Consider the following 121,896-nt stretch of genomic DNA (forward strand, 5'->3'; position numbering starts at 1 on the left):
TTGGGGCGAAAGGAAGAAGTCTGCATCTTGCCCCTAGAGGATTTTACATTCTGGCCGCTCTTACAATTGGAATGCCTCGAGAATTCTCTTCCTGGTCTGTAGGTCTTACTTTCCCTAAAGTAGCCTTGATCTCTAAAAGGTCTGCGGTCCAAATTAGGTCTCTTAGGACGTCTATCTTGTGGCAGCATGATCTGTTTAACCTCGGCCGCTTTTTTAATAGCTTTGTCCAGCGGTTTCCCAAAAAGCACTTCTCCCATAAAGGGAAGTGAGCATAAATTATTCTTAGAGGAAAGGTCTGCCCCCCAGGACCTCAGCCAAAGCGCCCTTCTAGCGGTGACTGAATGAGCCATAACCTTAGAAAGAATTCTAATGAGGTCAGTGGAGGATTCCAAAAGCCAGTCACTGGCGAGTTTGATATCTCTTAAGGATTCCGCCATCTGACGTCTACTAACACCTTTATCGATGTCATCCTCCAAGTCAAGCAACCAGGAACGCATGGCTCTAGACAAAGCAGAAATGGATACAGCCGGATGGCAACCTAAACCCGCTGTCATGAATGCTTTAGATAAATCAGCGTCAATCCTTTTATCCATGGGCTCCTTAAGGGAAGCATTGCTATCAATCGGAAGCGTAGATCTTTTAGCAACCTTAATGATAGGAGCATCAACTTTAGGGACCGTAGTCCACAATCTGGAATCCTCCTCTTTGATCGGGTATAACTTCGAAAGCCTTCCTTGACTAGTAATTATTTTACTAGGAATTTGCCACTCGTTCTTCATCAGGTCTTTAATAGAGCTGTGAACTGGGAAGGAAGGTCTTTTCTTATGCAAATCTCCAAAGTGTCTGTCAGAAGCTGAACATTCTTTGGCCTCTTCCGGCAAATACAATGTCCTTCTAACAGCCATAATCAAATGCTCCATAGCTTTGGAGTCCAAGGAGCAAGGTTGTTCCATATACTCCTCTTCACTGGAAGAGATTTGCTCTAAATCCAGGTAAGCTGAAGGCTGTCTGTATTCATTTTCAGACTGATCTGAATCCATGCCGAAGGTCTCACCTCTTGATCTCTTATTCTTGTGAGATTCAGCAATCCAGTAAGCCATATCTTTGGCTGAGGAGGTAGAGGCTTGCGGTGACTTCTGGCGATCAGATTCTCCTGCGACCATGGCTAAGCATCTTCTGCAGAGCCTGCAGTTATCCATAGGCCTTGCTCCACATCCAGTGCAGGTTGCCGGTTTCTCCCTTCTCCTCGATGGGGATCTGGGACAGGACCGGTCACGAGGGCTGTAAGATACAGAAGTCATAAGACTGTACCCTCTATGCACTCTTTTTAGTAACGTGAAGAAAATTAAAAATAAAAATATTGCTCACCTATGACCTATTGCAGATCTCGTTGATTTTGCAGAAGGGGATGATGGATCCATACTGACTGTAGGGCTAAGAACATTAAAAAAAAAAAAGATAATGTATTCCCAGCCCAATATTATGAAGCTTTGTAAAAAAAAAAAAAAAAGAAAAAAAAAAAAGTAATTCACTTACCTGCAGAGCTTTAATAACAGTCTACTAGAGCACTGTATCTTTGAAGGGAACGAAAACGAGCATTTTTTAGTCTAAATACCACCATTTCAAATTTCCCGCTCTGCCCCTTTAAAGGATCGCACATTTTGGATATGGGCAAATTTCACTCTGAGTCCGGTCGGACACATTGCGCATGCGCGAGCGTCTTACCGTCATGCTGATCGTCTGTATCACACACAGGACGCCAGAGGATTCCCACAGCCTGTGGAACTAACCACCCAGGCTCCCAGGGGTTCCCAACTCCATGGAGATTGGGCTACATGTGCCTGGGCTTCCTGAGGAGGGAGGCTGACCTCCACAGGGACAAGACCATATCAAACATGGTCAGGTGAGCAAAAAAAAAATATATATTCAGACAAAAACTGAAAAAAAAAATATATATATATATATATATATATAAATAAATAAACTGTCCTAGGGCTAGGAGGACAGGAAAAGACTGAGGTGTAGAGGATACTGGGGTACCTTATATACTAGGGGAAGGTAGGCTTAATTGTTTGATTGTTTGTGTTTCCTGTCCTGAGGGTTAGAGGGAGGAGCTAAACCCATATGTTAAATGCTGCCATGATTAGCCAGGAAATATATTTGTTGGCGACTAAACACTCATAAGACATTTTTTATTTAGGCACCCAACTTCTTGTACTAGTTAACATTTTTATTATTCCCAAGATACTGAAAAAAATCAGAACTTGCCCAACAATATTTTCTACCTATTACAACCCCAGCAAATAGTAACCAAGTAAATGTATCATACAGTAATGTATTCATACTGTCTAAAGCTTTTTATTCCCACTGCTGGACCAGTTACATTTCACACTACAATATATTTATGGCCACGACTTCCTCTGTGCATTCTTTTAACTACAGTGCAGTAAAAGTATTTCCGACTGAAGTGTACAATCAGTTTGCACACTGCCTGATGAGCACATTTGCGGTTTTGTTTGGGAAATAAATATGTGATGCCAAGATTTCGCAAGCATATTCACTTCTCAATGTTTTCATTAAATTGATAGTAATATGTTCTCTAACAAAGATCCTTGTTTGAAATGATTATCTCCAGTTGTGATAGAACTCACCTTGTTACCATACAGTTTTGATATACCATATCTCCATACTAACCCTGTATACCTATGACAATGCTCATATCATTGGTATAAATGTAAAGCCATAATATAGATCATAGCATTACTAACACATGGATATAATTCATACTTTCTAACCCTTTCAAATCATGATAGATGTTAGGGCTTATCATATCCACATGCACACTAGCCATTAGTAAGTGAAAATTCAGCATGGCAAGTAGAAATTCACCCCCTGATGAGTATACCATGGATCCTCCAGGCTTGCAGTGGGTAGTATTTGTTTGGGACTTTGAATTTTAATCATGATAAAGGTCATGTCTTTTTTGAGCCATGGATAAAATTAATTCTCTCCGCACTATTCAGAACAAATCCTAGACTAAAAGGACATCTATACAGTGAGCATATTATTTATATTATGTGTATCAAAATCTGTCCATTTTGGTAAAAACAAGGGCAAGAGTCAAAGATCAGTAGTGAGAGATTTGAAATTAAGTATGCTCAGTCTTTACTGTCCCTTTAAGTGGTAAATTAACACATATACTGGGCTTTACAAGCAAGGTTTGGCTGCATATGAAGCCTAAGACTATTTTGTTTGATACAAGCTTCATACTGCCAACTTAAAATTTAAACAGATTTTCTTTGAATCTCCTTTGACTTGACAGATGCAAGGTGTTACAAACCTTTTGAACAGTGAAGAACTAATGTAAATCATAAATGATTGCTGGACAGTTTTCTGCTTGTTCTGGCTAGAACTGATAGTACGATTTTCAAAATTGTTCAGTAATGGAACTTGGAAATATCTGGAAGCCATTTTATGATATATTTGTAGAAACATTTAATTACTGCACTTTTGCCAATATTATTGTTAAAATGTTTAGTTGGAAAAGCTGTTGCAGAGAATCCCTAGAAGTGGGGATTTGCTTGAACATCTGCATGCACATCTAAATTCCTGTAATCCTTCCTTTTAAATGTGAGAATGATGAAGGTTTTTAATGTAATAGACACCAGGGATATTCCATGCCATCATCAACATATTCCAGCACTGAAAATCAACCTTATGGTTGATCATCAGGTGGAATGTGTAAACTATCTGATGCCAAATATTGGTATTTATTGCCCAGTTGCAACTTGTGACATGTCTGGCACATCATATGGAAAAATATGGATCCAACCAACACCATTGGAGCTCCTTGTACAGGTTTTTGGTGAATGCTTTAAGCAACACAGTGCCAACTGGTGACTTTGCCAAGTAATGGGATTGCTATGAGGGCCAATCTCAGTGATCTTATGGTTTAAATGGCAAACTATTTGAAATTAGCCTCGCCAATTCTTCAGTCCCAGTACCCAACAGGGTAAATAAGTGGATTGTTATAGTGTGACTTATGTAGAAAATGAGATTGATCCCCCAAAATAATCTGAGTCCCCAGTACCAAAAGACCAGTAGATTAGTATAACAAAAGTAGGGAGGTCCAGTCACTCCAGATATCAGTGAAATAGGCAGTTTATTGAACTCACAGCCAAAGCAACGTTTCAACCAGACTAGTCTTTGTCAAGCTTGACAAAGACCAGTTTGGTTGAAACGTTGTTTTGGCTATGAGTTCAATAAGCTGCCTATTTCACTGATATATGGAGTGCCTGGACCTCTCTATTTTTGTTCTTTTATAGTGTGACTGTCAGCAGCATTCCAAACTGTCCCAATTTTAATAAATAAATAAATGTTGTTGTTTTTTTAGTAGGCAATTGGGGTAGATTTAAGTATTAGATTACAATTAATACACAAGATGTCTACTAGTTGCTTTGTTAAAAGCAACATTGTATCTGGGTTATTTACTAAGGAGAGAATTGTCAGGAATTCAAAGTGAATTTCAAATCTAAGGGAAAAATATCCATATTGGCAGCATATAGTCAGGGTTATTTATTAAAGTGAGAATTCAAAGTTAATTACATGTGAATTTCAGATCTAAAGACAAGCAAACCAAGCTGAAAGCTCAGCTGGCTTGAGAATGTTTTCAGTTTGGCTATTTTTACTTTTAATTTGAAATTCACTTAGAATTAATTTTGAATTCTCACTTTGGTGAATAACCCTGTGTATGCATTAGTTTTGATATTTGCATAATATGCAGAGTGGACATATGTAATTGTGTCATGTGACACAGCATGCAAGAAAAATGTACTGAGTCACACTTAGTCATAGATTAGTTGGTGTATATATATATATTTGGGAGTCTAGCCAACTCCTTGGTTTTCCACCCTTCCCTGTCACAGGTGCCTCATCCCAGGGCCGTATTTAGCCTTGTACTGCAGAGAGCCCCAGATGGAATTTTTCCCCCCAAATAAGTGGGTTAATCTCATAAAAGCAGACATTTGGCTGTTAGAGTAGGACCCTTTGTTGATAAAAAAAAAATATCCTGATAACCCCAGAGGTACCAGAGAAACTAAAGTCATCTTCACAAGTAGGGATGTACATGGGCAAAAAATTTGGTTCGGTTCGGACTTCCAAAATTCAGGACTTCGGCAATTTGGGACTTTGGCAATTTGGTTCAGTTTGGCACTTCTGATATTCGGGACTTTGGCAATTCGGCACTTCGGGAATTCGGCACTTCGGTTCAGTTTGGTTCAGCACTTCTGAAATTCGGGACTTCAGCAGTTCCCTACCCCTAACCCTAACCATACCCTTAACCCTAACCCTACCCCTAACCCTAACCCTACCCTTAACCCTAACCCTACCCCTAACCTTACCCCTAACCTTACCCCTAACCTTACCCCAACCCTACCCTAACCCTACCCCTACCCCAACCCTAACCCTACTCCAACCCTAATTCTACCCCAACCCTACCTCTACCCTAACCCTACCCTAACCCTAACCCTACCCAAACCCTAACCTAACCCTACCCCTAACCCTTCCCCAACCGTAACGCTACCTCAACACCAAGTTCCTAGCAAGCTCCAATGTAGTTATTTCCCTTGGGTTGTGTTATGGTGGGTTAGGCTATGGTATTACCATGCCACATGTCAGCTGTTCAGCACTGGGAAATCCTTGGCTCTTCAGAGCTCATTGGTGGTTTGCGGTGGCCATCTTGGATCTCGCATCTCGCGAGATCCACAGTTGCCATTTAGGTGCAACCACACAGTAGCGAGTGCCTTGATTAAGGGTCTGACCGCTCCTTCTGCTCGATTCACCAGCACATATACTATTTTGGAACAATACAGAGAAGATTAGCATGGATGACACTCAAAATCTTTAAATCAATTCTACTTGCCTGGGCATAGGGAATGAAAGGTCAGGATATTTACCTTGAGTTTTTATTTGAGGTGTTGGTGCTGCTTTCTCTACTGGTTTACGGGGTTACTTATTATATACTTGTTATTGTGATGCTGAAGGGAGCCTGATGTTGCTGTCTCCTATACTTCTTTGACCTCCTTTGTTATATGGCTTCTACTTACTGTGCCTGATTTTATACTGCCAAGCTGTCTGTACACTTTGGCCCATACCTCCTGCTCCTGGTCCCATGCCAACCACTGCCCTTAGCAACTAATAGGTATTGTTGTGGTCTGTGTGCCTAAGTACTATTGCCTTTGTGGTACTTTGTACATTGCGAGAGCCCCAGTGGCCTATGATTGTGATTGAACATGGAAGACATGATCAATACAGCAGTGTGTTCCCTTCAGATCTGAAGCATGCCCACCAAGCATGCCCACTATAGGGCTAAAGCCAATGACTCTGCCTCCAACCAGGGAGTGTTCACACCCACTAAACGTCACTGGAAGGGTGAAGGGTTTCCACCATGAGGTCGGACTCCTCGTTTATGAAATAAACTAACTGGGTGAGCCCCAGGTGCTGGAAGGTGGAGATGGTGCAGAAGGTGCCTTTTCAGACAGGCAAGGAGGTCATTCTAGATACTACAGGCCAATGCATATTCGACCCATACAAAATGTTGAGAATCAGTTAGGCGGTGTCCAATCCCCAGAGCAGGGGTGGCGTACCCCTGCTCTGGGGATTGAATACCGCCTGACTGACTCTCAAAATGTATGGACTTGTGGTTAATGAAGTAATTGGAAGAGAAGGTCTGCAACCATTTGCAGTCTGAATGGCCGCAGCCTTCATTGACGGACAAAGTTGCCCTGGTGCCAAAACTTTACTTGCTGATGTTGGCTTTCATGGCTGAAATAAGTTTTAAAGGTGTACAGAAAAAGCTCCTGGATGCTGTTGGTCCCCTCACACGGATAACGTGTCTGGTGGATGATGCCTATTCTTAGCTGAGTCATTTTATGTGGGCATGACATTAGAGGGTCGGCACAAAAGTGCTTCTGTTTCCTGGGGAACACAATTGTAGCCCTCTCTTCGGAGAGACACAAAGAAGCACACTTCTGCATTGACAGAAACCTCAATAAACATGTGAATGTTTTCACGTCCTTGAACAAGGTGCATTCTTCCACAAAAAAAAGTATTTAGGGGTACACTTGATCAAGTTTGAGAATGGCCCTGTACAGTGGCACCGCCCGACCTGATCTGTTTTGCATCAGCCGACACCACTCTTTTCAATCAGGAGCTTCAGGAATTGTGGCTAAAGGGTGCCATCCAACCTACTTCGGGAGACAGAGCATTCTTCAGTATATGTTCTTGGTCTGGAGGAGTATGCAAGATTTTCAACCGGCGATCAACCTGTGGGATCTCAACACTCACATTGTTTACCATCACTTCAAAATGGAGGGTATACACCTCTTGCAGGATCTGCTTCAAGAAGGAGACTGGCTTTCACGCCTGGACTGAAAGGATGCCTACCTCTCCGTACCTACTCTTGTCAACAGCTGTCCATTCCTTCAGGTCTTATGCCAGAGGGGCCTTGACAGTCCACTTGTTTCCCCTTCAGACTCAGCTCAGCCCCTTGATGCTCAAATATCCTGAAATCCAATTTAAATCCCCCATAGTCCGCTGCACTGGGAGAGGCAAACAGTGGACCCCAGGGAAAGTCACCCTCCTGCACCTAAAAGGTAGGAAGCAGGAGGGTGACTTAAACATTTTGTTTATGTGTGTTTGTTTGTATGTGTGTATGTGTGTGTGTCTGTCTGTATGTGCATGTGTGTCTGTATGTATGTGTGTGTGTCTGTGCCTGTATGTATGTGTGTATATGTATATGTATATGTGTGCCTGTCTGTTTATATGTTTTTGTATGTCTTGTGTGTGTGTGTCTTGTGTGTCTTGTGTGTGTGTGTGTATGTATCTGTCTGTGTGTCTGTATGTATGTATGTGTGCCTGTCTGTTTGTATGTATGTATCTTTGTATGTGTGTGCCTGTCTGTGTCTGTGTGTGTGTCGGTCTGCATGTATGTGTCTTTGTGTCTGTCTGTATGTATGTATGTGTGCCTCTCTGTTTGTATGTATGTGTGTCTTGTGTGTGTGTGTTTGTCTGTGTGTCTGTATGTGTCTGTCAGGGTACCTGTGGTCTCTACCTCCGAAAGAGGTAGAGACTTAGCTGTTCCTCCATCCAGACGGTCTGATGGCTCCCTTCCCCGCGGTCTATCCGGTCATGCTAGGCCGGCCGCGAGGGAGTGACTGCCTTTTACAGCATCTAGGCAGGAAGTAGTCATCAGGACACTCCCCCGGAACAACCTGTCAGTCAATGGCTGCAGGACCAATCAGGACGCCTTGGAGGCATGGTTACTGCTCTGAACAGGGTATTTAACAGAGCTTCTTTCATTAGCTCATTGCCCTGTCGTGGTTCTAGCTTGTTCTAGTCACTCAGTGCTTGTGTATTCTATTATCCCTTTTGGTTTTGACCCGGCTTGTTTACCTTACTCTGCTTATCTCTGTTACCCTTGATTCGGCTTGTCTCTCGCTTACCTGTCTTCTGTTACCCTCGACCTCGGCTTGTCTTTGACCATTCTATACTGTACTACTTACGTTAGTCCGGCCATTCTAAGGTCCGGTATATGTATCTGGCTACTGTTTGTACTCTGCGTGTTGGATCCCTGTCCCGATCCTGACAGTGTCTATGTGTGTGTATGTGTGTCTGTGTGTCTGTGTGTCTGTCTGTATGTGTGCCTCTCTGTTTGTATGTATGTGTGTCTTGTGTGTGTGTGTGTGTCTGTGTGTCTGTGTGTCTGTGTGTGTCTCTATGTATGTATGTGTGTGTGTGTGTCTGTGGAGGAAGTGGGGGGGAGCGGGGGGAAGGGGGAGGTGGGGGGAAGAGGGATGGGGGGCCCACGGATCAGTTTTGCACCAGGGCCCCATGGATTGTGTGTATGCCACTGACTATTGGCATTAACTTTCTTAAAAAAGGTTTGAGTTTTGATATGGCAATCCTCGATACATAGTTCTTGATCTAAAAAATGTACCTTGGCTTTACTACACTCGTATGTAAGCACAATATTCCTATAATTCTGATTTGAAAAAGTTAAAAATTGATCAAATAAAACCCTATCTCCCTTCCAAATAGAAAATATGTCATCAATGTATCTGCGATAGTGAACCAGATTGGCACTCCAGATCTGCTCTCCTGAGAGGAAAGATTCCTCACAGTGGGACATAAAAAGATTGGCATAGCTGGGTGCAAACCTGGTCCCCAACGCATTACCGACCAACTGTAAAAAATAAGACCCCTCAAACCAAAAATAGTTATGACCTAAAATGAACTTAATGGCTTCCAAGATAAAATCCAATTGACTATCCAAAAATCCGTTACGTTGAAGAAAATATTCTACCGACTCACAGCCTAAATTGTGAGAAATAATAGTATATAGGCTGCTGACATCACAGGTTACTAAAAACAATCTCCCCATCACGGGACCTCTAATAATTATCTAATCAGCTGGATAGAGTCCTTTAGATAGGTGGGTTGAAACATAACCAAAGGTTGAAGTAACCTATCGATATACTGTGATAAACGACTAATTAAGGAGTCTAGACCAGCTACTATGCGTCTCCCAAGTGGGTTTTGGGTTTTACCTTGCCCTTCCATGATACAACACACTTGGGTTCTACCTTGACCTCATGATGCAACAGAATCCGGAAGTGATACGGCCACGTCTGAGTCACATGTAAGACACAATATTATGATGTATACCAGTCACACCGGAAATAGGAAGAGATACAGCTGGGCTGAATTGAACGGTGATTGAAATTGTATTTAGCCGCACGACGGAGAGAGCACTGAGGAAGATTCCAGCCTGGGTTGAAACACGTCTGCTGCTTTATTTTTGGGACTTTTGTGCAATAGTTATGCAGTGTTGTTAGGCTATATGCCCTTTTTAACTCACTGCTTATTTGCCCTTTTTAACTCATTTTATTTTGTACTTCAATACAATTTCTGTTATACTGATATTCTACTTGAAGTCTCCACTGCTCTCCTTCAAGGATATCAACCAATCCTGTATAGGCACCCTGGAGCCCTTTTTAAAGAGCCTGGGACGGCTCTATATTCTGTTTTAGGGGCTTAAGGTTTATGTTTGATGCTGTCTGCACTATATATTTTATTTCTGTTTTTTAGAATGATCCAAATATAGAACTCCTCCTATATTGCTGTACATTTGTTCTGCATTTGGTGTAGTATTTTTTATTCTTTATACTATTTATCTCTTAAGTGTTGGGGGATACACTTATACTACACCAGTGTGTTATTACTGTTGTTTATTTGGTAGCACCTACAGTAATGACAGGAGGTGAGTATTTTCCCTCCCTTCCCCTCCCTTTTTTTTGTTTTTCACTGGTTTTTGTCACAAGGGATGTAATTTGACTGTTGGGTGTATTTTTTGTGACTTCCTAATCCTAACTTCCTAATTTGGTTTAAGTATTTAAGTATGGTCTGTGTTATATGTTTATCCACGTGGTATTGCTCAGATTCTGCTATGGTGTATGAATACTTGAGATTCATTGATTAGCTGCATTGTTTTAATTATTTCATAAGTTAATTTCAGTATGACTAAGCCTTTTACATATTTTCTTTTCAGTTCGATTCGCTTTTCAGTTAGACGTGTTTGCTGCTCCGTTTTGCTTGGAATCTTTGTTCTGCAGGAGGCTAATTCATGTTTTCTGTTGGCTCGATGTTTTCTCTGTTTTGCCTGTGATGTCACATAAAGCAGAGAAGGTGTTTGGGTTCACTGTGCCTCATATATACATTACTTGTTTCTGATTGGTTCTTGTTTTTTTCTATATGTTTCTTTTCTGTTTTGGAGTTAAGTAAACAAAGATATGCAAAATACTTGCCTCCTGTCATTACTAAAATTAAGATTATTAGTTCACTAAAACTAGCATAATCTTTCTTTTATTATCCTATTGTACCTTAAAATAATCGTTATGTGAGGGGGCGATGCCAACAGCCTCACGGCTCGGACGCAGGAGAAGTGAGCTCCGTGCAAAGCCCACACTAACCGGCTAATAGCGACAGTGTTATCCGGTCGCACACCTTTCTCCCTGCACACCAACCTTCCTGAAGCGGATGGGGAAGCGCAGCAAGAAATACCGGGCCGATCCGAGCCCTGAAACCCGCTATATCGGGACTTTCCTGCGGCAAACAGCAAGGCCAGAGGCATCCAAGATGGCGCCGGCGGAGGCCTCCATGTCGGAGCCCTCGGACGGGGAGCACTTTCCTGAACAGCTTTCAGAGTTCAAGAGGGCACATAAAGCTGACCAAGGGCACCAGGGGCCAGGAGATGCATCCCCTTCCACCAAAGCCGACATAAAAGCCCTACTCCATGAAATAAGGGCAATGTTTCAAGCTGATGTGGCGGTGGTCAGGGTGGCCAGCACAGGGTGGCTAGCACAGAAGCAGATATGGAGACTGTGAAAGTGGCACAATCTGCTACAGATGCAGCTCTGCACACGGCCCAGAAGAGCACTACAACAATACTTAACCATTTGGCTATCCTGGAGGACAGGACAAGAGCGCGAAATGTGAGACTCAGGGGGATCCCTGAAACCGTTACAGCCGAAGAAATGCCTCACTATCTCAGGCAGCTCATGACAATGCTTCTATCACCAAAACAGTCGAAACAGGTAGCAATAGACTATTACTTTCGACTACCTAAAGCACCTAAAGCTCCTCAAGAGGCACCCAAAGACGTGCTGATAAAATTTGTCCGGGACTCCGATAGGGGGATCATTATGGGAGCAACCAGGAAAACACCTACTGTTGATTTTGAGGGCCACTTTCTCACCTTCTATAGGGACTTGTCCCGCCACACCATCCTGTGGAGACAGTCACTTTGCCCACTCACCCAATTACTCTGAGACCACAAGATACCCTACAAATGGGGGATGCACAGGCTCCTGGTAGAGAAAGACGGCAAGACCCACTCCCTCACTCACCTCTCGGAAGCTTCTGCCATACTCAGCGAGCTGGGACTGCCAAGTGGAACCTTAGCGGCAACACCCCGACCAAGATGGTCAGTTGACCGGATAACCCCTTTTGTACTACGAGCAACGGCGGCACCACCTGGCAACACACTGACCTGAAGAGTTGCACCACCCCTCTCGGAAAGGACTGCAGGGCAACCCAAACTGCACACACCTTGTCTCCTATAACGCAAGGACTTAAATACTTGGACTACTCCCAGCGGTTTATATTTTAGTTATATTTTAGTTATGATTACCTCTTCATTTACTAAATGATGTTTCTTTAATTTTTCTTGCTGATGTTCCATTTATCTTATTTGATTTTCTAAGTCTCTGACTCCACAAGCTGACGTAAAATCTGACAGCCACAATGACCCTCCCCCCACAATTAGCTGACAGACAAGTGCCACCCCAGATGTAATAATGTGACTAGCAACGCAACAACCAATACTACAACACAGCTGACCTCACTAGACACAGCCGACCACCATAGCGGCAAACAAACCAGACAACACTCTTATCACTTAGTATCGAGTGTGACAGTCCATGTCTCCTAAGGCCAAAGGGAGACGCTTCAGCGCATACACACACACGATACGCTAGCTGACAGACCCAGTTTTGTTTCATCACTCCACAAAACAGAATCTCAACACTTCAGAGGTTCATTTATATGATTTTGAGCATACTGGAGCCAACTATTTTTATGTTTTGGTCAGTATTGGTGGACTGAACAAACCAAAATTTTGGCCAAACCAAACAATTGTGCGGTATAGAAGCCTAGTAACTACTGATTTTCAGTTGTATTTTAAAAAAGAAATATTTAATAATTAGAAACATTTCTAGCTAATTAGAGTTGTAGAGATTTTCAAACATAGATTTTTTTTTGTAAAAAAAATTCACAATTCCCTTGTCAATTCTCTAAAATTTAGTGTGTTATGCATTTAAATTCTATTACTTGTTACCTTTTTTTCTCTCAAATTCTACCTGCTGGTTGACTGTTGAGTGTTAATATGAGTTCTTATAAAATTGACAGTTTATGTAGTAATGATATAAAACAAAAAACAAAAAAGTTAAGGGTTATATTACACAATTATTGTTCACATGACATTTAAAGTATTTTAGTAATGATACTAGGAAAAAAAACACAGCAAAATTAAATTGCTATAATTAAAAAGGAAAAACTGTTTTATATTATGGTTGTCATGTTTGATTTGGGATAATTCAGCACAAAATAGTAAAGAGATTGGCCATTGCTGATCACACCCAAAGGTTAGTGCAATTTTGTATTATAGTTTCAACCTCTGTAACTTAAACAATATGTTTTATTCTGTCTCCCTGTCACACCTTGAAACATATTCCTATAGATAGAAACTAAATATAATAAATGATTTTTGTAACTATTAAAAACATCAGTTGAAACTTAACACAGTGAATTTTGTTGAAAGAAAAACAAAATATCAACTACAACCCACAGTACATACTTATTTAACATATGGAGTTACAATTAGCAAACAAAAACTAAAGCAATTATGGTACAAAGTTCAAAATGACGAACAGCCACCATGGCAACCAATGGAATGATCCCTCTGATTGCTCCACATGCAATAATTTGCCCCCAAATTGCTCCAATTTTTAAATATCCAAATTTGTAAAATAGTATAATCTTTTCAAGCAGTACATTCATTACAAGCGATATTTTTGTATTTAGAAAAAAAGAAACAAAACAGCCAAGTGCAATTTATTTGCTGACATGCTTTTGAGCTAAAATATCTCATATCGCTATCAATGCACTACAACTCAATGTTTAGTGAAAAAACCTTTAATATACATACTACTAAAAACACCAGCAAATACAAATGAGTAATTTTCAAAGGGGCAAAAAGTCAACACATATTTGTCTTATTTCTAACAACAGAATGAGAAATAGAGCTTGCTTTTTAAGTCATTTCATTTAATATAAATGGCATTACCATTCCATATATTTTTAAAGTATGTACACACACAATTTTAAAACATTTCTACTGGTTTTGATGTAAATTTTCATCAATGTAAAGGACATATCTTATGCAGGTGATTATAGTAAGCTCTTCATCCCTTGGAAACATTGACATTTGCGCTAAGAATATTAAGTTTCCAATTATTATTAGGCCATTTTTATGAACATTTTAGTTTCTGTTTTGCATTGAAAATCATCAGATCAAAGATTTGTTTTGTACCTATGTGTTCAAACACCTTTCAGATGCTGTCTGGAAGCCGTAATGCTGTTCTATGTCTCTGGGGCAAGGCAAATTGGGAAGGATTACATAGGAAATTATACACAGCTGCAGGTTGCTCACTGATTTTGAAATATGACGTTTTTGTTTCATCTAGAATTAGAATTTAAAGCCACATGTAGCCACCCAGTAGTGAAAAAAATCACAATATGTACACATGATAATCATCTCTAAATACCTGACTTTTCAGAACTGTTACCATAAAGACTATTGCCATAATACAAATATTTGGAATTTTTTTTTCAAAAGGCTCCACTGGGAATTTACGGGAACAAATCTGCTTGGCTCTCCTCTCCTAATATAGATAAAATACACCATATAGTGTATGTAAATTAAAAATATGCAACCAGAGTACTTAAGACGAGCTAACACAAAATCATGTCCTCTTATCGTTATTTAAACTCCGTCTCATTTTTTATTTTAATATTTTTACAGATTTACTAAATGCAGAAGCATTCAAAAATCACAGAACAACACAAAAAGAAAACTATATGAATGGCTGACAGAAAACAAGAAACAAGTACTAATCATCAGGATGCTGCTTTTTTGGGTGGTTTTATTTTAGATTTTTTACATTAGGCATATGCTTCTCTGAGTAGCTGCATCTAATAATATATGCAGCAGCAAATAAATGGCACATCTGCTGCCCCCTAGTGCTGCACAGTGTGAACAAATAATATCAAATAGAGTTCCCCAACAACCGAACATCAATATGTTGACCCTGTCCCAACTTTGACCCTGCATTGACTGGAGATGCCTAGCTGGTGGAGTATGTTTTTACCTTTAACATACACCAATTGGTTACCCTTGTGTCTTACTGCATGCTTGCTGATAAAGATACATTATCCTGTTTCTTATACTATTCATGTGCATATGAAGACTAAGGGAGCACTGACTGGCAGAACCAAAGACTACACCAAGAAAGGTCAGACTGCTGGAATATATTGCACCCAGACAATTGGGAAACCACTGCAAAGAAGAGGAAGAAGAAAATATTCTCAATGTAAATGGTGATGGATGGGTTAATTGGGTTATGTGGGCACTGTTATGATGGAGAGTGGGTTAATTTGCAGGAGAATGTGAGCAATTTCATGAAAGAAGGGGTTTGATTGTTAGAGGAATATGAGGAGCCCTGTTGGGGAAGAAGGGGATACTTGCTTGAGGATGTTGCCATGCTAGTCCAGTAGTCCAGTTATTGGACTAACAATACATATTAAAACACAAGTTTTCAAGCTTCTTCAGGTCAGATGCAATACTGATCAATATAATGGAATTTAAAATGTGTACCTTAAGACTTAAGTTATATTCTATTTAAAGGGAGGGGCAAGGGGTGTCAAAATAGGATTAGATGGTTCTGAGAGAGTGAGAGAGGCAGGGGTTAGGAAAGAAACAGTAGACGCCAGGCAAGGAGAATATTGCTATTATATAGAAGTTTAATTATATGTGATTTTTTTTTTTTTTTTTTGACCTCCATTTAATATTTTTGGATAAGCTTTTTAGATGATTTAACAGTTTTTGATAAACTTTTAAATTAACTTGATATTTAAAAAAATGTTTCAATATTTTCATGATATATGTTTTTGTGTATAACATATGTTTGATATTTTAATGTTTTCAAAAAATTAAAGTCTATATAATTTTTTGCTGGTTAGTCATATCCAAATATATCCAAATAAATAAATTAATTTGAAAAATAGCCTGTGTGACCTTTTGGATATAACTATGTAAGGGGATCATTTTGTATATGTGTGCCTATTAAAAAGTTTGATAGGAGTTGCATTGACCAGGCCGGACCTAGGGCAGCCAAAAACCTACATACGCTAATGAATTAAAGAGGGAGCCTCCAGTGGTGACAGAGAAAGGGGTGCTCCTGAGAGGGTGTGCTCCCAGAGTGCAGCTGCAGAGAATGTAGTGCAGCTGATTAGGACTAAATTTTACTTCGCTGATGCTTTTCACTAGAGTGCTTGTCTGAATGGAGGGGGTGAGGCAAAGTCATATCTCCACCTCTTTCTCCTCAGCATTCAGCATGGGAACTTCACTGAAAGATCCAGGCAGAAGGACATTGCTGTGTTCACATGGATAGACATGACAGGATGAATGAAATGACACATGAGGGGTGGGAGGGTTTTTAGGGAGACACACAAAGCATCAAACGATATGGGATGGTGGATAGATACAAGAGATCATTGGTGAGGGACATTGGGAAATGGAGAAAAACATGAGGGACACCAGGGACTCAAGGGATGATAAGACAGAAAAGGAACAGTGGTACATAAGTGAGCTGTTGGGGGAACAGCAAATGTTTTGTTTGGAGTTTGGAGTGGAGACTCAGTTCGGACTGCATACAGCAGTAAGGATGGTGAAATCAGGAATAACAAATAAATGCATTCAGATTCACAAACAAGTGCACTAATCAAATATATTGTCAGCATTTACAGACGTCATAAAATCCATATACTTTCAAAAACAGTGACATGTTAAACAAATACAGGAGCACAGAATAAGGTTACAAGGACACTATAGGCACACAGACAAGTTCATATCATTGAAGTGGTGTAAGTGCAGTGTTCCTGTACCACTTAGACCTGCAATTTAAAACATTGCAGTTTTAAAGAAACATTTCTAAACATTACCAAGACATTGTATACATTTCTTGGAAAGACCCTAGTAGCTGGTTACTTCATGAAACGACACTGGACATCCTAACACTTTGCATGAGGACAACCAGCATCTTCTAAAATCCCATAGGAAAGCACTGAGGTAATGCTTTCCTAATGGGAAGTCTAATGCACGCACCATGTGTGACCTGTGTGCGCATTAGACCACTCATCGGCTGATGTTGGTGGTGGAGGATCCTGACCCAGTGTCGGGGGCACATGGAGGCTTAAATCAGGTAATTGATTAAAAGTGTTTTTTAACCCTTTTGCGGAGAGTAGGACTGGGGAAACGGGATTAGAGGGAGGGCGTGGAGGCAGAGGGGCACTTAAGATGTATTCGTAACACTACATTTTTTGTGAAACTAATTTATATTTGTTTGCAAAAGTTCAGAGGGACAGAAGTCATAACCCCATGAGCCAATTAGTGAAACACTCCACTATTTAGTAGATATACCTCAATTTATTTCTGCATGTTTTCAGTGAGGTTATATCTAAAATCCGCTTGCAAATTATGTAGATATTCTGTCTGCCACCTTTGCAAGCCCTCCACTGTTCCCTGACGCAAATCGGTGCCAGGGAAACAACCAATCAAAGGCTTCTCATTGAGGGGTGCACGCTCACAGACTTACTATGACTTGGGGTGTAGGGGAAAGACAGTGGCGTATACATTCTGCACTCTAGCAGCACACACTGCCGTACGCTCAGTGGATCTAACAGAAGAGCTGTTGATTGCTGTTTGATTGACAGCCAGGGAGGCACGTATTTACAGTTTCATCAGAAAATTGGATACTCCTTACATATTATGCAATTCAGCAAGTGAGAATTGTATGTCTGTGGTGTGGTCCTCTGACCACTCTATCAACCCCTAGTATCTGTAGTGCTTAGAATAATAACCCTTAACTTTAAATTTTTTTTAACATTCTAACTTTTAAGTTAAAATGTCAACTACTCTACTACTATTCTTCTGCCTTTAAATATCCACCAAAATTGTTGGCTCATTTACATTAATATCAGTAATAGTCGTTGTATTTAACAATATTAATATAACAAAGGTTATGGTTAAAAATTGTATCAGTCGGTCACACTAACATGTTTTAATAATCATCGATCTTTCATGTACTAAAGAAAGAGGATTTAAACACTAAAACTCAGCTTTGAATTTCCCCTAGGTTTTAGCAGAGAGATATTGCAATGGAAATGGACTGAATAGGTTGAAAAATTACCTCGTTGGAGCAGCAGATGTCCATGGTGTGAATTTGAACATCCACAACACAGCAGGGAATAATAGCTGAAGGATGAGGTGAATTGTAAAGGGTGTCTCTTTCTCTGAGCAAATTATATTTCTCTCACATATTCTAACACATCTGTGGGATTTGATCCTTCTCAGCAATCTGTTGTGGTGTTATTTCTCCGTGGCCTGAAGGCGTAACGTCAACGTGTTAATAGCAGTGGGTTGAGAAGTTGTTAATTCTCATTATCATGTGTTTATTGGAAGAAGGTGAATAAAATGTATGTTGTAAGGTACATTCATTCTGCACTTTTGAGGAAATTCTCAGTCAGGGAAAATAAAAAATAATTTAGTATCAATGTTCCTCAAGCAACAGAAAAGCTAGAGGTGTTAAGTTAGTAATTAGCACAGTGTCTAGACTCTCTCTGTATCCTGAGAAATGGTCTGTTTTACCACTGCTATAGGTTGCCTGAATACAGTGGGAGTTGTTGCCCAGAATGACCAATCATTTAAAGATTGCACATATCTCTTGCTGTAATTAATAAGGGTGTATTCCATATAATGTAATCATAATTATATATACAATCAATATGTTAATTATTATTTAAAGGGACACTCCACTGCCCAAATACAAACAAAAAAAATAATAACACTATTTAGTAATTATACGACCAATGTAAACATATATGCATTCAATTGTGCATTTTTCTTTGAGGGTTTACCTAAAAACAGCTTGCAAAAAAACCTGCAGATCTCTTGTCTGCAGCCATTGCAAGTCTTCCCCTTCTAAACCCACCCAGACTTTCTTTGGCTGTCCAATCAGAGACTTCCCAATGAGAAGTATATGCAAGGCAGGTGCTCTGGGCAGACAGGTGCCTTCACTGATGTAAAGGAAATGGTGTGTAGGCACTTCAAACAATAAAATACACAGGTGTAATTATAAGTGTATCCCCTAACACCTTAAAAAATCAGTAAAAATAGAATAAATATTACACCATAAGTGGATGCACACAAATGATATATAAAATAATACTTAAAATGAAGATCAGGATGGACCAAAATAATCTATAAAATACATGTTAATAAAACATAGTGTATACTGTTTAAAACATAAATAGTATAAACCCCAGATAGGATAAAACTCACAAGGCTTGATGTAGATCTATGTGGCAGTCGAGATGCCAATAGACTAAAAAGCTACCAATGTGAAGTGTTAACAATGTTATTTAATAAATGCAAATAATAGGGACAAATTGAGCAGTGATAAAGATAAGAATAAAGGCACAAGGCCTAATAATACACAGCCAAAATAGCAATAAAAACATAAAAAAAAAAAAAAGTTTACCAGCAAACGCATTTCAACTCCTTCTGGAGTTTTCTTCAGTGCTGATGTGTACCTGCATTTGGTCCAAACAAAGCTCTAGAATGTGATGCCATATCCATTGAGGTGCCACCACTGAGCTAAACAAACTAGAAAGTAAGAGTATTAATTTATGACAAGATTAATTTATAAATGTGCTAATTTCTATCAATATCTGTGCTTCTGGTATAATGAAAAAAGAGGACAAATTCGTCACACATAAAGCACTTCAGCAAAAGTGTTTTGGGATTTTGGAATGTCCTTTTAAAGATACTTAGTGCAGGATAGCATGTGTAGCTGTGTGCTGGATTGACTTCATAGCAACTGTGAATGCACTATGATTCTTAATAATTGATGCAAATGATTGATTATTACTACTTATAAAAATGATGCATATGGTTAATATATTCCAAGGAAATATATTTAAACACAAGCGACTCTTAGACGTATCCTACATGCTCTCATTAAGGATCCAGGTAATATAAAAATAAATTAAAGCATAATGATTGCAGTTAAAGAGCTCGAGACAGAGTGTCTAATTTATGCAATAATCAAACTATGGCCCCCAGATGTGGATGAACTACATCTCCCATGATTTGCGTGCCACCTATTGCATTCAAAGAATTCTGGGAGTTGTAGGTCACCAATTTCTGGAGGTCAGAGTTTGAGATCTCTACTAGATGTCTTATTTGAGAGAAGTCCATAAAAACTGCCCTTTGTGTATCAAAATGAATGCTATCATGTAGTATAACTTTTCCAGAACAGTGACTTACTTAATTATAATTATATATTAGAGGTATATGACGTCAAATAATTGACAGACAAAATATTGTTGACAGATGTATAAGTCGAAGAAGTCCATTCTCAGGCAACCTTAAAATCTAGGCCAGTTGTCTTGTGTTTAAAAGGGTTACTCTAGGAACTGGTTAATTTAACAGTAGATACAGAAGTAGTTTGTATAGTATACAAAGGCAATGACCTCTGTGTCGGCTAGTAGGAGCAGCAAAGGCTAGGTGATTAGTATTAATATCTGCTACAACATTTCCTTCCCCCAGGCTCAAGACAGACTTTCACATTTGTAAGACAGTTACATTTTCACTCAGTGCCTCAGACTTCTGCTCACAGCCTACATGTGTGCAATATTCAGCGAGGCACAGTATATCACTGTAAATAATAATGACTTACAGATGTTATTATTGTATTATCCTCATTTATATTCATGGTGATGTACTATAATGCAATGCTATCAGTCTCCATGTCACATCAAGGCGAAACAATCTTCAGAGATGAACCTTTGCTGTCCTTAAGTCCTAGCACCATGGAAGGAAGAAGCTACCCTTTCATTTCCACTGGTGGAGTCTTAAATTTGTTTTAGTGATGGCTTTATCTTCGACTGAGCTACATAGACCACAGGTCAGTCATTGCCATTCAACCGGATTTTTGCTCACATTTTATTATTACTTTAAATAGTGTAGTGTTTGCTTCAAGGTATTTCAAACAGCATAAAACCTAATGTTTTCCAGATCGACTGGGAATGCTAGATTGCTAACTTCAAAAGAAATCTCACCAAAACAAAGTATACCTTACAGTACATATGTTACTATACTTTATCGCTACTTGGTTTACTTCCCAGCATTGCTTTTATAAGTTGTTTTTTTTTGTTGTTGTACGTCTCCTTTCCGTTCCCTTTTGAGTCACTTCTTAACCTGATCAGAAACTGCTTTCTTATTTCTTTTACTACCAGGTTTTTAAGTAGCGCCAGCAACTTAAAAACCCAACAAAAGTATTCAAACTGAAGCATAAATCTAGTACTAAAGTCAGATATTAATTCAACAGTGAGAGGCAGATAATTTCAAAGTAATGGACCAACCAATAAGCAGGTTGAAATAACCGGCATTGCATGCATCCAGTATAAGAAAATGTCAAATTGACATTTCTAGTGAACCAGATTCCAACCGAAATGCAATAAAGCAGTCTACATGCTAAATTATGCTGTGGAATTAACCCTCTTGCTGCCAGATCAGAAAATGTGCAACCTTTTATGTAAATTATGAAAATCATTTAAATTCCAGGAGAAGCTGGTATTCACTTACAAAATATATCTCCCTTTGGTATGGAAAAAAAAAAACGAAATGCTCTGGATATTAAACAGAGAGACAGAGAGAGAGAGAAAGAGAGAGAGAGGCTCAGTCTCCATGTGGTTGGGGCTAGAGTAGCTCACAACTGTTTTTTTCTTTACTGTTCAATTTGCTCTGAACTGAACACTTGGTTTTGCTGATGGACTACAAGGCAGACACAGTCAGATTTCTCTCTCTGAAAACCAGTTGGAGTTATCATTAAGTTGTGCTGTGAAGACCAGAATCATTTTTTTCTCGTTTCTTCTGGTGATTATTTGCAAATGATATAATGTGACTTACATTTGCAAATTATATTAGAAGAATTAAATCCAAGTTTCGGGAGCTATTTCATTCTTATTTGTTTTATTGTTTTGCTTCTTCACATTTTGGTTGCCTTTTGTATTCTTTCTATGGAAGCAAGGATTGTTAAGAAACCAAAGCATAACAACAACAAAATAATACATTAGAAAAATCCTCTTAACAGATACTACATAAAAGGTAAGATTTGTATTTTTTTTTTTTTAAGATTAACATTTTACATTTGTGTTTAATGTAGTTTAACCCAATTGTTCGATTGTTTTCTTCTAATTGTTGATTTGTAGAGTGATATATATATATATATATATATATATATATATATATATATATATATATATATGATACGTCTATTAGATAGACAGACAAAGTGAGTAAGAAGGCAAGAAAATACATTTACTGCAAACACTTAAATCACACAGAGGTATGGAATTACACACACTTGAAATAATATTTATATCTTTATTTGTTTTAACGTAATGTATATCTAGTACAATGATACATTATTTCCTTGTGATAAAACGTAAACAGTTAAGATACAGCATTCTTTAAACTAAGGAAGGCAGTCATTAACTGACATTTCCCTGTAAGCCAAGTTGACAGTGTAATGACATTTGCCTGGTGCATAAAATGCATATACATGATGCACATCACTGTATGGTACTTGGATGGATTGTGATGGCAAGTGGGTATGAATTCCAAAGCTGTATGAGCTCCCACCCTTTTTGCAAACTGTTTTCCTTTTTTGCTGTTATTCTCTCAGACTGTTTAAAGTGTTTTTGTGCCAGGAAGATCCTGCAGTTATCAGATTTGGAAACTAAACGTTGTGGGCGTGATTGGAATAAAAAATATGTTTTTTGGTTGGTTTTTTTTTTTTTTTTGCATGATTTGGATCACAGCAATAAGACACGATTGTGAGGTCTGTACTGTAATAAATGCATATGTTTATAGAAAGTTGCATCTACAAGGACAAATTTGCAATTCCTTTATAATTTAAAACAGACAAAAGTAGGTTTTAGTTCCTCCACTATGTTGAGTGGGGGAGTACCATTTCCAGTACACAGTGGTCAAATAAAACATGCTGCATGGATTTTGACAGCTTAAGCGTCTCGTCTCGTGTGACTTTTAATAGGGGCTTAGGAAACTCTGGAGCAGAGAGCGTGTTTTGACAAATTAATTTATCAGTGTGTACACACTGCTCCAGATCTATGAAACTATTTCATTTGATACAGATTCCTAAACGTCAGAAAGATTTTACCAGCTATAATTAAACTCCAATCAACAGATTGAAAGCAGAGCTCGAAACTCTAATTTTTACAGCGCTGTAGAACATGTCGGAGACTTACAAATACATTTTATAATCAACAGATTGATTCCCATGTGGATTTGACAATGACTGTTGTGTGGTTTTATATGTTATAACCCCCCTTTGAAATGTATACTGTTTCACAAGGATCATATATCAAAACAAAAAGTAAATAAATCAATAGATATTTGCACCCAGAAGCTATTGAAAATGTATATGCATTAAAGCCTGTTTTTTTTTAACTGTATTTAAATAGACACTATTTGTAGGGGTTTTGATATATACAGACTGTCCCCGCAGACCTTTCAATGTAAATGCTGCCTTTTCAGAGAAACCAATATACACTGTTGGAAAGCTAATGATTGTTTTGTTACAATTATCATAACACTGCCAACTAATCACATTTATCTTGAGTACTTATGAAACATAGGTAGGCTTTACATTTTCACTTGACAGGGACTTGTGGTGAGTTGATGACCAAATTCAAAAATATATGACAAAATAGTATTATTGGAAACAAAACTCAAACATTACTATGGTGTACTTTTCTCCAACTATGGGCCTCGATTAATATTTTTGGATTAGCTTTTTAAATAATTAGTCTGTTAGAAACACTTTTCAAATTATTCATGTCAAAAATCCACATGTAATTTAATGGTGACTTCAAAATATAAATAACTGAAACAGATTGTAATCATTTGAAATGTTTAACCCAGAAAAATTAAATTGAGGCCTATGTTGATTTTTCAGTTGACCGTTCAACATCATTCTCTGTGTATTAAATGGATAGGAAAATTACTACAGAATAAGATCAAGAGAATATTTCAGATTGGGACGTATGACCTTAGAACTTGCTGACCCATATTAAAAAATTTACTCTCAAACAAAAGGCTGTAATATTTCTTGGGCGGGGTTCAGATTTGATTCCTATAGTAGAGTGTCATCTATCTATTGGTTGTGTGATTCTGAAAACAGGCCTATTTTGCAATATACACCTAGTACTTCCACATGCTGAAGTGATACAATCTAGTGAGCGTGCATCAACCTTTTTGACAGATGTTCCGTTAATACTGGCAAACTGCAGTGCATTCATCGCTACATTATGCATGGGAGAGGTCAGGAAAAGTATTATAGGATCAGTCTCTAATAGAACGTTTAAAGGATTATTATTATTTTTTTTTAAATGGATGTGATGTAATGAGCTCAGTTGTGTTGTTTTACTATTATATATCACTTTGAAGATCACTTTATATTAGACTAATAGCCCCCCCAAATATACTCGGGTATTGTTGTTAAAATACTCAAAAGGATTTGTGAAATTTGCATAAAAAAGCTGTCTTAACTAAAAGGATTTTAGAATTAGAATTTCTGTCAGGGTTGTTCAAGTTATGAATTCCCGATTTCGTTTGTAACCCTGTAAGTCAGGGGTGCCCAAAAGCAAGATCTCCAGATGTTGTAGAACTATAACTCCCATGATGCTTTGTATGCCTTTAGAATGACAGAACTTCATAGAAGCTGTAGTTTTACAACATCTGAGGATCTACCTTTGGGGCACCCCTGTTGTAAATGATGGTAGGATATTTGGGGTTTTGTGTGTTTATCTCCATTCCTGTATTATTCACCCTCTATTATATTAGAATGATATATAAATGTCATATATCACATTTGTATATTATACACTGGAATTAAGAGAGCATAGGAATCATGATATGATCACAAACAGAAGAAGATCAGAGAAAGTGAAAGAGCTAGTTCTTTAATTAAACTTCCTGAGTTTAGACACTGTAATGTTTTTTTTTTTTTTTTTCAAGGGCAATGGAACATATCAAAAGTAGTTTAAGTCCTACTCTGTTACAGGCACACATAAACACCTGTCAACACTTTCTCCCGCTTCATCTATGGCGTCTATTCATCAAACAATGAGCTATGGTGAACTGACAAATAACTTGAAGCCAAGTCACACTTTAGTTAAAGGATATTATCACTCCCAACATTGTTTAACCACACATATTTGACATGTGTTTGTATTGTGCACCTGGAAGAAGAATAGGGAGTGTCAGGGATTAACCCCTCCTGCCAAAAAGAATTTAAAAAGTGTGGAAGACGTCATTGCTGTTCTAGCTCTGGAAGGAAATGAACCCCGCTTAATAGGTCAGTTACTGAATTAAATGAGCCACAAGGATTTAATTATACTGTAACTACTGCACTGCATAGTGTCTAGCAGCAGGGGGCTTGGTATTACTTGATCTACATTTGTGGTAGACCACAGGTGTTTCTGGCTAACCTTTCCTTTAAGAGCCAGTCTCAGTTATCCATGTGAATTTAAATTCAGTCCTCATTTATCCATGCACCCTGGTATACCTGATCACAGCGGTTTGTTGCCCTGATACCATGTTCCTGCTGATGTGGCTCCTACCTTGTTTATTGTCTGAACTCAGGGCATTCCAACCCATTCCTCCCAAGGGATCCAAAATACGTCTCTTCAAGTATTAGATGCTATCTGGACTCAAGTTGCAAGGTCTCTCAGTAGCCACTCAGGAGGCAGTTAGGCCTTGACTTGGCCTTGTGATTCCAATTTTTGGGATTCCTACTCCCATAGTATCTATTCACTGTCTTCTGAATTATTCTGGTAACTTGCCTTGTTTATTTCTGGACTCAGTTGCTCTTTGGAGATTGCTTTATTTGCTGTCAGGACTTTGTTGCTGAATTGCTGAGCTTTGATTTGTTGTTTGTTTATAATAAATCATTTCTTATCACTTTGGATTTTCCTCATTCCTGCATCACACAAACATGAGCTTGTCTCTGAATTTCTGTTCTACCTTGACAGGAGAGAGTACTAAAGCTTCCTCTTTGGCTATACCATCGTCATCTATTCATCTTTTGTCATGTTTGCATTCTTTCACATTCAGGTATATCAATTCTAATATTAGGGTTAACAGCTTTTTGCTCTTACTGGATCAACAGCATAAACAGATATGAGAAAGGCTAAACTTAATAGACAAGCTTGATGGATGTTCCACAGATCTATTTGTAGTGTGGAACTGCACTCACTCCCATCAATCTGAGCCAGGGTGCTTGCTGTACTGGAACCAAACACCAGATTACCAATTTAGTAGAGTAAAATAAAAGAGGTCCAGGCACTCCTTGGTTCAAGTAAGGCACTTGATTGTAAACACAGCAACGTTTCGACCCAAGGATCTTTGTCAAGCATTCCACAGATCTAGTCATACATGACAATGAGATGCCATAGGTGTAATTTATGCGTTGTAACTGCTGATGAGAATGAAAGGGTATGCCAAGTGCAAGCTCATTAGATTTTTTTGTTTTTCCCATTTTTGCCACAATCCAAAAAAAAGGATAATATAAGCAGTCTCTTTTTTTTTCTTATGTTAATTTTTTCATTATGTTGGAATTTCATTGACATTCCAAAGCACTAATTGGTTCTGAAGAGATTAATAATTCAGAATTGATTTTGCTGCTTTAAGTCATTTGGAAGATTGTCCAAAGCAGTGAGCATTAAAACATATTACAGGATCTGCATTCCCTTGAGTTTACCTAATTTAGCCATTGTGAATTAAAGAAACGGTCCTTTTCTTAGGCCTTTTTTTTTTATAATTGTCCAAATCAATTCAGATGGGAAAAAATTGTGGGAGGTGTTTTGGTTTTATTCCATGTGGCGTTTCAGTTCAGTTGAATTTTGTCCAAATGATCATTTGGGGGAAAAATATTCAAACTAACCAAAATGATACAAAAAACTCACCTAGTAAGGGAACTTCAAAATATACATTTTTATTTTGCAGTACACTGATAGGTGCATTTAAACATAATTTGGTTAAGAAATGAAGTGAGAAGAAATAACCAATAGAGGGGAAAAGAGGAGGAGCAGTAAAACAAAATCTATATTTTATCACACACACAAACTGTTAAAAAAAATTCTTTGTGATTTACCTGGGGTCCAGTGGCTGCCTCATGCTGATGGGAGTCAGAGCTCCCACTTCGACTCCCTCCTCTCCTCCTGAGCGGCGCTCTGTTGGCTGGGAGGAAGTGATGGCTTCCTCCCAGCTCTGACATCATCACGGTCAGCGCTGCTGCTCTTTAAGAGCGCGACCGGGCCCCAGGAAATTAATTGCCATCGGGTGGCCCCAAAAGCATTGGCCACCCGATGGGCTCCTTCAATGCAGCCCCGGAGGTTTTTCCACACGGTCGGTGCTGCACCAAAATGCTGGCGGGCACCCCGGACGCAGGGGTCGGCTGGGCGGCCGGGCCCCCTGGAATGACGGGCCCAGTCGCAGCTACAACCCCGGTAGTTCTGCCAGTGGAGGGTGAGTACTTTGCAAATAACCCTTCAAACTCCAACACTCAAAGCCTAAACCTTGAAAGATATACTTTACCTTAAACTCAAGCCCTAAACGTATTAATCCTAAACAGCCCTTGAACTACAACTTCCATCCTTCTCAAGCTGTTAATCGATTTAACCCTAAACACCCTGTGTAATCTAACTCTGAGACTAACCCCTCTCTAACCTTAAACTCCCCTTTACCCTAACAACTTCTAACATTATCTTTAACCATGTTTACATTTACACAGCTGCATACACTAACAGATTCAAGCACAGTACATTACAAGCAGAGCAGATGTATGCACATAAATACACTTATGAACAATGCCGTTTTAAAATATAATTTTTAGATGATTGTATGCCTGTAATTTTCAGTTAATAAATCAATTATAAAATATATATATATATATATATATATATATATATATAATGTGTAATAAATGAGGGCTTGCACTCACGGTCTGTAGATAGGTAAAATACTTCTTGTTTATTTCAATTCAATAAAACATGGTTGCTGCCATCAACGTTTCAGCCACTCCTGTGGCTTTCATCAGGATCAATTCAGCATACAAAACATTACATGTACAGGCTTCTGCTTATATATAGCTAAACAGATTTAATGATAAAATTAACAATGCTTACCACCTGTGTTCTCAAACGCCCGGCGTCTATCCCGATCCTGTGCGCATGTGCGAGCACGCCGGAACCGGAACCGGAAGTGGCGTGCTCGCTTCATCTACATCTATATATATATGAATAACAACACAGAATGTTTATAAACCTAAATGTGTTACTAGCCTGTGTCTTTATATCCTTAAAAAATTGTGCGGTTAAGTTATGCCATGACTATATATGCCAATGAAACGCCTGTAAACGCTGTCGTGGCGCTACAGGTATCTCTGTTGTAAAATCTAATGCAGAAGAAAAATAAAGAATAAATATATATATATATATATATATATATATATACACATATATATATATGTATATATATATATATATATATATATATATATATATATATACATATATATATATATAGCCAAAGATTTATTTATTTATTTATTTATTATTGCCATTTATATAGCGCCAACAGATTCCGTAGCGCTTTACAATATTATATTTATAAAATATAATATTATATATAATATTATATTTTCAAGATCTTGAAAAAGACCCTTAGGGGTCGAAACGTCGATTGATTTGATGCGTTACACTTTGTTGTAAACCTTTTTACCACATAAAAATCACGAAAAAGTCCTTTTGAGTGCTCCTACTTCATCTTTGGCTATATATCTCAGACGCTGGTAGCACCGAAGGCAAGAACACTTAAAGTTGTTTAAGGGTGAGTGCCTGAATCATCTTTATTTATATATATATATATATATATATATATATATATATTAATTCTTTATTTTTCTTCTGCATTAGATTTTGTGTATATATATATATATATATATATATTTTTTTTTTTTAATTCTTTATTTTTCTTCTGCATTAGATTTTACAACAGAGATACCAGTAGCGCCACGACAGCGTTTACAGGCGTAGAAAATATGTATAACAAATGTAAAAGGCTGTAACTAGGAAATGAGAACAGACATAAGTAGGAAATGAGAATAGCCATAACTAAATCCTGGTCAGGAAAGGTCGGGATAATCAAAATGTACTACTCACATTATTGTAGTTATTTTAATCTACTCCCATTTTTTTTATATAAACAAGTCTTTTTTGGTCACCTTGGGTGGGTGTGCCACAAATCAATGTGGTATCACCTAAAACATTTTCCTAAAAAGTAGGTTGCCTAAGTTTACTGAATTTGCAGTCTTATTATCGTAACCAAATTGATTGAATGGGCCTGACCACCTAGTCATAAACTGTGGGTATAGAATAACGTTCTCTGTCAATCCCTTTATCCTTCACGTTCTTGTGGAAAATGGCCCCAATAAACTTTAAATGTTGGTATAAATGATGATGACATATTCACTCTCTGTCCCCAACCCCCGCCACTTCGTATCCCTCTTTCTAAAAACCCTCTCCCCCCCCTCATTACCTTTTCTAATGCTAAATTTCACACAAGTACTTATCGCTTTTTAGATTAAACTTATTTGAAATCCTAGGTATTTTTAAAAGTACCTAATTCTACTGTCACCTCTCTAGACAGGTTTCGCTATGACCAACCAACAATCCCTGGTTATCATGACCAAATGTGCTCAGCCCATCCTTTACTTTAATCACATTGAATAATCAAACAAAGGACAAATGTATACAAAGTATTTTTTTCAACCACTATACATTACTTAAAACTTAAAAAAATTAGCAACATAATATCATATGTTGGCCCTTTTTTGAATAAAATACAGAAATAACTAAATAAATAAAAAACTACTTTACACTAGATAGTGAAAATATTAAAAGCTACATTGAGAAAAGGAGATTTAGCCCTTCAATGTAAAAATGTAAGTTTCTAAAAACAGTGCAATGTTTTATATTGATTTGACTTTATTGTTGCTTTAAAGGGAGCAGCTGGCAGAAAAGAGGAGTTATACAGAGATATTATATAATAAGATTTGACAAATTATATAGACAAGTTAAATGAATATATAAGAATATGAATTGTATCAGGAAAAATATCATAATTGCTGCAAAAGCGAGATTGTGATGATAAAGACAAGGAATATTATTATCATTGTTTTCATTATTTTTATTATTATAGTGGTTATGGTGCTTGTTTTTATACGTAAAATAAAACTATAAGTATTGGATTACAAATTTTTCAACATAGTGTGATCAATTACTTTGCAAAGGAATTACTGAAATGCTGTATATGGTCTGCTGTATATTCTCCCTTACAAATTGAAAGAGATTGTATGTAGAGCATCAAAACCATGTAAAAATATAATGTAAAAATATAAAATATAATGGGAGCCTATTGCTTAAAGTATGTTGGTAAATGAAACATCTATATCAAGCTCTTGTCTTATGTTAAGATATAGATTTTTTTATACTTTCCACCCAATGTGTGCATGTAGGAGTAATGATCTTGAATCTTTTAATTATTTACATTAATGCCATTAATGCGTTGTCTTGATGAGGTTGAAACTAATTTCTAATCTTTGTCAGATTTAAAGCCTTTGCACAAAGAAAAAAAAAACTTGAATTGCATCTAACATATTATTTGGTAGAAATAGAGCTAGGCTAGGGTTGCTGCCTATGACTAATTAAGATTTACGGGATTATTCTGGCCTGAAAATTATTATTGCTCTGTTTTGGAATCTTTTAGAGTGTTTTACCAGTTTCATGAAGGCAAAGACTAATATCTATTTGAATGAGGTTAGCAATGCAAAACAATTACAATAGCATGAGGGACATAGTGTACACCATTGGATTTTGGTGTTGGATAAAAAAAAATATGTTGGAATAATAAGATCAATAGTAAAATCACAGTTTGAAGGTGGTGGGTGAGTGAAGTCAGTAAGTCAGATCTCAATTGTAATTCAATTGCTCTCTTGCATATGCCCAAAACACTAACATTAGTTATCTCCTATCTCTCCTCCAAATTGGTTTCATGCCTTTTTGTATGAACTGTAAATAACGTGTGTGTGTGTGTGTGTGTGTGTGTGTGTATAGTTAGAGAGAGAGTATATATGTGTGTATAAAATCTACATCTATTAATCTATTTATTCTATCTGTTGTCAATTAGTAAATTGTTTTCCTAGGTCGAACAGTGAAAAATAAATGTGTCTTTTTTTTCTACTAGGTTCAAATTTACAAAGCAAAACAGGATGACATGGTAAAACTGGTTGCAATATGGGTTAATGTAACCACTTTATGTTTAGCAGATGCTTCATTTTGTATGCTGTCGGGGGTGGGTCAAAATATTGAACAAAATATTGAACAAATATTGACTCCTTAAAGGACCACTATAGGCACCCAGACCACTTCAGCTCAATGAAGTGGTCTGGGTGCCAGGTCCAGCTAGGTTTAACCCTTTCTTCTATAAACATAGCAGTTTCAGAGAAACTGCTATGTTTATAATAGGGTTAATACAGCCTCTAGTGGCTGTCTCATTGACAGCTGCTAGAGGCGCTTCAGCGCTTCTCACTGTGATTTTCACAGTGAGAAGACGCCAGCGTCCATAAGAAAGCATTGAGAATGGACTGGCTGAGAATGATACTGTATCCCCCCTGCTTTATTTTTTTTAATTATTAAGCCCACCTGGGGGGAAGAGGAGGGGAGGGGGGGCAGAGTGTGGACAGTGAGCTGAGCATTTGGGGGTAGCATGGGGGGTTTGTTACAGTGAGCAGCAACTGGCTGCATGATGTTCAGCAGACATGCCCCCTCTCGCGACATGGCAAGTGTGTGCATGCATGGGGAAGGTATAAACCCTACCGTGCACTAATGTGGGGGACATATTGATCCCCATAAGCCTACTTTTAACAATTTAATGTGGCAGCTGGCTAACAAATGCTGAATTATGCCTTACACTGAGAGACAGAGCGGGGACACTGATGAATGTCAGGGGTCTCCATCTAAATTTTCAGTTTGGAACATTTTGTTCAGAAGAACCGAAACATCTCGCCACGCATATGTCTAGCCTACACTCCTGCAGTATGATAAAGTCTTGGTCCCTTGTTTCTGAAATGTAGTTCTTCTGTATATTTTACTGGTCTCTCGTGCAGTGTAAATTCTATTCAGGCAAGAGGTAATGTCCAATGAAATTTACAGCAGCAATGGCACAGTCCATTTGCTTTCCATTCAGCATGTCTTACTTATTATTTATATGCATGAATAACCCTCTCAGGCAGTAAATTCTGCTTGTTTTAGTTCCATTGTCAGGTCTTAAAAATGAATGTAAGAAACAGCTATGCATTATACACGATGGATTATGCGTTTAATTAATGTTCATGCTATCAATATTGTGTCTACTATGGATCTCACTTATGAAAGGACCTCTGTCCCTTTTCATTATGATTTACTAACAAGTGATATGCATCTTGGTAATTGGCTCCTGGTTTGTAATTTAGAAGTGTGGGCACTAGGCAGTACTTGATGGCATAAATTCTCTAGTACTTACACTATGGGAATGTTGGAAAGGAGGGCAGGGTGACTGCCTCATAGGCCACTGGCATATTTAGTTGAATAAACAGAAACAAAGGTGTTGGGTAAGTGTGTCTGTCAGTGTTTGTTAAATCAGTGAGAGTGTGTCTGTCAGTGAGAGTGTGTGCATCAGAGCCATCTGTGTGTGTGTGTGTGTGTGTCTGTTTGTCTGTTTACTCTGTGTGTTAAAACGGTGTTTCAGTGCCCTCTGACTGTGTGTCAATTTACTATCTGTTTAAATGTGTTTGTCGTTGTCTTCTGTGTGTCTATCTGCCAGTTAGTGTGTTTCTGTCAGTCAATGTGTCTGTCAGTAAATAAAGTCTGTTAGTGTGTGTCAAATCAGTTTAGTGTGTCTGTCAGTTTGAGTGCTTGCATCAGAGCCGTGTGTGTGTGTGTGTGTTTATTCTGTTTGTAAAATTGTGTATTTCAGTGCCCTCTGTGTGTGTGTGTGTGTGTGTCAGTTTACTCTGTGTGTAAATGTGTGTGTGCCAGTGTTATCTATGTGTAAAAGTGTGTGTATCTGTCAGTGAGTGTGTTTCTGTCAGTAAGTGTGGTCTGACAGTGTGTGTCAAATTAATAAGAGCTTGTCTGTCAGTGAATGTGTCCTCTGTGTGTAACTGTGTCTGTTTTCTACATTTGTAAATGTGTGTCAGTTTCCTCTGTGTGTAAACGTGTGTGATGGTCCTCTGTGTGTAACTGTGTTTGTGTGCCAGTGTCCTCTGTGTGTAACTAATATGTTTGTATTATATTCTCATTTTGTGACTTGACTGCTTCAGATTAATAGTTAAAACCTGTACACGAATGCGGAGTCATATGTGGATTCCAAGCCCCTGTCGTTGTCAGACCCGATGCCTCTGCATGCCTTTGTTCCATGATAAACAAATAATGTTGCAGTCCTCAGCTTAGAAGAGGTCTAACCATGGGGGTCAGAGCAGGTGCCGGAGTTGGCATACTGCATTTGGCGGAGGCTAGGTCCTTAGACCGTAGAGGTCTAGAGTCTTCAATCCATTCCCATTCTAGTGGTGCTTGCTTATTTATGCACCCCTTAGCGGAGACATCCCAGGCATCAGAGTCTGCACCGTAGTGGCCGATACCGGTGAGGGGACCGGCCCTCCTGTCAGTACATTTGAGAGTGTTTTCTCCACGAATGCAGCCACCATTGTGTGTATCATGACCTGAAATTCCACAGGGTTAGCCAGGGAATCTTCCATAGTGGCAAATTGTGTGACACGGAATTGGAGCTCCCACAAAAAAAGTAGACAGGTAGATTTATAATGCTGTGGAATACCCCTGTACAAGGCACAAATTAGTAGGCAATTTTAGGATGCAGGGCAAACAGACCAGACTACCATACTAGCAGGCAATGCTCACAAAAACCCCTGCAGGGTTGTAATTTTAACAGTGGCCAATTAAAATAGTCTGGGGCTCACCCCGTAAACATAGGCTGCAACAGCATGCCTCCACTCACCAGCACAGTGCAGCACACATATAGTAGGGGTCTCACCCCAGGTGCACAAGATATGAACCCTTCAGTGCAGGCCACAGCCCTGATAGAGAGCACTAACACCTGTGCTCAAACAGTTAAAGCAAGGTTATGGGAGATATTCCTTTAAGCAGTATGTCCTAGAAATCCTGTCCAGCAGTTAACAGAGACTGTAGCAGCATGTCTCCATTCAGTAGCACAGTGCAGTAAAAATACAGTAGGTGGCTCACCCCTTGAGTCAGGCCACAGTCCTGACAGAGAGCACTAATCCATGCTAAAATGGTTAATACAGGGCTATGGGTGAAATCCTTTTAAACAGTTTACATAAATGGCCTAATTCAATATTAACATGCAGCCCCAGTAAGACCCAAAAGCCCCTCAAGCCCCAGAGAAGTAAGAGCAAGAAGGGGGTAGGGAAGAACTCGAGAATAAGATAGAAACACAATAAATAATATCAAAAGAAAAAACACAGATGTACAGAAGCACAGCAAGAACAAACAGCAAAGTATATAAAAAAATGTAACATAAAAACAATCTCAAAAAAGGCAATAGAAACATAAAGTAATGGAGAAGAGTAATAGTTTGACCTGTCTGCTTGATGGAGCAGCAAAGAAAGAGGAAGTGCTTAGGTCATTATACCTCATGTACATCCTACTCTGTTGTGATTGGTTAGTTTTTTTTCTATGTGTGTCTATGCTGCTGTGGAGCTAGTAGAGAGATTATGCAGAATATAAAGCCACCTGTCATGTTGTAAAATTGCAAATATTCAGTATGAATCCAATCCATATGAATCATGATCTGTTTGTGTGTCTGTGTTTGTATCAGTGTGTCTGTATGTGTGTGTCTCTGTATGTGTGTCTGTGCCTCTGTGTCTCTGTGTGTCTGTATGTGTATATGTGTGTGTATCTATATGTGTGTTTGTATCTGTGAGTCTATCTGTATGTGTGTCAGTGTTTGTCTGTATGTGTGTATGACTGTGTTTCTATGTAACTGCATGTGTGTGCCTATGTGTCTGTGTATGTGTGCCAGTGTGTGTATATGTAAGTATATGTGTGTATATGTGCATACATCTCAGCATTTCGATTCAAACACACATATACTGCTTAGTGCTAAATATATATAAAAAAATACCAAAAAATTTAAGCTAATGGGGGTCACAAATATATGATCCGCCCTGGGTGCCAAATGCTCCAGGTACGCCCCTGGCCCCCATATAAAAGGTTAAAACTCACCATATTCCAGCACTGTGCAGGTCTGCCGGCGCTGGCTCCGCCCCCTTTGTGCCATCAACAAAATGGACGATTTTTAGCTATTATGGGAAAGCATTGGATTGGCTAAAATCAACACAGGATCAGGGTCAAATGCTATTTTGGCCAATCAGGACCTCCTCATAGTAATGCATTGAATCAATGCATCTCTATGAGGAAAATTTAGCATCTCCATGCAGAGCGTGGGGATGCTGAACGGCAGGGCTGCTTACTGTGCAGCCCTAAGCCAGGAAGCCTCTCACTTGGAGATGTTCCTAGGGGCAATGTAAACACTGCCTTTTCTCTTTTCTTTTTACAAACTAACATGCATGCAAATACTGTTTAGTACTTGTTACTGTTAAGGATTACGAAAGAAGTCATCAAACAGCATAACAGCATTGTTTTTGCTATATATCAGAAATAATTATGTAGATTTCCACCTTTTTGTTGTTATATGTCAGACAAACTCCTCTTTCAAACTCTATGGTAAGTTGTAGCTTTCAAGCAATTTAGTTCATACAAGCACCTCTTGTCTCACAAGCTCATTGAGATATTTAATTTGCGCAGAAGTTCAAACATCCCTTTTAGAACGTATCTTAGTAACACTATTTTCTTTTAATTGATCATCTTTACTAAATCCCAGTCCCCCCCATGTACTAAATCCCAGTGCCCCCTCTATACTAAATCCCAGCACCCCCCTCTATACTAAATCCCAGCACCCCCCTCTATACTAAATCCCAGCACCCCCTCTACTAAACCCCAGCCCTTGTTTAAAATAAAAAATAAAAAATATTAGCCAACAAGCAGACTCCGCTCATATTGCCGCTGCCAGTATGCGACTCCGGAGTCCAGCCTCTGGTATACCCCTAATGGTGCTGTCCATATCCTGTGCCAAACGGATCCTCCTGCTACTCCTTGAAAACATGTGAAGGTGGAGCACGTTGACGTCATGTCAGAATGTGAGATAACGTTGCGTGCCTCAGTGCACCTCCGGGTCCTCCACTGTCCAGCCGTGGACATCGCAACACTGACCATCACACACTGACACACACACTCATTGACAGACACACACACACTCTCTGACAGACACACACACACTGACAGAAACACACTCTCTGACAGACACACACACACTGACATACAGACACACACACACTGACAGACACACACATACACACTGACAGACACACATATACAGACAGATACACACACTGACAGACACACACAAACACGCATTTTTGCACACACACATCATTTTATTTATTGCTCCTTTCTTTAGAAGCTGGTGTGGGTCCTCTCGCTGATCTTCTCTCGGGAGTTCAGTCTTCCTGCACCCTCACGCGCACAGTTTAGTGATGCCGGTTGCCGGAATGACGTCATGGAGGGCGCGCGTGAGGGAGCAGTGAGGAGCAAGAAGACTGAGCTCTCTCACTGCGCCAGGGACCTCTCCTCTCCGGCCGGGTAATTTTGGCAGAGTAGGCACCTGCAATGTGGGGAGAGCAGGTGCCTATTCTGCTTAAGTAAGCATCGGAAACTCGTGGCTCGTTTGACATGCTTGCTGTATTATGTAAGCCTCAGTGCCTTGGATATCAGTGATGCATTCTTCGCTACAAAAGCTGCAGTATGTGCTTCTTTGGTGGGGTTAATGCCATTGTATTTCAGCAACATACAGAGATATGCTGAAAAGGGCTTTTTAGATTAAATACAGAAACATCACTGCCTAAACTACCATACAATTTCATTTCTATTTCACATGCTGAAAATTAAAATAAGCCTGTTTATACATGGGGTTGGTAAGAATGGGTTTTTATCAAGCGTGCTTTTATTTAAGGTTATTTTTTGGCTTGTATTTTCTGCATTGCACATAGAAAACAATGTTCCATATTTTAATGTGTGTTTAGAGTTTGCATTCTGAAAAGTACGTTGTGTTTTCTAAGTTCTCTATTTAATGAGCTTTCTAAATTATTTAATACTGTTAGAAAACCTTTCCAAACTATTTAGCTTCAGAAGTCACAATTAAAGTCTATTGGATTTCTGTAGATATATTCATTTTGAAAGTTTTGAAAGAGTATTAAATCATTTGGAAAACATATTAAATGGAAGAAAAGTTTCTTTCAAGATCCATAATGTGTTAAAAATAATTGGTTAGCTCAATAAAAAAGTAAATTGAAAAAAAATAAAAATTGGTTAGCTGTAATGTAATAGGCACACGCACTGTATTTTGACTTCTAGTGAGCTGATATGGGTTGAAAAGCACTCACGAATGGTTTAATGTAATCACAAAAACATTTTTGGCAGAAATGGAATCTATCCCAAAGCGTGAAATGCAAACATTCTTTCGTTCTTTGCCTAAAGCTGTACAGGCATTGTATACAATACCTAAACTAAATAGAAAAGTGTAAAACCTGATTAAAGCACAAAAAGTGGCAGTTTAATAAAGGATAAGGAGTCTCTTTTAAGTTTGTAAATACAGTTGAGGGTTTTTAAATTCTATTTGTTTTCTTTCTTTGGGCCTCATTGTATTTCTAGATACATTTCAAAAAAAGTCCAACATGGAACTTTGCCAGCTGGTTTGCTCTCTCATATCTAAGTTACAAAAAAGGGCAGATATCAAAGTCATAATAAAAATGAATTGCACCAAATAGAACAATAAAATATTAGCTACAAGTGCCCAAGCCTTCCAACTCTAGTCTTTATAAATACCTTTTTAAACTCATAACAGCCTACCTCATGCTTAATTAACATAAATATGTTAAATAGTCAATCAAAATGTTTGCTGGAGTGCACAATTGTTAACAGGGTTTGACAGGCAATGTCATTTTAGCGGACCATGGGTAGCCTGACTGGTTACCTCCGTTATTACCTTTCTTCAGCCATCAGCACAAGTAAATATCCATTCCCCCAGTAACCATACAAAACATAGTCCTGGGAGTCAACTGAACTGTTTAATGGGACACAGTACAGCCAATTTATCCACAGACCCCCAGCAGGGGGTCTCCATACCATTACTCAAAACTTTCACCAATGGGAATACAGAACAGGTCACAGAGAAAGAACTACAAAGCAACAAAGTGATTCCTTACACAAGTTACCACCTCTCCCTGTGCCAACACATCATGACAATAAAAGGTTATCTTGGTTGGACCCCCTGTCCCTTCAGAGCAATCTCTGGTTACATCAACACAGCTCTTTGCTGTAGTAGATAGACTTGCTCCCACACAGAACACACAGAATACATTTCACACCTAACTATACTTAATGGAGCTGCTGCTCCCTCCCCCCCTTTGTTGACCCACAGCTGCATATTATCCCGATACCTGTCCCTCGCGGCACTGTGCAATCACAACAATTATGTACTTTCTGAGTTCTGATGCACACACATTTATCCCTAACTTCCTGGTGCCTTATTCTGACATCTTGACCAATCACTACCCAGTAAAGGGTATATATACTCCTGGTTATCCTTGTTTCCTTGCCCTGTCGTGGTTCTTGTTACCTGAGAGTGTGTTTATACTGTGTATTGGATTTCCTGTTCTCTGACCTTGGCTTGTTTGTCTATTCTTGCTCTCTGTTATCCTGATCTTGGCCTGGCTTATAATTCTGTGTATTTCTGTAATCCTGACCTCTGCTTGTTTCTCGTTTATTCTCTGTCTGCTTGCAGACATTTCATATATCTGTCTCAGGCACTAACCCGGCCACTCTGAGGACTGGTACGTGTACCTTTACTGTTACCTTTAGGTTCGCGTGTTAGGGTAACTATTCCTGACACATATACAGACACACACATTGTTCTATGTAGAATACAGGTACATAATACAGTGATATCTAGATACATGGAAAACAGTCACTAAAAATGGTGCCGCAAGCTTGTGGCTTGTGCCAAACAAATCAGGCCATCCATCAGTGGTGCATTTTGGATTTGTGCTGCCCTAGGCACAACTAAATTCGGGCACCCCTAAAATCTAAATTTGCCCCCCCAGTTCGTGTCAAGGCCACTTTTTGACTAACAGACACATGCCCTCATTGATACCTGCACTGATATACACTCACTGACAGATACAGAGTCATTGACACACACTGTTTAACTAACACACACTGACACACCCACTCACTGACAGGCACACACTCTCAGATACACATAAAATGACATACACACACTGATACATACTCACAGGCACACCCATTCTCACTGAAAGACACACTCACTTTCCCTCACTCACAGACACACACTGACAGCTACACTCACTCACAATAAGGTGGACAGCCCCAGAATACGAGGCAAACAAGGCATTTGTCTGGGAGCTTGGGGTGGCATTTTTTGGCACCCCCCTTGAAAGTGCTGCCCTAGGCAAATGCCTTGTTTGCCTTGTGGTAAATACATCCCTGCCATCCATCATATATCTCCCCCCATAGAAATAGACAGACTTGTGGCCAGACCCACAACAGCCTGCAACAAGTCTGTTGGACCCACCTGAGTCCACAATCCAAGTCCTTGGGGGTCCAATGTGACTGGACAAGTGGGTGGGCACATGTGGGCATGGTACTCAGTGACGGCGTTCCATCACAGTCATTTCTTACCTTTATAAACTTTCAATACTTCCTTGCTGGTTTGTTTTCTGAGGGAGGTAGAAAGTTTAGGGATTGAATTTAGGTAAACTATTGAGATGTGTTTTAGCATTACCCACTCAGTGACAACCATTGTGTTATGTACAATCTTTAAACAATGTATATAAATGTCCATATTCAACATTTGCTTGTAACAAATAAAACATAAATATTTCATCTGGTACTATTTGAGGCGCATGATGTTTACCAATATGATCAAGAGATATATATGTTTTGTGTATGGCTAATACCTATTAAAAAAGAAAAGAAAGAGATAAAAGGGTACAACTTGGCATTATGTTTCTGTCTTTGCTTCTTTTTTTGTATTGCTCGCTTTTAGACTGATTTTAGGTTGTTGTTTTTTTGGAGTCTTTATTACATGATAGCTGATATGGTTTTATGGAATTGATTGTATTCATTTCTCTTCTCAAAAAATATGTACAATACCATGAAGGGAGCAGTATTCCCAGGATTGTAGTTCCATTCCATAAGCCATTCCAAATGGATTTACTGGTTAGAAGTTTTGTCGCTACTTCCGCAATTCAACAGCACACTGCCATTTCTATCGAACTTGATATTTTCTTTTCAACATTGGAAAATCATTTTAAACCAGCTATGAACCCTGTAATGTAGCAATATAATTACATTAGTCCATTTAGTCATATGAAGACATGTAGGTCACGGAAATCTTCTTTTACGTACTGTAGCTTTCCAATTGGCTAGACTAATAAGACAGAGATGGATAATGCATTCCTGCCACGCCATGGAGAAATCTGCAGTCTGGCTGTAACTCCGTCAGGCTGTGTTCACTCACACAATTTTCCTGCTGGTATAGGTTTTAACCCATGTTTTCCCATGTATGGCTTGTGAACAACTCCCTGTCTAGCTATGTGTCACTGATCAGAGAGGAGTGGATTAATTTAATGTAGATTAGGGAAGGTGGAATAAAACTTAGAGATACACTGTATTAAACTGAATGCTCTGCTTGATGGTTATTATCATTACTGCTAAATTAAAATCCACATGTGGCTTAATAATGAGAGGGCCTCTATATTGTGCTGTGGATCTGCAGAATTACTTCATTCTTATCATGCACCATTCTTCAACAGAAAACACCAATACTTTAATGTGTGTTGGGAATATTTGTTATTGAGAATTTGATTGTGAAATTGCAGGTCCTCAGTCTTTAAATAGACTACCTAGGTACCTAGGTGAGAAAACTGTGCTTGAGTGACAGACAGGAAACTACTTCAGAATGTAGGAAAACAGCATCCTGGTAGAAGCAGCAGCGATGTATGTGTGCGACTGATGTGAGGTTGTTTTTGTGTAGGTGTATAAGCTGTATGTATAATGTGTGTGGAATGTCTGTGGTGTTATGTGACTATGTGAGCCTTAGGTCCTCTTTCGCTATGGAAATTATTGGATCATCATAACTGATAGGTTTAATTACACTTTTTTTATTTATGATTTTAAAAGGGGAGAACCCGTAATCGAAATGAATAAGAGGTTGCTGTAAGGTCAGACATTTATGTGGAGTTCCTTTAAGCCATGCATGCACATTAGGTCTCCCCTGCCGACATCAGGATCTGAAACAGAACCAAGCAAGCACCGAGGGACATCAGCGCTAGACCCAGGTAAGTTACAGAAAGGGTTTTTAACCCCTTCTGCACCAGTGGGGGGTGAGGGGGTCGTGAAGAAGAGGGAAGCAATAGTGCCAGGAAACCACACCTGGCACTATAGTTTCACTTTAAATCTCCCTGAGAGCCACTAGACACAGTTCCATTGTAAGAACTTACTGAAACTCGGTTCTCACAGCTAACTTCCATTTCATTAGAGTGTTTTTCATCCCAAATGCTTCTATATGAGAAGCATTGGGTTGGATGCTTAGAAGTGTCAGCGTGACAATTCAGAAGTCAGATCGGCTGCAGGTACTTGATCTCAAGGGTAAGTAAGTTTATTTCAGTTTTTATTTAGATCCTGCAGGGACTCTGAATCTAAATAAAGAGAAGAACACCATAGTATTAGGAATGCAGTTTGGTATTCCTAACAGTATAGTGTTCCTTTAACATTTGAAGTGCCTTATGGATGCAATAATGAAAGTGAGTGTAGAATGTTGCTTAATGAAAAAGAAATCTGTTCCAAAACTAGCAGAGAAAAGTGTCAGGAGTGTTCCTCTCTCACACTGTTCTTCTTTGGCAATGTAAATTTCCACCCATGTAATCTAGGAAGTGATTTAAACCAGACTGAACTGGGTTATGTTACTAAAAGGGAAGTCATTATCACAGACTTCTAGGCAATTAAATCAGTTTTCTGTTGGCTATGATATTATATAAAACATAAGTTTTTGTCCTCTGTGCTTTTTAAATCTGGGAAGACAACATAAGGCAGAGGAATCTTGCCAATTTGTTGATTCTTTTTCTTTTGGGTGTAAATCTTTCTTGAATTTATTGGTCATATATTATATACAACATTAAACATATCAAAAATGCTTTTTAAGAATACTATACTAGATTTATTTGCTAAGCCATGGATTTTTAGAAAATCACTAGGGAATTGCAAATTGTAGGCCAAAAGAGCTGGATTCGAAAAGTAATCTCCAGTAATGGTATGCTATATTTAGGACACAGGTATTTAGTTTTTAAATGTGTAATGTAAGATGTGCAATTTAATTACAATTGAATGCCTGCGTATTCACTGTATTGTGTATTATCCTGTAGATTTTCTAAACTTTAAAAGGCTCCAAACAGGGATACCAAAGGTGGACACTTGTAACACTCCAAGCACCATAACTAATGGTCGCTGTGGCTAAAGTGCCCTGGCATCCCTTCCCCCCAAATGTACACAGGTAAACTTAGGGTCAACCATAGACTATTCATCACCTCCACTACCTCAGCCAGAGAAATAGAAGCTCTATGTCTAAACTAATCTCAACATTGCCAAGGTTAGCTAAATAATTGAGAGTGATCAGTTCATACGCTCACCCAATGACTCCATATAAGTGCATGTAAGTATTTTTTTTAAAAGTATATATAAAAAAATAAATGCTCAATTTATAAATGTTCCAACTCCAACACAGGTAGAAAAACATACATTACAAAATAATGGAGTATTGTAATGAAAAAAGGGTTAGATTGATCAGTTCTGAATCAACCTCAAATTCCAGCTTCTTTTGGTCACTCAGTGCTGAGTACAGGATCAGTTTTAAGAACTACCTAAGGCATTGCTATCAAGTCTACACAGTGATGCAACTATAACCATCACAGGGGCTGCACTCACGCTAAGGACCATTAGATCTTCATCACTCTCTAAAAAGCATAGGTTAACAATACTCGGGTATCTGTACACACTGTGTTCTCTTCTCATGCAGTTCATCATGTTAGCACTTTTCTATCTGATATTGACACAGTGCATCATTGTAGCACTGTTCCATCTCATGTTGACACAGTGTGTCATTCTGTCATCAATTTTCATGCTGCTATCCCATATTCTTTTATACTAATACATCCTAAATTTTAAAGGGACTGCCTTACCTACATTGTTTCAGGGATGCCCAACACATATATTTTGGTAGTAATTTCCTGGTTCTAGTTACCAAGAGTGATTTGTGTTCCATTTGTTGCTCATCATGGTTCGGAGACGGCTTTGTTTGAGTACTCTGATTTCTGGTACACGTTGACCTCGGCTTGTCTCATTGTGTCTCGCTTCTGTACTCCTAGACCTCAGCCTGTTTCTGAATTTTCCCTGCAGGTATGTTTTGACCCTCCTGATCCTCTTGTTAAGCCCAGCCACTCTAAGGACTGATAATATGTACCTACCCTGCTTTTAGTCTTTTGGTTTTCTGTAACATTGTCCTATTATCTGAGTGTTACGGAAACTGAATCCTGATAAACGTAATCTTCACACAACCAAATAACTTTGCCTCCTGTTAGAAATGGTGTAGAAAATATGGATAGGGAGCAATAATGGAAGCCACTCTTTACTTAATAAAAAAAAAAAAACGTATTTTTTTTAATATTGGCATTATTTAGAAAACCAAGGTTTGAAAAGTGAATACATTTTAACTTTTAATTGTTTTGTGTTAAAGCAAAAAGTTATTTAAAACACATTTCTGTCACTCTATATCTATAATGGGTATTCAATCGAGTTAGTAGTATCTGAGACATTACCCCGTTCCAACTCAACAACGTGTATCAAGCGTAACATTATTCTGTGTCAATGAACATCTCCAGAGTGAATTTAAATGGCAGAGCTTTTCCCTTCACTCACATTCTACAATAACTCTTGTAGATCAATTTTTATGGCTTCTTGGAGAGAGGACATAATGACACATTTTAGTCCAAGCAGCTTTGTCCAATTGGCTGCTTACATTTAATGTTAGATTTAGTTTTCTTTTTTTTTTTTTGTTTATAAACTTTTATTGTTTACATAGAAGAAAATCACAGGAAGACATAGCGGGGGTGATTTACATTTTTCACAGACAAACTGTATGCATCATTGAAGGGGACCCACGCAGGGGTCACAGCACATTTTACAGTAATATATAACAGTTGGAAATCGTGGTGGTTAATTGCCAGGTATCTGCTGCCATAGAGAGTTGTGTTTTGCACGAAAGGGTATGTGTGTGGACCTGGGGGTTTTGCCTAAATGGTAAGTGATGCCCGGGTCTCTAGCGTTGGTGTCATTTTACCATACTGTGGTAGTAAGCATATCATCCAGTGCAATATGAGCCCTGATCTTTGTATCTTCTAGTGTAGTGAAGGTACTCGAGAGATTGCCCTACTATTGTGGTGTCTGGGCGGGTTGCATTTTCCCCCCACGCTGAGTTGTATAAGCCTGGCGTATCAGGAGCCACTTGTATTGCAGTGGGTTTTATTTTTTGTCAGTGGTTGCCTTCTGTTTAAGGACGGTATGTTTAAGTTCAAGTTTGTCTATACGTGTCGGTTGTGAGCCAGGTTTCCCGGACAGATGGTGGCTACTTTTTCGAGATTTGGTCAGCATAGATCAAGCAGATATTACAGTGAGGGTATCTAGCTTTTGGGCTGGCTTTTGGGCTCTCTAGTTGGGAGTTGAGTAATAGTGTGCGAACGGTAGCGGCTTATTGTATTAAGAAGCTGGTAGTTACCTGTGTCTGCCTGTGAGTTAAGAGTCAGCGAGTCATGTTGCAAAAAGAGAGAGAAAGGGTAGATTTAGTTTTCATGTTGCCACAATTAAAATTACCTTAATCCACAGTTTGTGAATCAATCCTACTGGATTATTCACTAAACGGTCAACTGGCTGAACAGGAAATTGATCAATCATCAATTTGCTGAATTTCTATTTATTTTCATATTTGGCTAAAATGTTATTTTACAATTAAACTCGAAGAATAAGGTAGTGGTTTCTGAACTGCAATATGCAAGTGTTCACAAAAGTTTTTAATTGGATTCAAGTCAGGACTTTGACTAGGCCACTGAAGCACATTAATTCCCCTCTGGCGAATCTTTGTACTTTAGGTCATTGTCCTACTTAAATGTGAATTTCCTCTACAGTTTCTTGGCTTCCTCAAACAGGTTTTCATCAAAGCCTTGATACTACTTTGCACCATCTATCTTGCACCATATCGTGACAAACTTTCCACCCACTTTTGAAGAAAAACATGTTCATTACATGATACTACCGCCACTACCTCCATTCTTGACTATTCAGTTCATGTTGACTGGAAACTGTACAGTGCCTTTTACAACATTTGCATTTGTCTTACCATAAAACTACAACCTGAATGAATTTGTAAACTCCATGCTTAATATAAGCTATATATATGAGAAATTGTTTATATCATCTTGCTAAAGTATACACACCAAATTATATATTGAATGGTTTTTCATCTTAACACCTAAACATCCCAATATCAGTAATAATATCAGTGGTGAACATGTGAGTAACAACATTATCTAATAAAATAGAAGCCTGCAGACACCCAGCATTATCCTTGAGATCTTTGAGAACTCTTTTACCTTTCTTCTACCTTTCTTTTGGGATAGTTCGTAGTTTGACAGTCTTAGTGAAAGTCTGGCCTATATTTGGCCTGGGGAGTGGAGGGCAACTACAAACAAATATCCCAGTTTGAGGCCAAACCAGCACACTCTCTTATTACACTCCACTCCCTTGCTCTAGCATGTAAGCTTATTGAGCAGAGCACTCAATCCCTCTGTTCCTGTGTGTCCAACTTGTCTGGTTACAACTACATGTCTGTTCGTCCACCCATTGTAAAGCGCTGCGGAATTTGACGGCGCTCTATAAATATCATAATAATAATAATAATAAATATACCGTATATTAGATATATTATATTAATACTGCAATAAGTGTAACACAATAATCATGAAATAGTACATTTACATAATATATTTAGTGCTATGTTATAAGGCAGCAGCCCATAAACATCTCTATGCTGAAGACCAGAGCAGCAAATGCCCCACTCCAACACGCTGCACATTCTTACCATCCCTCCACTGGCAACAGTACTGTTGAAATTCCTCTCTTTGTACAAAATCATCCAGACCAATGATGGATAAATGCTTACATGATGGCACCAGGGAGAGAGGGAAATTATTCTAGACCTCATCAGCCGATCACTTCTGTACATTTTCACATACTTGAAACTACATCTGTGGAAACGTATGAGATCTTCCTTATATGATCTTCAGCATGTGCAGTGAGATACTATAGGCATCTGTTTCAAATGGTACGAGAAGATCCATGTTTCCATCAGCCATTGGTGACAGAAAAGAACTGCACATAGCTAAATTTAACAAAAACTAGTCCCTCATGATATATATTGACTGAAATGTTACATCCCCCAAAATAATTCAAAACAGTCTTTTTGAGTTTTCATAAAGATTCTATATATATATATATATATATATATATATATATATATATATATATATATAATATTCTAAAGTGACAGTGCCTCTTTAAAATATACAATATCAATGCAGTACAAAGCAGAACAAATTGCCCTTTAAATTATTTTACATAAAATCCAGTTCTGGCATCATATAAAGCAACTTCAACACATATACCACCTGTTACACACATGTGTGTATACAAAAAGACACAGTTGGGAGACAACAGGGGCTGGTATAGAAAGAAAGAGGCAGCAGCAACACAGATAGTTTAAAAGAGGGACGGAAGGAGAACATGTAACATCACACAAAATTAAAGTGCGGCAAAGCAGATTTCTGTGTTATTTGTATTTAAGATATTCTAGTGATTTTCATTAAGATGGTCGTACCATTTTGTACTGTGTATGATATACAGCATTTGTATTATTAACCTGAATATGAACGCAAAAGTAAAACTAGTTACTTTTTGACATTTTTGTTTATTTACATAAGGTTGCATGATATTTATTTATGGATTAGCTGGTCCCCAAAAGAAAAGGTGCCAAAGAAGCAAAAATATACGATTTACGACTGCCACTTGTGGCTGTCAATCAGACAGCTACTAGATGTTAAAGGACCACTATAGGCACCCAGACCACTTCAGCTTAATGAAGTGGTCTGGGTGCCAGGTCCAGCTAGGGTTAACCCATTTTTTTTTATAAACATAGCAGTTTTAGAGAAACTGCTATGTTTATAAATGGGTTAATCCAGCCCTCAAATCCTCTAGTGGCTGTCTCAATGACAGTCGCTAGAGGCGCTTGCGTGATTCTCACTGTGAAAATCACAGTGAGAGCACGCAAGCATCCATAGGAAAGCATTGATAATGCTTTCCTATGAGACCGGCTGAATGCGCGCGCAGCTCTTGCCGCGCGTGCGCATTCAGCCGAATGGGAGGAGAGGAGGAGGATCGGAGGAGGAGAGCTCCCTGCCCGGCACTGGAGAAAGGTAAGTTTTAACCCCTTTCCTCTCCCCAGAGCCCGGCGGGAGAGGGTCCCTGAGGGGGGGGGGGGGGGGCACCCTCAGGGCACTATAGTGCCAGGAAAACGAGTATGTTTTCCTGGCACTATAGTGGTCCTTTAACGGACTCCATATCACCTTTATGAAGCTGGACATCCTCACGCTCTGCATGAGGACATGCAGAGTCAGTGAAATGCTCTTGGGAAAGCATTGTGTCCCCCCCATTGGATGACGTTGGAGGAGGTGGAGGGACATCGGCGCTAGAGGATTTTTAACCCTTTACATGCCTAGCAGGGATCGTGAAAAAGGGTGGGACCAGAGGGCACTATAGTGTTAAGAATACAGATTCCGATAGAATCCCTTTAAAATATGCGATAACATCCTGCTCAAAAATCATTATTTCCCAGGTTAATATTATTCTAAAACTGTACTTAAAATTTAGGTTTTATATATTAGATTATCTTGCTATTATTTTAATGTAAATCAAATAAAACATATAATTCACAGTATGGCATCATAGTTTGTAAATTGTTGGATGTAAGTTCAGCATGAGATTTTCAGTAATATACACTTATCTACATGTCTTGGGCTACCTAAAAGGAGTGCTCTTTGACATGGTACAGTTCTTTGGCGTCTTCAGCAAAGCCACAGATGTTATCATCACATTGTTCCTCTCCTCTTTACTCATATGCTGGGGAGAGTGAAAATATGCACTGCAAATAAATGCTGATTAACACAGGCAGCTAAATTGTGTGGCTGCAGCGCTAAGTGCTATAACAAATAGAGAAGTGTAGACATAGCCAAAGTTTTAAACAAAAGAGTGGAGAAGATACATGACACAAGTGACTGCATGTGACTGTGTTATGATTGTAGGTGCAAGATGGGATGCTTTCAAGAGAAACAACAAATTTATTGTGATTTGTTTATTGTAAAACACTACAGTCTCTAGAGTTTGCAAACTATAGTGTGATAATGAGATAATGAAGAAAATCAAGTGAGTGGCAGTTCGTGAGCAAAAAACGGGAAGAGTCAAAATAGAATAATAAGGCATGTAGCAGGATTATCCATTAAGTGACCATAGAGAGCCGCCTAGGGCCCAGGGGTTATACAGAGGCTCCAGAACGATGAATTTACTTGGCTCCTTTCACCATCCCTATGTGAAGAATGAAGGGATGGCAAACCTGTAACCATCCTAGGGCTCTGATATATTCAAGCTGCTATAAATATGCAACAACCGTAAAAAAACAACTATTTACAGTAGGGGCCTTGAAGTGGTCTTGGTGCAATGTTGGTAGGGGCAGGAGGAAATTTTAAATTGTAGAGCTCACTGGATCTTATAAGGACTAGTGAATCACACAACCACACTGGATGGAAGTACAAAAACAGATAGAGGAATATTTTAAAAAAGTGATACCTGATGTTATAAAACTAGTACTGTCTCATGCAGACGGTAGGGTCATACATTGGTGTAATCTATCTGGATGGTTTATCCTGCCTAGTCATTGGCACAGGTTTTCATTGGTAGGTAGAGTAATGATGTAGTAAATGGAAATGTTTTACTATGCTTACTTACTATCAGTCATAATGTATCTGTCTTTCAGTTCAGTTAAGTATATTCATCTCATGCAATGATTCAATAATAATTACTGTGATTTAAGTGAACACCATTGATCGGCTCTGTGATCAGTTCTAACCCTAATCTAGATTGCCATTGGAATAAGGTGAAATTGCCATTGGAATAAGGTGAAATGGAGGGCCACAAGAATTTATTTGGCTAAATAATCTACAATAGCTTCCTGATGCTATATCAAGTGTGTGTTCTCTGATTTTTTTAAAAGCTATTTTAAAGCTGTTTTTTAAAGCTATTTCTGTGACAAGGAAGTTTTCCTATTGTACAAGTTGACCTCAGGAAACATCAATATGTGTCATTACATTATGTGTATCAAGACATTTCTCCTTTCTACTTACTTATTCCAATTCCATCATCCACATCTGGTCCTTGTCTTCTCTCATTCACTAATCCTCTGAGACCCTTGTTTACATTATAGATACCTTGATCTGTTCAGAGATGGGCAGCATCATTAAAGTAGTGTATTTTCACATACCTGGGATACCAGTCAGAACCATGTACTTCGTACACATGGAATTCCACATATTGTAACGTTATCTGGTTTACATTTCAACTTTTTTGACAGTTTCCACCATCTCAGTATGTGAAAGTCAGAGACACACGTGGATACAAAATGTGTATAGTATTTCAGAAAAATAAATGGAATGTGTTATCTCAAATCCATAAATCACAAGTTATTTTATGACTTTTAAGGGTAGTTTTGAAAATGCAACAACATCTAAGGTATATCCCTGTAATATGGCCTATATTGTAATCTTTAAATCCCTCAGGCCTATTAACTAAAGTGAGAATTGTTGCAAATTCAAAGTAAATTAAAACAAAATTTTATAACATAGGCAAAAGAAAAACCATATTAGAAATATTCTGTTTATTCTGTTTTTAATTGTAAATTTACTTCAAATTCACTTTCAATTTCCAACAATTTTAGCAAATTACACTCTATGTGTATCAAGAGACTATTGTCTCGACAAACTAGTGTAGTTAATTGTTTGAAATTAATTTAATCTATATTCCTGCCTAAGATGTTTGTGCTATAAGATAAAGGTTGATGAACTCAAGTTCGTATATTTTGTTTACCATTTCGCTACTTTTCTTACTCAGAATTCATTAAACACATTTTTGGATGTGTTTTGTAATTGCTCTGTAAAATGTCACCTGTGAGTTTTAGTTACGTTATGACTGGTATCCCATTATATTTACATAAAGACTTTTTAGAATAAATATATTTTAAAGAGTTTTTAGTTTTCGATTTGTTAACATTTCTCATGTTGCTCTTACTATACATTTGTTAAAAATTATTTTGTTACTTAAAAAGATCATTCATAAACTTGTCTAGTTCATCAAATATTTTGGATTAACAAGATTGACAATTGTACTGTAAATATAGCAGAATGCAACTGTTCCTGTGCAAGCATATTTATTTATTTTGTCATTTTAGTTAGCTTTTTAAGGACTGTTCTGCAATGTTTCTTCTGAATTTCATAGCCATACGTGGGAACAGTGTTGAACCTGGAGATCTTCCACTTCTCCTTCATGGGAAGAAAGGTGATGTTCTTAAAAAATAAAAGTGAAGGCAACTGTAAAAAGGGTGGACTTAGATGGAAATATATGGTTCTGATCCAAAAGTTGGAAGGACGACTACACTATTGTAGAATCCAGGAAGGAAGGGGAAATAAGAGACCCTAAAGTTGTAGATTATGCTAACATAGTATACCTATAATCTTAATTTTAGTAGTGACAGGAGGCGAATATTTTGCTTAACTTTCTTTACTGTAAACTTCAGCATCAAAGATCAATCATAAAGTTTAAACCAATCAGAACAAAAGACACAAGTATGTAACAGGCAGTGTGATCCTGCCTCTTCCTCTTTCTGTGGTGTGAGAAGAACAGTTCAGTAGTCAACAGAACCACTTGAAGTCAAAACCGAGATAAAGAACATGATCCTTCCCGAAAGATTGAAGAGTATGCTTGAGCCATTCTGAACAGCTAGAAGACGGATGGTTCACGCTGAAAAGAACAGAAAACAAGTGAAAGACGACATAAACACATACATTAAATTTAATATGTATATATCTATAACGACTGTAAAAATAAAACAAATTCACACAACATTTACTATATAACTAACCCACTCGTAGAATATAACCCAGAATGTCAAATAAAAAGACACAACCACATACAAGTGACAGAGGCAAGAAGGGTGGGAATAGGGTGGGAAAATATTCACCATTACTAAAATTAAGATTATAGGTACACTACATTAGCATAATCTTCAATTTTACCACATGACAGGAGGCTTCATATTTTGCATGTTTAATACTGAGGGAGTAAAGTAAAAGAAGAATTAGAAGTAGGTCTAAAGTAAAAGACACGAAAAGTTTCTTCCCGTGACCAATCAGCGCAACGCATAATGTCAGCCAATGTTGGAGACATCCGAGCCTACCAAGTCATCATCACATGGAGGCGGCATGCCCACGGCTTGTGAAGAGACCTCAGGAGAAGGTTGCGTGAGGACTTTTGGAGAGAGCCTTTTCCATTGATGCTGCTACTGCAGCTTGTATCATGGACTGGAAGTCCTGTGGTTGGTTTATTGAGTCACTCATGTCAGAGTGTAGAGTCCTTCTCACAGCTGTACCAGACAGTCTGCACAAAGAGGCACCAGAAAAGTTCCATTGTATACCCTGTATACCACCCTCTTTAGGTTGTCAATGATATCATTCGATGACAATGGAATAAAGTACATAAATTAAGTAAGCGCCTCCATCTGAAATCCTAGATACGGTAGATAGTGTGAACCACCGAGGTATACACGTAAGGGTGCCTTTCATTAATTATTAGGACCACCACTCACAGCCAGTTGAAACAAGCGGCTTATATAAGTAAAGGATTGGTACCCTTAATATGGGGAGACTCTGGTAGTCGCCATTAGTAAAGGGGGTTAACCCCTATAGAATACCATAAGGCACGTAGCCAGGATAAGATATGTGAGGGCTCTTGCAGATGAGAGGGCGAGAAATTAGTAGCCAGTCTATGTTATCTGGCCTGACAGGGAGATCCCTAGTCAGTACACTCGGGGTCACCTGGTGTAAAATCAATGTCACCAACCACTGAGACACGATAAATAGGTATTGTATAGGGCAGGGGTAGGCAACCTATGGCACCAGTGCCATGCACGGCACTCAAGGTGTCTTTGCACGGCACTCAAGGCTGCTAGAGCCAAACAGGCTCTGGCCTATCAGGCGTCTCAGTGAAACTTCAGATACCTGCTAATACAAAAAGGTGGTGAAAGACAATCCTCAATGTATTCATTGCAGCACATAGAGGAAGTGATCTCAGATCACTTCCTCCCAGCACTTGTGAATGGTAATCCACACTGTAGTAGAGTAGCCTGCAGCTGCTGTTGCAGCTCCTGTCCTCGACCTGTACCTGGCCAGCCTGGTCCCCACTGGAACCAAGGGAAGCCACACACTGCTAAATATACACAGAAATCCACAATAACCCTCATACAAATAATACAAACAGCCCACAAACATACTCACAATCCGCAGAAACTGAACCTGCTAACAATCCACATACATGCACACAACCCCACATGCAGTCTCTCACATGCAATACCCCAAACAGCCCCCACACATACACACACTACCAAAGACACAACGTGACATATCCATCCATACACACAATTCCACATGCAGCCCCCATACACAGCCCACATTCATATGTATCATACACGATACCACAAACTACTCCTGTGAACATACACATTATAATAGCTCATATACGCACAAATATTCAGCAATACAAAGCAATTACCGTATAAATAACACAAGCAGAATACGGCAGCATACACACCTCAATTTAAAAAAATAGGACTGGCACGCTACGGGACATCACAATCCTATATCGGCACAGTGCTGCTAAAAGGTTGCCTACCCCTGGTATAGGGTATACAGGTTCACCCGTCACTGCGGGTAGTTCTGAGCGGTTTGTATGTCAGGGGTTGACACCCTGAATAAGGGGGAGGTGCTGAAAACCTCCAGAGGCAACGGGGTAACCCGATGTGCCCAGTAAGACTGGGTAGGTACCAAGGTATGTTGGATCACAGTCCGTTATGACCATGTGTGGGCAATCCCTCAGAGAGGGTTAATGGTACCTATAATGGGGTGTACCCATATGTGGTTCCTTTCCGTGTGGTGTATGGGGACAAGGGGCTCGTCCCAATCCTACTGTAGGGGTACACCCCTGTTTGCAGCAGTTCGGATTGCACAATCAGGCAAGACATATTAAGTGTATATATATTAAATCCTCACAACTGTAATTGCAGTGAATACAATCATAGCTATTTGTAAAATCATAAATTGTAGAAGCACCTGGTGAGTAGGTTAAATCCTGCAGGGTCCTGTGAGCAGGTAGTTAAATTCCATTTAGTCAGAGGTCCTGGACAGTCTGTATCTATCTCTGTAAAAACAGCAAGATGGTCGCCGTGAATCTTGCTGGAAAACGAGATCCAAAATGGCCATCGCACGCAAGGCAACTCCTGCGATCCGAGCGAGCGGCAAAAAAACTACCCCAGCTACGCCTCTAACCCCTAATCCCGGCCCAGTGTGCAAATGCGGTACAAAATCTGAGAGGGAGCTAGCCCTAAACCAAAAAAGGCAGCTCCTTACAGGATGAGTAACAGAAACAGACACAAATATAAAATTGGGAATTAAGTAAAAATAAAGAACTAGGCACTCAATAAGAGAGTATGACAGCTAGGGAAGGTAAGAATATGTAGAAAATAAAGCAGAATAGAGTCACAATAAAGATAAACAGTATAAATATACAGAGAGAGCAAATACTCTGACCTGTTGCAGCTGAAGCAGCAAAGAAAGAGGAAGAGGCGGGATCTCAATGCCTGTTACATACTTGTGTCTTTTGTTCTGATTGGTTTATACTTTATGATTGATCTTTGCTGCTGAAGTTTAAAGTAAAGAAAGTTATGCAAAATATGAAGCCTCCTGTCATGTGGTAAAATTAGTATTAAGACCGAGATATCATGACCAATCCAACATTCCTAGGCATGGCTGTGCAAGTAAACTGCGTTCCAAAAAGAAGCAGCTCCTTTCCTATTACACATCCTCTACCTCCACCTATCAGAGCAATTATCAAACTGCCTTTTACATTTCCGTGCATTGTCTTTATTCTTACTTGATCATGATGCCCAAGCTTCTCCAATATATACTGACATCATAAGAGTAGGTCTAGCTTCCAATTCAGTAATTCACATACATCAAGGTCACTGAAAGAATCCTGAGTTGAGTTGGGGGTGCCAGAGTGCTGTTTGGTGGTGGCATATCAGTCAATATCCCCAGTGATGCTGTCTGAACTTTCCTCATTTGGATGTTGGGAAATTCCTTGTACTTTGGTTAAGGGGCAATTTTTTTTTTTATAATTGAAGTTTATTGAATTTCGCATATACCAGTCAAGTTAAAAGGGGTACAGAAAAAAAAAGAAGGGAGGGGGTATACGGGGTTGCAGTAATATGACCATACATCAAGGGTGCGACATACATCTGATACCACAATATAACCATAGAACAATATGACAATATCACAATATAACAATATAGCAGCATACATACAGGTATGAGACACTCCGAATATACAGAGGTTAGTTTAGCAGTGATTACCGTCGTTGACATAGCCTCTCACCCTCTTTGTGTCAACCCTTTTGTGTTCCCGTATTCTCCCAAATATTGTTTTCTTGCCCCCACCGGGCCATACCTGGGGTGGACCTCAGTCGCGCAACCCACCTGCCCCCTTATAGGGGGTCCTCCGTGAGGGGCAATTTTTTAAACGTTTAAATTGTTTTGTCAAAGAACAGATACTACACTCTTAGATTATATACAGTACTACAGTATGCTGTAGAAATTATTGTAATGCTCGTATATTTCTTTTAACAAAAAATATCTCTACCCGAAAGGATTTCACTTTAATCAAGGCATTTGTTGCAGAATTTTCATATAAATTGTAACAGGAAAAATGTTGATATAACAATGAGTTATGATCTTTATAAGGTGAAGACTCAGTACCAGCCAAATCATGTACATGAGAAGAGGCATTTATCACTCACAGGTTTTGTGTTTATGACAGGCCAGTTTTTATCAGAGTCCATACAGATGTTTAAATAGCAACTAGGTGCATACTTGCAAAAACAGAATATTCAAGGATATCATATTTCAATGTAGGGTAAATGCTTCGTGATCCAATGATTAATCTGCCATTCTGGGGCCAAGAAGGATTTTTTGTTTCCTAGTTTGTTGCAAAATTCAAGGTGCTTCAAACTGGGTTTTTTGCCTTCTTTTGGATCAACAGCAAAAAACAAATATGAGGAAGGCTGAACTTGAAGGACACATGTCTCTTTTCAGCCTATGTAACTATGTAACATGGCTGTTTTTGTTACCTCAGACTCACTCATACAAACACACCAGGGGGGCCGAGGTTCCAAAATCGGCAACATCGTGAGATCTTTCTCATATAGCAGCTCAACTACAATTATGGTGCAAGGAATGCCACCTTAATACTGTCTTGCAACATTTCAAAAAAGGGGATGTGAAGAATCCCCCTCCATTCATTCGGTACTTTCCCTCCCTGCTACTTTATTCATGGATTTATTACTGTGACGAAGTGCCCTTCGCCACTTGTGCCTGGAGAGGACTGCTTCCCTGCCTCTTGCCCTGTGACTATGGACCCTGGGAGATTTGGCCCGTTCAATTCAGTATGATAGGAGTTATGTATTTTTGTATCCTTTTGTGTTTTACTGGTAACATGTGTTCAATGGAGTCTGCCTCTATCCCTGGATATAATTGGATTATTTTCCCCATTGTCTCCAGGATAGAGGGCTCTTTAAAACCGGTTTGGGCCAGATAGCCATGCTGCCAGCCAGGCCCCAAAAGATAATTTACTAACTTCTGAACCCCTGGTCTGATTCATGCCATTTTTTGATATGTTGTTCCCCTGAATGGATTGATATATATATAATTTTTATGTGAATGTGATGTATATTTTAGAAGTTATGAATATGCTGTAAAAACTGTATTTTTCCTGCCTGTGATAATTGCATCTTCTATTGTATAAGATAATTGAATCACAGGCAGAGGGGAGGATTTTGTGTGGGCTGTAACCTCTGTTTTATTGGCTACTGTAGATAACGTGGGTGGCCCTCCCCTGCATGGGAGCAGGGCATAAAAGAAACTGTTTGAATACCTGTTCTTGTTACTTCCAGTAAAGTCTTGTTCCAGCATTAAGCCTTGGCTCATGTGTGGATTATTCGGCAATACCAGCGATTTATTACACTGTGGATTACTTGGTGATTTTATTTTATGGGAAGAAGGGAATGCTTGACGGAGTAACGGATTATACCGTCACAGGCGAGTCAACTAAAGTCAATGTAAATAGGTATACTATTATTATTATTTTTAATATACAAGTCCCTATGTGACAAATATCTTCAACATGTATCCTTCTTGGTAAAATTTATAATAAAAAAAACAATTTTGGAGGGTTTTCCAGCCTTTTTCTTGTCTTTCGTTGACACAAATATTGCCCCTAATAACAAAATCAACATTCAAAAACAGCAAAAATACTAAGGTAAAGTTAAAAGTGCCACCCAACTGATTGGTTAATTGTAAATTTTTGTGAAAGTTGGCTAGTGACTTGTTTTTAATGATACCAGTGAACCAAGATGATATAATGTGAAATACATGCAACCACTTTCTCAGAGTGGAAATACTTCTTCACTGACTCAGCCAAGGAAAGTCAAGACAATTTGCGTAGCAAATTTCATAATGAGAATTTTGTTTATGACTTTATTTGCTGCAGACTGTTTAACACAATGGATGAGCAACATAGATCTTTTCTGATCAGTATCATGAATCATTCTATGATCTGAGCCAGTTTGGATCACAAAGTAAAGAAGAACTTGGAAACGAAAACAAATTATCTGCTTAGGTTCATGGCTCTTTGGATCTTGTACAGTTTTTGACAGTGATAATGAAAAGAAAGTTGCATGTTCTCCTGACTCCATGACTAAATACCTCTACAGGCCTTCTCTACATGAAGAATGTACAGTGTTTATGCATGCCCTGTTTGCAAAATGTATGCCAAAAAAGAAAAAGTTAGAAAGAAAAAATCAACATTCTATCTGACTGAGCTAATATGGTCAGAATTTAGCGAATTAGTACTCATCATATCACAACTCACTTTAGGTTCATAGGATATATTGTATTCCTAATGTATCAGAAGGTGACTAACTTTGTAGGCTTATAAAAATAGTGTCATTCATAAATACAGAGCTAAAATAATGTGTAGTTCAAGAAACTAAGGCATAGTCAAGCAGCTAGAAACAACCGATGCTCTCTAAAGGAAGAGGAGGAGGAATTCCGATGCTCATGAGAACACAACCGTTACCAGAGGATGCATGGTAGAATGGGTTGTGAATGCTTCTTAGGTGTTCATTTTATGTAGGTTTGTACTTGTGTATCTTATGGAAAATAATAAAATTTATATTCGGACAGAAAAGAATAGGAATAGCAAATGATGATTTTGGTACTCCATTTTATGTTTGGAGGAAAAATTAAGTTTAAACACTAAATACCAATGTCTGATATTTAATAAAAATTAAAAAAAGAAAGAAACAACAGATGCATTCTGTTGTGTGCTGTATCACTAATGCAGTACAAAGTTCCAGTCTTGCTGAATCACTATAAAAATTACAATTATGAAGAAAAAATGAAATAAAGGAAAGACATAACCAACAGTGTATTACCTTGATTGTCTGATTTAATAATTAAAACTTTACAATTGCATGTGTGTACTTGCACTGCATCTGAGAAGCACTGATCTGACTTACTATAACTAAAAATATCCACACACAAAAAAGCTCACCAACCTACTACTCCTGTAACAATTTATAATTGTCTTTCATTTGCTGTTGAAGTTATCTGTATTTAATAATGTAAAGTGCTATTTAAATGCCAGTAATAACAATACTAATCAGCAATATTGGTCCGGTGTTGTGTATATGTGTGGTGGCATGTGTTGTGTGTGTCAGGGAGGAGTTCCAGTGTGTGTGTTTCCTCATTTAACGCCAATGTGATTGGCTTACGTTTTAGAAGGATGGGCTATAATTCCTGGTGGTCCAGTGGAAGGAAACTCTGAATAAGATTCTTTGTGGTCAGGCAGTGGAGAATGTGATCTGCACTCTAAGTCATTAAGAAGTGCCAAGACTACAAAGTAGCACTTAAAGGGATCTACCCCCAGTAGAGGTAGAGACTACCCACTCGCTAGTTTTCATAAAATACATAAGGAGAAATAGTGATTACTTTTTCTTATGTATAGCAGTAATCTTAACAAAGCATTAGACTGGGCAGAGATTAAGTGAGGTTCTATTTCCATCAGTAAAAATAATCCATGGAAGGGCAAACAGACATTGTGGAAAGAAGATAACAGGATGGAAACACCCAGACACTGAGATTGGGCACAAGGAAGAAATGATAACAAACATGAATAAATTCAAGGGTTAGTATAATGATGAAAACAATACACCATTGAAATTGTGTTTTTTTTTTTTTTTAAACAATTTAGTAAATTTATCCCCATGAAAAATGGATGTAATCTTTTTTTCTGCAATTTTTAAGGGTATAAACAGCTTGCAAAGGCTGTAGCCCTGCTGTCTGCAGAATTTGCAAACCATCTTCTCTTTCTCAGGTGCAGACTTTCGATTGGTGCAAGGGAAAATGTCAATCAGAGACTCTCACTGAGAAACCTGTGTGCTGGCCAAGTGTGTCTGCTGCTTCTATTAGCTATGTGGAGCTGATTAACAGCCAGTTGTAAAAGTGTCAATTTCTATTGAAATTGGTCCTATTTTAAAAACTTTTAATAGTAAATAGTAAAAAATAAGGTGAAAAACCACCAATAAGTGAAGGACAAATAAAATCTGTACAATTCCGATAGAATACAGTATCCCACACACCAGATAGGTGCTAAGTATTTACCTCGTTATTACTAACGTTTGTGTTGATTTGGCTGCACCCAGTGTCTCCCGGGTATTTGCTGAAGTCTCTCTGTAACTTATCAGGAGTTTGTCACTCAGGGCACATTATTGAGTGTGCTACCCGTTCATATATGTGTCAGGCATTTAGGGTTCCCTTATAATTGAGGGGTGTTTATTATATTTTTTATTTTCTATTAGGGCTGCTCTTATTATCTAGGCATACCGCTTACAACCCTTATCCTGAACACGGTATGTTCATGTGACCTGTCTGATACCTCATACTCTAGAGGTCTCAGCTGTTCTTATTCACTTATTACGTGCAAAATTACTGCTCTTTTGCACATAGGTATCTAAGAGAGGACACTGAAAACTTCTGAACAGGACCTCTCTCTAGGGCTATTATGTATTAGGGTATTAACCCATGATTGCTAATTACCAATCTGTCACCTTATTTATGGCTTTAGGGATCCTTTGATTGAGGTTTTTGTTCCCATGGCACTATTTGCCAATTTTTGCTAATATTATATCTGCTATTAGTGTTTGTCCTCCCTTTTTCTCCTTTTTGTTATTTGCAGCAGTGTTTTATTTCCAACAGGGTGGGGGTCTACAATATTGGGTTCCTATCCCTCACATGTTGGAACATCTGGCATATTATCCGTATAGACCCATATACTTAGCACCTATCTGGTGTGTGGGATACTGTATTCTATCGGAATTGTACAGATTTTATTTGTCCTTCACTTATTGGTGGTTTTTCACCTTATTTTTTACTATTTACTATTAAAAGTTATATTTTATATTGCAGGGCACTCATCCTATGTATGTTTTTTCTATAACTACCTTGGTAGTTTTTTGAGGGTTACCCCCTACTGTCAGAGTGCCCGTCCAAGTCTTCCCTGTCCTCCCCCTTTTTTTGTCTATTTTAAAAACTGTCACAAATATGACAGACTCCATACGCATAACGCAATTTAGCAAGCTGAAGTGCTTTACGTGTCTGGAGTGTTCCTTTAATCCTTTAAGAAATAAAAGGCATACAAAATATAACCAAATGTAACCAAAGAAAAGCATGACTTTGATAACATTCTACCTACCCTATTTTCTTCATTATTCTTCTGATTTATTCATGGATTGTAGATTTGTATTTCCTTATTTTTCTGTCTGCAGTTGATTTGTGTGGATGCAATGATATTTATAGCTAATACACTTTGTATATAATAAAACTGATCTCAAATGAACAAATTAACAACTTAGGCCTCCTATATGTCGAAAAATACTAATCATTACAAACACATTGTTAAAAAAAATAATAATAATATCACCTTTTAATAGCTATTTTAAATTATGAAAAAAGGCTTGACAGCCTTCCCTGTTTGGAGATGAGTTAACCTCAATTTAATATTTTTGGATACATTTTTCAAATGATATAATATTTTTTGATAACATTTTTAAATAATTTCATAGTTTAAAAATATATTTTAATATTTATATATATATATATATATATATATATATATATATATATATATTGTTACATTTATATAAAACATATTTTGATATTTTAATTTTTTTTTTTAAATAATTAAAAAATGAAACCAAAATATTAAATAATTTGACATGCTATACATTAAAAGCTTTAAATCACACTTAAAGTTATTCCTCAAAATATCTATAGTAAATTCAAGGATTTATTCAAACTGCAAAGTTTATGCAAAAAAATGCTGATTTCAAAACAATCTTTAACTCAGCAGTATCTATAGCTTAGCTACTATGCCAAAATCAGATTATTATTATTATTATTATATTTTTTGCACAATAACTGGCATTTTTTAACATGCACCATTTTGTTAAATAGCCCCAAAATGTCTAATATTATAATAATTGAAATAGTATTAAATGATGGGAAATTTTAAATGCGTATATATATATGACTGACAAATATATGTACATACAATGATGGATGTGGTATTTAAGAGGGTACTCCTTGAAAAATAAACTGGTGAAGTTTCAGACCTGTAGCATCTCCAATTTTCACACTATGCATACCATGATTCATCCCATTTGTTATATGAAATTCATTTTGGACTCAATACTCGCAGTCATTTATATGAAATGCCTCCTTTTTAAATAAAAAAATATGAAAATAGTCAACAGCTATTTAATCATGATGTAGATGAAGCATTCGTTAAACAATTCATAATGGAACGTTTCAAAAAATAATGGTTCAAATATTTTTTCTTTTTATAACACACCTTTCCATATCTGTAATAACTTTGTATCATCCATAACACTTCAATTTAAATCACAACCAGCTGGATAAAAATAGATGGATTGATTAAAAGGAAATGACCAGCTTTAAAGCAACACAAATTATACAAACCAAGAAAAGGTGTTTGGTGTATATATAGGGTTTTCACTCTGAGATTGACACAAGGGCTATTGTACTCTAGGACGTTTGATGGAATATTCTCCATTGTTCCTGTTTTTTATCATCAGACATCTAAAACTCACACAGTTTGCTTAGGATGATAGTTGGGGTTTAATTGAGGACAGGTTCTGAAAGCTACCATTGTCAGCTGTTGGCATTATACAGACAACATCATAGCTTACAATGTATATAAAACTGTACTTTAAGTGCGACATAATTTATGATCCCCCAATTGTTTACACATAATGGTAAAGGTATAATTTCCCTTATAATTCACTACTATATGTGTTTTATATTACGTGATTTTGTTATCTATAAAGGAGAGCAGCCCCCGGTCAGGCAGAAACTGAGAGAAGACCACTTGATGAGTGAACAGTGACTTCTGCCAGAGAAAGTGTCCAAAAGAACAAGTACATAAGCACCTCACATTTTCCAAGTGCAACTTGTTAACATGTTGCAAAGACAAGCACCAAGAGCAATAGCTAGTAAATAAGAAAGGGAAGATAACAGTGACAGTAATTGTGGTGTGGAACCCCATCACATAGCCATCATATACATATAGGATGGGTAAGTGAAGCCAGGGCATCCCTTATGTCCTAATGCCCTTCCTGCTACTCTAACTGACAGTATTGATACCTAGAAAAGTCCCTTGAAGGAGGCAAATGGGTCTGCAGTTTCTATCAGCATTTCCTGTTACATCACCTTTCCAGTCACATCACCTTTCCTGTCACATCACTTTTGTGTGATGCTGTCCCAACAAAATGGCAGGAAAGGAATTTAGCAGACAATTGTGAATCTGACAATTAAAAGAGCAATTTGCCAGATTAATTTTCCTTTTTGTATGTTTTATTGTAGGTTCTTTTTATACATGCCACGTGAAAATATCATGCTGATCATAGTTAGTGGTATTGTTTGTAAAATATGGTAGATTCTTTCTTAGGCGTTGTTCGTGGTGCATTTAGGAGATGAAGATCCAGATGTGTTCCTGTTTAACCCCCGAACTTTTCAATGGCGTAATTCTTTACTGTCTCCTTGTATTGTGGTAGCATTGCCCATTGTTCAGGCAGCATTGCCAACTTTGCAGGTTTGGCAACAAGGGGGTCATGCTTCTTGAGAGGTTGCTTTTGATAAAGCATGGATTCTGTCAGTGGAGAAGGTAACTGGAAATAGAATTTTGCAGACATTACTAGTCAACAAGGCAATGGTAGAATTAGGATTTGTATTAAACATGGGGAAAGAGGTGAGGGAAGTGAAACAGGGTAGGAAGACACTGGTGGAAGTGGGGTGAAGGTGGTGGTAACAGAGTGTATGTAGGTGGTTACATGTGTTGGGAATTGGTTATATTGAGCAGAAGGTGATCCTGGGTAAACAAGGGTGATGTGCTGATATCGGAGTGGAGAAGTGGTAACATTGAAGTGGAGGGAAGCTTACTCTGGAGTAGGGAGAGAAGTTGATATTGATATGAGTGGACACTGGGGTTGGGCAATGGTGATACTAACTTAATGGAGAGGTAGATAGTTGGATATTTTTTGCACACTGATTACATTTTTAGGTGTCAGACTCTCAAAAAGGAGAATATTTTGCAGTGTCAGTAGGGGCTATATGTTAAGAGATGGAGACTGCATTCGATTATATATTTGCCTTAGTAAGTCTTGGTACTTTCCAGGTATTTTTTGACCGTAGCAATCAATTATGTTTTAATTTTAGAACTGTCTGGATAAAATATTATTCTAGCTGTATTGTAACCTCACATTTAATTTCTAATCCACTGTATTGCCTATTTTAGGATTTTTGTTTGTTTTAGTTTCCTGCTTTCTCCAAGTTCAACTGCAAATTATTATGGTCAAACATCCCATTTAAATACTGCGGAACATCCTAGACTTTGTCCTGAATTGTCTGAATAATACAAAAATGACAGCCATATTTCTAGATATTATGAATATAAACGTATTCCTCCAACGCGTGTTTGCTGTTTAAACATACTAACTACATATATTAGTTATAGGGCTAGTGGCATATTCATTTTTGTAGTATTTAGGAATTATGTGAGGGCCTGGCTTTAGTCTAGATCAGGGGTAGGCAGCACTGTGTCGAAATAGGATTGTGATGTCCTGTAGCGTGCTTTTTTATTTTTGTTTGTTTGTTTTTTAATTGCAGGTGTGTATGTTGCCGTATTCTGCTTGTGTTGTTTATACTGCAGTTGCTTTGTATCGTTGTATTTGTGCGTATATGAAGTATTATATTGTATATGTTCGTGAGTAGTTTGTGGCATTGTGTATAATACCTATGAATGTGGGCTGTATATGGGGGCTGCTTGTGGAATTGTTTGTGTGGATGGATATGTCACATTGTTTGGGTGGCTTCCCTGGGTTCCAGTGGGGACCAGGCTTGCCAAGTACAGGAGCTACAATAGCAGCTGCGGGCTGCTCCAGTGTGGATTCCCATTCACAAGTGCTGGAATGAAGTGATCTGAGATTAATTCCTCTATGTGCTGCAATGCATAAACTGATGATTGTCCATTACCATCTTTTCGTATTAGCAGATATCTGAAGTTTCACTGGGACTCCTGATAGGCCAGAGCCTGTTTGCCTCTAGCAGCCTTGAGTGCCATACAAAGACACACGTGCTATACGTCGCCTACGCCTGGTCCTGATATTTAATTATGTCTGACATTAGTCTAAAACTAATCTGGAACAAATTAATGCAAAATTAATTTAAACACTGCAGATGGGTGGTGATAGTATTGTTGTTAATTAATGCCGTATATAATATTTGCATGTTTCCATAAAAGTGTGAGGGGTGCATGGTCATGTAAAAGGGATGACAGATCAACCCCAACTTCTCTGCATTTTGGCTAGAAGCCAATGAATTGATTTTATGTATAGACACACACAGCAATTGGATTTGTCCCTGAGGACTCAAAAAACCATTTTTTTTGACATTCCTTTAATGAATGAACTAAGTAGCAGCAATGTAACACAATGCCTTTCCAAAGAGAGTCTCTATATTTTAAATATTAATATTGAACATGAAACCAGTCAGTTCAAAATGTATTTGAGGATCAGAACAGGACTTAGATAGTTCACTTTGTACCAGCATCTTCTATTATTTCCCTTTTACCATACATCGCAGTGTTTTTACATGGTGATCAGTAACACAGCTGACGTTGTACACCCAAAACTAGCTTAAAAGAGACATCATGTGTCTCTTTCTTATTAGGACCATAATTCATTATATAAAATTTGCAGTTCTATTTGACTTTTTTTGCTGGGATTTACAAAGAAAGTTAAAGGGACACTATGGGCATTTCACTGTTCGTGTTATTGAAGTGGTAGTAGTGTCTGAAGTACCCTGGTGTTATTGTTTAGTGTTCAATAATTTTTAATGTTCAAATGCTAGGCGAGAGTCCCCAGCAGCCCATCCCCTCTGTGCTGCTTGGGCTAATGCGAAAGCATCAGCCTGAGTAGCAATAGGCATATGTGATTGGCTGAGAGTGTACACTGGCTGCTTTCAGCCTATCACAGTGGCCATTGATGATATGAATTGGTATGGCTAGACTAGACCTATATTACAAGCCATTTGCAATTTCTTTTGTCGATTATATTTAATTCGGCAATGCAGATAAATAGCACTAATTCAGGCACACTAATACTGCATTATGTATAAGAGGAATACCATAATACATATGTACTGATTTTACAAAATGTAAGTATAATAAGATATGAGAAACTAAAATAAGCCATATAAACAAAGAAGTATAAGTATCTTGATGATCAGCCTATAGCGAAACATACTGATCTTGAATGCTTATCATGCGTAGCAATGATTCATAAGCAATGCAGCTTAGGTACTTATTAGCATAAGACACTCAGTAAATTAAGGAGATATCATCCATACACCACACAATTGTAGCTGAGGATAATAGCAACACTGTGAAGCAAAGCCGATTAGACAATAAAATGGAATATAAAGAACCATGTAAACTAAAATCATACAATAACATTCTACAGGGCTAGAGTAGTAGAAGAGCAGTTACATTCATATGCACAAAACAAAACAGTAAATCAATGTGTTAGTACTCTGTAAGAGACACAAGACATCTTCCCGGAGTTCAATGGTTGGCCAGGAACACATGGTCCACTCTTGACCTCATATGCATTGAGGGTGACCAGATAAAAGTCTGTAGGACAGACTGCTGTTATCTTGTACTGTTATCCTTTTCAATGAGGAGGGCATGAGGTGATCTCTACTTATAGGCCAAATCTACTTTGGGGAGATGAGTAGTAACTGAAATTAGGGAATGTGGAATTGCCATTGATTTATTTAGAATATGAAATGGAATAAGACATGGGTACTCTTGACACTGTTGTACATTATTCCTGATGAACTTGTAGCCTGAAATATACGGGATTTATTGAAAACAAGCTAACAGTCATTAGGACAGTCATATAAGATTAATATTTCCCTGGATGAAATCAAAGCAACTGCAACAAAAACAATATTTATATTAAAATACAGAGACTGCTAAATTTCAATGCAAGAGAGGGGTGGGATATCGTATGAAAAGTAATCTGGAGAATTTATTGCGATTTGAAACATCCAATGTGGATCATATGTGAAATAAGAACAATTGCACATTTGTTTAAAAAGAGTTGTTAATTATCAAAAAAAGAAAAAATATTTTTTGAGGAATTATTTTTTAAGTTATCAAAGTTGTATTAAGTTATCAAACAACACTTAATGATATTATTTCCATTTGTTCAGTTTCGTCTGATTTTATATAGTATAGTTCATTTGATACTATAGTATATGACAAGAAGGACAATATGATAGAAACATTTAAATACATAAAGGGAATCAACACAGTAAAGGAGGACACTATATTTAAAAGAATGATAACTACCACAACAAGAGGACATCGTCTTAAATTCGAGGGGCAAAGGTTTAAAAATAATTTCAGGAATTATAACTTTACTGAGAGGGTAGTGGGTGCATGGAATAGCCTTCCAGCTGAAGTGGTACAGGTTAACACAGTGAGGGAGTTTAAGCATGCGTGGGATAGGCTATCCTAGACTTTAGGTAAGGCCAGGGACTAATTAAAAGTATTTTTAAATATTGGGCAGACTAGATGGGCCGAATGGTTCTTATCTGCCATCACATTCTATTTTTCTATGTTTACTGTATAGTAGACTGATTTAAAAAAAAAAATAACAAGTATGTATAAATTAAAGTACAGCGGGGTCTACAGAGCCATCACTACCTCCAAAGACAGCACTGTAGAAGGAGCCTTGTAGAAGTAGAGGATTTAGGTTATATTGTATACATTCTTGATACGAGGCACACATACTAATGTGAACAGAAATGTTTTTTTCACCAGGAAAGGAGCACTGTGGGTTAGAGACTTGTGTTTAAATTTCTTTTTGCAATGCAGCATAATGAAAACCTACAACAAATCTCTCTGTGCAGAGAATTGGTGGTTCATTGGGGACTTATGGTTAGGAATGATTGAATTGTAATCTTAGTATTGTTTATTATACAAGCCTCAAAACTGCTGATGTGATGACCACATTGTTCAAGTCTATTGCATTTTTAAAGAAGAAAAAGTGTTTATCTAGCTGACTATTTATTTGAAGGTTTGCGATAACTAAACAGTTCTTGACTATCTAGACTTGAAGTTACTTGTGTATGGAAGTGTAACACATGCATAGCCTGCATAAGAGGCCCGCATTATATGTGGGTAATTCAGGGATATATTTTTCTGTGCCCTTGACCTGTTTAATGTGAAATCTTGCATTTGACAGTGTCTTCAACTGTTTGTAGATACATTGAAATAAATTAGTTTTTTGCCATTCCTTGCTAGTAAAAACGTAACTATCCTTCATGCATAGCACCAACACTTTGTTTAATTAGACTATATATTTTTACAACATATTTTTACAATACATATGTATTTCACATTAAAAAGTTCACCCCCCATTGAGCCTAAGTGAAATTAATGTTTTCCTTCACACTGACATTTTTTCTAACAATGCTAATTGAGTTAATTCCGTACCCCATCCACCATATAGTGGTTTCACAAGGGGGTCTCTCCAATCACCAGATATGCACGTAGCACTCTCATATATTCCCTTCTTGTAAAACTGTAATTCTTTTTTTATTTCATATCTTGTTTATTTCAATATACGTCATAAAAAAAATAGTTAATGTATGCAGAATGTGGCCTACACCTCCACCACGTGCAGATCACACTCAGAGCACAGACACTGTTTACTAAGCTAGCACACTGATTCATCCAATGAGTTTCAGACCAGAAGGAGCATTTACCATAATCTGCACCTGCCAGAGGTACAGACCATGTGGACCCTGGCTAGATCATCAGGGATAGCGTTAACCATACGCACAGGACTACCAGGGATCTTTAAATCGGAAGAGCCACTATAGCACACTGGATCACTAGAGATTAGGGGCCCCTCCCTGCAGAATATTAAGTAGAGTGGTGAAAAAATATTTTTTAAGAAAATAAGTAAATGAAGTAATAAATATGTGAGGAACTCCATTTATATTCCCCTTACACGTCACACTCAGCCACTCCACACATCACACACAGCCAATACACACAACACACACAGCTACCACATACACATAACACTAAGTTACCTTACATACATCACACTCAGCCGCAACAAATATTAGACACATCAGTCACGCACATTACACTCAGCTATCCTCCCACACATTCTATTCATTCACATCAACCCACAACACACTCAGCAAACCCCACCTCAACAGCTGACACTCAGTCAACCTTACATACAACACATATAATGCTTCACCACAAACAACACACACTCACTGATGCTCACCTACTCTGCACATTACTGTAAGTTTTATTGATGAGGAGTTCTGTGATACACTCATATACACAGCACAGCTACCACACACATCAATTACAGCTCTGTGCATTGTGCATTGATTTCCTGTGGAGCTCTGTGAAACACTAAACTCCTGTACATTTCTATGAGTTTTATTGATGGGGAGCACTGGTATAAATCTCTAACACTGTATATTAATGAGTTATATTGCTGAGGAGCTTTGTGACACATTCAAAGACACAGCACATAAATCTGAGTTTTATTTCTATAGGACTTTGTGATACACTCAAACACTGTACATCACTGCATTTATTGCTGCGCAGTTCAGTGATACACTTGTGTTTTCTGCACATTATGATGCATTTTAAAAAAATATTATTTATTTTTCATGTGAGTATCTATGACAAACAGAAGCCTAGAGCCACAACAGCCCTGCCGCGTTACGTAATAACTTAGTACAAACAATATAGCACTGTATGGTGGTACATTTTGCACATTTTAAGATATGATGGGCTGATTATAACGAGATGTGTCACTAGTAAGAAAAGCGGTGGGGAGGGGTTCCTAAACAGCGCCGGAGCCAGGGGTGGTGCGGTTAAAGTACGCTGTCCCTGTGGTCAGTGTCACAATGTAACATGTACGTATCAAACCAACAGGTAAAACTAAACAAGGTGAGGCATAGTAAAAAGTAATACACATAAACATAACAGTGTAAGCTGATGGTAGAAAGTTTGTAGCCGGTGATAACGGGCTCAGGTCAGCGCTCCCCTCCTCTCTCTCAGTATTGAGCTTGCTGTCCCTGTGGTCAGTGTCACAATGTAACATGTACGTATCAAACCAACAGGTAAAACTAAACAAGGTGAGGCATAGTAAAAAGTAATACACATAAACATAACAGTGTAAGCTGATGGTAGAAAGTTTGTAGCCGGTGATAACGGGCTCAGGTCAGCGCTCCCCTCCTCTCTCTCAGTATTGAGCTTGCTGTCCCCGTGGTCAGTGTCGCATTGTAACATGTACGTATCAAACCAACAGGTAAAACTAAACAAGGTGAGGCATAGTAAAAAGTAATACACATAAACATAACAGTGTAAGCTGATGGTAGAAAGTTTGTAGCCGGTGATAACGGGCTCAGGTCAGCGCTCCCCTCCTCTCTCTCAGTATTGAGCCCGCTGCCGTGTGCGTGATCTGTGATAGAGGGTTAGTCGGTAGCGCAGACTCCACAGTGTGCCTTCTTTGGGGTCTGTGGCTTTGTAATGCAGTCCATCTCTTTTGGCCCAAAGTGTTCCTGGTGTCGCCCACTTGTACTCGATTCCTGCAGCTTGAAGGGGCTTAGTTACTGATTGCATGCTTTCGCGCTACAGCAGCGTAGCCCTGCTTAGATCCTGGAAAAAGGTTAATTTGCACGTTTTAAAGTCATAAGGTGTTTTTCAATGCAAAGCAGCCAGTAATCCCAGTTTGTCCGACATTGTTTGACACCGCAATATGAGGTCTCGTAGAGCTGCGTTTGGGGCTTGTGGGGATTAGAGATCCTGTAGACCCCATCAAATCCGAAGGTTTTGGACTGTTTCGTTGGTAACACTGCCACCGCTAGACGCCTAATAAAGTAGCTCCTGTAAAGGTATCGATTCTTTGACTCCTGTAATCTTAAGATTCTTGCATCTGCCCCTGTCATCGAGGAGGTTCACATGTCTGGCCATAGTTGCCTGTGTGGCCTGCTTTTGTTGTATGCTCTCTTCCACTGTGTTGAGGCTCTGTCTCAGGGTTGCTACTTCATCTTCTGTCGCCTGCATTCTTGTGGCCACTGCTTGTACTTTGGTTGTGAGTATCGCCAAGTCTGCTGCCCACATCTGTCTGAGGTTAGTTTGTAGGCCTGCCAGCATCGCTTGTATGTCACTTTTTGAGGCTGGGGCACAGTCCTGCTTGTCCCGCGGGAGCCCTTGAGGTTGGGGCTCGGCGGGGGGCTGTCAAGTGGATCTCCCTCTTCCGAGGGCATCGGTGAAGCCGCTCGAGGGGTCGAGTCCTGTGCAGAGTGGGTGTCAGGGGCATTTGGCCTATTACCCGGTGGGGCTTTGGGGTGAGTGGGGGCGGTCTGTGTGTTTTGCGGCCCGTCTCACCATCATGTTGAATCCTCTATGCCGCAATTAGTCCAGGGCCAGAGCCCTCCGGCGAGGTCCCGCTGTTGTCCGCTCAAACGGTAGGCCCACAATCTCTGATGCAATTTATTTTTTGAGGCTCATCCAAACTGCACATTTCTTTAAGTTTTATCGGAGGAGTTCAGTGATACACTCATACACACTGCTGTTACAGACAGTGTTATTATCAAGGAGGTCTGGTTTGGTCCTGTAGTTATAGTCCAGCACAAACATGTCAATAAGCAGTGTGTATTAGGACAACACAGAATGGAATTGGGCTGGCAATGGCATGAGATAGACAAGAAAAATACAGTGATTGTTATGTGATAAAAACTCTATATCAAACGCTATGCTTTTAAAATTCCGCTTTTGAAATTATTTCATTTTTTTTTATAAACTTTTAAAATCATTTAATAGTTTAAAAAATTTGAATATTGTAATATTTTTATATTTTTACTATTTTAATATAATTCGATATGTGATATATTCTTTGATATTTTAATACTTGAAAAGCTTATCCAAAAATATTAAACCAGGGCCTCTATTAGCAGAATATATATTTATATTTTGTTATTTTCATTTTGCATATTTTTTTTTATTTTGCATTGTTTTTGAATTTCAGGTTTTTTTTTAGTTCTCTTCTTTTTTTTCTCTATTTGGTGCAACATATCTGAATAAAAAAGGATTTGCATTGTAAAGGACAAACTTGTTTATTTTTATTGTCTTATTACATTTGTGGACAATATATTCTGCAAGTTAACCCCTCTTGGTACTCCTATTTGTAAGAGTATGTTTTGTCTCCCTCTATTACGCAATTCTATGAGCCTGCTTTAAGAGTATCAATTAAGTTTGTATCATGGTTGTATTGTCCCAGTATAATTAAATATAATTTAGACAGATTCTAGTGAGACTTCTCCAAAATATGTTACTGTATATCACATATAATGACAATGTTCATAGCATAAAGAAACCAAATAAGTAAAATACACAGTTTTTTAGTGGGTATAAATATTTCACCAAATAATTTATGTAAAACGTGCTTCTTCCTCCTGCACCTATATGTTTCTCTTCACCCATCTCCTTGACTCACAGCATCCTTTTCTATGGGTCTCTCCATCTAATTGCCTTGTCAGAACAAATGTCAGGTGACATGGCAGCTTTAAGAGATCTTGTCCCTTTTAAGTAAATAACATGTATATGTGATATGTAGTTATAATAAAATGTCATGATCAGAGATTGTGGAGACCAGGGAACACAATACCATGCAAGGTAGACATGCGCAAAACGAATCTCCCTGCGGAATAGAGGTTTCAGGATACTTAAATACACTATTTTCGACATTACTTTAATTACCCCACACTAACCTTTTCTGAATGTAATGTTAGACTAACTAGACATCAGAAAACACTCAGTGCTCTGATCTATGTAACAAACAAATTCTTAATTGCATTGAAAATACTAGAGAGCCCTAATTACAGAAAGTACTTCAGAAAATAGTCAACATACATACTAAATTATGCTTAATTTATAAACTCCAATAAATCTATCTCTCTAGGAAGACATTTGGAAACCATGGATACTCTGTCATAGATACAAAGTACCACTGAGGTAGTAGCAGACTCAAAGGCACCAAGCCTTAATTGTTCAAAACACTAAATGAGTCTGTTTCCCCACCCCACCTCTCTCTCTATTCTTCCTTTCACATTAGATAAATCATTAGATTTTAATTCCTTCTTAGACAAAATGGAAGGTTCTAAAAGAAAGTGAAGTCGCATAAGCGTTACAGAACCAGTAAATGTCCAAATAAAAAAATTCCAACAGGAGTTTTATGAAGCACTAAATGAAGTTGAAAAGTATGATCGCTCATCAAAACTTACTGTTGAAGAAGCCATCCTTGTTTATCCAGAGATCGTTAGTGATGTAGCCAGAATAGTTACTGCAATGCCACCCACCCAAGTCAGTGTCGAAAGATTATTTTCAGCCCTAAAAATAATAAAGTCTGACTTAAGAGCCTCTATGAAAGAGGATCTGGCAGAGGCAATTCTCTTCCTTCGAACTCTACATTGAATTGATTTGCATTTGCTAAGCCTATAACTACATTTCAAGATTAATATAAACCATTTCTAGGTTTTACAGATTTAGTTTTTGGTTCATATAGATAAGCTTTGTTTTTGTTCTAAAACAACCAAATAACGTAGTTTGCATTTTTGAACTGGTAAGGTTCCTGTTCCTGATGTTTATGCCTGCTGCTACTATCCAGCCACTTGATTGATTAATAAAAACATTTTTATAAAACTTTGTTGTTTTCATTGTGTTTGTCTTTTGCTTAAACTGTTCAATACAGTAGACTGTTAGCTTCCCAACCAGTAGTCCTGTGGTAATGACATGAATGTTGCCTTTCTTTCCTTCAAGGAATGTATAAAATACATTTGCATATTAATACAGAGGAGTCGGAGTCGGAAAGTCGGAGTCGGAGTCAGAGTCGGAAGTACAAAAAGCTGAGGAGTCGGAGTCGGAGTCGGAACATATATCTACCGACTCCACAGCACTGGACGCTATCCATGCGTCTTATTACTTAAGCTTTGAGGGATTACGTTAGACTGCCTTGAAGCAGCAGTCAGCAGTGGTTTTTCTAGACAGCTAGTTTAGGGTATACTAGGTCCTTGTTCTGGAGGTAGATTTTCCCTTTTACAAGGATACATTGATATCTTTTTGTTATACTTTATTTCAAGGGATCTTTTTTATCCTTATCTCTAGTGTTACTAATAGCATTTTAAGATTTCTTATCCTTGTGTTTTCCCTACCATAGGGAAGCCTCTTCTCTGTCTCTTTAGACTCTTTAGGACTCAGTTTACATACCAATCTCTAATTTTATAACTATACCGTCTTTTTATTGACGGCACCATAACCACTGCTAGACACTCACTATCCCATTAATGCTTTTTTTCTAGAGACTTTACTATTCGGTTACCTCTATACTAAGATTGTTTTAGGGGTTTTCTACAGTGATTATCTTAAGACTTATACTATTTACTTACCCCTATCTCATACTTAGTCAAGGTATTTTGTAGGTCTCGCTCAAGTTTTTACCGGTGTTGGCTTCTACTTTATCATGATTTTTACACAATATCTTGGTGTACACAATTTTTTATACATTTATTTTTCAAATAAAGGTTTATTTACCCTATTTATGTGATGTTTGACTGTAGGAGGTATAGTCCAGTGGATTCGAGCTTCCACCCACTCTATGCAGGTGGATTCTCTACCCCACTTTCTCTGATTTATTACTTATATCTGGGGTTAAGCCCCTTATACCTACTGTAACCCTTTAGGGTAACGGTGGTTGCTCTCCCCCACTACCTAACTCACTTTCTTTTCTCATACTTAAAGGGACACTATGGGCACCCAGACCTGTCCCTGTGGTTTACATTGCAGCTCTAAGTCAGCCTCCGGTGGCTGTCTACCAGACAGCCACTAGAGGTTCTTCCAGCATCCAAATGGACCTTTGGTCAGGTATCTGACGCTGGATGTCTTTCACGCTCTGCATGAAGACATCCAGTGTAAGATTTTTCCCCATAGGAAAGCATTGATTCAGTACACAATTACACACATGTGCATTGGTGCCTGCTCTTTGCAGGATGGAGGAGAAAGCGGTGCCGTGACTTGGCGCCGAGGGACCAAATAAACCCTTTATTGAACACTGCCGAGGTGAGGGGAGGAGGCTGGGTGCGAGGGAGAGTGGAGGCAATGGGAGCTATAGTGCTATAAGTTTTGGTACTTGGAGTGTGCATTGATTGTCCTTTTAAAGATCAACTTTAACTTACTGTTAGTGACAGTTCCTTCTTTCTTCCCTACTAAATGCTATTGAAGTGTGAGTTAAACAGGCAACAGAAACAAGTATAAGGCAGAATTATCACTGTTATCCTATATGCATGCAGTGCATCATCTTGGCATGCACAGTGAATTATGAGACTTTGGTGTACCACAATGCCAAATAAAAAATATGATAAACTCATAGGAGCATAAATGATTTTTTTTCTTTAGTTTTATAAATAGCCAGTCATTATAAATCTAAATTAATTTACAGATTTTTTTATTTATAGGTGAAATATATAGAAAAAAAAATTACGAGAAGGAGATATGCTATGCTATATCTAGCCTGCAAGTGATAGAACACTATTAAGGAAAAGTCAAGCAAGATTATTTTTCCCATAGTTCTGAGATACTAAATATTGACACAGTGATCACAAGCAAGAAAAGTAAGATATATAAGTTGTGAAACAGTTCACTGGAAAAGAGGGAAAATCCCAAGGCTCTGATTTATTATTGAGAAAGTGTTTTACTTAAATGGCACTGGTTTTGCTCATGGTTACTGACAACAGAAAATAATTCTGCTCTGATAGCTGTTTAGTCGCATGTAAAACTTTATTTTACTTGAGCTGAAAAAGATAAATTGAAATGTGAGTCCCATGTTCAAGGCAGGATTTGGCTTGCAAAACAGTGCACAATGAGTAGACTAACAGACATCACTGATTACAGGTATTTGTAAAATAAAATCTAAGCAAAGTTTTTTTAAACTTTTTTTTTAAGCAGCTTGTGTTAGGAATGCAGAGTGTCCCTTTTAAAAAAAATAATAAGTTTACCATCTTTATCTGTTAACATACTATTTACTTTAATCATGACAGACAATCCGGACATTGGTGCACAAATATGTATACAGAATTTAGAAGTCAGTCTTGGTTTTTCGTCAGAGGCTGAACATTTTCCCCATACATAGTGATGTATATAAAATAGTCAAACAAATTAAGCGCCAACAGTAACATTTTTTGGCATCAACTGGCTCCACAATGTTTTATTTGAGGTCTTTGTATCATCCTGGAAGTGGACTGTTACAAGGTACATATGAATAACAAGTGTCTTGGGGAATACATCATGGAAGATATAAATACAGACAGACTGACAAATGTCATTGATTTTTATTTATCCTGGTACTGTAGCAGCAACTTTGAAGGATCAAAGGTCAGTGGTTAGATATGGGGATTGAAGCAATACATTTCTGTAGTTTTTCTTCTTTTAAAAAGGCATATTTAATCTTCTAATGTCAGGCATTAATGCATAAGTAAGAAATGAATGCATTCATTTCAGCTGAACTATGTCAGATAGATGGGTGGCAGGCGGGTAGATGGACAGATGTGTACTAAATAAATTATGGTGAAGCCAAACGAAATTAAATGTATGTAAATTCATGATTAAATAGATGTAAATTAAAAATTGTATGTTGTACATAATCTACATATATTACATAGAGAAATACCTACCTTGGTACAGAAATGAGAAATAATGTTTCCCAAATATCGCAGAATTGCTAGCTCGACATGCAAATGAGCATAGACATCATGTTTCAGCCTTTATCCTGCATCTCTGCGTGCATCCTTAGCGCAACGAAGTATTGTTTTAAAAAGAGATCCAAATCAAAGAATATAGTGTGATCTATGTGAAAAAAAAATTATACAAATGATGCGGAAAAATTGAATTGTTACATGCTCATCATTCAATACGTAAATGATGTAAGATAAAAATGAACATTTTATCCACTAGCCCTAAGTGTTCTTTTATTTGTTTGGCTGTTTTTCTTTATTAAATCACACTGAGCTTGGTATTATATCTGTCTACATATGTAGCACTAACCTAATAATGTATTGCTCATATCTGCAGAATTTTCCTTTATAAGCATTGTCATTATTCATGTATAGATCCTCTGCAGTATCACTCTTTTAAATCTCAAGTAGGGCTAATTTCCAGTAAAACTGTTCAAGTACCTCTAAACTGAATGTTGCGTGTGTTCTTAAACAGCTCTGTGCATGCTCCTTTTGTGAGATCTTAAGCCTCGAGAAGTGCTGGGGAAAGGACACCAGCTAGTCAGATTCCCCCAAAGCCTTTCCTAAACATTTAATTGTTCTCCTTGCAGAGCACAAGCATTGTTATGACATCTTAGTCAAACAAGTTCGGCTTTCCACTTGCCAAGACCCAAAGATCATTTTCCTTCTCTTATATAATCATTCACTGGGTTTTCGTTTAGCTCTTAGGCTGGTACTTTTAATAAAACATTGAGCTAAGAATAACTTTAACTTCTGGGTTTTAGTAAATAGAACAGAGTACAATCTGTGACAGGTAACGTGTTCGTAAAATGCAATAGAATGTTTTCTTCTTCTAAAAGACTAGTTTTAGAAAAACTTTCCAATTGATGTATCTACAAAATTTCCTACAGGCTTTAATGGTGACTTCTGTAGATCAATCAATTGGAGGGTTTTTCTAAGAGTATTGAATCGTTTGGAATGCTTACTAAATCAAGGCCTATATTGCTACAATGACAGTAAATGCCAATTTTAAGTGTTCCCAAAACAAGTATCATAAAGTGCTTAAAATCATAGCAGGTTGATAAGATCCTTGTGTTTTATAAATGTTTTATAAATGCAATCGAATATCATATTCATATTAAGATTAATATTAGGATAGTTGCATTATATGATTAGAATGCTAAAGTGAAAAGTGCTATGACATTTTCTGCTAAATCTTACGTACTTATGTAAAGTGACAGTGCCATAAAATGAGTGCCAATAGCTTTTCTGTGTGATCGGACCAGATGGGTTAGCCGTCACTTCTACGGGAGCCCATGACCCTGACACCGGTTCACTTCTTGGAACACTTTTGGTAGGTACTAACCACTGCATCCCAGGAACACCCCACAAGACTTGCTGTTTTAGAGATGCTATAGACCAGTAGTGATCACTATTTGGCCCTTGTCAAAGGCACTCAAATCTTTTTACTTGCCTATTTTTCCTGCTTCCAACACATGAAATTCAAGAACTCACTTCACTTGCTGCCTAATATCCAATATGCCTAATATAACCCACAACCTGGCAGATGCCATTGTAACGATATAATCAATGTTATTCACTTAACCTGTCAGTGGTTTTAATGTTGTGGCTGATCACTGTTTATATATATATATATATATTTGGAACAGTTACGGACTGGGGTATAATCTAAATATATATTATACTCCCACCCCAAACTGTCCCCGTTTTTGTTTTTTTATTATTCTTTATTTTTGCCATGAAAGGATAATCTATCTGCATTGCAACGGTATATGCGAAAACCAAACATATTACATATAATAGTAATTCAGTTATACAGAAAAGGAGTAAGATTTGCAGATACAGTGGTAAGTAACTTGGATGTAATGTGTCATTGATTTTTCTTTTTTCTTGGGTACATTGTTTTATGTATGTTGTTTATAGCGAGGGTCGTAACATACGAGGGTATCAATCACATTAGGTAGTGTGGCTATGCACGTGAATTAGGCTGTGCGCTACTAAAGGAGCTCAGTGTTCGGATAGCCTTGTATTGGTGTAATATTCGCGTATAAGATATTGGGAGTCCCAAAATTGGCGGCTATGGATACATTGGTCACGTCTATAGATACGCCACAGTCGTATATGTGTAAGGGTTCGATTTTGGTTCTCGCAGTAGAAAGGATCGGTCTTTTGTTGTTTCTGGGATGTATGTTTCGTTACGAATTAGTTGTAGTATTCGGTAAGTAGTTTCCTCCCATTGAGAGTGGAAGGGAGGTGATTAGAAGTGGCAGGAAAGTAGAGGAAGGGTGAAGCAGAGGAGGTTAAGGAATAGTTATCAGGTAAGGAAGAGGTTTTGGGTTACGAGCAGCGTCGGCATCGAGCATGGCAACGGAGCGGAGGGGCAGGGGCCGGAGCCGCGCCGAAACTGTCCCCGTTTTGCTAAGACTATACCAGCACCACTAGGTGTACTCATGCTGCAATTAGAGCAATAGGACCATGGTGCATGGTGGATGGATGGTGTCTTGCTTGCTATTCACCTTTTCCAAAAAAGGACCACACATTGCATGGCTTACATATGTATATGACATTTGCAACTTGGATATAATTATTAACTAGCTATTTAAAAAGTAATCCATTGAAAAGTAACATATCACATATTAAAAGTCATTAATTGCCTTCTAAATATCTCCAGTTGGAATGCACAGTATGTTGTGTAAACATTTAATTATTTAGGTGAGCTAAACTAAAGCACAGTCATGTTTAATAAGTTTATCCAGAATCCTGAGATAACATTATTTTCCTAATACATGTTTCATATCATATTCATATTCATATTCATATCATATCTATCACTGTCCAAATACATTTTTTAAAAATCACAATATAGTAGATATGTGTTTTTTGAAAACATGCATGCCTTTTAGTATGCATTTATTAATTGAGTGTATATCTAAAAAAACAGCTTGTTGAAGCTGCAGATATCTTGTCTGAAACCTTTGCTAGTCCTCCCCTTCTTTGCCAGCCAATGTAGCTCAGTAAGAAGTATTTGCAACGCAGGTGATCTGAGAAATTACCTGCCTCTTGAGTTAAGTTCCACTGAGCTAAACTTCTAAGAAGCATCATGGTTAGCTGTCTGATTGACAGCCATGGGGTGTAACAAAGTTAATTTATAAATGTGCCAATTTCTATGAAAAACTGCACTTTTTAAAAATGAAAAAAAAGAATGCATACTCTTCACACATAAAGCAATTCAGCACGTTACAGTGCTTCAGGTGTGCTGGGTGTTCCCTTATGGTTTGGGTTAACGAAAGGGTTTGGACTAGGCTTAGGGTTCACTTAATCTGAGGTAGCCCAGGTCATGCTCACATATCCCCGACTGATGAAGATTGGATTTGGATTTGAATTACACTCCCAGACAGCAGCTCCTGTTCTGAGCTGCTGTCCTTAATCTCCTCTCCTGATAATATGTAGAGTGGACATGAGGAGACAGGATTGCACTACTTGTTTCTCCAGTTTCTCTCTCAGCATTTTGTCATCCAATAAGGGGTAAATTAATGGTTCAGATACACTCACTGTTCTTGGGCAGGCCTGGATATGTATTTCCAACGTCTGCATATAGATTAGGACTGGAGCCTCTATAATATTGCACGGTTGTAGTTGTGTTGACATTTTGTCATCAAACTAATATGGTGACCAGGGGTCATGTGACCAAGCTCATGTAGGTCTTTCTTACAGGGGGATACGCTTTACCCTTTGATATGGTAATTGGGTGATTCAATACCTTTACAAGTCAGGAAAGAGATAACCACTTCACCCTATCCCCATTCCTCCCTGTTCCTTCTTGGCTGTATATATATATTAATTTGGTAATACACCACAGTAGGTTGAAAGCTATTGAGAGCTATTCAGCAAAAGCTGTAAAAACAACACATTTTCATGTCACTCTCGAAAACATTTACACCTTAGGAAGACTTTACTGCCCAAAAGCGACATCTACTGGTTAAAAAGAATAATCTGTTGGGTTTTAGTCATTTACTGAAAATAGCTTTTTAAAAGCTTTTCAACCCATTTGGCCTGTTAACATTTTTAATAAAAATGCTTCAAATCTCTCTCCATACCCCAAGTTATCTAATGTGCTGCACTGGTTAACATTATTGTTTGTTGTTAAGAAAGAAAAGTTTGAAATGTAATATAACCACTTAATGTTCATAATAATATTTCTTCTTTTTTTTTAAAATGGTTATAAACGGATTCAGCTTGATATGTTTGTTTGCCCTCATTTGCCACTAAGAACACAAGAATACCATAACTCCTATCCTAATGCAATCAAGTACATGAAATCCCATTTGCACTTATTGTTACTTCTGTTCTACTGTATTGCAGGCTGTAGAGCAGTAAGTGCCTTTGTCAGTGCTATGTAAATGAAGCGGATTCAAGCATGACTTGTACAACTGTTATGTTACGTAATTTGCTAAGTTAATGTATTATGATCATTTCTGTGTCAAAGTAGGTAAGTTTGTTGCCTTTTACAGTTGCATTATTGGAAGGAGCAAATAAAGTGAGCTTAATACATATAAATACTTTGGGATTCTAAATAATGCTTAATTGCCACCAATCTCATACACATACTTAATAACACTTTCACATTCATACACCCTTAGCCACACATGCATTGGCACACAGTTGGTTACATCCCTGCTCCCATATTCATACTGAATTAGACAGTGGAAGACAGCTTTTGGCCTTGGGGACAAGCACACACAGATGGCCTTCTTTCACTATACAACTCATAACTCTCAGCAGAGCTATGGGTGTTAGAGGTGGAGGCTGGGTAGAGTTGTGAGATATCATACAGTATATCTTTGCAGCCTCCGTACTTGCTGCAGAATGGAGCACTCACAGAGATGTGTTCAAGCTATTCAGACTTTTTTCTCTGTGATTTTACTGTCACCAATAAGAAGCAGCATGAGTTCATGAGCCCTTCCAATATTACCAGCTGGACATCATGCATACTCATCATGGTATGGTAGCATGGTTAGCCCCAAATTGTGCAGTCCATCAAACATTTCCCAAAAGACTCGTCCGGGAGATTTCAGGACACCAGTCCATTCACACCATTCACACACAAAAAAAAAACCAAAATGACACTCCAACATATCTCCCGCTGCTTTTAATTGCCAAAATAACTGCAGCCCACAACCGCTACATTCTAGCAGGCCAGTGGGCTGGCGTGCTTGCCTCCCCCAGGATATTAATGTGGGCTCTTATAGTGCAAGGAAAAAAGCAAAAGAGCAAACAACGTTGCCATCTTTTTGAGTGATATCTGTATACTATAAGTATCCGAGAACTGTCTGTCAACAAGCTCTGTATTAGAACTCTTATAGTGTAAGAAATAAATGCAATGTCTCCTGTATGACCCTTTTACATTGTGTTGCACTGTGCAATGTGAATTTTCTGTTACTGTATACAATAAAACGTATTATGGATTTTATGATAATTAATTCTAATAATTCCAATACATTAACAATATATCTTTATAAAATAATAGCAATAGTGCTGTTTCTCTTCAATTTACTCTTTATCAACTTAGCATGCATTTTAAGCTATTCGCAAAAGTTTTCCAAAGCAACCCCTTAAAATTGTTAAAACAAAATATATATATATATGATTTTAGAATGTGTTATATATCACCCAGCTTCAGAAATTATAATGACATGACAATTGGTTTGCTGTAACTAACAATATGTCTGTCTTGTATTCTGCGCAGGTGAATTGGACGATCACATATGCTTTATTTCATGTAATAGATTTCAGTCAAACCCAATGGGACTTGGTCCGAGCTCCTTTGGTCCCTACAAGGATGCAAACGGAATCATGTTACTTGCTACATAAGTTTCATGCAGCTGATATGGTTTGCAGAGATGGTCCTGTACCAGGCATGTACAGACTTGCATTACTGACAAGACCTAGCAGATACTGAAACAACCACAAGGGTGACAGTGACTCCCTCCAATCAGCTGACTTTACATGTACTCAGTGCTGGAGAGTTACTATGCAGTTTGGACTGTTTGCTCTGCTTGTCTTAATCTTGATGGATATTACAGACAGCAACAAGGTTGTAAGGGGGAGGCGACACAAGAGAAGTAAGTATCAAACTTCTAAGAAGAGTCTGCATTGCCTAACAACGAGTTTAAAGAGGAACTGTCACTTCCTAGGATTTTAATATTATGTATACTACTAAATTTAACAAATATATTGTCGCTAGTTGTGAGAAACCCACAACTAATTACCCTGCAAATGGTTAGCCTCATCTTATCTCCCTGTCAATCATTATTTTATGCAGACGGACAAGAGAAGAAATTAAAAAGCTTTCTATTTCTCCTCATTTGTAATGTGTGCTACGTCTGTATCTGAACTGAACTGAATTGTGACATAACTTGCTAAATCGGAAATATAAATTTAAAAAAATAATTGGAGCATCACACAAAATTTGTATAATTTATAGAGAAGTGATGGTTGCCCTTTACGTAATCCTAAATTAAGGTGTGTGAGTTTGCATGTATATAAAGCAACACATGGTTAATATAGTAAATACTGTGGTATGATTATTATGTATTTTATATGTGTCCTTGAAATAAAAAAAAAAAGTAATTTATATAGATTAAAAAGGCATTTTTATATTATGCAATACTAAATGTCATTATCAAGCTGCTACAGTGTGTACGCATGTGTAGATAGATGTGTGCACCTGTGCTTCAATATTCTATCATAATGTACAGCTTTCTGGGATTGGAAGCCATGGTTGTGGGATTATTGAGCACTCCTCACCTGCAGGAAGCATACTTTAGGTAGATTTAAGTGTATATAATTACAGACAATTTCACCAACACAATCAATATATTAAAGGGACACTCTCATCTTCACAATCCTATTTAGAAGGCCAAACCATCATTAACCCCTTAAGGACCGGCCTGTTTTTGCGATGTTGTACATTTGCGACCAGGCCTCTTTTTACACTTTTGTGGTGTTTGTGTTTAGCTGTAATTTTACGCTCTCTCATTTACTGTTCCCATACAAATTATATATTGTTTTTTTCAGGACAAAAGGGGCTTTCTTTACATACCATTATTTATATAATCTCATGTAATCTAATTTAAAAACAATGAAAAAATATGATGAAAAATTGAAAGAAATACATGTTTCTTGACTTTTATGTGAAAAATCTTTTACTCATCTACAAAAGCGAATTAAAATAACTGCTAAATAGATTCAAAATGTTGTCCTGAGTTTAAAAATACCCAGTGTTTACATGCTTTTTGCTATTTTTTTGCATTTTATAGAGCTAAAAGTACAAGTAGGATATTGCGGTTTCAAAACATACATTTTTAAAATGGATCAATAGTGACATTGTAACACTATTATCTGTCATAAAGATAGATTCAAGGCATTCACCCAACTGCAATAAAAAAAAAAAAAATAGGGGGGGAAAAGCATTTTATTTACACTTTTATCAGTGTCAGCTATATTAATATTTCAGTTATTAGGATTAACAATAAATAAAAAAATAAAGCATTTTGGTAGCTCTTAAGGAAATTTGTTAGCCATTCAGGATATAAATAGTCCAAAATGCTTTGATATGCATAATTTAGAATGTATTTTATTTAGTGACATTTCTACTTCCACTGATATTTAGAATTGTGTTTATGTAGAAATAGAATAATTTAATAATTTAATAATAGATATATCTTACTATTGATATATCTGGTACTGTTGTTAGCAGTGCAACCTTACATAGAATTTATAAAGTATACACACACTGCTGTAAGAATATATATTTTTTTAAATATTTAGCTGAATCACTCTGTTTTCAAATAGCTTTTGTGTGTGGTCTATACTTTCCTGTCACTCATCCATGAAAGCCAAAATTGATTTTTTTTTTTACAAGGACACCATTACTGTCTTCCCAAACGAGGTTTGATGGACAACAAGTTCAGCAAACCTTTGATAGATAGATAGATAGGTAGATAGATTCAATCTGAATTGGTATGGTTGCCCTGCTCATTGCCCTGTGACGGGCCATTGTCCAGATTGGCATATTGGGTGTGTGTTTTGAACTACTCTAATGCTAGGATGTACCTAATGCTGTGTAATCTACAGGAAGTGCTTGTCTAAGGGATGCAATGAAGTGAGCATTACACTGGAATTATCCAGCTATTTATTTGGCTAATCATCAGATCAGAAAGGGAAATGCAAACAGACTGACTAAGCCTGTTCATAATATGTTTTTTTTAGATAAGAGTTTTTTTTGTTGTGCTTGTTTTCCAATCATTTTAGCTCAGACACAGAAAATCCTCCAATGCAGATGAAACAAACGTTATAGCTCCTGATGGCACGTGTTAATGAGATAATGCGATATGATTAACACACTAGCAGGCAAATTAACTTTTACAGTGCTATTTGTAACTTTGTAAAAAGTAAATTCAAAGTTTATTTCAAATTTAAAGGGACACTATAGTCACCACAAAAACTACAGTTTATTGAATTTGTTCTGGTGAGTAGAATCATTACCTTCAGGCTTTTTGTTGTAAACACTGTCTTTTCAGAGAAAATGCAGTGTTTACATTACAGCCTAGTGATAACTTCACTGGCCACTCCTCATATGTCTGTTAGAGATCCTTCCTGGGTCATGGCTGCCTAAAATGCATCCAAACATTCATTGTGTTCCTGACCCTATAGTGCTCTTTTAAGGTCTGATTAGCCAACATGAAAGCATAGCCGACAGAGATTTTTTTTTTAAAGTTTGGCTATTATGACCTTAAATTTGAAATTCAATTTGAATTCTCACTTTAGTGGACGAATTAAGCAGGACAGTTAGATTTTTTTTAGTAAACCAGAAAATTAAATCTCATTTATTTATTTATATTTAAATCACATGGCATGTGTGAATGTTTGTTTACTTTTACTTTGAGATAGCAGTCACATTACTATTTCTGCATGACCAAAGTAAAAAAAAAATGGGCCTCAAGCCTTTGCAAGTTGCTTATTTTACCTCACATTGCTCTTAACTTTGCACTCTTTCTTGTTTAAAATTTTGGAGCTGCAACTTGGGGTGATTTTTTTAACACAATTTGCTGTGCTATTTTCTTCACGGCCAGAGCATTTGATGCAGATGAGTATAAAATATATACATTGTGAACTGTATCTACTAAGCATTTTCAATCAGGGGAATTTATTAAGGCAAAGCAGGTGATATTTTAAGTGCAAAGTGCGAAATGTTGTGAGACATTCCATTGGTTGCCATGGTAATTGCTCCTTATTTAGCACTTTGCCCCTATATAACACCTGTTTCTGCCTTGATAAACCTATCCACAGATGTCAGTTTCCTTTTGCACTGTGAACACAAGCCAGCCTCCTGAACAACCCCTACAAAAACAGAGGTATCAACTTCAGATAAGCGAATAGTTTGATTCATCACTTCTAATATCTGAACACCTTATCTCACAGCAATTACATGACAAACCTCCTTAGCTACTTAAAGGGACATTCGGGGCACTAATACAATTTTCATTGCATTTGATAGATTTGGGCCTCATTAATATGTTGTATTTTTTGCAAGCTCAAATCTTTAAAGTTTTCGAACACAAAAAATAAATGTTTTGCAGAATGTTTTATCAAATGCATTAGTTGTATGTAGTGTCCACTTTAGGTCATTACCACAGTACCTGCACCTATATACATATTACATTACATTTTATAAAATTACAGAAGTGCAAGTTTAATGTGTTAGTAGCCAGATATTCCCAAATTAAGGAAATATATATAAACTACAGATTAAATGGACCTCATCACATAGATATCGGTTATTGTGCTGCAAATATCGAGGGATGATGTTTCCCATCATTAGATACTAGACTCCTACAGTGACATGGTAATTTCAATAGTCTCATTCACTACTGGTTAATAAGTAATTTCCCTGACTCGTGACTTGCCCTTATTTACTTACGTGAGATCATACAGGGAATTGGATGTTTAATTTTCCGTTCTAATATCTACCACAAAAAACAGATGAAGCTTAGTGAAAAACATTACGAGATAAAGGCTGTTGGTGTTACTTATAGGGTACAGTAATGATTTTTCTTTGTCAATCTTTATTTTTGATGTGCAAAGATAAACAACAAGCTTGTAATGCCACGACAGTGATTTCAAGCTATTCAATAACAGACATAATAGAACAGTGTCATGGAATTCAGAATAAATGCACCTTTTTTTATATAAGAATTCAAGCAAGATTAAACATTCTCGGTAACATATCAGTGAAATCAGAGCAAATTATGAGTAGTTTGCTAATCATTACGTGATATGTGGAGGGTATGGGCTTTTTATGGAAGTGAACACAGGAATAGCCTGACATGAGTGTAGGAATATTTTCACAACTAAATCAACAGCTAAGCATAGAACACACTATCTCGGCTAGAACAGGTTAATAAACTTAACAGAAGGTTATGATTATCATATGTCTGGTATGGTAAAGGCTTAGGGTTGCACAAATGATATGTAGCACATCTAAAAACACTCCAAGCCCTGTTAAGGGATATAAGAAAAATAAGAAAAACAACATGTCCAGGACAACTAAACATTCTGAGCACATCAGTTGCTACTAAAAGCAGGAGGGTTGTAGACCCCTATCTTGCAAGAGTCTCCATTTATCCTATCCCCAGTATTGGGAAGTGGCTGGACCATGTTGGAGTGTTGGTGTCCTCTTTCTCCTCCATCAGGCTTGCTTGATGTTGCTGGGTGTCCCGCTGCACGGCATGTCTGATACCGAAGAGCGTCAGCTCCGAGTCTTCTTGGCCGCAGGCCTTTTATGGGAGCCCGTGCTCCATCTCCACGTTTCCCCTTCATTATTGCTGGCGGATCGTGGGCATGCGGGTTCACCGGAATGTGGAGTATCCCCGGGTATATGGACGGCGAGCTGGAGGTACCTCCATGTGGGTCTCCGGCCCAGTAGAGAGACAAGAAGCTGGAACATCACTCCGGGTCGGCTGTGCAGCAGGTGGGGTGAGTATAGAGGCTCTGCTGTGGATGTGATTCCAGAACTTAATCCCTTAAGGAAGTGCTCTTTCCAATCTTGTCCCAGCGGGTCCACCTGGTCGTGATGAGGGTCCTGCGCAGTGGCCATTTTGGTCACGCCACGCAGTTCCAAGAATCGCTGGCTTGTCAACTTGAAGTACAGCTTTACGCCATTCTAGTGGGCACCGGGATAACCCCCACTGGCCCAGGGGGGGAGATAATGGGGCTTTAAGTGTGTAGCTGTAACTGGCACGAATCACCGTGAGAGATCGGCCGCCTCTCACCTGGGCAATCATACCAGTCTGAATAGGCCGCAAGCGGGAAACGGATAGCGGTGTCACTAGTGAGTCCAGTCCAATTGGAGAGGTTTGTGAAGGACTTGTTAATTAAGCAGCTGGTAGCTTGGGGTAGCTACTGTCGCAATAGCTTGGACCCTTCTGTCGCAATAGCTAGGTTTTAGCCCGATTCCTCGGGAGCTAGTGGAAGACAGGCCCCGCCCCCCCGTAATGATTATTTACAAGGATTAACATACATACATATGTATACAGTGCTGTACAACTCACAAGAAGGGTCAAGGTCCTGCATACAATCTATATCTACAGTTATCCACTAAACACCTTAGTGAAAGTCTAATCGTGGTGGTTTCACTTAATTTCTTAATCTTAAAAAACAAAAATAACAACCATACAAATGCTGAAGATACATTACTAAACTAGCCTATCCAATGACCATATTTTTAATGAATCCTAGATTCCATACAAAAATCTTACAAATTGTTGAAACTCTATAAATATCAGCAAATATGTGTGTATTTGTTTCCATTTAAACCATAGATTAAATTATTTTAATTAATACAACAGGCTTAACCCCTTAAGGACCAAACTTCTGGAATAAAAGGGAATCATGACATGTCACACATGTCATGTGTCCTTAAGGGGTCAAATATGACATTCATAAATATGAAAACACTATTAATATTATTATGTTTCATTATCTTAATCGACTCCACTGCACAAATTTTTACAAAAAAATCACTTTTTAGTTGATATACCCGCAATGAAAATATACATGCATTTAATTATGCATTTTCATTGGGGGTATCAATAAAAATCGCTTGCAAACCTGCAGATTCTTATCTACTGCCTTTGCAAGCCCTCCCAGTCTAACCCCATCTCGACTTTCTGAGGATGTCTAATCACAGACTTGCAGCCCAATGAGAATTCTTTGCAAGGTAGAGGATCATCTAGGCAGTTGTTTCCTCTTGAATTTAGCTCTGCTGAGCTAAACAAGCCATGAGGTAATAGGGCCAGCTGCCCGATTGTCAGCCAGGGCACACACAAAGCATTTCAGCAAGCTAAAGTACTTTAGGAGTCTGGAGTATCTGTTGGATATGACTATTTTCTGAAGAGTATAACACAATTTTTTAAAGTTAGTTTTTTTTTACAAAATCTCTGGTTACCAGATTATGGAATGAAGGCGATTTTAGATGAAAAAAGAGTTACTTGTTGATTTTTTTTATATTTTTATGAAGCTGTCTGAGACATTAGCATATCAACAACCAGTTTTGAATCTATAATTTATTTTTAAAGGTGGAAATTGTTTGCAAAATATATAAATATATTCTTTTATTGGAAAGTCCTATTTAATTTTATGTGAGGGAGTGCCTTCCAACTGGTTGACTTTGCAGTTCCACCATGGTGTAAACACGTTTGCCCTTGGTCATTATGTCATAAAATGTGTTTGTTTACAATTTGTTCGATTTTAAAAAGAGTGAAATTCTAAAGATTGTACAATAAGTAGGGAAATTAGTTTGGTTTATTTGACGATTCTTACAAACAAAATGTTTAATATTAATAACCCACACGTGTCATTTTTTGCTTTCTGCTAATCTATAATATAATCTATGCAGCAACTTCAGTAATTATCTCTCGCTTTGGATTTATATAGACCATAAACTGACAAGCACATTTTTTGAACATATAAGAAACAGTTTAAAAAAAAAAAAAAACACAGATTTTAGAAAGTATAGACTTGACAATAGAATGAAAATACATAGTTGGACAATTTCCTTCTGCTGGTAACTTTTTTTTTTTTTTTTTAATTCTTTATTTTATTCGGGTGATTCAAGGCAGTTAAACAAAGTTAAAAGACAGTCGTGATAAAAAACATTGTAAGCATACATGAGCGGTTGTGTCCTTTTTTTTTTATATACATCTAAGGGTGTGCTAGTGGTTCCCAGGAGTGTCTAAGGGTGTAGAAGATGTCGCCCCTGCTGGTAACTTTTACATGTTTACCTTATCTGATGGAGAGATATCAAAGGGTGCTTTCCACAGCAATGGAATATATCAAGCAGGAGATCTTAATGTTTAATATCTCGTTTACCTGCATCCACTCATGGTTCATCTTTATTGCATGCTTACATTGCCAGTCAATGATACCAAATAATGTGCAGGTAAAAGAGATCTGTGTTGACATGGACACATTGTCTGCTCTGGTGATAGGTAACTATATGACGAAAAGACAACAGATCTCCAGGTTCTCCTGACACAAGGTCATATTGTTAAGTTCAAGTTAAGCTCATGATAGCTACTGATAGCAATATATTGGGATGTGAAGTCTTTTAGATATTTCTTGCTCTGCTACATCAGAAGCAGGATTTTCAATCATCTGTACATTTAGAAAAGCCAGACCATGGAGTTTTGTAACAGGTACACACAAATCAATAATTTATCAGAAACGATCGTATGTCACTTACATGTCTCCACAAGGACATGAGCTCATCTTTTGCATCAAATATTAACAGCTGGGTACGAAGAAGTTTTTTGTTTTTTTTTGCATTGTTGATGATTGGTTACAAAAGGTTCCATTGTCACTCTAGTGTAAAAGCTTGAAAGCAATTTAGCATTAGCTTTGTTCCCAAAAGTGACCCATTAGAAGAAATGTGATGCAGCCAGACATGTCTGGAGACTGCAAGCAATAACTACAGCGAGGAGCATATTAAAACAGCAACATAGCAACCTTCTGAACAAGGTTAACTTATACAGAGTGGTTCACTTATACAGAGTAGCTTATGTCTTAAATGGCACTTAAGATAATAATGACAGGAAACCAGAGGTTATAATCCCACTTATTGATTTCATTGATTCATTTTTCTGTTTTCAAGGACAAAATGAAATTGATCAGGTATTGCAGGAATTGAATGTCATTTATTTGAATATTTTAATTTAACATTGGATTATATTCAAGCTGGGTAAATCTTGAGTAATGAAATAACAATTTCACTGTAGTGTTGTAAGGGAGCTCTGTAACACCAATAGTCCTTGATTTCTGTCAAGAATTGCTAGATGTTTTAGAAGAGCCGGGGTTCCTAGTGTATTGTCCTCTCTTCTCTCCTCTCTTCCTCTTTGTTAGAATATAGTTTGTGAGTAGTGATGTCCCGAACGGTTCGCTGGCGAATAGTTCCCGGCGAACATCGCGTGTTCGCGTTCGCCACGGACGGCGAACATATGCGATGTTCGGTCCGCCCCCTATTCGTCATCATTGAGTAAACTTTGACCCTGTACATCACAGTCAGCAGACACATTCCAGCCAATCAGCAGCAGACCCTCCCTCCCAGACTCTACCACCTCCTAGACAGCATACAATTTAAATTAATTCTGAAGCTGCATTCATTTTTTTTTTTACTATTTTTTTTGTGTTCTTTCAGCCAAATTTACTAATGCTAAGTAAAAATTACTTAGTATTAGTAAATTGTGCCCCTACTCGCAATACCGCTAGTAGGGGCATGTCTATTAAACAGTGAGCAGCCTGAGACACATGTCAAAGAGGTATCCTTGACATCTCTACAAATAAAGACAATCACAAGGGGGATTAAAAAAAAAAAAAAGGATGTGGAGGCAAAACAACTATGTGTACAGTGTGTTGGAGAGTATTTATCATTCAGCTATATGATATAACATTTGCCATTCTTTTTACAACAGGTTATTGTTTAATCAATACATCTTTAAAGTAACCTGCAAAATAATTTCGTAGGTAATCATGACATACTGAGATTCATTGCAAATTTGAGCAGAAAAGTAGAGTTCATACAGAAATGTCATACTGGCTTTAGGCCCAATTACATCGACACCCCAAATTAACAATAGTTGTGTTGGCTTTATTACATTAGGGCATGTAACCACAGAAAATACCATTCCAAATGTTTTGAAAAAATCCGGTTTAAAAATGTACTACAAAATACCAATTTTGATTTACAAACTAGATATATGAGACCAGACATGATTTAAAAAAACTTTAAAAAAAACTAACAAGCTAGCCGAAACGTATGTAAAAGTGTCAAGCTTTTGCCCGGCTTTTAGGTATGTCAGAGCACACCTGGTACTACATTTGTGAGAAATGAAAGAAAAATACATTTAAATTCGCACCGATCCACAAGCTTAAAGGGACACTCCAGACCCCTAAGGACACTTTAACTTGCTGAAATGCTTTATGTGTGAAGAGTATGTCCTTAGAATATGGTACTTATATAAATTATTATGTTAATCAGTCAGCCGGTTCTATTTGTTAAGCTCAGTGGATCTAAACTGAATTGCAGGCAATGCCCAAAGCACCTGACTTCTAAGGACTTTTAATGAACTTAATTTTGAAATCTGTGATTGGACATCCACAAAAAGTCTGGACTAGGAAAAATGGGAAGGGTTTGCAAAGACATCAGACAAGAGATTTGCATCTTTTGAAAGCTGTTTTTGGTATCTTCATACTTTTTTTGATATTATTAAATAAAAAAGGGGAATTAAATGCATGTATGTTTTGGGGTATATCTACTAACTATATTTTTACTTTTTTTTTGTTTGGACAGTGGAGTGTCACTTTAAGAACAACTCTTTATTCCACAATCCTTAAAACCAGTATTACAAGTGACTCAAACAACCATCTGTTAGGACAGGTTGGTATTAGGATAGAAAGGTAATAAGACCAAGTGGAGAAAAATGTAAAGAAAGAAAGAAAAGGACAAGGCAGAAAAAGAATAGTAGAGAGGACATTCCCAAGAGAAATTGCCACATAAAGAGAATGTTACGGTCTAGTGGTATAGAAGGGGAGAAGCTACTTAAGAGAAAGAAAGAGGAGAGAAGTGCTTAGATGGGTAATCATGTACTATCTACTTACAGGGACTGAATAAGAATGCAGCAAAGTCTCGCACTAGTTCCATCTTCATAACCTCTTCTTCTGGAAGAATTAATATACTCTTTTTTCTGACATTCTATATCATTACGTTACTGAAAAGTAATTTAAAAAAAAACATAACATTAATGGCACACGTACGCGGCACATTTTTTAAATCCTTGGAATGAAATTGAAATCTATTCAGGAAAGCTTTGTCAAGGTAACCACAAACCACATGTACAATTACAATCTTAAGGATCTCCTGGAGTAAAGAGAGATGTAATTTGCTTTGGTTGTTTACAGGATATAACACGCTGTTTTGGTTTGAAAATATAAATAATTCAGCATTCTTTTTAGGATGTGAGGTTTAAACCCTCCCAGCATGGAAAGGGTTATGCATTTTTGGAAAACCATTGTTGCCACAAACTAGCAATAATATCGGTATTTATAATAAGAAACCCTAACACTGCTAAATATGATCTGTATTTGTGCTCTAAGTATCAAGCTGAATGGTCTTGACCTAAAGTATTTAAGCATGTGTTAAAGTCACAGTCAATGGAGATATATTTTAAATGGAAATGCTATGCATATATTCCATTATTTTAATAACTGAAAGATTGTCGTACAATGTGGGTTTTTTTCTTCCAACCATGTAGACACCAAAGCCTTTTTTTTTTTAACAATTTCCATTGCAGTTGTAGTACTACAACTAATGTGATGCTTTGTCAGGTTTAAGGCAAAATAGTTCAATAAATGTGGATCCAGCTGTGGCCCAACAGTACACTGAAATATAGTGGGAGACTTGCTTGGTTTAACCCATAAATCCATTGGTCAGGGAAATACATTTGTGTGTGTATGACCATGTTTGTTAATTAAATCTATGATGTCAAGAGTGGGTCTGGGTAAATTCTCCAAATGTCATTATTAGTTCCTGCTTTTACTTCCCATGTATGTTAGGTTCAAACATCAAGTTTAGAGAGTATATCAAGAAAGATGAAACACAACACTAAACTGTGTCCCATGTTGTCACATTATAGATAATTAAATATTGGTTGGGTGATGAACAGTAAGTACTACTGGCTCCTTCCCAGACTGGCTCTTGCTCAGGAAAAAGAAGAGAATCTCTTACCTCCAGAGTCCTCTCTCTCTGACTCAGAGTTTAATTTTTTTTTCATCTTGGACTTTATGGATTTCAGTTGTGGTTGTTAAACATTCTTTGTTAACTCGTTTCCATGCTTCCCATTTCTTCTGTAGGATATTCTTTAGTCTTTTTCAAGATTCTGCAAATCTGGAACATGCAGTGTTTTATCCTATAACACTTTGCAACTCATTTTGAGACCTTTAAGGATTCTGGTCAGTGCAGTAAATTACGACTTTTTTAACTAGGACCTATTACATTTATTTGGCACTTCGTGGCTATCAGTTCCAGGATGCCCTACACATCTGCCATTACTTTTTCCCTGCACTTTGCAGACTACCAGTGGAAGCATTTAGTTGTAAACGAGTATGGGTTATATTAATCACTAAAAAAGCCCATTTAACATTCCAGGACTGGACTTGTGAAGTCTGTTTTAGTGTCTGGCTAGAATCCAGTGTGTTGTGGTCACAAACCTTCTTGCCAAAACCATGAGGATTAAGGCTGTTAAATGCTTTTTTATCAGATGAGAGCAACTTTTTTTTTCAAGGAAACATTGTATACTACTATACATGTATTCAATGGGGCCTAATGTCTTACTGTTACTTATTGCACCAAAAGGAATTACTATAATAGCCCTAAGCCAATTCCTAATAATGAAGGTGGAATATAATCAGGGTTATTCGCTAAACTAGAAATAGTGTAACATGTGTTTAAATTATTATTTTGTACTGTATATTTGGATTTTTTGCAAATAAAATGGAACAAAAAAAAGTGAGAATTGTGGAGAACTGACAAGAGAATTACTAATTCTAGATTAAAATAATTGAGATGAAAAGAGTTGAATTCTTAATTTAAGTTTGGCTGTTTTGACCTAAAATATTTATATACCTTGCAATTATATTCAGGACACAAAAATGAGCACCAAAATTGTAGTTGTTGAACTGACAGTGTACTTGACATAAGTGACTATACGTAGCTCTTGTACAAATTCTATTTGGAGTAATTTGGTAATTACTAAATGAAATAAGGATAAAATGTTAGAATTCCCAGTACACAAATATGGATTTTATAGCATATCTAAAAGCATATACAGCTTCTAGACAATTCAGAGGCAGTGTCAACGATTTGAACTTCTTTGGACTTTAGCTGTAAATTGAAGTCCTGCAAAAATGAGTAAAGGATTAAATTAATGAAAATGAAAATGCTTAAATTAAATAATGTATCTTATCTTATCATCCAGGATATAAGAACATGGACAGGGGAGTCAACATGGTTCCCGGTCCAATACATTAACCCACAACCAACTATACATGGGGTTTGGCAATAAGAGGAGGACAGTATGTTGACTGTTCAGCACTCTAAATGCCATCCTTGAACAAGTCCCTTAACACATCAGAAATTGCATTGCATTCATTTACCAACATTAGAGCCCCTTCTCTCATCCAAAAACAAACTCAAGTGTCTTCAGTTTGCCAGACACTACTGGAACTTCAAATGGGATTGGGTTTTATGGTGACATAATACCAAAATAAAGCTTTTTGCCAATAAATATCGGAGGTAGGTTTGGCACACACAGAGATAGCCATATGGAACAGTACCACATGTCACAGATAAATATGGTGGTGTCTTTTTAATGTTTTGGGGCATATTGTTAGGATACTTGGCATGCTGGACTCATGATGGATCAAATATCAAAAGATGTTAAATGAACACCTGACTGCCGCTGCCTTAAAATGGGCAGAGGTTGGATCCTCCAGCAGGACAATGATCCCAAACATACCTCACAATAAAAAAATGTTTTACTGACCACAAAATCAAGGTTCTGCCATGGCTATCCCAGTCCCCTGACTTGAAACCCATAGAAAACAAGTGGAGTGAACTAAAGAAGAGAGTCCACCAGCATCAACCTCACAATGTGAAGACTCTGTAGAGATTCTGTAGGGAGGAATGGTCCTAGATTCCTTGCCATGTAGTCTCCAACCTCATTGGGCATTATAAGACTCAGAGATGTTATCTTGGCAAAGGGCAGTAGCACAAAGTATTGACTAAAAGGATGCCAATAATTGTGCCACACATATATTTTTAACAAAGTTTATTTTTTTTGATAAACCTGTGCAGTGTTTGCAGTTGTTTGAAATACACGAGAGCAGAGTATATTTGTGTATTTTTTTAAACAAAAAATACTAACAATAAAGAACATTTTTCAAAGTCTTCATTGCTCACATTTGGAGGGCACTATATATAAGTGTATATATATATATATATACCAAGAAGGGAGAATCCAGACTGATCATTGTTGGAAACAGAGGAGCAAGGAAACAGAAAGGAAGAGAAGGTACAACTGAAGGAATGAACAACAGACACAATAATTGAGCCCCAATGATCCATACAGAAACTGTTTAAATACAGTGACTAATTTGAACCTCTTAACAACACAATAATTAAAATGGGAGGAATGAATATGACACTGTCTCTCAATTCACCTTTCCACCTGTCATTTTCACTGTCTGTCATTCTCTTCTGCAACACTCATCATCTACTCCTTTAACCAAACTTGATTACTGTAACTCCCCTCTACTTGGTCTTCTGCAACATTCCATTCCAACACTTTGACAAATACTTAGTATACCTCATTCTGCTCGAACCTGACCTCTTCTTGAAAAGCTTAACTGCTTTCTGGTACTCAAATGGTCTCTCTTGAAATGTCTAACTCTTCATAACCTTGCTCCTCTGTAACTCTCCTAACACATCTCCCACTACATTCCAAATTATCATCTCCGCTCCCTCAACTCAACCTCTTACCCAACTCTCACACCCATGCATTCCCTCACAATTCCTCTCATTTGCGCTCTTAGACTACTACTAGAACAAGCTCCCTCCCAACATCCAATCTGCAATCTGCAGTTTCTCTTTCATCTTTCTACAAACTTCTAAAGGTACATCTCTTCACTGAAGCCCTCTCTGTCACTTTCTAACTCAATAATTTATTATTCAATGCATAGAAACTGTTTAGTTGACAGCCCCTCCGTTAATCTCATGGGAAAGGTGGTTTTACTTATCTTTTTCCCATGCAGTGCCAGTCTTGCCGTGGCAATTTTGATTATCTCAGCCAATCCAATACTTTCCCATAGGAAAGCATTGGGAAGTTATTGGGCATGCACAGCAAAATGCCACACTGTGCCAATCAGCATCTCTGGGGAAAATTCAGTGCTACCATGTAGAGTGCGGAGACGCAGACCGTTGGTGCTGCATATTGGACTAGGAAGCACATCTATTGGTCGTCTGCGTGACTGTCACCAGAGGTGTTATTAGGCAGCAATGTAAACACTCCCTTTACATTGAAAAGCCTGCAAGGACCACTACAGTAAGCTAATTGTTAGGTTTTTGTTTTTGTTTTTAAAACCTGACTTCTAACTTCTTTATCTGGCTCCTAGATTTAAAGCAAATTTGTCATGCCCTGGACTAATAAAATATAAGTGAATTGAAACAATGTGGCTATTATTTTTTTGACATTGTTATTTTTACCAATAATTTGCAAATTCAAGGCCAATTCTCACCAATTTCCATTTTAGTGAATGTAAGTGACTGACACAGACACTGACAACAGAAAGCCTGCTAAACACATGTTTGCAATGCCCTATGTATAAATAGGATTATTGTATAGTATGAATGTATCAGATTTGCATGTACTGCTGTCGTAATCTAGGGATGATATGGCGCCATCTTGTGGTTGGCACGAGTGAATAGCAGATTTGCTTCTCACGCTACACTTGTTTCGCCTCTTCTGACAGTCTGTCCATTGTGCGCTTGGCACTCTCTGTCAGGTCTGTTCAGCAGACCTGCCCAGACAACTGCCAATCTCTTTGAGCTGCAAACATGAGCCTGGAGGAGACCCAAGCCCCATGGAAAAGGTGGTAAACCACATGTCCGGCCAGCTCAGCCCTGAGAAGGAGTACAAGCTATATAAGAGCACTTACGAGGGCTTCAATGAAGTCAGCTGGCTGGACAGCAGGGTTCCTAGTAAAATACTGCTGGCCTGGCTAACCTTGGGCATTGCAGTGGTGATATACTATGTTCCCTAGTAGTCCCAGCCAGTCATGTCACGTGGCAGCCTGAGCCATTCACAGACCAACTCATCGACAACTAGACTAATTGACAATGATTTTCACAAACGATTATTATAGATTTTATTGATTAGTTGTTGCAGCTCTAGTATTTTCTACCCACAACCTGTTGTTTCTTTGTACAATTCCCCTCTAGATTGTAGACTCACAGGTAGGGTTCTCTTCACTTTTTGTTTCAATGTGTCTAAATATGTATTCCCTGTTTGTATAATTACCAACCTATGTTTTACATACATTAAGAGTGCTATATAAGAACTGTTCAAATAAAAACATAATTCCAAATTTAAAATGACAGTAGTTTAACTGCAAGCATTTGGTTAAAGAATTTTGCCAGTTACATAATTTTTACCTTAAATTTGTCATTCACTTTGAATTTACATTTGATTTTCACTTTAGTAACTAACCCTGTCTGCACGCATCCTTAAACATATGCACTCATCAATCACTTGACTTAATAATGATAAAAAACTGTATTTCTCTATTATATATTTGCATTGTGGTGCGGTGTTGGATAAAGAGGTACATGGAATAGAAGAGTGAAAATGTTAACTTTACTGGCTTTTTAAAGTTATCAAGGCCACTTAGATCTCTCTGTTATAACATACATAAAGAAGAGAACTGATTGTTCTCAGAAACTTGCAATCTAATGTTTTCTAGTTAGTAAACAAATTATCATCTTCTATTTTACAGCATGTATGGTGTATAAGAAATATAATTTATAACTAATAAACAAATTTGTCACTGAGCCATTTTTTATTTTGTGCAAATATATGTCGCATTATTAAAACTAAATTCTAAATGATCTATATTCAGGAAGTACAGAGATGAACCTGGTCTGCGCCAAGGGATGTGAGTCATGTTCTGAATTTAATGGGTGCATTAGGTGCTTACCGAAGCTTTTCATGCATCTGGAGAGAAATGATATCCGACAGACTGGGGTCTGCTTGCAGTCATGTCCCGAGGGATACTACGGTGATCGGAATGTTGATATCAATAAGTGCATTAGTAAGTATGTTTATCTTCTGTCTGCATAATGGAAGTATTTAAATGATCTAATACTTTTGTAATTAAACTGGATATTTAGATTGCATCATAGACAAATCCCCCCAAAACATTCCTGGTATGAACCCATACTGGAGTCATCTCATTGGAGTTGGAGTTTATTTTATCTCCGTAAATCACCTTAAACCAGGGGTCAGCGACCTTTTTCTGCATCAGGGCCGCATGCCATGTCTGTGTATAGATAAAATTCTGCATTTATCTACATAGCTAAGCGTTTATTTAAGTGATAATAAAAATTGTGTAACAACAAACACAGGACAGGAGCCCTTTTCTTAATGTTGGTCTTTTAACAGCTTAGTAGATGGCCCTCTAATTAGTTTTTTGGGTTTTATGTGGGATTGGCATATATAAGAATATACAAAATTAGGAAGCGATCTACTAAAAAGCTGAAAGTTCAACATTAAGAAAAGTACTTTTCTTCTACACCTGTCAATTCACATCGATGCCACCTTGCCCCATGTCCCATTTCTCTTCCCACATATCACCTCTCTCCATGTGCCTTTCTCTGCCTTCTCTAGAAAAAATCCCCTTCTTTTCCTGGAAGTGTGTCATTACCCCTTATGTAGAGGTGCCCCTCTTCTCCCAGAGCACCACTCTTTACTGCCATTTTCATTGCTCCTTTCTTCCCAAGCAATTTCTCCCTTCTCTTCCAGTGCCACCTCATTCCTGGTGTTGAGGGGCACATGGTAGCCATTTGGAGCACCTAAACTGGCAGATTCTTAGTACAGGCTGCATGGGCAATAATGGGCTGGACTATCCTTAAACAAACAAAATGAACAAGCAATCCTTAACATAAGAGCTATTTTAATTTTATTCAAATAAGGTGGCATAAAAAACTATTTAAAACTAGCATAATAAATAGAAGAGCTTGCAGTGCCACAAAAGCCTGTGCTTTAATATTTTAATATTAAAAACCTTAATAGCTTTAATAACTACTGAGTATACACTAAAAAGCAAAAAAAGGTGACAGTTCAGGGGAGGGGACACAATGACATAGAGCACAGGTTGCATATTGTGGGCTTTTGACACTCTGCCTTAACTGAGAAGATGTCCCTTCCACGGCATGCTAGGAGCAAACAGATGGTGTGTATTTGTACAGATGTACAAAGGCAGAGTGGAGTTCCGAGGAGATATAACTGCTGGGATACCAGTGGGGAAAAGATAACTCCACAATCGGAGAAGCAAATACTCATGGAACTGAATGGATGGTAGCGTGTATATCGGGTGCAGATGACAGTACAACCTAAGATACAATACCTCACTAACAGTAATAATTGGAATGAAGCAGCCTCTTCAAACTTTATTTTTTATGACGTGAGTAAATACTGACAGATTGAATTTTGGTTTACGGAGTTAGAATCAATATATAAATTAGTACATTTAACAGTCAACATATTGCTATTTCACCATGTACTTCAATATTACAAGATATGTACCTTCCACAATAGCGTTTAAAAATGGATAAAAATGTGCAAGCAGTATTGATTTAAATGTCTACTAAAAGATCTCAAAAGATTAAGCGCACCTCAAAGAAAAATAAGAATCTACTTCTAAAGTAAGGGTTTCAGACGTTTTTTTCCCCTCAGCAGTGGTGCATTTTGGATTTGTGCTGCCCTAGGCACAACTAAATTCGGGCACCCCTAAAATCTAAATTTGCCCCCCCAATTCGTGTCAAGGCCACTTTTTGACTAACAGACACATGCCCTCATTGATACCTGCACTGATATACACTCACTGACAGATACAGAGTCATTGACACACACTGTTTAACTAACACACACTGACACACCCACTCACTGACAGGCACACACTCTCAGATACACATAAAATGACATACACACACTGATACATACTCACAGGCACACCCATTCTCACTGAAAGACACACTCACTTTCCCTCACTCACAGACACACACTGACAGCTACACTCACTCACAATAAGGTGGACAGCCCCAGAATACGAGGCAAACAAGGCATTTGTCTGGGAGCTTGGGGTGGCATTTTTTGGCACCCCCCTTGAAAGTGCTGCCCTAGGCAAATGTCTTGTTGGCCTTGTGGTAAATACATCCCTGCCCCTCAGTCTGAAAAAGGGTTTAATTTAAAACCACTACTAACAAGAGTACAAATACAACATGATGCAAAAAATCTTGAGTCAGATGTAATGCAATCGGAAAATTCTTGGTCTGAACCAGCTGGAGTATCAGAAGATTATTTGTCTAAATGCTTAGTATTCCAATTGGAGAAGATGAAAGAAGAAACAAACACGTATTCCATAGCAATTATACGTGATACATATAAGTTTGGAGAAAGGCTTAAAGTTATGGACGATAAGATTGAGAATGACAATGCAAAACAAGATTCAAGGTGGCAAAATAAAGTCATTAAAAGAAACAATTGAAGATATCAATGCGAAATTAGGTGATTTAGAAGACAGATCACGCAATCATAACCTCAAGCTTAGAGGTTTTCCAAAAAAAATTTAAATCCAAGTCCAGAGGAATATTCAGAAGAATTTTAAGTTTCTACATCTCTGTTCTATTAATGAAGTGAACCATATTGAAAGATGTCACAGACTGACTAAACCTAACATTATTTAATATTCTCTAGCAGGACACGTGATTATATGCTGCCACACTTTTGGCTTCAAGACCCAGATCCTCCATGTCATCTCAACTAAAGATCTAAAAGATTCTCCTTATCACCAAATCAATATTTTTCAAGATCTTTTGATTTGCACAAGAAGCAAGAGAAAAGATTTTGCACCTTATATTGCTTCGTTAACATTATCAGACATTAAATATGCCTGGGGATTTCAAACAAATATCAAATTAACTTTTGAGAACAAGAGACTGCTCTTTGGTATGCCTTCAAAACTCAAACAAAGAGAAAAATATAGCCTACAACATGGAGATGAAGATACCATGAGTAAATTATGATTTTACAACAGATTTAAAGAAATGAACATAAGAGAAAAAGGGAAAGGGGTTAAGGAAAAAGTAAGAGAGAATTGGGTTCTTTCTTAGAAAATGTTGTAGAATGGTTAAAACACAATACAATTTGAAGTGGGTACGTTTGGCTTTTTCTAGTTAAAGACTTAATGAATATATTTGTGCACAGGAGTTTTAAAAGAAAACATTAGAAAGTATAAGATAATAGCTTTAATTTCATCATTAGACTGGAAACTATCAATGCTCAGGGGGTTAATTCACACTTTAATAACTACTTATTAAAGTTGTTTTTAAAAAAGGAACATATTCAAAGTTGTACTCTTCAGGAGACACATTGGAATTTAGACAATAATGCCACAGTCAAATCTAATTACTTTCCCAGTGAGGTCAGTTCAGCTTTAAAAGATAGGAAAAAGAGAGGTGTGGCCTTTATGTTCTGTAAAAATATTTCTTTAAAGATAAATGATCAGGAATAGGATCCTCAGAGTAGGTTTATTATCTTGATTTGTAGTCAGACAACTACAAGTCACAGATTTACTTTGGCAAATATTTACACCCCAAACCATTCCCCTATTCCCTTTATCAAATCGTTTTTACCAAAATAGATCAGATACTATCTGATACTGTGGTTATATAGGGAGGCTTGAATTGCATATTAGATTCAGACTTGGATAAATTATCATTTAAAAATGTATACAGTAAGACAAGGAGATTTAGAGAATTAAATAAACCATATGAGTTTTGGATTTCAGGTTTCATTAAAAAAGAGAAGAGTTTTTCATATTTCTCTAAGTGATTTAACTCTTTTTTATTTTTTATTTTTTTTGTAATTCTTTATTTTTGTTGTGCAGCGAAGGAACATACATTCCTGCAATGCCCCATTAGCATCTGCAAGCTTACCATTTTACACGGCATGTTAAAGAACTGCACATTATGTATAGTATATTAAGGCTATGCTAGCATGTCTAGATATGAAATTGTGATCACATCTGCTCAGTAGGGTGGGCTATCTAGACAAAGTGATAACTGGTAAGATGAGAAAGTAATATAAAGAAGATGCTGCTAGCACTATATTGGTAGATCAAAAAAGAGTGTGCTTAGAGTTGCTCTTAACTAGTACTGTGGAAAGTGAGAAAAGGTAATGACCACTGGTTAGGCAAATAAGCTACAATAAAGGAAAAGTATGATCGCAAAATTAACAAAAACATGTCAAACTTAAAACACTGCATAAGTAATACCATAGTAGCCATGCCAATGGTAAGGTCTGTGAACCCCTCATCCGATGCCAAGGGTCGGCAATTCCCAGCTTCTATCCCCTTCTGTCACTGAGACTTCTCCAACTTTTCCAGGACATTAGACAGCCCGGCTTGGCTTTCCCCAGGACACTTTGACCATCCTTGCTATGGGGAGGGGGCAAAATAATTCTTGCACCAGGGCATTCTCTACTTTAGTTCCTCCAGTGAATATACTGTCGGAGTTATTCAACAAAACAGAGAATTGTTGGGAATTGAAAGCGAATTTCAAAGTTAATGCCAATATAGCTAAACTGGAAGAGTTTTCTAAGTCAGCTATGCTTCCAGTCTGGTTTAGCGTTAAATTTAAAATATACTTTGTGTTCCCAACAATTGATGATTTTAAATAGCAAGATTTTTTTCTTTTAATTTTTTTATCTTTAATTAAAAATGTAATCAAAAGATAAAGTCCTGCATGGGATCAATCAGAATGACTCAAGCATTCTGCTCTGGTCACAAACAGCCACATACTGTCACCGCCTACACTAAGTGACATCCTTTTAAGATGGAATTGATAAAGAGGACAACATCTATGTCCCCTCTATTGATTTCCAACAAGTTCCGCAGCGCTTTACAATGGGTGGACTAACAGACATATATTTGTAACCAGACAAGTTTAACACACAGGAACAGAGGAATTGAGGGCCCTGCTCAATGAGCTTACATGGTAGAGGGAGTGGGGCATAGTGACACAAAAGGTAAGGGGATAGGGTAGAGAAGTAGGTTGCTAGGATAGTATTCATTGAGGGCTTAGTGTTTTGTTTTGATGACAGTTTCAGGAGAGGAATGTCATATTTCATTCTTAAAATGAGAAACTAGGCCCTTAATATCATAGAAAAATTTAAACGATAATTTGATATAATTTTAAGATTACATGTCTTTAATGAATAATTATAATTTTGGTAAGTATACTCTTATAGGCACCATGACTGCTTTGTTTCATTGCAGTTTTATAGTGTCTGGAGTCCCCTGACGCTTCCTTTCAATTCAGCATTAAACTGTTTTTAATGTTTCAATGCTAAAATAGAGTCTCCAGCAATCCATCCTTACTGTGCTGCTTGTGGTAATGAAAAAGCATTAGCTGGAACAGCAATGGATGGCTTTGATTGGCTGAGTGTGTCAGCTGACTGCTTTCAGCCTATCACTGTGCCCTTGCTGGTATGAATCCTTATGGCTACAAGGATGTGTATAATCTCTCCCTTTATACACTTCCGGTGGGGGCGGGCCTATGAGAAGCCAGGGATCCTTATTCAGTGTGAAACTGCTTGAAAACAGTGGAGGTAGTAGGAGTTGTACATGCACAGTATAGTCAACCTGCAAAAGTAGCAGTAACTATTGAATTGATATAGTTCCTGAAGCTTTGGATATACACATTACCGTCCTTAGCATGAAACAAATTAAGAATTTATCAGATTAATTTTAGATTTAAAACTGACAAAATGTATGCACCAAGTGATCTGATTGCCCTGATTGCATATTGCTTATATATATATTTCTATATACTTTATATAATTATGTTCTTTTTTTTCTCTAGAATGTAAAATGAATAACTGTGAGACCTGCTTCAGCAAAAACTTTTGCACAAAGTGCAGTGAAGGTTTTTACTTACACAAAGGAAGCTGTTACTCTTCGTGTCCGGAGGGCTTCGTTGCAACCAATGGCACAATGGAATGCACCTCAGGTCAGTCCTTTGCTACAGATGTAAGCTACTCATGTAGTGCACTGAAATACCATATAGAACTAAATAAATGCAACTTATGGACAATAAAGTACAATACTTAAAGGGTTACTCCAAGCACCATGACCACTTCAGTGCTTGCATGTGCAGCCTTTCAGGATGACACACTGCACATATAGAAATCATTAGTTTTACTGTCTAAGTATAGGTCCACCTCCAGCAGCATCATTAGCAAGCCTAGAACAAACATTCAAAAATGGACTGCTCATGTTAAATTTGTGCATAAAATATGTCAGAACACATAGCATGCTACAATAGACATCCCCCTCCATGCCGCCCTAAGCCCTCACTATGCCATGTCTTCGGTAAATCCCTATCCCTGCAGCAGGGCCGCCATCAGGGGGTTGTCACGGGTTGTCACTGCTCTGGCAGTCCTGGGCCCCACTTTCCCTCTCTGCACACATAGATAGCGAATATCGCTATCTATGTGTGCAGCCGCGAGCCCCCGGCTCCCTGTTACAGCGGAGGGGGGCCAGGCAGCACACAGCTTCTCCTCTTCTCCTCTCTGCTAATAACTCTCGCGAGACCCGGTTGCCATGGCAATGCTCCGTGGGTCTCGCAAGAGTTATTGGAGGAGAGAAGAGAAGAAGCAGTGTGCTGCCTGGGCCCCCTCTGCGGTAACAGGGAGCCGGGGGGCCCCCCACCGGACCACCAGGGATGGAATCTCCCCCCTCCCTGGACAAAGGTCAGAAGCAGGGAGGGGGGAGAAACAATTTAATTATTATTATTATTATTTTTTATTATGTGAAAACGCCCCTTCCTCCCCCTCCCCCCCCCCAGATTGCACATTTACACACACACACTGCATACACTGACACAACACACACACACTACATACACTGACACAACACACACACTACATACACTAACACAACACACACATACACACTACATACACTAATACAACACACACACTACATACACTGACACAACACACACACACTAATACACTGACACAACACACACACTACATACACTGACACAACACACACACACTGCATATACTAACACAACACACACACTACATACACTGACACAACACACACTCTGCATACACTGACACAACACACACTCTGCATACACTGACAACACACACTGCATACACTGACACAACACACACTGCATACACTAACACAACACACACTGCATACACTAACACACACTGCATACACTAACACACACACTGCATACACTAACAAAACACACACTGCATACACTAACACAACACACACTGCATTCACTAACACAACACACATACTGCATACACTAAGACAACACACACACTGCATACACTAATACAACACACACTGCATACACTAACACACACACTGCATGCACTAATACAATACACATACTGCATTCACTAATACAACATGCACTCTGCATACACTACACACTAACACACTCACTGCATCCACTATACTGACACACACTCTGCATTCACTACACATTAACACACTTTGCATCCGCTACACACTAACACACTCTCTGCATTCACTACACATTAACACTCTGCATTCACTACACTAACACACACTCTGCATCCGCTACACACTAACACACGCTCTGCATTCACTACACATTAACACACACTCTGCATTCACTACAAATTTACACACACACTACATTCATTACACTGACACACTCTGCATTCACTACACCCTAACACACACTCTGCATTTATTACACACGAACACACACTCTGCATTCACTAAACTATGCACACACTCTGGATTCACTATACTGACACACACTCTGCATTCACTACACTAACACACTCTCTGCATTCACTACACATTAACACACACTCTGCATTCACTACAAATTTACACACACACTACATTCATTATACTGACACACTCAGCATTCACTACACCCTAACACACACTCTGCATTTATTACACACGAACACACACTCTGCATTCACTAAACTATGCACACACTCTGGATTCACTATACTGACACACACTCTGCATTCACTACACTAACATACACTCTGCATCAACTGTACACACAGCATCCACTACACAAACATCCTGTATTCACAGTACACACACTACATCCACCACAAATTGAAACACTCTGCATTCACTATACACAGACACTGCATCTAATACACACACTACATCCACTACAGACACTGCATCCACGAAACACATTGCATCTAGTACATACAAACACTACATCCACTACACAAACACACACTACATCACTGTACACACACTACATCCACTACTCAAACACTCTCTGCATTCACTACTCATTAATACTCTGCATTCACTACACTAACACACACTCTGCATCCGCTACACACTAACACACTCTCTGCATTCACTACACATTAACACACACTCTGCATTCACTACACATTAACACACACTCTGCATTCACTACACATTTACACACACTCTGCATTCACTGCACTAACACACACACTACATTCATTACACTGACACACTCTGCATCCACTACACACTAACACACACTCTGCATTCATTACACACTAACACACACTCTGCATTAAATAATAGCAATACTTGGAAAAAATATAAAAAACCTCCTATAATGGGAAATATCTTACTGAAAAGATCTATGACATAATGTCCTGCTTCCCTCACTGCACTGGCAAGCAATGACTGCCCATCAATGTAGTAACGCGTGTACTTTGTACATAAATATTGCAACATCTGTTTAAATTTGCTCATGTGTGAGGAAAATATCCAGATTTCAACTATAACTATAAAGGAGTTAAAGTGGCACTGCCACCTTCTGGGTACTTTGCAAAGACCCCTGACGGCATCACTGTTTGGCGTACAGTGGCCAGTGGGGGCAGGGAAAGGTGAGTTCTCCATGAACCTGTCCCAAGCAGGCACCACCATCTTCTTCTGGCGGGGCCTCTTCGGCTCTTGGTACTTCAGCTCCAGGAGTCGACATCACTGATGTATGAGTTCCAAATTGAAGTCTATGGGGGATCCTACAAGACCTGGTGACGACTGAGGGGATTGACACTTCTAGATGGTGGTAGCTCTGCCCAATGATTTGAAGTATCAGGCGGAGGAAATATACAGAGACAAAGGAGTCCCTACTTTGTCTTAGTATATTTCTTGACTGGGTTGGAATTTCCAACACAATCAGTATGACTATTTCATAAAGAATCTATCTTTATAAAATACTCATGTTTCAGGTTAGGAGGGGCAGAGGGGTGTGTGACAGTGACGCTTTAACTTTAACTGTCCTTATTTCCACAGAGTTCATACTGCATTAAATAAATAGTTCCTTCTAGCTAGCTCCACCTAGTATTTTATTTACCCTTCCAGACATATGATGAGTAGTATCAATATCCTATCAGTTATAGGGGATAGGTAAGTAATATCTCCCAAGTGTCCCTATTTACAAGGAATAGTATATATTTTGGGCCATAATTCCTCTGTCTCTCTTTTCTAATGTCCCTCTTTTAGGAGCTCTATATTGTTGGTGTGTCTGAGTGTATAACAGAGCTCAACAACAATAATACTCAAAGTAATGTGTCTGTAATGTGTTCTAAATTAAATTTCAGTTGCATAAATTGTTGCTAGCAAGTTACCTACAATTTCTCAGAACGGCCTGTCCCTGGCCACACCCCCACTCACACCCCTAAAAGGAAAGTGTCCCTCTTGTTTAGATAATGCATTAAACAAAACAAAAAGTCATAGAAATAAAAGTGTCAGGATCGGTTGGAACCAAAACACATAGACCAAATCACAATAAAAAGACTTTCCGTATATCGGTCTTTAATGGCCAGGGTAACGGAATGCAGAGTCAGTGAGGATAGCTGAGAAAAAAAGGAATACAGAGATCAGGATAAACGATACACAAGTCGATGTCAAAGAATTACAGAAGACAGGAAATACGACAAACCAGAACAGCATTATAACCAGAAAATGAATACTGCAGTAACGCATTATTGAGCTGACAAGAACCAAAACAGGGCAGCTAGGAGTGGGAGAGGTGAGTATAAAGAGATTAATCTTAACTCCCATTGGTCCAAGCTCATTTGGAATTACGTATGATTTGTGGGAAATGCTTGACCTATTCTTTTTTACCCCTAACTTCATATTTGTGCGCCAAATTTTGGTTTGGTGAATTCCGACACAAATTCGGTCAGACATAAAAGCACGCTGTATGCAAGAGTGCAGTGATAGATCAAACGCCAGAAGATCAATGTAAGCAGGCAGTGATGCTGACACAAAGCAAACATGCATCTTGTTCAAGTTCCCCTAGTTTTCTTAGGGCTTCAACTAGTGTTCTTGGCGTTGTACTTCAATCAGGAAGATTAAACACTCATTTCCCATTATATTCTACAAGAGAATTAGTGATATCATACAATGCCATGTTCATTCATTTCTTACAGAACCAAGGAACAGCATATTGCTCACTTAAAATAGTAAATGAAACCAATCCAATTAACTTACATTAACTTGCTTGAACAAGTCACATTAATTGGATTTAACTAAAGATGCAGCTCATGATCACTCATTCATTTTTACAAAGACTATCATGGGGTTGTAGTTATTGTAGAGTGATTTCAACAAAAATTATTAACAAGTCCACTTTATGTTGGCATTTTTAAAGAAAATGTTTAATTTAAGTTTACTGCATACTAAATCTATTGTTTAAATTAAATGTTTGATTTCCTTCACAGCACAATGTGAAATGAGTGAATGGGGAGCTTGGGGGCCATGCACGAGGACAGCAAAACAGTGTGGAAAAAAGAAAGGCACTGAAGAAAGGACTCGAACAGTTCTGAAGGCAGCGCCTGGGGGCATATCCCTTTGTCCTCCAACCAATGAAAGGAGGAAATGTACAATGCCCAAAATCCCATGCCCAAAAGGTGAGTGGGCTCAAAAAAATTACAGTATTTGCATTGCATCAGCGATATTCAATAAATATTTAGAATTCAGTATTTGTTAATTTAGCAAACTATGGTTAGAAAAAAAATAATAATTCATTTTTACATTAAAAATCGGTTTCAAAAGAATTTTAGATCGTCCAAATATTGGACAATTGATGGGTCGTTCGAATTCTGTAATTGCACTACATGGACGTATCCTGAAATTAATCACATGGGCAATGTTTGTTTGACTCGTGATTCAGAGTTAGGCCCATGGCACCAACCTGAACAAACCAACAAAAGGAAGTACCTTTTCTAAAATAGCACTTATTAGTTTATAAATGGATCTGACAGCTTGACCAAATTCTCTGCAGTACTAATAGCATTGCCCCTGTTGTGAAGACTAATGCTGTGGGTAATAGTCTGCTCTCTGTTTTGGAAGTTCAAATGAACGCAGAGGGTGCCATAGGCGTCTTTGTGGCTGAGCTTACAGAAGTGTATTTCTGTTTACGATACCTTACTGATCCAGGAATTTCTCTGGAGCAATCATGTAGACTCTGGTTTAGTCTGATAACATATCATTTGTTAAAATGGCATTAATTAAAAGGGGCCAGCTTACATTCTTCCTGTACAAACTTGGCTGGCCCCCCGGATGCTATCTCCACAACAAAACCTCAAGTTTTGGAACTGCAAATCATCAGCACAAGAAGAAAAACTGAAGGCAAAAATGTATTTACAATGCTCCTGCTGCTTCTCAACACCCACGGACTGACTTGGCTGGGAAGAATTTTTCACAGCTGTCTCCCAAGTAGCAATATAATCAAGCAGAGATGAAAATATTGTCATATGTGTTTGTACGTCAGAATCTGCTAATCCCACTGCCTTCCGGCAATGATTTCTTAAAGTGTTGCTGATAATTGGATTCATTTCAAGGATTTAAACTTTCAATAATTTCATTATAACAACACTTTATAACAACTAAGTATGAACTACAACTAATTTGTCTGTTTAATTGGAGCTCTGGCAATGATTTGGCACCCTGTTCCAAATTATTATGCAAATTATATTTTTCTCATTTACCTAAATAATTGATGTAAATACCAGTCAGCATAATTCTTATGTTATCAACTATTAAGAGTACAATTCAAATGTTATTGAACAAATCTCCTAATGATAACAGTATTTTTTTTTTAAACATAAAAAACTTACAATGCACTGTTCCAAATTATTACGCACAGTAAGTTTCAAAACACTTTATTTGTTGTGTTTGCAGCATATTTACTAAAATCATAAGCTATTTTTTTTTTTTTTTTTTTTTTTAAAAAGCATGCAAGGCGTATTGTTGATAAAACACAAGTTGAAGCTCAGTTAAAGATTATATATGCCAATAATACCTGACTGTAAGATCATGTGTGGGTTCTAGATGGTGATAGCTTATGGTTTGAGGACATTTAAGGGTTAAGTATGTCGACAATGTACGACCTTAAAAAACATATGAGGAATACCTTTGCTGGTGCTACAGGGCTGTAGTAACATTTAAGGAGTACGTATGCTGCTAATGTTTGATATTGGGAACATTGTAGGAGTACGTATGCTAACATATAACTCAGGGACATTTAAGGACTAGATATGCTGATAACAGGCAGCGTTTAAAAACATTTTAGGAGTACCTTTGTGTAGGGGTACCTGTGCTGATATAAGTATTATTATGGTCTATCTTGGTCGTATTGGTGATTGTGATTGCTATATATGTTGTAGGGTGTTGCTCATTAACCCCTGAGCGGGGGGCGGGGGGTGCCACCGGCTAAGGTGTTATAGAGGCCGGCATGATGCTGTTGGGAGCAAACGACTAAACTGAAGGGTTCAACGCTAAACTAAACATATGGGCAAGTAGAGGGTACAACTATGCGGTTCTCTGTCTGACCAAGTGTCCCCTGCGATTTTAGCCTGTGTCGGTCCCAGCTCGGGGGATAAACGGAACAATCGTGGAAACGTCCCTAGTGTCTGTGTGTCCCAAGTTGGTTGTCTCCGGCCGGACTATACCCAGCTTTTGCAGGAAAGCTGCAGTTTCATCCGCCGAGGAGATAGTGTGGTTATGGCTGTCCTTTGTGGCTATCAGGGTTCGTAAGGGCCCCCACTTGTAGGTGATTCCTGCCGATCTCAGTGCTTGCGTAACACGTTGGAGGGACCTTCTCCAGGTAATGGTGGAGCGGCATAGGTCCTGCAGGAAATGGAGCTGCATATCTTCGAAGAAGTAAGGTGCGTTGTTTCTAGTCTCTCGTTGGACCGCCAACTTGTCTCGGAGCATAAGGAAACGTACCATCACGTCTCGAGGTACCCCAGCCGGGGCTCTAGCTGATGTGGCTAGTCTGTAGCAGCCATCCAATTGTATGTTTTTGGCTAACCGTTGTTGCAATAGGGCTGCGAAAAGGCGGCGTAGAAAATGCGGCAGTTCTTGGTCGTCGACTGACTCCGCAATGCCTCTAATTTTGAGGTTTGTGCGCCTTCTCTCGTCTTCCATCGCCTCCATTTGGAGTTGGGCAGCATGTTGTGCAGTCTGGAGTTGCAGGATCTGCTCTGCTTCGCGTGTTTGGCGTTGGGCTATGGAGGAGACAGACTTCTCTGCATTTTGCACTCTGGCCGTGACCATAGAAATGTCCTCCCTGATGATGTCTAGGTCTGATCATAAGCTATTTCAATCAAACTTATAACAACATTTTAACTTTTTAAACATTTTAACAGGTCACGTTACATTTTAACATAGGACCCCTTATTTGATAGCAGCTTCACAAGTCTTGCATCCATTGAACTTGTGAGTTTTTGGACAGTTTCTGCTTAAATTTGTTTGCAAGATGTCAGAATAGCCTCCCAGAGCTGCTATTTGGATGTAAACTGCCTCCCACCCTCATAGATCTTTTGCTTGAGGTTGCTCCAAAGGTTCTCAATAGGATTGAGGTCAGGGGAGGATGGAGGCCACACCATGACTTTCTCTCCTTTTATCCCCATAGCAGCCATTGATGCAGAGGTATTCTTTTCAGCATGAGATGGTGCATTGTCATGCATGAAGATGATTTTATTACAGAAAGCATAGTTCTTCCTTCTGTACCAGGGAAGAAAGTGGTCAGTCAGAAACTCCACATACTTTGCAGAGGTCATCTTTACACCTTTGGGGACCCTAAAGGGGCCAACCAACTCTATTCCCATGATTCCAGCCCACCGTCTTGCTGACGTCGCAGCCTTGTTGGAACAGGGTGGCCGTCCACCAACCATCCACTACTCCATCCATCTGGACCATCCAGGGTTGCACGGCACTCATCACTGAACAGAACCGTTTGAAAACTAGTCTTCATGTATTTTTCTGCCCAATGCAGCCATTTCTGCTTGTGAGCATTGGTTAGTGGTGGCAAAATAGAAGGTTTATGCACAGTTGCAAGACTCTGGAGGACTCTACACCTTGATGTTCGTGGGACTCCAGAGGCACCAGCAGCTTCAAATATCTGTTTGCTGCTATGTAATGGTATTTTAACAGCTGCTCTCTTGATCCGATGCATGGATCTGGCAGAAATCTTCTTCAATGTGCCTTTATCTGCACAAACCCGTCTGTGCTCTGAATCAGCCACAAATCTCTTAACCCCTTCCCGCCGTTACAACGTTCTATGCCGTCGCGCTTTAAGTGGGCTTTAAAGCCATTGCGACGGCATAGAACGTCGTAACGGCTTTGAGCCCTGGAGCACCCGGGATACTTACCTTCCCGGCGCTCCGCTTCGGGAGGACTGCCTCACAGCCCAGGCAGCCCCCCCACGGCAAAAGAAGCCCCCGGGGACCATGTGATCACTCTCAAAGAGCGATCACATGGCCCCCTATAGCTGGCTATGGATCTGCCAGCAGGGGGACTGTCTGAAATATCAGACAGTCCCCCTGCTGGTAGGTAGTGTAAAAAAAAAATATTAGACAGGTTATAAAATAAAATAAATATATTTATATATATATAATATATGTATATATTATATATATATAATATATATACATATTATATATATTTAACGTCATACATAGTGTATTTTAATACTAATGTAAGTACATATATTAGTTTTAAAATACACTTAGAATGACGTTACATATATATAATATACATATATTATATATATAATAGATATATACACATATATTATATATATATAAATACGTATAATTACAATAATAAATAAATAAAATAATAAAATTAATAAATAAAATATTGAAACAAAATTTAATATAAATTATATATACATATGTAATTTCATTCTAACTGTATTTTGTTATTAATATATATATATTGGTAACAAAATACACTTAGAATGACATTCTATATCTATCTATCTATATATAAGATGCAAATAACCACAAATATATATATATATATATATAGATAAATACATATAATGACATAAAAGATTACATTAGTATACACGTAGCATTTAAATACCTATAAATGCATATATATTAAAATTCTACGTGTATATTTAAGTAATCTTTTAACATAATTAGGTGATTTTATTAATTAAAATTTGATTGACATACCTGATAACACAGGGAGAAAGTGCAGAGAATTTAATTCGCAAGCACTATATTTGACCGTGTAACTCTCCAAGACACCATAAAACCTGTACATAGGGGGTACTGTTTTACTCGGGAGACTTCGCTGAACTCAAATATTAGTGTTTCAAACTGGTAAATTGTATTACAATGATGATATTTTAAGTAAAAGTGAAGTTTTTTGCATTTTTTACAAACGAACGGCACTTTTATGGACTATATTATTGTTGTAATATGTTTTACTGTTTTAAAACACTAATATTTGTGTTTAGTGAAGTCTCCCGAGAATAACAGTACCCCCCATGTACAGGTTTCATGGTGTTTTGGAAAGTTAGAGAGTCACATATAAGGCTTGCATTTCATTTTTTTGACATTGAAATTTGCCAGATTGGTTATGTTGCCTTTGAGAGCGTATGGTAGCCCAGGAATGAGAATTACCCCCATAATGGCATACAATTTGCAAAAGTAGACAACCCAAGGTATTGCAAGTGGGGTATGTCCAGTCTTTCTTAGTAGCCACTTAGTCACAAACACTGGCCAAATATTTGTTTTTTGCTTTTTTAACACAAAAACAAATATGAACGCTAACTTTGGCCAGTGTTTGTGACTAAGTGGCTACTAAAAAAAAGACTAAACATACCCCACTTTCAATACCTTTGGTTGTCTACTTTTTCAAATGGTATGCCATTATGGGGGTAATTCTCATTCCTGGGCTACCACACCGTCTCAAAGGTAACATTACCAATCTGGCAAATTTCTATTTGAAAATGGAACGTTCTATATTTGACCCTGTAACTTTCCAAAACACCATAAAACCTGTTAATGGGGTTACTGTTGTACTCGTGAGACATCGCTGATTACAAATATGTGCATTTTTGTGCAGTAAAACCTAACAGTATTATGACATTCACAGCTAAAATGTCAGACGGAAATACAAATTTAAAAAAAAATCTTATTTTCTTACATTTTTTTTTTCTTTTATTCATAATGAATTATGTTCCATATATGAATAGTTAATGATACATCAAAGCCCTGTTTCTCCTGAACGAAATGATATATAATAAGTGTGGGTGCATATAATATGCATATAATATGAAAGAGGGGAACTACGGGTAAACATATAGCGCAAATTCCAGTTTTTGTTTACGTTTTGTTTTGATCAGAACGTGCACTATTGACTCCGTCCTGAAGGGGTTAATAGTGCGATGATCACGCTTAAGTTTTCGTGAAATATCTAATGTCATGGTCTTCCACAATAACATATCATATCAGGCAGTGGATCTAACTTTATTTCACACGTTTGGAGGCACTCTGTGGCGATATGGGCATTTATTTATATGACTTTTCAACCCATCACAATCAAACTAAAGTTTTATAACTAATGAATCCATGCAGTGCTAGATTAAAGGGAAACTATCATCACCAAAACAACTTTAGCTTAATAAAGCAATTCTTAAGTATAGATCACACATCTGAAGTCTCACTGCTCAATTCTTTGTCATTTAATAGTTAAATCACTTTTATTTCTTTTCACGCAGCCCTAGCCACACCTCCTAAGACTATTACTCACTACAGCCTACATGAAAAAAAGGTTTCATTTTCAATCAGACGTTAACTTACTTTGGAAGTGTTTATCTCCTGCTCTTTAAATTGAACTTTAATCACAGACAGTAGGATCATGTAAACTATTAACAGTGCAGTGGATAAAAAATACTAAATTAAACAGACTGTGCAATAAAGGAAGTGTAAACTTTAGATCTCACTTCACAGGAAGTGTTTAGGAAGGCGGTATACGTTACATACAGGGAGGTGTGACTAGGGCTGTATAAACAAAGTGATGTAGCTCCCAAATGGCAAATTAAGCCTTTATGTGTAAAAAGAATGTTTTCTTGTTTTCATTTTGTAAAAAGTGCAGATTTCAATAGAAATTTAAATTAACCTGGTTATACCCGTTGGGTTTCTAGCAGACAACTGGTCAGGTTACTTTCTGGATTGGTTAGCTCAGTGGAGCTAAATGCAAGAGGCAGAGCATCTGCAATGCAAAGACTTCTTATTGAGCTGCATTGGGAAGTCTGTGACGGCTGATAGAAAGTCTGGGCTAGAAGGGGAGGGTTTGAAAAGATTTCAGACAAGAAAACTGCAGCAATTGCAAGCTGTTTTTAAATAAATGCATAATTAAATGCATGCACGTTTTCATTAGAACTATATGTACGGAAAGGAGTTATTTTTTATTTATTTTGTATTTAGGCAGAGTAGTGTTACTTTAGTAATATTTATCACTGCATTTAAATTAGCAAATGCTGTTCAGTACTACAACACTAACAATCTAGCTTGGTTTATCTTCTGCTTTTAGGAAATTTCTGACGCAATGCTGTTTAACAGCAATTACTAGCTAGTATAAATTGTTGTATTTAATGAACCATGTTTTTATTCTCCAAAGAGCTTTTTCTAGCTCCTTAATGTAGTAAGGTCTACATTGGGACAAGTTCACAAGTCCCAACTAAATTATTTGGAGTATGATTGTATTATATACCATTTGCATGGCTTTGCTAAAGTCTCATTACCTAAAGATATTTTACACTTGTCAACAGAATGCAAATCTATCTTTTATGATTTAAAAAAAAAATGGTCTAATAGATTTTAATATAATTTTGCAATTCTGTCCTGTCTTTGAGCTAATTATACCAGTAACATAGATGGCATACGCAATTTAAACTCCACACTTCTCTTGAGTCCTATTTTAAATGAAAATATTTAAAGGGACACTATAGGCACCAGAACCACTACAGCTTCATATAGACTGAGCAGTGTAAACACTGCAATTTCTGAGAAAAGACAATGCTTACATTGCTCAGGGCCGGATTAACATAGGGGCTGATGGAGCTGCAGCTCCAGGCCCAGGCCCATGGAATAGGCCCATTGATTTAAAAAAAAAAAAAAAAAAAAATGTTTTTTTTTTTACTTTTTTTTTTTTTTTAACACACTACTCTTAGGGTTGTTCACCTGGCCAGTATTTATTTATTTGAGGCTGCCTGGCCAGTGCCGATATTCCAGTAATACCGGCAATACAAATGCCCGTATTTTTCTCAGTATAAACAGATTTATTTCTTAGTATAAAGAGATTATTCTGCAATACCATTACCGGCCAGTAGGGGTCGCCGGTAATGGTGGAGAGAGGCAGGGATAGGAAGTTACAGCATATACCTGCATTGCTCTACTCACTGATCCGCGGGGGAGCAGCTACACAGCACAAAGAGTCCAGACAGCAGCTCCCAGCCTGCAGAGATACTAAGACACTAGGGGACACTATTAGACATGGGGACACATGGAGACCTCTGGGGATGCTGAGACACTTGGGGACACAGACACACATGGGGCACTGAGACAAGGACAAACACACACATGGGGACACTGAAACACTAGGGGACACTGAGACACTAGGGGACATGGGGACAAAGACACACATGGGGACACTGAGGCACCGGGAGACATGGGGACATAGAAACTAGGAACACAATGTCCCCAAATGTCTCATTGTCCCATGTCTCCAAGCCAGTGTCCTTGGTGTCTCAGTGTCCCCATGTCTCCCAGTGTCCCTAGTTTCTCAGTGTTCCCATGTCTCCCAGTGTCCCTAGTGTCTGTATGTCCATAGTCTCCCAGTGTCCCTAGTGTCTCAGTGTCCCTAGTCTCCCAGGTGTCTCAGTGTCCCCATGTCTCCCAGTGTCTGTGTCCCCATGTCTCCCAGTGTCCACATGTCTCTCAGTGTCCACATGTCTCTCAGTGTCCCTGGGAGACATGGAGACACAGAGACATGGGGATACAGAGATAGTGTGATGCATAGTCTCAGTGTCCCCGTGTCTCACAGTGTCCGCTCGTGACATGGGGACACTGGAAGACATGGGGACACTGGGCGACATGAGGACACTGGGAGACTGGGAGCAATCCATCTATACAGCAGAATCAAACTAAGTAGTTTTTTGGTGATTTCACAGAATTTTCTCTGTCACTCCTTGATATTTACACCATGTGAAGTCCCGCATACATAATTAGTTATGCAAATTAGCAAGGCCTGTAATTTTTTTCCAAGAAAGGTGGTAGCCCTAATTACTCTTCACATACTCTTGCTTAAGTATGGAAACTTAAGAGAGATATAGATGAACAAAACTTGTGTGGACTAGCTGAAATGAAATTAGTTAAGGTAATGCCGACTTTGGTCTCTTTAACACTGTGGCATGTTCCCTTTCTTCTACACTCACTACATCCACCTTTTCTCTGTCTCAGACTGTATACCAGGAGCTTCTTCCTTCTAGTAAGTAGGTTAGGATAGAAGTGGACCAGCGAGTACTAGGGGACAGTCCTTAGAAAGCATAGAGCTAGCACATCATTATATGCATTTATGCCAAGTTCAGGAAGCTGTTGGCCAGCATGCATGATTGGCAGGCAGCCTGACATGCATTCATGCTAGACTAGCCTTCCAATTCTTTGGGCAGACACGCCTCCTTTTGGGGCATGTTTAGCCCTTTTGGAAGTTCTGGTTACATGATCCGCGTCACTGGTCCACCCTTTTACCACGCCCATTGATTTCCTGCTTCACTGGACACTGCTGTTAGGGAGTATGGATTTACTTGAAAGATGAAAGCATAATTTAGAGAGAGATTAGCATATTTTAAGAGTTTTTTTTATAGCTGCATCCTCTGAGTTTCCCTCCTGCAACATCTCCACCAGATACATAATGCTTGAGAGGTATGTCTGTTTCAGTGTTTTTGATCGATAAGATTCTGTACTTAGGCCCCTCATAATTGTCAGCACCAGGCCCACTGGGCTCTTAATCCGGCCCTGACATTGCTGCTTAAAGGAACACTGTAGGCACCCAGACCACTTCTGCCCATTGAAGTGGTCTGGGTGCCTTGCACATCTCACCTTGGAGATTTAGAGAAACTGCAGTGTTTTGATTACATGGCTAATCCAGCCTCTAGTTGCTGTCTCTCTTAGAGCACAATAAAAAGTGTTTTAAATTATGTCCCCCCGCTCTGCATGAGGACGTTGAGCGTCACCAGGATCCCCATAGGAAAGCATTGAATAATTGAATTGAATAATGCTTTCCTATCGGGAGGTCTACTGTGCACACGTGCGCATTAGGTTTCCCCCGCCAGCAGCCAACTGCGGGGGGAAAGCGTGGGCGGAGCTGAGCCAGCACAGAGGGACATCGGCGTTGGACCCAGGTAAGTGACTGAAGGGGTTATTAACGAGTTTGTTTTCCTGGTACTATAGTTCGCCTTTAATGCCACTTCTGTTATAATAGTTGTTATATCACTGTAGTATTCCTTATAAAATACAGTAGTTGCTAAAATGTTGTCACATGTATGTAATTATTATGGTAGTGAACATTAGAATGTAAAATACAATGTGTAAGTAAATTGTTCTTACTGGTTGATTAATACAGCTTTTTATGTGATGTGGCCAAAGTATCAATCCTCATAAACAGTAGTGTACTAGCAATGTTCTGTAAAAACTATTTGTAACCTACTATTATCAGCAGCTAGGCGGCTGTTACATAAATTAGAATCAGCTTGCTCTGTTTATGGAAGGTATGAAAAAAAATAAAGAAAATTCCTCCTTCACTGCATTTTCATGCACGGGACATAAATAAAATGAATTGTTATGCAATTGGATCCCTATGGGGCCCCCTGTGCTATTGCCATTTAAGGAGCTAAAGGGATATAGATAGTTCCCGTAACACTTGTGCATGCAGGGGACATAAGTCACATCGCAGAATATTTTAGTGGAGAAAGAAACATTAAAATCCACAGATGCCTTTATAATATAAACATTATCAAATTGTAAATAACCATAAATAATCTAAAGGTTCTAGATTCTTAGTGGCTCAACGACCTCTAGAAGAAGCTCATTCGCAAGCTATACAAATAGAAATGCGAGGCACAACAAGAATTACATAATAAAATGTGAAAGTGAAAATTAGCCCCATAATCTGTAGGAAATTTTTTTAAAAAAAAGTTTAAAATGGATTTTTTCCAAAAAAGGATCAGTTTAAAGAGTATATTCTTTCATCCTTCTGTGACATATAAATGTAGGAATTCAGTCATTTTTCCAGCTGCTAGCATATCATTAGCATTTGAAATTGATTCAATAAACCACCATTTATAGAAATTAATTTGTGTTTGCTGCATGCAAAGCATGGACTAGCCAATTATCCCATAATTCCAGATCTCATAGACGGGGCAGGAGGTATGTTTGATATGGTGTTCATGAAGAAACACTTTCGTGATATAATTTTTGACATGATGGGTTTAAAAACCATTATTTGCTTTACTTTTCTACAATTAAGAATGGAATACTATCACTTAAATGTGTTGCAAATCAAAACTAGAATCTTTGCTACTGCAGTTTTTATTGACAACGTGTATAAAACAAACTAATTTTCCATATTTACTATACATAGGAAGCGAGAATTTCTAAGATTACATTTTTAAATTCTCAAGTTATTATATAGATATACTTCAGGTTTATTTATATATGCAGTAATTACTTATTTATGTATTACCTGACTAATAATGTCTTAATGATTGCAGGAGAAAGAGCACAAAAAGGACAAAAAGGGCAAAGAGACAAGAAAGTTGACCAAGGGAAAGATCAGAAGAACAGAAATCGAAACAAGAACTTGGAGGATGGAGGAAACAAAAAACGGAAAAACCAGCAGAGGGTGACTTCAGTGCCCATCACTCCTTCTGTGCCGGCATAGTAGTTGCCAATATACGGTTCAACCATGGCAAAAGATTAATGCTGCTACGTATCTAAAAAGCTTTCTTGGACTGAAACACTGCTACAACCTAAGCACCTACACCATTGGCAAAAGAAGTTGGAGGAGGATTTAGACTGCATTTGGGTTGGGTCTCTTCAAAAGAAGAAGGCACATGATTATTGTACTTTTCAAATCATACAAAGAAAGCTTAAGATTCCAGTCAGATAGAGACACCTACCTGGGTGGTGTAGAGTAAATTTGAACTTTGATTGAAGATAAGTAGGCTGGACACAGTTTCAAGACTAAAGAACCATGGGTTTCCATATCGCCTAAAATATGTTCCCATCCCTTTAAGTCTGTGTTTTTAAGATGTATGACTTAATCTTTGGAGAGTATATGTTAAATCTTTGTGAAACAATGTTGGCGGTAAGCATCATGAAACTGCTTCAAATAATGTTATTTTCAAACTTGTAAAAAAAAAAAAAAAGGAAGATATAAAGGACAGCGATAGAAAGATGTGAATGACTAAATATGGAGCAGTATAAAATTAACTAAAAATGTTTTATTTTCAAATGGTTTTGTAAGTGTTTTATTGTTTATAAAAATAAGATAATTAAAGAAAACATAAAAAAATGTGATTGTGGGAGTTAAGACCTTTACAATAACACACACATGGTGAACTCTAAGGAAAAAATAAAACAAGTGGTTTGTTTTTCTATTCATTATGTTTAATGAATTTTAAATTGCTACTTTGTAGTGGTTTTTTTTCAGTCATTTAGTGTCTTATAATAAGGTTTAGTGAT

General features: G+C 38.0%; 1 protein-coding gene and 1 pseudogene across 2 annotated transcripts; both read left to right on the forward strand.

The window, feature by feature from the left end:
* Positions 1–5,829: 5,829 nt before the first annotated feature.
* On the forward strand, positions 5,830–5,920 carry LOC134576704 (U6 spliceosomal RNA; annotated as a pseudogene).
* A 14,718-nt stretch (positions 5,921–20,638) lies between these two features.
* On the forward strand, positions 20,639–121,204 carry RSPO1 (R-spondin 1). 2 transcript variants are annotated; one of them, XM_063444496.1, is made up of 6 exons: positions 20,639–20,921; positions 82,122–82,497; positions 98,663–98,854; positions 104,685–104,831; positions 109,570–109,758; positions 120,924–121,204. In XM_063444496.1, exons 2-6 carry the CDS (start codon positions 82,407–82,409, stop codon positions 121,091–121,093), a joined length of 789 nt encoding a protein of 262 aa, XP_063300566.1. In that variant the 5' UTR covers positions 20,639–20,921; positions 82,122–82,406; the 3' UTR covers positions 121,094–121,204. The 2 variants fall into 2 exon arrangements, with proteins under 2 accessions (XP_063300566.1, XP_063300565.1); XM_063444495.1 differs by lacking the exon at positions 20,639–20,921 and adding an exon at positions 21,778–22,123.
* The last annotated feature ends 692 nt before the right edge of the window (positions 121,205–121,896 follow it).

The sequence above is a fragment of the Pelobates fuscus genome, chromosome 1 (genome assembly GCF_036172605.1).
Source record: "Pelobates fuscus isolate aPelFus1 chromosome 1, aPelFus1.pri, whole genome shotgun sequence".
Lineage (NCBI taxonomy): Eukaryota > Metazoa > Chordata > Amphibia > Anura > Pelobatidae > Pelobates > Pelobates fuscus.

Excerpts from the sequence above, each read along its gene's own strand:
- RSPO1 (XM_063444496.1), top strand. The coding sequence starts at position 82,407 with ATGCAGTTTGGACTGTTTGCTCTGCTTGTCTTAATCTTGATGGATATT. Across the intron at positions 82,498-98,662 it reads GGGGAGGCGACACAAGAGAA|GAAGTACAGAGATGAACCTG; the intron begins GTAAGTATCAAA and ends ATCTATATTCAG. Across the intron at positions 98,855-104,684 it reads TGATATCAATAAGTGCATTA|AATGTAAAATGAATAACTGT; the intron begins GTAAGTATGTTT and ends TTTTTTCTCTAG.